Raw genomic sequence first — 144,179 nt, forward strand, 5'->3', positions numbered from 1 at the left:
AAATATGTGTACAGACGTACAGGATGTATCATCATGCCTGGTCTATACAGTTAATTGTGTCCATCATAGTCTCAAAATGTCACCCGTATTTTCCACATTTCTTGGCTGTCTTTCTCGCCTTGTCAAAGTCCGCCCACGCTTCTGCCTCTGTCGCTGAGGTCTGCCAAGGCCAGAGATAAATCAGCTCAAGACAGATATAACGAATTGAAATGTGTTGTATAACATGTGGATGATACTTTCCTCTTTCACACACACAAATGTAACCACGGGCCGAGCACCGGGCCCTGGTCGGTTCGAATTAGGTCTCTTGCTGCACTTAGATCAAGACTGAAGAACCTGCAGTAAAGAAATGATCCATGTGGCAGTGGGTGGCTTAAAGAGACAAAAAGGATCAACTCGAAGAATATAACATTTATTAGAAACACTTAAAACAGATCATAAAAACACAGGACGTCCCAACACATCTAAGGAGGTTAAAACAACCAAAGATATATATCTTAATATCCTTGCATGCAGCTTAACAACTAAGAACTAAAACAAACCGTGCAAAACAAAACCAAGCAGCACAAAACGATGCAAAACAAAAGCAAATAAAACAAAACCATGAATATAAATAAATTAAATAACTCAAACAAAACAGCAGCGGCAGTGAGTGTCAACAGCCATGCACCAAGCTCTGCGAGGAAGCAGGACTCCCTGTAGTTGGACCTAGAATTAAAACACAACAAGGTGAACACTACAGCAAATATACCTCAATTTAGGGATCTTAAGTCCACACCTTACCGAAGCCTGGGAGTCAAAGAGAGAGAAGGAGGCATCTCAAGTGTGGCTTATGTACAGGCCCAGACTGATTGAAAACCAGGAAGTAGGAGGGGCTAAGGCTTACTCGGCCCTACGGCGGCTCAAATCCCAACATGGCCACCAGACTCAGTTTCTGAATACATTGAGACAGGATGGGCTCTGCAGAATCAGGTTTAATTTACATCTACAAAACATTCACATCATGTAACTGAAGCTTTAGAGATCCAAAGGCAGTGAGGTCTGTGACTAACAACAGTTTGCTGAATAATCAAGGAGGTATCTCACTGGGCTAAATCCACATTTTGGTGAATGTTTTGCAAACTCAAGTCTTGTACATAGGAGAAAACTGTCATGTAATGCAAGACTGGACCCAAAAGCAAACACAAGTAGCAGGAGTGATAGACAATGATATTTATTTTCAGGCTAGAGAGAGGTAGGACTCCTGCGGGCGTCCTCTGCAGGCTGGTTGGGGGAAGGGCTGGGCAGTTCCTGCAGAGAGTTTGGGGGAGCTGAGAGGCTGGAAAAGCACAAGACACTACTGAAACCCAAAGAGGCCGCGGCAGTTGTTCCGGGTGTGTGAACTGACGATCTGGCAAGGAGTGGAGAGAGAACGTGGGTCATATACTGTGAGGTTGATGAGGGAAACGGGTTGCAGGTGTGTTGGTAAATTGGCAGCAGAAAGGGGAGGCCACGCCCAGGCAGACACACCCACACAGGGTAAACTGGGGTCAATGGGAAAAACAGGCAGGATAACAGAAAGGGTAAGGAGCACAGCAGAAACCATGACAAAAACTGCATTCATAAGATCTGTTTACGTGATGTCACAACATTCAAACTTTGGGCAACATTGTCCTTTTGCAGCTCAACTGTTAACATATGTGAAGTTACACTCTGTATGTAAAATGTATATCTATCTCAAAGCTTCCTTAATCATCAATTAACCAGGTGACTAGACAACTCAACAGTTTTTAAGAGGTTAATATACCCTTTTTTTATTTGATTTAATGAACAAAAATGTTCAAAGTGAGGTTAATGTTTTTTACAATCAAATCTATTTTAGATTATAGACTTCTAATACGGAGGATCTTCTCATTAAGCATGTAGTTTTATTTTTCAGCTATTATTTGAATCCATGCACTTTTGAGCAAACATTTGCTTACAGTGGCCAGGTACATCATTTTAAATTAATTTTCATTTGAATCCATTTAAAAAAGGCTCCATTTCTATAGTTCTATCATTAAATCGACACACTTCCTCGCTTGATCAGAGAAGGCTTTGATGCAACCTTGATATGTCCCTTCTATAAACACCCATGAATATGCAATTACAACACACCGTAGGCACGTCTTAGCACATGCATGATGTCCTATATATGAAATGGATAAGGCGCTGGCGTTGCCGCGCATACTCCTCTCTGCTTATGACATCTTAATGAGCAGCATCTGCTTTAGATCCCTGCAGTAAGTGTGTATGACAAACTCTCCGAGTCACCGGAGTCTACAGGGACTTGGTTCTAATGGTTGTTGACTATTTCTCATTCTGCGCTGCTCTCGCTGCCGTCCTCAGAGGGTTGATTCCCCACAAGCACAGTCCCTGGTCAGGCCATGACACTGTCAAATCTACCCACCTGGGAGAATTAACAGGGGGGGGGACTGGTGGTTTGGCAACAATGGGAATAATCTGGCTCCTGGGAGAGAGTGTAATCAAGTGTTTGGGGTTTATAAGTATCTGTGTGTATTTATTAGGGCTGGGCAAATTTGTATTTTTATTATGCGCCAAATTCAACAATGAAGTAAAAACTAGTGTATTACATGCTTTTCTTTCAAAGTAATGTTATCATAACAATATAACAGGCACTCCTGAGCAACAGCAAGTTAACATACATACCTATATAGTTTATAAATCTGTTTTCTTTTTTTTCTGAACAGGTCCCAGAAGAAAAAAAAACATTTTATCATGGAACAACATTGTGCAACAAACAGTGTGTTCAGTAATAGGGAGGGACAAGCCACCCCTTCTTTTGTCCATGTGCAGTATGTTGCTTGCCTTAAAGATGTATGTTAAAGACCAGCAATTGATTCACTTTATACAAAAGCAATGAGTGCTTTTCATGTTTTCCAATTCAGTTCAGTTTTTATTCCTCAGTGAGAAAAGTCCAGTCTGTGTTGGCTTGAACAAGTGTACTGAACACCTTATGATGTGTTGAAAGTTCTTCTCTTTAAGAGAAGAGTAAAGATCCAGAAGTGATCCTGACTTAAAGTGCTCTGCCATAGTGGATCAGACCGCGGGGTCAGACGCCCAGGTCTGAACAACGCCGTCTGGAAAGATTTAAAGTGCAGCACCTGTGTGCGGCAGTGATAAGCCTTCTCCCTCCCCTCTCTTCCCAATGCAAAAGATGCAGTTAACGCATCAAATCAAACAACTAACGCTGTTAAAGGATTGAGAAGTTAACATGTTTTTAACGCCCAGCCGTAGTATTTATATATACGTATAAAAATGTTGCTGCTTCTGCATGCATTTCCTAGAGCACATGCAGGCAATGCAATGACACGAACACCTGCACATAGGCTAAATTAATTTGAATTCTCTCGAGATATGAATAGACGTGTTGCTTGCCTCCGCTTCACCTGGAGAGAGCAGGAGATGAACTGTGTCACATCACAATGACAGCACAGCAATAGACCTACATACTCTTTAAACCCCTCCCTTGCTTTACCCCGTCGTCACCTCCAATAAGATAATATTCCGGTCAACACTTGCTTATTTATGGAGGTGTTGAGTCCAATTACTCAGTGATAACAATAATGTGACATTAGAGACATTGATTAACTTCCAGTCAATCCTGTCAGTGACTTTGTCACAAGGCTATCTATCCAAAGTCCCCTTTAATCTGATCGCTTCATGTGGATCACGAGTGGATTCTCGTTCCTCTCTGAGCGCCCACTATTCATGTTTTATTAATGTCATATGCTGTCGAACTGGGCTCTCCTAACCGACTCACCAAGTCATCCCTTTCCTTGTCACAAATCAAATTAGCCCAGGCTGTGATTAATCATCAGGCGAAGCACCCAGTGAAAGAGGGCTGGCACCTTATTAATTTTCTTAATTACATCTTGTATTAGGTTTCAGAATCGTCCCGTCTAATTATGTCGCCTTTGACTCCCAACTCTTTCAACCTGGCTACACAAATTATTTGTGCAACTATGAGTATTTAAATGGATTTCATTTATATGGGGGTGTGATTAACGTAATGAAGGGGGGGTTGCTTCAGGTGTGAGGTTTTTAGTTGTTTCATGTCCAAACACACTATGACTGAAACAGGCATGTTTGAGACAGTGCTGGAAATTCATTATTCAAATCTTGACTTTTAAGTTATAATACTTGTGCTATTTAATAGGATTTTTTTCAGATTAGAGAAATGTGTATATATATTGAATAAAATCACTTTTATACCATATTTTGATCTTCATAATAAGTATGAACATCCAGCATGACATGAGCCAGATTCCCCAAAAATGCCTCCTCGAGCGGTCCCCGAGTTTTTCAAACTGTATGGTTCAGGAACTTAACAGCCCACATACAAATAAGACACCTTTTTGGAAAGATTAGGACATAAGGAGTCGGAATCTGTAACACAAATCACAATGACAATCAAAGCATTTGTCTGTTAGGAAGGAGTTTCAGTTTGTCGTTCGGGTCAAAAATGGAGAAAAAAAGGATTTATTTTATGGAAAACATTGTCTGATTGGGGTATGCTGGGACTTAAAATGGAGCTTCCACACTTGCTGTGTGACTTGGTTTTAGAACTGTGGGCCAACCAGGAAGGCTTCAAGAGGTCAGAAGGGTCTGTTGGCGAAAGCAAAAAAAGCTCTGGCCGTTTTGTGACTTTACAGGCACTAAAAGGGGGATAATTAAGTTCATGTTTTTAAAAACAAGATTTTTTTTTAACGTTTTTAAATATAGCTTGAGCTTAAAAAGGTTTTAATGGATGTAATTGCATTATCACTCATATGGACACTGGCTAACAGCATATTGCTGTTTAGCATGCGGTAATACAAATGTCTAACTGATGCAGCGCAGACCTGTGCTTCTGGGTTGAGAAAAAATTATGAATCAGCCAAATGATCATCACATTTCGCAGAAGCTCATGGATAGGCTCGCAGAGCTTTGCTGCCACTGTCATTATTTGTGTTTAGAAGGCAATTCTGTAGGTGCTGTAATGAAAAAGAGAGATTATGTGGCTGAGTGCACACACCCTGCCTATGAATCATAGTAGAAAGACTCTGCTGTTTAATCGATGACACAGTCCCAGCATTCATTTACTAAGTTGTTCATTTGAGCAGTGAGTTTGAATAGTTTTCGCTCTGAGCAGCTAAGGGAAATGCACTGCCAGTGTTATATGAAATGAGAGCAGTGGCAGGGGACATCCCCGTACCGGCCGGCAGCGTAGCCCACTGTATCTGGAGATCACAGTTTCACTCCAGCTGAACCTTTTCATATTAAAGCTTCGCTTTACTGGAAATTACTCCAGCTCACAGGACTGCCGACATATGTCCTGGATGGCTCCAGTGAAGCATGGCTGTTGCTGCTGTAATGCACCAAGATGCACAGCGTAATAGGCAAGCAGTAGCTTTCATGCCAGGGGTCATTTGAGTTGGTCATTTGATGGAGCAGCTCAAGATAAAGGTGGTCAGTGGAAAGGTGGAAATATGAACCCCAAGCTCCATCACTGGGTCACAATGACACAGGGCATCAGGGCAAATCATGAATGTGTGAGGCTTTAAGACGAAACACAAACAAATTAAACACCTGGAGCATCATGTTGAACACAAGACTAAACACAAAGAACAATCACTTGTTTTGTCATCCTACTTTGGAGCATCTTCAATGAATATTGATATTAACTGTAAAATACATTTTGTGAAATAATTGCTGGTTGATTTCTTACTTCACACTCTTCGTACATACGCAGCATTTTCAAAGCTTATTGCAACACAAGCAGGCATTGCTTAATATGAGTGGAGACAGAGAAAGCTGATTACCTCTTGATGAACAAGTATTAAAGATAACTATTATTATAATATTTCAGTGCCTTGATTGAGTTTGTGAGTTTAGTGAAGGGTAGGATAGTTAACATTGGGACAGCCAACAGAAGTGCAAATACTAAAATGCTTCTTAGGTCACCTGGTTGCAAATGTCGGCCAATTTTCCACCTCTCATGTTAGCTTTGAAGGGTATATTTGAAGAATTTGTTTTTGGCAGGTGTGATGTAAAGGGCTGTAGGGACATTGGGTATTCTCTTGCATGTGGGCGAGTGTAACAAGTTGTGACTGTGAAAGTGCTACAAGTAGACTTTGAATATGAAACTTTATGAGCTAATGATGAGACGTCCTACTGGACTGCATCTATCCAGAGGGCTGTCAACCATTTCTGCCTAATAGATCCATGAGGGAGAAAGAGTGAACTGGGCTCTTTCTGTTTAGCATTCTGTGTGTTTCACGTTGATTCTTATGCATCCGTGTGCTTACAAATAATACTACTACTAAGGATTATCACCATTCCAATTAAAGCCATGTGTAAACATATAACACAAAGGAACATGTTATGTATAGAGCTGCAGCAATAGATTTTAATGACATGGGTCTTTGTGTTCCTTAGGACACATTGTGATGCACAGCAGCTGGTTTTTTTAAAAAGAAAGAAAAAAGCCAGCAGGCCTTTTTTTATATGGTTCGCCTGTCTGGTTGCACTCATCAATGTGGCCTGACGAACAAAATGCATTGTGCTGACGGCTCGTGCAGTAGTATCTCACTTTCAATGTGGATCAATGGCCACTGCCTTGAGACACAGACACCATTCTATTTGGGATGATAGCTTGGGGAAAAACAAGATGGGGAAGGTAATACAAAATAGAAATACCCTGGACAGTCATACCCAGACACTGTCATGGGAATAACATCTAAATTGATTTCTTCACAATGCTCATGTTAACATTCCATTTTAGCAGCAAGGTTTTCTACACTGGCTACTTAAAGGAAGGAGCGCTGCCCGTCCGCGTGCTTGTGTCTCTGTCAGCTTGTTGCTGGGTTATGGTGATTCGCTAAACAGTGATTTGCTGCTGTGAGTTATATGCAGTTAGGGCCTGGATAGGACATTATGGTGAAGTCACACTAAATCCTGGGTTGATAGCCTCAACTATATTGCAAAACAACTACATGTCACACACGCTTGTCTCTTTTGCTTATGCGAGGAAACGCCTGCTTGTGTTCTTGGCACTGTATGGACTGCATGCATGGCACTCGGATTTCACCTGCCTCAGTGAAATGATCGCGTTGAATCTTAATGAGGCGTGCTTTGGCCCTCCAGGGTAGGTCTGTCTCCTTCTGGTCCAAAGAGTGTGTCCTTCACTAAACATGCTAGCTTGCCCTTGTGCCTCTCATTTGCATACCAGAGAACTGAGCAGCTCATGAGCTGAGGGTGGAATTGGGTGAAGCGGTTCCATCCTGCAACTATTAGACAATCACCTTTACCATTAACCCGGACTAAAGACTCTGCAGAGAGTTGCTCCTAACTCTTTTGCATCAGTGTGGCAGTAGGCCATTAATTCATTTGTACATAGATATAATAAATTAAACGCAGGTAGGGCAGTGAACACTACAATGTACTGCAGGTAACAGTCCAAAAGTATAAATAATCAATGTTGATGAAGCTGAACCCTCTCAAGTGGTATCACCTCATTTCATTTTTAGATCAATTTGCGGAGGTGAAAGGTACACGAGACAGAGCCGAGTAATGAATGAACACAGCCATTCATCTTAACAGGGGTTATGTGGGAAAAAAAGTGACAGTTTAAATTCATTAAATTCAATTTTTCCGCTTCTTATTTCAGTACGTCAAAGAGTCTTGACACATTATTGTGTGGTCTGAGCAGGCAGTCCCTTGCCAAATCAAACAGAAGTATTGTTATTGCATAAGTAGTGTTTTTTGGATAATTTCCTTCAAATTCATAATGGCTATTTTTATAATTTTATTTATTTTCTTATTTAACTTAAATGTTGCATTTTTCATAATTTGTTTTAGCAAATCCTGTTCTTGAACACATGAAAGGTCAAGGACACCGTTTATGTAGATTTGGGTGTTTCTCACAATGCCGCTGCCCAAAGAAACGAAGGAGCGGTCACCATCGTGACAACGCGCTCGTTCGTCAGTGTCAGACTTTGTTGCTATCTTTATTGGCGTTATTGGGGTGGACTTGGCAAGCCCCACTATAAAACATCACGTCTGTGTTATTTAACAATTGAATAAAAAAACATTGTGTGATTTTCACTTTGGTGTTTTTATCTAAATATGCATAAATGCTTTCCTTGTTAATAGTCCCTAAACTGTGGTCATAGCGCCATCATGATACACAACCAAACTATGATACCAATTTATTAATGGCTGTGATTATAACTCTGGACTGAATGTTGTGGTCTGTCAGAGACCTGATCGTGTGCTCATGCTTTACAGTTTGCCTTAGTGATTTACATCTGTACCGTTAGGACAGCGATCAAGTGAGAGGAAGTTACATTCACCAACACCACACCTCCCTGTGTTTCTTTTACACCTTCACAAGGATTATTTCTGACCAACATTAACGGTTTTATCTTCAAATTATTGTTCGACATCTCAGCATACATATTGCTTGATAATGTTAGCGAAACAAAGTGCAAATGCTAGCGATAGATAGAGGTAATAAATTCCACTTCCCATGTTTTTTTTCAATCTAAATATTTGTTGTGAATTTAGTTAAAATCTGTATTTTGTTGAACACAAAGTCATGTATACAACCACAATAAAACAACATCCTAATAATCCCATGTTGAGGGTGTTGACAATACAATATGAAATTGAATGTTCATTCCAAAAACCTCAATAGTTTTAAATGGGCTCTTTTTACATTTGGTACAGCCCTAATAAATTAAATATTTACTTCTTTTTTTTAGCCCATTTATTTAGGCCCTCTCTGTTTGTGTTTCTTTTGCCTGGTGGGCCATCAACAGACACTCGTCAACAGACATTTCGTTGGTTATTGATGCGCTTCGGTGCATTTCGTAAGCGTGAATAAGCCGTTCTCTGCTGGAGCGCTGACTCCAAGAGTTCTCTCTCTTTTACTTTATCCTGATGCGCTTTTGGGCATTTTGTGAATAAGCTTTTCTCTCAGTCTTTGGGGGCAATTGTTGTGTTGCTTGTCTAACTAACTACTGTCGACTATGTTTTCGATTATATGTAACAACGCTTGCATAGACGTATCCATATGACACACTGACCACGTCACATCCAACTCTGGACCTAACCTTTCTGCTGGCAATCATGTGGGAGTCACACGCAATTAAATGTGAACTATTGCGATTCTGTGATAAACCAGTTATGACTTGAGAGTGTTATCAAAAAGCAATATTGGTTAAACATGTGCTCACATTTCAGAATAAAGAGTACGGATTAGGAAACACAGGTTACTCAGGCCTGACAGAGAGTGAAAGAGAGATCCATGAACCCGGTGGCATGCCACAACTTTTCAGTCTGTGTGTAGGCAAGACAAATGCTCAAGTTTTTCTTTCCATGGACACAACTTTAGAAAAGTTCACTGCATCATACTGTGTGGGCAGGTATGGACTGACGGCAAGCGTCTTTGTCTCTGGCAGGCAGCCTGAAGGCCAGGCTGCTGTTGTGAACTCTCCATACAAACTTGGAGAGACAACATGAAATGTCATCTGACCTCCACTAAAAAAGATGCCAGTACAATCTGTTCCTGGTTATTATCAGATATGTGCACATAACAAATACTAATATGCCAATAGGAGAAAATAGTTTCTAACCCAATTTAAATGATTCATGCAGCATGATGATTTTATAAACATAATGGGAAAGAACACTATCTAACATATAGTATATACCAGCGGTGCCCACACTTTTTTGGCTCGCGAGCTACTTTTAAAATGACCCAAAAATCTACCTACATTAACAAAACTATAAATTAACAAATCTGAGCCTATTGCTGATTGACAATAGGGTTCGAGATGAGCCAGTTCTGTGCAGAATCGAAAAGATAACTACTAACTATCGAAAAGATAACTATTATTATAATATATCAGTGCATATATATATATATATATATATATATATATATATATATATATATATATATATATATATATATATATATATATATATATTAAAGTCTATTTTTCTTTAATGCCACGCGATGCACCCGCACTACCTTCTCAATCGTCCAGCCGATCACGATCAACCTATTGGGCACCTCTGCTATATACCCATATACATACTCTGAAAACACACCTCATGATTAAATGCTATGATGTAATGTGATGCAATATTAGAACCCAACAGTGTTTGGATTGGATTACATTGCACTGTGGTCAGGATATGTGGGAAAAACACATGCACCTAATGGTTTTCACATTTCATGTAAGTGTTTTTCAAGACCGCAAGGTGCCGAGCCTCCTCATCCTGTTGTGTGATGCTCCCATTCTGGCAGTAGCAGACCTTCACCATACATCCCTGAGTGCCACCATATAACGGTCATGAACACAAAAGACCATTTCTATAGATGTATATAATAATAGGTATAGTTGGAGGGTGGAGAGACTAAATCTATGTGATTTCTAAAAATATACCCAGTATGCTTGTATACCCTCCTCAGCTCTTTTCTCTACCTGATGCTTTTTTCTTCTTTTTTTCTCCGGTCTTTCAGCCAACAACTGGGCGCATGTGTGTTGACGTCGATCCAGCTGTGTGGAAACACCGCGATGAAACAAGCTCTCTGTTTAACGGGAAAGCGTTGCGTCTGAGAGCTCCCAGTCAGGCTGGTCCGTCATTACCTTGGTGTCGCTGGTTGGAGCCTACTTGCTGCACTTTGGGTAGAAACGTGAGGGGAGATGAGTTGAGGAAAACGGTAAAGCAGCAGCAGAGAAAATAATTGTCATTATCGCGGCGGCTGACCATCAGACTGCAGAGTCATTTTAAGCTGACGACTATATTGGTGGTTGACGGTTATGGCGCATTGTCTTGGGACTATAACAGTGATGTAGTGTGCCCATCAGTGTGTCTGTTCATTTGTTGCAAACACTGACGCATAGGAGCAGGGCACTGGTGTGTTTCACTGTGGGTTGTGTGCTGCTTAGTTACAGACCTTTGAGAGGAAGCAGCTGCAGGCTGATCTTTATCACTTTCTAGTTAGTTTGTTAGCTGTAACTGTGTTCATTGACATGTCACTCTCCCATTTTCTAATGTCCAATGATTAAAGCGATCAATCACAGGTTGGTTTTTTTTCATTGGGAAATGGGTCTTTTGGCAGTGAAGCTCGAATTCCCTGAAGAGCTGTCTTTGAGACTAAGTTTGAGTGTCATGATGATTTTAAGATGCTCTCCTACTCCTGTGTCTCTCCAGCTCCTGTGGATTTTAATTGTAAAGCCGACATTTACAGTGACTCATGCCCATTATGACTCTAATTATACACTCCAAAGACCCCACAGGTAAGCAGCGTGCCCTTTCAACGGATTATAGTTTTCTATTGAAAATGATTGAAGACTATGTGACAAAGTGCAATGATGAGGAAGTGCTGTCAAAGAGGAGCGGAAGCTTTTACGAAAATCTCCCAAAATGTAACCAGGCATTTTATATGTCTATGTGCAGAGCAAAAGTTCTTGTTTCACTTGAGATACCCTTGGAAGTTACTGATGCCAGTTTTCTAAACAACAGCCTGACGTCTCCTGCACACGTCTTGGCTGTGTGAAAAAGGTTGTCCTTGCTGTCGGGCGTTGATTAGCCGTCCGGCAGGATGCGGACATGGCTGTCTCTGTGTCTCGGTGGGAGGTCGGCAGGACTTGATGGATGTCTCTCTTTTAGGATTGCACAGCACCGTTGAGAGGGAGGAGGACCTGGTCCCTGTTATCTATTCACGCTGTGCTCCTTTCTGCTCTGCCTAAAATGGAGCAGGACCTCCCTCCACAGCACGACGCCATCGTTTCTGGATAGAGCAAAGGAGTGCATAAAAGAGAATAAGAAAAAGCACCGCTTCCATTTCTGATCCCAAAGCACCTTTTAAGCAAAAATCCATTTAGAGCTCGCATAAGCAGGCAAAGAAAAAAAATCCCTTGATTTTCTACACAGGCACTGAATTTGAGGATAATCTTCACGGTACGGCGTTGCGGGACACCTGTCGCAGACTCTGGTTACCCTAAGAATACATTTACAACATGGTAAAACTGACAAATACAAAAATACTCACATGCATTCATTTACAGCAACAAAAAACACCCTGAGACACTTTTGCGTGCACAGACACACAGACACACACACACACACACACACACACACACACACACACACACACACACACAGACACAGACACACACACACACAAACTTATTTCCTGACTCATTTTCTTTCACACAAGCTCAAAAAGACTGCAGGACAGTGCATCCTATTAGATATGAGAAAACAAAGACGGGAGCGGCTCATTGAGGAGGAAAAACACGCTATTGCTCCATCTCCCTTTGCATATTCCTTCACGTCTCTGGCAAGACCGCCGGGAGATTGATGCGTCTGTCTTTTTCATACCTTCTGTGACTGCTCATCGCGGCGCCGGGCTCCACGAAACTAGCCAAATTCCTAAATGATGAATGTACACTAGTGCGTCCGCTGGGAGGGGAGACGAATCTCATATCAGCCGAGAGGGGAGGCTGATATTGAAAATCATTTGGAAGTTTGCCTGCCACGATATTGGAAATCTTTATTCTAATTGCATGAATGAATAGAATGTGCTGTTCTGATAAATCATCTGTGCCACAGAGGGAATTGTATAAATGAAGCATCACAGATTTGTTTGTGTGCTTACTGCATGTGTGTCTACCGGTAAGTCATCTTCACACTCCCCTCGTGCTGTTGTTGATTGTTTGTTTACTCAAGCAAAGGCTCTGTTCACAGTGTTAACATATCATATAAATGAAACTCTGACAAGCTCTTCCACCCACATATTACAACATATCAAATTGTCATAAGGGAGTATTTTTCAAAATACCAGTTACAATATGAAGAAAAGAGAGACAGCGTAGTCATATAGAAAACCATTTTTATTTCTCATAAGGCTGTCCTGTAATGTACTTAAATCTACTGGGGGATAATTGTATGTTTCTCGATAGCGGCTATACTTTCTCACTGTCGTTTTAAATACATCATCTCTCTCTGGCGCGTGAGAGTGCGATCAACACGACAAACACAGTCAAGCAGTCGCCCATGACCACTTTCCACAGCAGAAATAGACAATAACTGTCCGTTTATGCTCCAAGTTCTTCTGCTGCTGTTTTATGTCCCTACTGTGTCTGAGTGGTAAGCTCAGGGCTTGCTGTTAGTGCTGCTTTCTTTTGTGAGGCAGTTCTATACAGTGTTTTCCTCATCTTCACAGAAACTACAAGCTTTTTCTGGCTTAACCAAGGACATCTGCTCAGTGGCGAAAGTGACCAATACTTATTTTTATGACTCTGCTTTTATCCAAAGCAGTCATATACTGCAAAGCAGTCCTATACACACCATATTGTGACAACAGCGGCCTCTGGATAAGTATATTCAGTGGCTGATCAATATTCCACCATGGGGCTCAAGCTCCGAATAGAGTCTTTAATATATTTATCAGCTTCTTGGATCTGTCATCTTATATATGATGTATTTATATATGTTTTTATACACAAAGTATCTTACACACAAAGAAAAGAAGTGCTCATGAATTTACATCGGGCATGCCCACGAATAAAAGTCCAAACGTCTTTCGCAAAGGTCGAAGATGAAACCACAAGGACGCCAAAGCCACTCAAAAACTTTTCATGGACTCCTTTTAGGCCGCTAGTCGTCTCTGTCACTGACAATCCAGTGTTGTCAGAGCAAGGCTGTCCAGCTGCGGCAATGAGTCCAACGCGAATGCCTTCCGCACAGAAATAAAAGGAAATCAAGGAAAACCCTCAGACCTCCACGTTTGCCCTCGGTTCTGTGCATCCAGTATGTTCAGGTCCATGTAGGCTCCGAAACCAGTTTACCTTGACGCAGTCCGAATGTCTTCAAATAACGTTTTAACAACCGCAAAATAACCCCTGCTAAGCTGTTTCAGTTTGTGAGCGGGGGGATGGAGGGAGGGAAACAGAGAGAGAGAGAGAGAGAGAGAGAGAGAGAGAGCGAGAGAGAGAGCGCGGGTCGGAGGCTGGCCACAGCTGTGTGGAAGAGAGTCACCAACATGGGGCTCATTGATCAAACAGGGGATTAGTCTGGTTTCAAATCCTTGGCACCACGCGAGCAAAGCTGTTTTATCTGGGTGGATATCCTTTCTGTGGTCCCAGGTAATCCAGTCAGTAGACGAGGGTGTAATAGTTTTAGTCCGTTCGGTGGGAAGAGAAAGGGTATGAAGGGAAGAGCCTGGCACGCAGCCCTGCAACGGGAGCTCTCTGTTAGGTCCTGGGATGAATCTGCAACACAGAGGAGGAAGAGGAGAGGAGAAAAAACACACATGCACTTAGATAGAACAAAGGCATACAAGTGTGCGAGGATTACACCCAGAGGAATTGCTACGTTCGTGTGTTTCAAAAACGTGGGGAGTCTTTTGAACTGTGGGGGCTTTGCACAGCCGCGCCTCACCTCCTGTTTCCCGCTGTTGCTAAAAACAGACAGTTTACCCGTGAGGAAACGGCACCGAAAACAGAGATGTGTTTGGCATTTATAGATAGAGCGGATGTATCAGGGAAGCTCTTTGTACGAAACCCCCCTGGTGTGTTTCCATGTTGTGTATGTCACAATTTGATATGACTTCATCTCAGACCATTTTAGTCAACACGTCCCCCCCCACCCTCTTCCTTCCCCACCCTCCCTCATTTGCACCTACAAACCAAGCAAGCCAATCATAGCTGAGTATTTACTCGAAGGCAATAAAATCCCTTTGGTTTTGCTGAATGGGATCAGGGCTCCCACTGTGAAGTCTGAGTTTTTTTTTTGTTTAACCTTGAGACTGCTATTGAATGTCCTACTTTCCAGCAACCTGAATAAAAATGATGTGCACGATGTCTACAACATTGGAGTCCCTCTTGCCCTCTTTTTACCGTCTAGGCGAAAAAAAAGCTACGACAGAATACTTCTTCACCTCACCGTCAACACATTTTCCCGTTTAGTATTTGACAGTGAAGAAGTCTGAAGTTCCCTGCACATCGCAGGTCCTATTAGAAATCCCATAATCCTGTTCAATTAAGAAATACAGTGGTGACATTTCCTGTCGGTTTGGCAGGTGGTAGCCAGGTGTGTGAATTTGATTGCGAAGGATGCTGCTCGGGAATTTCAGAGCTCCAATTTGCTGGACATGCTGGCAAGATAGCCAAATGATTTTATCGACTGTTTTCTCTGGATAGAATGGTGTGCACCTGTATTTTTCTCCTGTGTTCGGTGTGTCCTTTTCAGACTATTCAGAGAACAATCAGGAAAGCAGAAGACTCGCTGGCATCTTAATATGGGTTCAATTTAGCGTCAGCGCTGAGTGTCTGAAAACATAATGCGGTGCGGTTGTTGTGTTGACAGACTGTATTGTGTTTGATTTGACAGAATCATTTGAGACACTACAAAAAGTCTTAATTTCGGCAAGCCATTTTGGTCTTAAATCTGTTTATTTTCCAATGGGTTGCACTTGTTTCAACAGGTTTTAGGAAAATCAATAAGGAATCTTTTTAAATCAAGTGTTATTTGCAGCTCTGCTTTCTCCTTCTTAAAGGTGAGCATGTTTTCAGTCCTCTTTGTTGTCAGGGCCATTAGTCAATATTTGTAAAACCTGTTTAAATATTTTCAAAACATTTCTTTGTTAATTAAGGAGTGTAGTTCGGTCATAGGTCAAGGTCCAAGTATTAGTTCTGGTCTAGATCTAGGAATTTTAACATTTAACTTATTTTAACATCCACTTCTGCACTTAATAAAATAAGAAAAGTGTCTTCTAGTTTCAATCCAAATGTATTTCAATAAGCACGTGTAAAAGAGAGCTCCTCTAATTATCTATTTCATAAGGTATTTTGATGTTTTAGAAATATTTTAGTTTCTAAAATAACACATTTACAGGATTGCACAGGTGTGATTGTGCTGAGTACTTTGTCGGCTTATTTTGTTTGAGGACATGAAAGAAGGGAAACATCACTGGAAATAAAAGGAACACCAATGGCAGATTCTTTTTATTTTGGAGAAAAATCTTTTTTGAAGGCCAAATGACTTGTTAAGACGGATGTCAAAAGGAGCTGTCTCACAGCTACATGTTAAGGAAACACTTAGCAGAACTGACGTTTTCTCCCTTGCCGACTACGTCTCGCCTATTTAAGGTTACGCTGCAGCTGTTCCTTTGTATGCTCTAAATAACTTCACAGTCTCAGATTTAACGTGTTGATTTCACCTCCAGCTCTTGTTACGGTGTCTTTCTCTGAGCAGATTCCCCCCCCCCCCCCCCCTCCCCAATGATCCTTAAACAAATGAATCCTCAGGGCTCATCTGTATCATCTGCTATAGGACGACATATCAAAACGTTGTAGCAGAGAATGACCTCTGTCAGCAGGTTAGACATTACGGCTCATTCTCCATCTCAGACCCAATCCACCAGAGGTTTGTTAGTGGGAGAAGAGGGGTTGTATGCAAATGCTGTCATTTCAACCTACACATGTTCGTGTGTGTGTGTGTGTGTGTGTGTGTGTGTGTGTTGTGTGACTATAAGTGCCCTCTGTTCTTTTTTTGTCCTCTGTCTCTTTAAATGAACAGTGCTTGCAGGTAGCGGCGGTCTGCTCAAGGATTTGCTGCCGAACCTATCTTTGCTGGCAACTAAGCTGGCTGCATTCTAATTTGCCGGCCGCATTAAATTGCAATTTACTCAGACTTCAGTTAGTAAAAAGGGGCCAAGGACAACTGCCTTAGTAAAATAACTAAGTGCAAACACGGCCTCCCCTTTCCTCCTTTCTTGTTTTGTGCTGAACAAATTAATCATGCCAGCTGAAAAACCCTCCTCAAACCACACGAAAGAGCACCCTCTAAAAAACAAAAGACTCAAGACAACAAAATACATCAAGATCCATTTAATGTGACATTGACAATGAGAAAATAAAATGGCTATAGGGTAATGAGTTTCACTCCTCCTCCCCTTAAACCTGTACAAAAAGTCATAAGTGGGACAATCTGACCCTTCTCAGAAGCTCGGTGTCGTACATCTCGAACTATGCAATGCTGTTGACCATTTGTGTGTGTGCTTTTATGTTTTTCATGGGGATGACATTGTACAGGACTGCAGGAGGAGGAGAGGTGCTGTCAAGCACAGTGATGGAACAGATGATTTCTCAGTGAAGTTGAACTGTGTGTGGCATGGCCGCTCGGAGTTCATTTTGATCAACTGCAGAGTGTCATCTACCGATTTGACAAATTAGATGCCAATGTGTCTGCTGGCAGGTCACTTTTGCTCTGAAACTGTCTCACAGATGGGCAACATCCTGTCACAGTGTGCTATTCTGTTTGAAAAACTATGGGACACGCAGGTCTCTGAACAGCAAGCTAATCATGTTGGACTAGTTGATTGGGACCCACTGTGAAGTGTGAACGTATCCACTTAGGTCCAATGCTTTGCACTCACTAATCTGAACAATTACATATTCCATAGTGTTCAGCTGTGGCTGCATACAGTTAAAACACCTCCCGTACATGTTATGTTGCAGTGTTAAGTAACTAAAGAAAAGCCATTAAAATGCATTGGATGTCTGATGTGGGCTGTGTTACGACATCCCCGCCTTGATGACAAATTCATATTCACTCTAGCACACTAACAGTGAGGTTATCGTGGGAACATAATTCTTCTCACTATCATCAAAAGCAGCAGAGAAAAGATGCTTTCATTCCAGCTAACTCGTTCTGCCTGTCTCTCTTAAGGTGTCTAACTGTTTGGAGGGAGCAGGAATGGTTTGATCTATTTAGCGAGTGGAGCGGGTAATGCAGATCTATGGTGGGCAAGTGTTTTTTGGAAGGTGCTCCCCCAGTCTCACTCTCACTGTGACTTCCACAAACAAAAGGGCCTGCCTTGTCTGCTGCTACAGAACAGGCAATGAAGGGCTCCCTCTCTGAAAGACATAGAGAAAGAAAAGAAGAAACAAGGGTGTCAGGCACTGGCTTAGCTTGGTGTCTGACTTTGCATGCCATTTTTTTTTTATTGTTCGTTAATTATGTTGATGGAATATGTCGTCTGAGTGTGTATGTGAGTGTGTGTGGGCCCACTGACACTTTTCAGAGCAAAATGAAACTCGCAGGTAAAATGAAATGGCGGAGATTTCCAAACACAAACAATGTTGTGTTGTGCGCTTTCTGGCTTGTGACATACCAAATGCGTCAATTTGGCCTGAGAAGCAGGTGATTGAGGATTGTTGATTAAAAAAAGAAAAGAAAACGGGCGCAGAGTGCAGGATAAAAGGCCTTTCATGTAGCCTCGGTGGCTTTAGTGTGTGCTGATAGCTGCTTCAACGAGACCCCCGGAGGGGGATCGGGATATCAAGTGGCCTCTGATAAGAAGCCACATGACGTAAAAAGGGAAGAGGGCCTGCCCGGGGGGCCCGCGCACATGTGGGAGTGTACACAAACATACACACACACAAACAAACAGACATATCAAACACATGCGTTCATAGACACGTAAAATCACGCGCGCACGCACACACACACACACACACACACACACACACACACACACACACACACACACACACACACAAGCAAGTAGCATGTCACAGATTAGTGCCTAATGGGATTGGCAGAGCAGAGTAAGTCACTGTAATCAAGCCCACACAGTGGCCGATAGCAAAAACAGGACATGGAACAAAGGAGGCAATGAAAGGAGGAGCGACTGATCCTGCCATTACACTGTTCACTGACAGCAGGGTTCTGCTGAGGGGTGGACCTGGCTCTGTGTGTGTGTGATTTTACTCCCTCAATGTGCTGCTGCAGCACATGCGTGTTTACCCGTATTTTAGTCAACGTGACACCGTTTCTGTATGAAAATGCAGCAACTTCCTTTTTTTATTCATGCGTGCTGGATGATAAATATTTACAGTGGGTGGCGGTGCGCTCAGTATTTGTGTCACGCCTGCCTAATCATGCACAGCATGTAAACACACACTTGATTATTTCGCACTGAGTATTTGGGTTAAGGAGAAGTCATTGAACATGAGCTGGCCCCACTCCTGCCGCCCCAACACTCAAGTGCAGAACAGTGATGTGTGAGAGAGACGGGAAAACAAAAACAAAGAACAGCTTGAGAAAAAGACTAACCTTTACAGAAGCAAGAATGCAGCTCAATTTCTGTTGACCCATCCTCTGCATTTTGCTTCCGGAAGCTAAAAAGGGGAGTATGGCTGGGTATTCTGCAAAGAGAGGGTCAAGAAAAAAGGACACGTGTGTATTGGGTAGAAAAGCAGCTTGCGGCCTGACCTTTTTGCCCTCTTTAGGTTTTGATAATATCAGACGAAAGCCATTTCACTCATAGCTATGTTATAAAGCTCCTCCTTCGTTCATGTGCAGAACTGTACAATATTGGTTTGTATTCTAACCTGTTTCATGAAGACAATCTCATTTCCACTTCATTGAAATTTGTGCAAAGGACTTATTTGAGAATTAGAGATGCATTCTTTAGGAGATAATCAAGTACGACACGCATCACCTTGACAGGATAGCAAGAGCTCTTTTCCATCAACTTATCTCTGAACATTTTAGGCCCGTGGTGGCTGTGAAGTGGCCCAGTGAAAGCTTTATGTCTATCTGCGGACATATAAATCTGCAGAACAGCCTTGGGAGGCCTCGTGTGGTCTAACCTTCACTGGCTGTTTACCTGTTTTCGATCATCACTTAAATCTCTGCGTCTATTCTCAGTCATTTTCACCAAGCTCTAAGAGAAAACTGGCGTATGCTGATTGTGAGCAAGTGTGTACGTGTGTATGTGTGTGTGTGTGCGTATGTGTGTTTTTTGGGGAGGGTCAATTAAATGAAAACAAATCAGGTGATCAACCTGTCGCAGGGTGCTGAACTGCTTCCTTCAAGGACTTAACTCCCTTCATTATTTTTGCATGCCCCATTCGGAGACGGTTTACGGAGCCAGAAGGCAGCGGAGAAGCAGAGTGGCAGTTAACTTTATCTCTGAGAGGAGTGTGGCCCGAGGCAGAGCCCACCTGTTTGTTTACTGTCTGCTTTATGTTTGTTCTCTACTACTATGGGCCTTTAGATAGGTTGCTTACATTAAACAGAGTCCACCGTGTTATACAGATGCTCTGTGCTCTTTCTGAGTACAGTATGACGCCTTTTTCACCACACGTTTGACACTGTGCATCAGTGGTGCAACGGATCACAAAACTCTCGGTTCAGGTTGTATCACGGATCGGAGTCACAGATTGGATCAGGACAAAAGATAAAAAAAGGGAGCAATTATAACTTTTAGAGATCCTGCTTTTTTTGGTAATACTAATTGTGGATTATTGCCGATCTATATTGTTGTTTGATTATACATCTGCTCTACAGGACTCCAGACTATTTAGCTTCGCCATTGTTCCGAAAATGATTTAAATGATGATGCTTGATTTAAAATGATTTTAAAAAATACTAGTAGTTTTAATGATGTAGCATAAGAAGCTTAGTGCTACTTTACAATGTAGTATAAGCAGCTTAGTGCTACTTTACAAAAGTCGTAATTCCCTCTCTAATATCTATTTATGTTGTGAAAACATCTCCTGCTGATATGTTCAGCGATTGTACATCAGAGATTGGTGAACAGAAAGCTTCAATGCGAATGTTCTGATTGTATATTTGATTGAATATTGGCTGATAACAATCGTCATTAAAACTTTATTTCACACTGTGATGATTAACGTTAAACTGAGTAATTCATCCGCGGTACACGTGCGTGCCAAACCGCCAGCGCGGATCCGTACCGAACACGGATCATCAGTGCTCCGTTACACCACTACTGTGCATGTTTAATTGTTAAATGGCGGAAGGTAATTTAAAAATTAAGGAGGCAGTTGGCAGAAAGGCTTTGCTAAAGCATTTATTAAAATGATGTAAATCTAGTTAACTCTAAGGGGGTTGACTCGATTGGCATATGGACGTATGGACATATACTGTGGGAAAATAGGTGCTGCTGTGCACATGTGCATCTTCCTCTGCATCTTCCTCTCCTTTTTCTCTGTAGTAAGCGTTTGAAAAGTGTCACGGGCAGAGACTAAGAAAGCAGAGAAAAGGCAAACGCACGTTTACATGTTCTAATTTAAGAACGAACGCAATGGACAGAAATAACAGACAGAAATAACTTCCGTCTGTTTGTGATGGATCAAGGTATCCAGCTGCCCGGTCATACATCAGCTGACAGGAAGTGAACATGGACCCAAGCTGTTGCTGAGCAAAGCAATTCTGTTTAAGCGTTTTTTAAAGTATCCGGAATAGTTCATACCATCAGTCAGAGACAGCCAAACGTGAATGTGACTGAAACTGAGCAATATTTCATCAAATATAAGAATTCACGGTACGTGTTGATTCTGTTGTATAAAAAGCTGTTAAATATGCTTTTTTTAATCTAATTAATACTCAGATAATCAAAATAACAATTGTCAGATTAGTTGGATTATCCAAATAGTTGTTAGTTGCAGCCCTAGTGTGTGTCTGGGTAAAATGGGTACACAGGACCGTCACATGCGTGCATTTTCACATGTACACGTGCATCTGTGCATTGGCCGTGGGTGTCTGCATTTAAATGCATTTGTAAGTGTGTGTGAGGTCTCACTCTTGTGGTCTTGATTTTGTTCCCAGAGGAGCACATCCATCCAGAGTTGTCGGGCAGAGTCTTACACTCCTCTCCCTCCAGACATGGCTCCATCTCACACCACCATTTCCCAATCACAATGGAGGCTGTCGGAGGGAACAGAGAGGAAACAGAGCAGGTTAGTTTATCACACAGACACACGTGCATGGACACAGTCATGTGTGTATGCACACACGGATACACATCATGATAATACTATAATAACGAACAAAAGGAAAATAAACAGAGTGGGAAAAGAAAAGTATAGAATTTAGTAGAAGAAGACCTAAAGGCAAAGTTAAGAGACATAATTACAGAAGAACCTTAAATGAGGATTAAATGTGAAATAAACAATGATACTATTAAAAAAAACAATGAACCGAAGTTTAAAGAATCGTCACAAATAGTTGAATCCTCTCACGCAAACACCATTTTGTTAGCCGATCGCTTTTACACAGACACACTTGTATACGTATGTGCAGACACACACAAGCACCCACACGCTGTATCACGAGCAACAGGAGGGACGGCTCTAAATGGATCTTTTTCCTCTTCTTTGGCCTCAGAGCAGTTGTATCGTTGCTGCACGGGTACTTTTGCTGTCGACAATAATGTCTTACCAACAGAAATTAATCATTATTTTGTTTTGATATAGCTACATGCAGGGGAGCAATCTCGTTTTTAATCAAAACTAATTGCCTCTCATTAACTTCAACTGAATTCTTCCTCCAGCTATGTGACAAAAACAAATATGTTCTCATCAAGATCTCCCTCCTCTCTTCTTTCTGCAATCACATCTCTCTCTGAGGTTAGTTTGCGTGTGTGTGTTCCTAAAAAAAAAGTGTGATGATCGCAAAAAAAACCAACACATTTCATGATATGCAAGTCCATATGTACAACATGAGGAAATTGTGCTGTATTCAAAATGAAGGGCTGTATTTCTTGTGACAGTATGTATATCAAGTGAGCTTAAAAGCCCTGTAGCTAGGAATGCATTTAATATGGTTTTCTTGTGTTTCATTCTTTTTGTTAAATCCAGTTGCCTTACAGAGGAAATGATTCTTTGAATTAAATCATGGAGCTCAAATCTAAACCATTTTTAAATGTCAAGTTCTAATTCATTTATTGATGTATGAAGAACCTTTTTTTTAGTTTTTCACACTCCTCTGTATGAGGCTTCTGACAGCAAAAGTTAAATGTTTGAAGCATATTTAGATAACTCATCCTCCCCCACCCAAACTGAATTTTAGGGGCATTTTCTAACCATTTCCTGTTAACACAAAGAGGACATGCAAGTGAAATGAATGTGTGAATGCAATTACTTAAAGCGGTGTCATTCCATTTTCCAAACCCATTTTTTTTTAACCAACTCGAAAACTATCATTTCCCCTCCAGCCTGTGTTGCCAAGGTTACAGGCCAACCACCAATCACTTGTGAGTGCAAGCGACATGCCGTCTCCAACTGATGAAAGAAAGAAGACCGTTAAAGTGCAGTCCCTCAAAGCACAGAGCATGCTGCGGCTCCGTGTGAACAGAGACACGCGCGCGCACACACACACACACACACGCACACACACACACACACACACACACACACACACACACACACACACACACACGTATACCACGCTGGACACAGAACGACGCCCCGCTGCTGCTCAGTGAACTCGATGTATTTCTTGACGTCATCCCTCGCGGTTCCCTCCATGAGCCCGAGGTCTCAACGCCACAATGAGAGCATCCCCTAACGGGCTGCGAACCCGCCCTTTGGCTCCCCCCATGGCTGTTTACCTTATCCACTAATTACCACACGTTGGTCCATCATCCACTGAGCGCTCTCTTTCCTTGCTCCCTCCCCCTCTGTCTTCGTCCAGGAGTTGAATGTGCATTTCACAGCGTTAATCATGTTTACACTCCGATGTGGTTTAATTGCAGGACGTCCACGGCAGCAAAGGCTTGAGGAGATGTGGGTAATGGGGTCACCCCTCTTAGTCGATTAGTCAACCAATCAGGGCTCGTGGTCTCAGTCGACTAACATTTATTCAGTCCAAAAGTAAATTATTTAAGCTTATTCACAAGAAACCTATGAGAAACACACAAGATTTAACCTTTAAGCCTCTGTGTGATTCTTTGTGGAGAAAGTTGCGGTTTCACTCGACTGAGAATTGCTTTGGTTGACAGCCCTTGTTTAATTCTTAGCTCCAGCAAGTGAGGATGCTGTGCCGCGACACAGCCACTCTGTTTAGTGCCTTCTTCTCGCTACAGAGCGGGGAACTTTTTTTCTATTATATCACCCACTGAGGAGGCTTAATATTCAACAATGTGAATGCAGAATCCACTTGAAATTGAAATTGGTAAAGTGATACCTGCAAAGCAAAAATCAATCCCTTCAAACGGAGCGAGAGAGAAAGCAAGAAAAGGAAGAAAAAGAGGGTGCAAAAGCAAGAGGTGCCTCACACAAGTTGCTGGAACACGAGAGCCGCTTTGCATGAAAGTTGAATGGTATTTTTTGAAGTCACCTCTCACTCTGCCCTGTGATGTGTGCCCACGAAGCCACGATCATTTAAACAAGGAGAGTCTTGGAAACGTCTGCATGACATGAGCCTGGATAGTTTCTCATTGTGTTATTTCTTATGTTCATTGGTAATTTCTAAGATGACCGATATAACATTTTCCTTTGATATTTTTGAATCAGGGTAGAAATTGTCAGTGATAAAAAAGAAAAAGAAAAAGAAGAGCCTTACTTCATGTCCGTGGCTGTACCCAGGACATCTGGCTCTGACTTTGACCACTACAGATGAGCCATTTCTGGGCCGAGATCCATGCATCACTCTCTGGTGACCACTGACCTCTAACAGTCATTGTGCTTTCACTACTCCCAGTGCAACCATCAGCACACAGGGTATAACCTTTGTTACAGCAGCAGAAAACTTAACTCTTCCTTTGTGTCTGCTGGTTGGTGCATGAAGGAGAGGGGGCACCTGTCCCGACTATCCATTGGATATCGACGATACATTTTCAGATCGATCCGTTTACAAGCTGAAAGCCTTTGGTGTGATTTAAAGCGTCAACACCAATTAACACGGCGCTCGCACGTTGCCAGAGAGTAGCTGCTGTATTCTGTCAAAGATGACAGATGGGCTCGGAATAATCAGAAAAGGACGGGGAGAGTGTTTGATTCAAGATGTTAGCCATGTACCAGGCTGGAGTCTCTGGCTTTGATGGACAAACAACCCGAGAGTGGGACTTGAATTGATTGAAAAACATGAAGCGATGGACTTTTTTTTACAAGTGCATCTGTCAGATCACAGGTGAGCGCGCACTGTGATGGATTGAACTCGCTGACGCGTCCCTGCCAGGTAGCAGAATGTTTGAACACCTTGACTGATGAGGAGGTGAATTGATTTCTGTCTGTGTCAAAATTGTGAATCTGTGGGCTCAATGAATAGTTAATAGTTTTTAACTCGGAGCGGCCGACACGGCGCTCGCTGGACTTAAATTAACCACCGTAAAACGATGGCATTACAACGACGTCAACTTCGCGTTTTATCTTTTGGCGAGTCACTTAAATCAGCTAATATCTGGAGCAGAACGCAATCGGACTTTAAATTGTCTTTGGTTGAATTTAAAGTTTGCACAGTCAGTGTTTCCTGTAAGATCACGTTTAACAACCAGCTTCATCTATTTTCACTACTACTTACTACCAGAAAGTCCGTTGTCGCCGCCCTATACCCGCTCACTTTACACCGGTGCCCCGATCATCCTGTTATTATCCAAACACAGGCCATCAATCAATCACTCATTCCCATAATCATGCAAGTAGGCAAGAGGGTTTAAAGTGAACAGCTTGATTATTGAAGAAAGTACAATGCCTTCCTAATGAGACAGAGGTATGAGTGCAAGCGTTGTGCAACAACGGCGAAGTATTGAAAGGGTCATAAAGAGCATGAAGCAAATGAAGCGAGTGTGTAATTAGAGTGAGACTTAGATGCAAACCCCTGAACCTGAGGTCAGCGTCATAGAGTCATTATTCTGCATTAATCCTTGGCCCACTCAGAGGCGAGAGAGCAGAGGTTTGATTAGCTATTCAGAAATTATCTTTAGGCTTTCTAATCACACTGCTTTTCTGTATATGTAATGAACAACTGCAGACTTTAGGAATAATTTGATGATTGATGTTTCTTATTTTTCTTTTACTTTGCACGACCTCAGATTCCTTGAGGTGAACTGTAATGTACAGACACACACAAGCATGTGGAATCATTCCTGCTCAAAATTGTTCCAACTAAAATGTACATTGAGTGTTTGCTATTAATATTGGGACATTGAACTGTAGAGCAGGGTTTTCAACCTTTTTTCAGTGAGGTACCCCCGAACAGCACAAAGCATTTTTGGTTAAAAATGTAATACACAGCGCTGTGCTATGGGTGTCTGATTTTATTTTAGAATATATACAATCCAGTTTATTGTGTATATATATATATATATATATATATATATATATATATATATATATATATATATATATATATATATATATATATATAATCTCAAGTACTACCTGGGGGGCCTTCAAGTAGCCCCATATGAGAACCACTGCTGTAGAGTGTGTGTCTACACAACCATGAGTCAGCGTAACGTGTCTTGGTGTAAGTTCGTGCCTATTAATGGTTGAACAATGAGTCCTTTACTCATATGGTTATTCTCTTTCCTTCAAGTTGGTACGAAAGCCATTTATAAATGCGTATCTCCTACACAGCTGACATAGATCTGCCTTGTGTTTCTTTACTTCTCTCTCAGCACAAGTGTCGACAAGTTACTCGAGTAGTAAGAGTAGAAAGGAAATGTGATGTTGCTTAAAAAAAAGAAACAGAAAAGAAAGTGAGAAAGAAATAAGGAGAGAGAGAGAAACTAAACTAAGGAGATCTTTGAACTCAGATCCTCTCCTGCCAGGTCAAAGGTTGGAAGTCTAATCACATCGTCGATGTTGTGGGAGCTCAGTGGGACGTGACGAAATGAAGGAAAAAACGTGCTTTACAATCATTATCTTCGACTTTTCCGAAGACACAAGCATCTCTTTTGACCCAAGAGGGCTTCACTCTTTTATGTCTGCCTGTGCTTGTCTGTAAGAGAAACGAGCCATTGTTTTCCATTGTACAGTATAATGTGCTCCTTCCGTCCATCGCCTCAGGCAGTATCTGCTGCCTATTTTGCCAGACACATACAGTAGCATGTGGGTGGGCGGTTGGAGGGGGGCTTGAGATCAATATGGGAGGCGAACTGTGGGGGGCGGGGATTTTATAATATTAGGACGAGAGGTTTGCTCGGCTGTTCTTGGGTGCAATCAGTTTATACTTGGCTGTACATGCGAGCAAGTAAATTAATGAATAAACTTGCGCAGATCAGACATGTATTTATACAGAAGACACCATGGCATCCCTCGTAGTTTTCTTTGATGAACGACATTCCCCCAAATAACGATAGTGGCCTTGTAATGTAGCAAATACTTTTAAAGACTGCGTCAATCTGTGCACATTAACTCTTGCGTGCTGATGATAGTCTGACAGCGCCGCAGCACCTCTTGTCCCCTCCCTCAAGTTGCGTCAATGTGCCCCCCCCCGCCCCCTCCTCCCACCTCTTTTCCCACACACACACACACACACACACACACGCACACACACACACACACACATACCCTCCCGGACGTATCTCAAATGTACCATGACAACCTGTCATGCTCGGCTATACGCGCCCGCAGCCAAACAGAAGGGTTCATTCCCCATCAGTGATCAGCAGCGAGCGGGCATTTGCGTGCATCTCTTGTCAAAAGAGTTTACCGCTACAGCAGCTACATGACAACACAAAGTGGTAGCATGTGCGCGAGTTAGGGCATCTGCAAACGTGTGCTGGGTAAATGAGTGCATATGTGTACGTGTCTTTGTGTGTGTCTCTTTGTGTGTGTTGGTCCACACTGCGGCGCAGGGCTTACAAGTCTCATACACTGGGATAAAGGCAGTGGTGCAGTGACGAGCGCCTAATCCAAGTGCATGTGATCGGCCCGGCGAGGCTGGAGAGATATGAGCGTTTGACTTGTTAAAAGGGATGTTCTTCACTAAGAGCCTCGTTGGCCTTGACATATCTGGGACATAGTTCTCCTTGTCAGAGCTAATAATCAATTCCCACTAGAGGGATAATCTGACAGCAGACCCCCACCTTCCAACGCAAGCTGTCGTCACATCCCCATGTATTAATAACAACCCAAACAGTTACCAATAGCAACTGCAACAACCCCACGAGGCCTGCAATCACAAGGTAGTAAACACTCGACAATGGGACCGATCCTTCTTGCGTGCTTTGATGTTGCAGTTTGAGGCTAATGAATGATAATACCGTACGTCAGGGAGACTGCCTGTTTCTACAAAATTTGGCCAAAGATAAAGGAGTGTTCAGTCCTCCAGGCTCTGTTGGTGTGTCCAAAACCAAATGACCTCTGAAGATACACTTTTGATATCAAAGCACAAGCAATTCTTTTTTTTTTTTTTGCGTGTTTGTTTGTGGGAACATAACCTGTATATGGTACATGGGGCGGCAGGTGTCCCCCAGGGGTGCGGCGAGATGAGCTGGGCTGCAGCATCGTTCCTCATCTGGACGGTACATTAATAACGTCGGGACCTGGGGAGAAAGCTCCATCTGGGCCAGGCCGGTGTGCTGCTGAGGGGACAGACCACTGACTCCACAAGTCTATAATCCCTCACATGGTGCAGCGGCAGCCTGCGGGGCCCGGGTTGATAAACATGTCTAACTTTCTGGTGCACCTTTCCTAGACAATCAAAATGCCGGAACAAAGTGGTGCCCTACTCCTGTGGCCATTCATTTCCACACTTACGAAAAAAAAGATCTTTTAATTAAATGGCATGTTTGCAAAGCGCGACACCTCCAACTACAGATGAGCTCTTATGAATAATAACATAATTATGCCGTCTGCCCTTCAGCCCTTATCCCGTGGTGGTTTCATCGTTAAATAAATAACAGCCTGATTCACTTCCAAGCAGGTGAAAATTATCCAAGAGAGAAGGCAAAGTAAAACTAAAGGAAATAAAAATCATTAAGAGGTCAGGTCCTCTTTGCTCTTTCATTGTGGTGTAACGGTGCTCAATACTGTAGCTTGCTGCTCAGTGACTTGTCATTTCCATTTTTATCACCACTCCCTCAATAAGTGCTTGTTAATCAATACACAAGCAGCGAGAACTCTCGCTGTGGGAGCCTGAAGCATGGAGGCATGAAGTGTGAACACCATACTCCTACTTCTCCACCTCCGTTCCTCTGCCCATGTGAAGGTGTGTTTTATTGGTATATCTTTGTCCTACTTATACTAGTAACTTTTCGGCCCCCAAATTATTATTTCAATATATATTACTCAACCTGTCTTAGATTGAATTTGTGCAGGCCTCTGTGGCGCCAAAGAATCCAAAAACAGAGGAAACCTTTGATGAATAGAAGTAAATGAGGGCCATGTTTAACACCCGCGAAACTATATAAAAACACCTGTTTACAACCTTACACACAAGTCACACAAATTTTACTCACTCTTCCCAAATACATGCATTGTTTTGCTGAAACCATACTATGCAAAAGACATCTACAGAAACAATACTTGCTTGGATGAGTAGTGCACCTTTGCAAGTGTGCGATCGTACAACTGGGGGCATTTCGAGGGTGAGGTATTCCTTTAATGCTGCAATTTCAAGGCAAGAAAATGACTCAATTTGATGAAGTTTGTCTTTAGGCGATGGTTAGTGAAATAGACACAATCTGAGTGAATATGAACAAAGTCGAAAGTCCCTTGTCTGTAAGATGCTGTGGTGAGTGTCTGCTTGTCTCTCTTTAAGGAAAACCCAGTCTGCTAAAATATCTGCATCTCAAGGTCGGAGCCACACAAATGTTTCATTCATGTTTCCAACCACAGGGCAAACACATTCCTTTCGATACAACATGTTTCAAGGACTAAAAATGTTGCCGTTCCCTGTTGATTTTTGTAGGGTTTACAGTTATTTTTCATCACACAGGGAGAACGTTTTTATTGTGTTGCGTGTCATCCTTGGCTCGTATCCAATTTAGATTCTAGGATTTTCTTGAGTGTCAGCTGTGGCTAACCAACCCTGTGAAGCCCACTGAGCAGCCCTGTCTGGCCCTTCATGTACCATCCCTACTAATAAAGATATTTTAGTGTCATTTCATGGCGAGAGGGCAGCCGGAGAGATGACTTTGATCTCTGTTGAAGGTGGTGGTGTAAAGATCCAGACTGAGAAGCAATAAATGAGCTTCCTGGTGTGAAGGGGGCATCGTAGTTCTGTCTCAGTAGACTTGTGACTTCCTGTCAGCTTCTTTTTTTTCCTCTCATGGAGATGCCTCTGCCTGATTGTTTTTCTCAGCTGAGGTAATTCAGGTGCACTAGCCTGGAGCTTCCCTGACTTGTGTTTATTAGTTATTCATTTCCATCAGCCTGCACTGCCTTGGGCAATGTGATCTGCAACGTGCTCCCTGCTCAGTGTTCAACAGCCCAACTGGATCATCCTTAAACTCCCATGATGCCCAGTAGCACAGTACTGGGTTCTTAAAGGTTGGACGTATTTTTATTATTAGAAAAATCACTAAGACGGCAAAGCAAGGTGTTTTAGCATATGCTGTAGGTCGTTGTGTGAGGTGTTAAATCATAATTAATTCAAACCGAATGCTAATCTCACCTTGGAACCTTCTTCTGTATCTGAACTGTAACATCTGACTCCACACATGTCACATAGACAGCTGTAGGAGAAATCTTTTCTGTGATGAATAAATAATTATTGGTTATTCCTAGTAAGAAAGTAATGATCTAAATTCAACTCTTTTCGAGTTTCTATTCATTAGTCAAAGATGTCTGGCAAAAAACTTTAAAAAGATTTATTGTATTTTATTACAAATGAGATGATTTAATATTATGAATGGTTGTTAAATTAAACTTGTTTAAGAACATGAAATAACCTAATTGTATGTCATAACAGTGTCCTATTTATTAATTTCACATTAATACTATTGTTCTTATAAGAAATATGCAAAGTGTTCTTATACTTATACGACTGGATATGGTTTCTGAAATGTATGTATGGTAAGAAGACTTTTCCTCTGCTGATATCTTCAATGTGAAAGTGAATCCTGACTTCTGTATGAGTCTGCATAAGGCCTTCTGCACAAGGGTCAAACGGGCAACACGACTGTTACCCACGTCAATCATATTTGCATGTTGGCCATAATGTGTACATCATTCCTAAGCATGCATTTTTATTAATTCAATTTACTTTGCACAAGTCAAACAATAAAAAAATAAACACAAATAGCAGAGATAAAATATCACAGTGCAGTGAACAGACCAAAAGCCAACTGCTAATGTGAAGCCTCCACCTATATAGTAATATTTAAAATTTCACAAAAATACAAACATAAAATGAAATATGCATAAGACTGACAAGAAAAGAAAAAGAAAGAAATACAATAATGTAATTGTGTGAAGTGTGTGCATGTGAAAGTAGTCATGGCTTGTGTTTGTTTATGGATGTTGGATTATACCGCTGCGGTATTTCCTAAGCAATGGTAATGCTCCAAGTCCCCATTTGTCAAACAACTATAAAATATATAGTAGTTAATGTTAAAACACATGAGACTTCCTCACCATCTACGCAGGAGGGTTTGTTCCTTGTCGTCCCGGCCACTTTCCCCGGTAAACAGGAGCACTTGACTGTCTGAGAGCGCTCCTCAATGCGATTCTTGTTACAGCATCGGTGGGCGGCGATCACTTCACACGTACCTCCCTCTGCAGACAGACAGACAGACACAGTGGCACACGGTCAGTACATGTGAGAGATTAACGCCAGACTAAACATGTCTCTGAAAATTAACTGATGCAAGCACAATTTACATCAAACGTATTAATACATTAAAACATCAAAAGAAGCAACAATATTGTGAATGAAGCATGGGCTGAGAGGAACTCGACTGCCTCACATCATATCACGACGCTGCAGCACAATCATTGGGCTGCACTGTAAGTATGTGTAACAAATTGGCCCTTGAGGCATCTCAATTATGTCATCTAATTGCCTCTCACTCAGTGCTGGCTGTTCCTACTCCATACCAATCTGCCTACGACGAAGACCACCTCATGCACTTGCTACGAATTAATGTGCCTGCCTTTGCACTGTTGATATCTTCCATATGTTGTCAATGAGATTTAAAAAAAAAGGATGAAACTTTTGTCTACTCTTCTCCAGGGAAGACCTGGCAGTCATAGGCATTGAGTCCCATGACAGAGCCAATACAGTCTTAGGCTACACTACACTAAGGCATTAACTCCAAAGCATGGGTGACATCAGTCAGAGCAAATGCTGTACAATAGGTCCCAGAGTGACAAAGGGGGGTGTCAAAAAAATTCAGTGAAAAGAGAAGGGGAAAGGCGCCGATGGAGGTACTGGGTCAAAATAACAATAGGGAGGATTGCCCATGGGAGGGAGAGGGGGTGATGGAGCGGAGGGGCATCCTGAAATGAGAGAGAGAGAGAGAGAGAGGGAGAGAGGGAGAGAGCTAGAGGACAAGGTGTATCTGGCTGCCAGGGACCGGCCATGCCAATGAGTAATGAGGGAGCCACTGGAAGTGCCCCCTTCACACAATTATAAAGCGTGGGGCTAATGCAGCCAGCGGAGCTGCAGGAGAGAGGCCCTCCATCACCGCTCTCCCTTTTTCTTACGCCCCAGGAAAAACTCTTTATCTTCCCTTGACAGCTACCGCAACAGACACCAGCGTCCAACAATTAAACTGGAGCTCATCCCTGGTCAGAGAAGAGGAGATGAGATGAGAGGAAGTGGGTTGAACACATCCTCTCCAATCCACAGAATATACAGAAGATGGAATGCAAGAAGAAAGAGAAGAAGACAGCCAAATGCCATATTCCATCTGGTTTGTGTCTTATTTCACTCTGCCGTACCAAGTTTTACAGAGAACATCCTTCTGCGGTAGGAAGATGCATTTGCTTCCACTGGCATGACAACAACCAGTGTGTGTTTCTCTAGCTGGGGTGGTTGTGCAAATGTTTGAAATGGCTCGGGTCATGAATTACGGAGCTGAGCTTCCAGTTGCCGAGACAAGTTTGGCAACAGTTTTCTTCTGCCATTCCTATCAATGTCCGCCGTGGCCAGAGCAAAGGCCGCCGAGTCCTGGATTAAAAGGCAAACATTTGCAGTCCTGCTGGGCCGTGCCGTCGTGCAGTATTAATGTCACTCTCTCAGCGCTTGTTGTCAGATATTTCTGGGCTGGAGGAGGCAGACCACAGACTATAAATGTGAGAAGAAAAATCCCCAGAGTGTGCTAAAACCCCCAATCCCCACAATGTGTTTGCTTGTTAAATATTTCACCGTCAGCTTTCTGACCTGCAGACTTGCTTTCAAGTCAAAGCAGATCTCTGAATAAGTGAGGACTTTACGTTGCATCAGAGAATACAGGTTGAATCAGCTGTAGCTTCAAAGCCTGATTTTGGATGAACAGAGGAACAGCAAAGGGAAACCCCTTTCATAAATACCATAAATACCATCAGTATCACTAATGATATGTGATGCAATGTGTCCTGATCGGTGACTTTTGGATTTGTTTCTTTAGTGGGACTTAAGATACAGAAGCACGTTTGTGTACCTTCAAAGTTGTGTGTCTTCCCCATTTCAGTCAGAAGTACTTCAGTCCACAAATTGACCATTTATTACACAGATAGATTTGTCGAACAAGGTTCTGCTTTTTAAGAGGACTCTCAAAGAAACTGAGGATATCAGACAAGTTATTTTGAGAAGTGGCAGTTTATAAAGGTAAACTTGTATTCATGGGTTGGAGGTCACAAGTGAGACAAAGTGCTGTTGATCCAATGATACTCAAACAAATCAAATGATTGGAGTGCAACGTCCTCTGCTGTAGTACAGCCATGCTCCACTCCAAAAGTTGTACAGGAAGTAGTGTCACACTTTTGCATTAAAAACGGGGATTCATTGAATCATAACTGAGATTCATAGTTGTAGACTTACTGTAGTTTCGAAGGAAATCCACCACAAAGGGAACGTGGGAGGATTTACCTTAATGGCCTAAAAAAGGTTTTCTTCTGCAAATATAATAAGAACTCAAAGCAAAAAACAGATCAACGATAACCACCAGCAAGTAGTGAGTTGCTTGATGTACTTTACTTTATTGGAATACATCAAAACTGGTGGTTGGCCTTCAGGCACATTCAACAATCTACACTACACAAATGTACTACAATATACTACAAGGTGTATGGGGGTATAAAAATAACAAAGGCCGTTGTGTTTATTGTCTGTGTTTCACTTTTGGACATTGGCTGAATACCAAGTAATTTGCATAGAACATATTATATTGCTTAATGTGATCATTATGATGATTAGTGTAATTATTGCCATCAGCTTAGTATCCCTAATACACGCTTACGCACACACTCGCATACGCCCGTGCTTGCGTGGGTATCAGCCATGAGTGGAGGTCCAGCCGTCAACCAGGTGGACATTAGGTACAATCACTACGAACCATCTGGTACGTGGAAGAGGGAGCCGTGTAAACGGCTCCACAATGACTCCCCACCGGGCCAGTCACCAGAGCTACTTTGACGACAAATGACCACTTGGTTGAGATGTATTTTCATTTAAGTAGCTGGGAGTTCGGGCTGGGGTCCATTATCTCTGTGTGTGTTTGTCTGTGTGCCTGTGTTTGTTCGTGTGTGTATTTACGCATATGATAGTTTTCGGGAATTCCATGATGTATATATTCTGCTGAAACGCTCAAGTGCACAACAGTAACTGCGTGTGCATTACGGTGCAATACGGGATCAAAACAACTTGAGACATGACTGCAGCTTGTGATGGATGCCGTGCTTGGAGCCTGTCAGGCCACTAAAGGGGTTAAAGCAACCTGCTAAGATGGAGTAGGTGGCTGTGCACTCTAGCCTTTGGTGAGGGGAGGTGAAGGGCATCGATGGGACCACTAACTGGTCATTTTTCTCTCGGCTGCCCGCAGTGACAGCAGCCATTAAATGACTGGATGAGGTGATTATGTTTAAGGAAATCAATGCTTCATTGTTTCCAGCTTAGCCCAATGGTCAATTAGGAGCTGTTAATGAGGTATGGCTGTAAAATGTGGAGATAAATAGTGGGATAAGGAATGGGAGCTCGGGATAAATATACATAGTTAATATCAGAGTATTTCCTGCAGAGTGTGGACCGATTGAGATTTTTAGATTGGGGCATTTACAAACAACAAAAAAGTCAGTTTGCATACATTTAAAAAAATAAATGTACCTTAATGGCCCGAATATAAGATTTTTTTTTTTTGAATGGGGGTGTCTTCAAGCACTAGACAATTATGTGATATATATCGTACTATTAGCTATTCTTTTGTAAATCAAGAGAGTACTTCTGTTACACAGACTCCCACAGAGATGTCGCATTATGAGCTGCATGCAGAATTCATTTTGCAAACCTGGTGTCTTTAAGTTAGTTTATTGTGTGACTTTTTGAGTTCGTCAGGCCTTAGTTTGTGAGGCCAGTTTAACCTACAAAGTTTTGGGAGGTTTGTGTTTCGCTGCCACGGAGGAAATCAATTTGTCAATCCACCCATTCATAATCTGTAACCGTTAATCAGACAAGTGAAAACTATGCGCTGACTCAAATGTCTTTGGTTGAAGAGTCCGACCTGCTGAATATGATATTTCTTTCTAATTGACAGCCAGACTCCAAACTAACTAATTTCACGAGCGGCCCAGAACCCCCCCCCCCCCCCCCCCTCGAAAGAAAACCCAAAACAAATCAACCGTCCTGATCATGTCTGTATAATATTTCAACAACTCCAAAAGCTCTCCGTTGTGGTTATTTGCATGAAAACACAGAATTCAAACGATTAGGCAAACATTTTTGAGCTTTTGTTTTAATTATATAGTATAAGCTGCTTAGAGTTCTATAGCTAATGTCATAATTCCCCCTCTAATATCTATTTTATTGTCACTTTTATTAATTTACTTTTTATATTGCATACACTACAATATAACAAGTACCTGATTAAGTGTGTTGTTCCAAATATTTTTGAAAAGTTGTTCCTCTGTGGATTATTTTGGATTTGCAATCCGCCAAATTGTGGGTTCACCGGTCATGGCCCATCTGCCGATCCCTCGTTGCACCTCGAGTAAAAACTGAGTTCAAAGCCTCTTCAGACGTCTTAACTGCAGAGGCGGACCATGGCCCAAACCATTTGCCATGCAGCTCAGAATTAGAGTCACAGCTGGCGAAAAAAATTGTTTTGACCACTTTCAAGAGCCCCGATAGGACAGAGAGTCTAAGTATGAAGACTATTAGACCTGCTACACAAAAGGGATTCATGCTTAAGGGGTATTATTTCATGTTTCATATTTACTAAAGAAAAAGGGTTCAACAATAAGGGACCTATTCTCCTTGGTTTATTTGCACCTCAGGGAAAGTTTTCCCACATAATAATGTGTTGTAACATTAAGAAGAGTTTTTCCAATTACTGATTTTTGGTGAAACAAAAACAACCCAGATGTCTCATAATCGGTCTTGTCTTATTTGGGCCAATATTGTAAACCTCAAATGCTTGACGGCCGTACCGATCACCATCAAGAGCCTCAATGCATCACCCATAAAGCAATGCAACCTCAACTCAAGGTTACAGGAACAAACCCATGACGACCTAATCACACAAAGACTCCACGTTCTCAGAAATGAAAATGACAATTTTCTTTTTATCCTCTGAACAACAAATAACACACTCTACTGCCTTTAGATATCACTGCAACTGGCCATTTTCAAGCAGAGAGATAAATGCAGGTGCTTGTGACAATGTCGCCACAAATCTCCCTCCGCCCCTCCCCCCATCCCTCGCACCAACAAACGGCATTTTCCCACTACATCATGGCTCAGCTTCAGCGTCAACAACTATAATCTATGCAGAGTGGCCAACAGCAGTAATCACTTTCTGTCACCTCTCTCTCTCTCTCTCTCTCTCTCTCTCTCTCTCTCTCTCTCTCTCTCTCTCTCTAAAGTTATTAAGTAATGACATATGGTCGAGGGAAGGAACACAGCAGCCGGGAAAACGTAAGCCTCTCAACAACTCGTCGTAACAACTTAATCAGTGCACACTCAGGTGAAAGCGAGCGGTTTCCGCCGGCACGCTGAAGTGCCTGTTTTTGTTTTGCCAGACACGCAGCTGCTGCATCAACCGCAGTCCGTCTTTCTTCGCGACTCTTCTTTTTTTGTGGGCTTGTTGTTGTTCCCCACTGCTCCTCTGTTACAGTTGCATTTCTAATTGTCAATTTACATCCCAGGTGGCAACATACATTTTGGCTTCCGTTGTCAGTAAATAAATGTGGACAAATGTCAAGCTAACAAATGTAAATTCGACAGAGTTGTTATTCAAGAAGAAGAGCGCATTCAAAAGACAAACTCAGACTCTCACTGTTGCCAAAAAGCCTTTTTAACAAGTGAGAAAAGTTTCTTTGCACGGTGCGCCAGAAAAGTCAATTCAAACCTCCGTAGAGTTTTATTAAGCAGCAGATTACTTATTGAGTCAACTTTTCTCTCTCTGAAATCATACATAATGGAGAATGACCCTTTTTCTTATGAATTGTGATGTGCAGTTTTAAACATAATGAAATGCATCTGATTGAACAGTTGTCATGTATGTCCAAAATGAAGAAACTCTCTATTCTGTTTGTCTCGATTAGTTTTTTCAGACTTCAGGGAAGAAAAAAACAAAAAAGCAGAATATTAATGATCTTTTTTCAAGAAGCAAAGGCATCAAAGTGTCTGTTGGGCAGCTGTCCCACTGCATATATGATTAATGATGCTCATCAGAGTTTAGCATTTCATTACTTAAACATCAAGTTAGAACTTCATAAACACTCCCCCTGATTACTTAGGATAATGTTTAAACACGCTACAAAGCGCCATTGAATGGATTCCAAATGAAGGCCTTAGAGGCAGTGCCAGGGAACAACTTTTCATGTCCTTCCTCTTGGCAACTGATACAGTTTATATATTTTATCGCAAATTACACAACCCCCATTCACGGCTCAGTTTCCTCTACTTCTGTAACAGGAGGAGTTCAAATAAATACGTTGTGAAGAGAAATCCCTGGGAGGTGCAGAATTAGACCACACTGTTATATTTTCATGGTAGAGTACATCAAGTCTGTGGTGCTAATGCTCTCTGAATCACACCTCGTGAAGCATTGAGGAGATGTGTGAAGTGGCAAGAATAAGAGGAAGGCAAAGAGAGACCGCATGCATAGGAATTTCTGTGCATGGGGCACATTAGAGCTATGCTGTTATGCATGTCAGGAGGTGTTGACATAGACAACGACTGAGTGTGTCCCACATAAGAAAGAAAACATGAAGGGTTGACGTTACTCTTATGGTTTGGACATGGGAGTAGTTTGGAAGTTCTTTGAGAGTAAATCGTCCATAAGGCTTGAGCTCCAGCCACTTGTTCTCACTCTGAAGCCTCTTTCCCAGAGGGCTGACTTCCACCGATGAATAATAAAAGATAGCCTCAAGGAGGAAGGCTACCTGAGGAGCTTGCACAATTCACCATCAAAACACATATGAGGAAGAAATGGGAGGAAAGCAGGCTGTGGGAGGTTTCACAACCAAATTAATCTCAAGCCTTTTTAACCTTTGCTTATCCGATCTCGAAACCTTTGTCTCCATTGCGTCATCGTCGCATCAGGAGCCAGAGTGGATTTATCATTTATCAAGTGGCCATCCGCAGCCTGTTGCAGTGATCCGTACGGTTTCTCTGACCTCAGCCAGTGTGACGGCTTCAGGCTGGTTTCGCTCTGACCCCTCGGTGGCCTGGATTTCACGTGACTCCTGAGGGAGCATCACCCACAGTAATGAGAGTAGACAAACAAGTGGACATAGCTGCTATAGTAGCGCCTGGAGCTACCACAAACCTGAGGGAGGGAGGGGAAGAGGGGAGAAAGAGGCTCCAGAGCTCAAGCTGACTGACAGGAACTACTGACCCAACTCTACCGGAGTCACACAAATCAATGTTTTTGTTTTTTTCTCCCTCTCTGCCGGCACGGCTCACCTCTGAATCGAGCTATAGTGTTAGAGAATACTAAATACCGCTACAGTGGCTCCAACTTACAGAAACCTACAGTGAACGGGTTTCAAACTTGAGGAGAAAGCCATAAAAAAACACACACTTAAAAAAAAAGGAAACTCTTAGTATTCAGCTTGCTTTTTATCACGTGTTCTTCATGCATGGAGACATGGAAATAGGCTCCAGTTTACTGAATAGGGAAAGTATAGTTCAGCAATTGCACCATTGGTGGTAATACTCTTTACATCTTTAACAGGTAATTCCATTAGTGCAAATAAGAGAGGCGAGGTGCCGCTAGCCTCGGCCCTGGTCGATTCTTAATCACCTGTATGGGTTTCCTCTCGTGGGCCTGTATGACTCCAATGCTCACATCTTTATGGTTATTAAAGTTAACGATTGCTGCGTGCCTCATTTACCAAGGCTCTATCAATACCAGTTCAGCACCATGAAATTACCCCAGTCCAGAGGGAGCAGCGTGACAAACCGGATTAAGAAGGGCTCTGTAATGCCCTGGCATATATAACTCGCCATGTCATGGACTCAGCCCGCCGCAAGAAGACCCACAGCCAAGCTCAAGCCCAGTGAAGGGAGGGGCACCACGGGGGCTGCTGACAACCATTATAGCTTAAATGTCAATTCAAGCTTTTATTACCCACATGGTTGTTTATAAAAGCAATGAAAACTAATGGCTGTCAGGTTAAAACACAACAAAAAAAAGCACTGCTTTGGAGAAAACACATTAAAAGTTCTAAGAAGTTACCTGAAAGATGAAGGGGAAAAAACTGGGCGATTATGGTAAATATATGCAGGATGTAACCTATTTCTGTGCTCTTTTAGGTGTAAGGATAACTTTGTTGGATACTCTTTTATAAGCATGGCAGATGTTATATGGAGATGGGCTTCGTTGCATTTTAAATGTGGTATCAAAATAAAAACCTGCAGTAAGGAGGGTGGAAGACGGCTCGTGTCCCTGCCCTTACATCCCGCTTATCTTATTTCCATGACAGGAGGGTGAAGCCAGAAATAGTGTCGTGCAGTGGCAGTAACATTATTGTGCAGAATTTACTATGCGCTGTCACAGTCACATAAAGAGGCATATTAGATAAAGTCAGCAAACTCCTGTTTATCACGTCTTGTTTCTTACTTTATTCCTCTCTACTGGCGTGTGTCTGAACACAAACCTTGGAATCCAGGCAGGTACTGTGCAACTCTTTGTGTTTTACTGCACCCTGCAGTACAGTTGGCGGTGCCTGACCTCCATCCAATGTCCGTATGACACAGGTCACCGCTCTTTCTAAATGAGAGCCGGATGGCGAAATGAGAAACTAAATTGTCCATTCAAAGTCTCCAAACTGACTTTTTGAACGACTCCATAGAGCAGCCGTCAAAAAGTGACATTCCCTGGCAGGAAACAATTGGATGCTGTGAGCCCTGTAAAATGGCTTGAATGCAGACCATGAGTTTCAGTTCACCTCTCTCAAAAGAGAAAAAAAGAAAGGAAAAAAAGTTCAGAAAATGGCCAGTTATAAAGTTATAAAACGCTTCGTAGGGTCATTGAGTACGATACGTCAGAGCTTCTGTCTGGTCGAAGGTCTATTTTAAATGCTGTGTGACACTGAATGGCTCAGTGGAGGAGGTGTGATGGAAAGAACATGGTGGCGGTCTCAACCACCAATCGCGGCATACACGCTTCTGTATGTGGGGTCTGGAACGATATTTTGCTTTCGGTTCAGACGAGGTCTGCCTAGATTACACACAATGCATTATTTAATATGCATTATGCATTAGCAGGCTCTTAACATCAAATTATAGATGCATGCAAAAATACCTAGAGTAGTGGATGTAGAGAAAGGGCACTCTCTGGTGCAAATAATCTGCCCACTTTCTGCAAAGCCAGGCAATCAGGGAGATACATGATTTTGAATAACTGGGCGATGTATAAATGTTAACAAGATCATGCTTTTAATACTAGCATTAAGGCAGACGGCTACCGCTCATTGTTTGTCTGTTTATGCTTTTTTTAATTTATTAGTTCATTTATTCATTTTATTGTAAAGCGCTAGCAGGGGCGTGCCGTACAAATGGATAACTCTAGGCCGTGAGAAGTGACTCTGCTTTGCCAAGCAGCTGGTTGAGGCCCGTTTGAGCCAAAGCAGTCTGCTCTCAGGCGTGTACAGTGTGCCACGTCTGGCTAACTTTGTACCCTACACATGGGGTCAAATGTTGAAGAGCTATTGACGAAAGCCGACAGCTCGTGCACATGTTCTGTGATTCGCTGCCGATGGTTTACCTATCCGGTGTCATGTTCCTGACGTGTGCATGACAAAGAGATTCCCACTAAGCACCGTATTGAAACGGTTATTTGCTTTTAAATGATGCATGCGCAAGATGATAATTGTACGGCAGAGCATTGATCACTTTCCCCAAAGATCGACTTCCACGTGATGATTCATCTAAGCGAGAGCAAAAGGGAGGAAAATCAATGTGCTAAGCACTCAGCTCCGGTCTGACAATGCAGAATAACGATGTCAGATGTGACACTAAGCGGCTAACCTTGCTCTCGGTAGCGACAAGGACGATAGTGTGTTATGGACAAGAAAGGAGCATGAAGCTGTCAAAAGAGTTATAATAATTCATCATGACTGAAGACATTTTTTATTTCATTTCATCATGTAACAGCCATTTATTTATATCTGCCTATTAGATGATAGGTCACGCACTAAAAACATCTTTTGAATCACTTTCTTTTCATCATTAGATGAATCTATGGATCAAATAAAGGGTTATTTTACGACGGTAACTAGCATTTATAATTAGCTTCCCTTACTTTTAATGGTGGACATTATTCTGAATACCATATCTCGAGCTCTTTTGCTGATTCATATACAGAATAAACTTTGAACTATGGGTGGCAACATTAAGATTCATATTATGACATTGTCTAAATGTGTCAACCATCAGATTATTTGCCATAGTGTTTGTAACAATATAGTCATCTCTTTATATGTAGAAATGATCAATTATCATCAATGTGAATATATTGATGTCAGGTCTCTAAATTGCAAGATGAACCAAAAATTGACATCTCTGTGCTTTAGGGCCTTTGTAGATGTAGAAAAGACTGAGCTATGGAGGGGGATTATATTCAGAGAAAAGCTCAGACTTATTAGTCTTTTTGGCCATAAGACCTCTGCTACTAACCGTACTATTCCTGCCGAGGATGACCTAAACAAATTATACTTTGTATTTAGCATTTAGCAATAAGGACATATGTATTTATGTATTTTACGCACATTGAGGACACCTGTTGTTAATTGGGCCTATTCAAAAGAAAACAACCAACTTATTTTTCTTCTTTTCAAAATGACTGGCCAGGTGTGTAAAAATAAATTAGTTTAAGGTTCACTTCAAGTGTAGTCATTTCGAAAGTTTGGAAAGTACAACATATAAAGAACGTTTTAAATACTTCAGTGGTTGGACCGCAGGTCAACGAGTTGTTTTCCAGCCTAACCCGGCCTTGAGTAAAGGCATGACAAAGAGGGCATATTTTTCATACATTCCCAACACATGATTAATGAGCAATTGTGTGGAACACGATTTGACGAGAGAAGTCTTTACTGTTTCTCACCATTCACAGTGGTGTTTCTTTACTGCTGAAGCTAATTATCTTCCTCATAAAGCATTGCAGATATCTTTTAGATACGGGTTCTCAATCCTATCAAAGAGCAGAATGGAGACCATTGACAATCCAGCACAGTACACAATGTGCTACAGATTAACTAGGGGCCAAATAGACAGCGGACAATGATAATCCATTTTCGTCACAGAGCACTAAAATGGGTTTTCAACCTATTTATCTACCTGTGGGAAAGAAATTCATAGCTATGACAAATGACTATAAGCGAGACAAGAGATAACAGAGGGGGAGGGGAACAAATGAGAGGAGTCGGGGAGTGCAGTTATTTGCGGACTCTAAAATCGTAACAATATGAGAACTGGAACACAATTTGGCATCAGATTACTCACAGCGATATCCATCAAAACACACAATTCAGTCACTCAATATCATTACTGTCGGCTTGATAAGCTTTTAAGCCGCAGATAACATCTTGATGTGGTAACACAAGTGGGAAAGAAAGTCTCAGTCTCATCTGTTTCTATTGTTGAGAGCCACAACAGAGAAAAAATTACCGTGTGCCAGAGCAATGGGTGAGATGATTCATAATGAAAGTGATTGACGAGTTTATCATTAACGGGCCTCACGACCCTGCACAGATGAAGACAACTACAAACGTTCCTCACTCTTGGCATCTCTTTGAACCAATACTTTTATATTCTGGAAGTCTTTATCAGGAGTGTTTTTTTTAATACAAATTGCAATATTTTCTCTGTCTACAGAGAAAACATTGCAATCAAACTTTTTAAAGCTCCCCGTGGCTTCTTTTCAGACTTTGTAACATTGGCAACACGCTGAATAGACTCGCTGAATGCTGGAGCTCTGTGAAAAGAAAAAAAGCCTCAACTTTCACTCTTTTCATTTTTTTGACTGAGAGTGATTACTTCATCTTCCATAGCAATCCTCTGCAGAAAGGAATCAATCATGGATTGAAATATGCCATGATTCAGTCACAGAAACTCTCCCTCTATCTACGAGATTAAATATCAGCTGTAATGAATGACACTGGCTCTTGTACCCATTAATTATAAAGATTGGAATCATGACTTTGTTTTGAACTTGCGCCCACGCTGATTCTCAAGGTCTTTCTCTCTTCGAAGACGACTTGCTTGTAAAACGAACCAGGGAATTTCTTTAGTGTTTCATGCATTTTCCCATTTCTCCTATAAGCTACCAAATTATGGAATTCTTAGAGTCTTGTATAAACAAAGTTGAGATGAAATGAAAACCTACATACCTGCAAATTTGATCTGTGCCACCAGAGTGGACTGTGAAATCATGTGGCTGCACATCAAAGTGTGACTGAACTCAGTGTGCATACTAATGACAGAGCAATGTGTGCACTGAGCTCTGTGATGGAGAGACATAGATGAGGGAGAGAGGGATAGAGCAAGAACGAGAGAAAATCTCCCTTCAAAGAAAAATAAATATATTGGAAAAACTGAATTGTGTTGACATTCAGTGAATATTTTATCCAGGGTAAAAATAAGGTTAAACACAATTTTCAGGTGCATAAAGAGCTACTGTAACCACTTTTCCATGATGGTATCTACCTTTCATCCATAAATTGTACTTAAAAAAAGCCCCTGCCCCTCCTTAACACATCAGCTCGGGGAGAGATATGACTGGTACGCTGCCAAAAGCAGCAGTCACCGTGTGTATCCTCTTTATCCATCATATCCGCTGCATCATTTCCCTGGTCATTGCCTGTGTACTGGTGGTGCTCCAAGTCGTGACTGTGGGATCAGAGCTAGGAGATAAGTGATTGTCTCCTGGCAGACAGAAGAGCTGCCTTGACAGGCAATGAAGAAAGGAGCCCCGGCACGGCACTTCAGTAGATGGTCTCGCTATTTCTCTCCGTTACGTCTCCCTCCATCCATTCACCCACCCCTCTGTCCATCCATCCATCCATTGCTCTCCAAGGTAGGTCAAAAGAAAGATCCTGCTTGGCAGCTCATTCCTCACTCTGATGAAGCCGCTTGTTAGAGACTCATCAACTCCTCTCTGTGTCTAAGACACACACAAACATACACACACATGCACATGCACACACACACACACACAAACTGCAATGCTATCTTTCACTCTATTACTTGTCTTCGAATGTCTCCATTTTCTTACTGCCTGCCTGCCTTCATGTCTCAGGCCTCGCTCTCATTAGAGACATCTCCAACAGTGGAGGGAGGTATGTCATCTGACCGGAGTGAACTGTGACATGTTCAATAGGGCAGCTCGCACCATGCAAGGGCTCTCATTACCCCTGCTCACTGACCAGAGGTCAGTGGCCCTCAGTGGCTGGCAGCTGGTGCACCTTTGCACTAAAACTACATAGGTGAGGCAAGCATACTAAAATGGAGAACAGGCAGCGAGGCGGCCAACAACAATTATTGTTATTGTTATGGATTGTATACAATTATTGCAATTAAGTCTGTCACACAAAGGAGGCATTCATCACGGTGCACGTAAATGTTCCACAATGGCAACTAATGGCATATTGCACTGGAAATCATTTGCTTGACTCTGCTGCAAAGAAGGATATTTTTTGATTAATTTCATCATGCGGTAATTTGCACATTCTTTTTCACATTATTGCTCTGATCTGTCAACACCTATATGCACTCTAAACGGAGGAAAAGGCAAAAGCCATATTTACCAGCTGCTTCTCGCACACAAATCAAATCAGAGTGCAGCTCTCAAGACTCGGCAACAGATGGTTGATCACTACAAGGGGAGAGTAAATCACCAATAGTTACTGTACTGTGTCACTCCGATGTTTATCTCCACACACCTCTCTGGAAGAGCTCCATTATTTATCCATTTTCACTCCCGATGGCATTTGGTAACGGCAAACTGCTGCGTTTAAAACCATGCAGACTCATAATGACAGCATGTTTAAATGCCTCCTATCTCTCATTATTCGAGTTGCTGTGGCCGAGACAGATGCCAACTCCGTTCAAACAAGAAATGTCTTCAGACACGCCTCCTCTATGGACTTTAATTAATCACCTTCAAATGTGGCATGTGGCCCTCCGAGAGAGGTGCAGATGTGTGTTGACATCAGGAGTAGAGCTGGACACGTCCTCGCTGGCCTACACGCCTCTGATGGAGTGACCGGGTGACACACAGATTGTGGTACATCCTTTGTTCTAGTTTGTCCGAATGTCCGCTTTCTACTCTCCATTGCATAGCAGCACAATTACATATTTTATCTAGGGACCAATAGGAGAACAGAACAAGCTGGCAAATGTTGATATTCATTAATTAGGACCTGGGTCATATTTGCTGTAGTTATTCATTTCTATTGGTAACTTTCTGTTTGTGTGCCTGTCTTACTTTGTTGTAATTATGCCATAGTGTTCTCATATCTTGACATTAATTTAATCAATGCACCGTTGTCACAGCCAGTAGAAATGTTCCATTACACACACAGAGTATCTGAGTTTCACATGGCATTCTCCAAAAAGTGAAATGTGGACCGCTTGACCAGAACCTTCAACTAAGAATGGACATACCCTTATATGTTCAATCATTCAACAGGAAGTTCAGAGTCAGTGTGTCTCACGTTCAGAGAGAGTGGCGATTATTAAAAGCGGCAATGTGAAGCGCTACAACGAGAGAAAGCACAAATCTTTTCAGCGAGCGTACCCACTCAAATAAATAATGTAGGCACAGAAAAATAAAGAACCCAGTACGATCAGAGTCCTATAACGCATTAATTAAGAGCCCAACAATGACGTTAACAGAGAGGGGAACAAGTGGTTTAATAATAACCACAGAGACTCCCTGTCCACAATTCCCTCCTTTTAGAAGAGGGGATGGAAACGGATATTGTAGCTTTCATGACTGACATCCCTTCACACCTGAATGAACTGAATATAAAGCTGCTGGGCAAAACGAAGTACTTTATATAAACAGTCACATTTTTCAAAAGCTTCCTGTTATGTATTTTACAGTTTAATCCAGCACATTTAAGTATTAATAGAGTATGCATTATTGATAATTCATCGCGTTCAATTTGAAATCTGACATTCATTCAATTGAACTTACTTTATTTAATTTTATTAGAACATTGTTGACATACTTAGGTTGATATAACAGCGCGGGTATATAATATGTATGGCACTAAATCATAGCGGAAGTTAAACATTATTGTAATGGTCCAGACCTTTGCATGAGAAAATTCTCTCTAGCTGGACCTCGCTGAAGTGAATACTCCTGATCCAAAGGAACAGTGTTTAGGATGTCGTGGGACTTATTGACACAACCTAATTACAGTATTTATATATACGTTGTCATTTGTGCATAACTACCTACAGTAGCCCAGAACAGACAAACCAAACACTCACTGCAGAGAGAGCCTTTTGCGTTTTTACGTTAAGGGTGCAAATATTATTGCATCCCATTCTACAATGTGATCGGACATATAATTTAAATTAAAACTGAAATAGTGTAGGATTACTGCAATCGCATCCACAGCGTCATCAATATCATTATTACTTGTTTGTATTATCATTGAACAAAAAAATAGAACACCATCTGCCTCTGGCTGCATGTTGTGTTGGTCCCAAGTGCCTCTCTGGACCATCCACACACAGTATGACTCTCTGAAGACGCATGTCTTCATTTCTTGAGGTCTCGTTGTCCTGCTGGTCTGTGATTGGCTCAGCGGTTTCAGAGCGATGATGTGTCAGTGATGTTTCTGGCTGAGAGTGTATTTATTAATCATCACACCCTCCGATTCACCCAGCCCTCGTGCACTTTGCACTGCTGCATATACATAAACCAAAATGCGCTTGGAGACGCCCACGCAGTCCATGCTAATTAGCACTACAAACAGAGTACAGCTGAGGTTGAAGGAAAAGTCATCAGTTTTGCTTTTCTTTGTTCTTGAATCAAAGAGTTGGACACATTTTAAATTTGACCTGATGATGGCACTACAGCAAAAGTTAAATAGTCAACAAAGTGACAACAATTCATCCCACGGAGACCATGAACGTCTGAAAAGAAATGCATGTGTATCCGTATTGGACCAGCTGGATGACGGACATGGCTTTCAGGACAACTTTTGCATCTGGGATCTTTTTTTTATTTAGCATTTAATGAATTAAGTGGCCTATTGGTTAATTCTAAACATTATCAATACATGAGTCTATAATTAAAGAAATCTTCTATTGCAGCCCTCCGAGACCTGCAGATGAAAAGGATGAAAAGAGACGAAGGAACAGGAAGTCGGGTAAGAAGACAGATGGAACAGGTTGCCAGCCAGCAAGCTCGCCATAATGTTATGTCTCCTGGTATAACTCATCACAAGGCACATCCCTTTTTTCTCCTTTCATCAAGACTAGGTCTTTCACTGACCTTGTCACAACATGTAGCTAAAACTTTTCTTCGCGTACACAGCAAAACTTTCCCACTGCATTTTGTGTGCTCCTCTTTTAGGTGAATTTGGGTCAGCCTTGCTGGAATACCTGAAAACTTTCAATCACAAAACTATTGATGCACAATCTGGCTGCAAAGAAGCCTCACTGAAAAACTCTCAAATTAAAAAGCACTACCACAGATCAAAACCATTAGATTCTTCTCACTATTGCAATTACACAGACGGAGGGACACAAGTGTGGCATTATTGACACATCATACATTAATAGAGGAATAAAGAGACAACAGGGAGGGCTAACTTTAGCCATCATAAAATCAGCTGTCAAATCTCTCCTTTAGCCCTGTTAAACACATCATTCCTGTCACGCATTTAAGAAAACTGCAGTCTCGGAAACGACACAAAGTTTTCCCATGAAAGTGAATGCATATGAAAAGGATTTCTCACTCAAGCAAAGCTTCAAACTATTGATCCCCACATTTACTGCGCTGTAAAGAGCTTCCTTGCTGACATATCTGACTCACTGTAGGCCTTGCATCAGCCGTTCTACCAGACGTAATTCAGCCCTGTGCACTTTACTTTGCGGCGTCTCTGTGCAAAAGCTCAGATCAATCAGAACGCCTTGTCATATTTTAAGGCATTCTCTATCATGTTGCAAGGCTTATGGATGAACTAATTGGGAACTCTCTGTTCTTGGCCACAGCGGGCCAGCTCTCAGCTCAGGGCCACTGACTAGACCGGCCAGGTAATGAGCTGAGCTGGCCACATGGGAGCCCCCTGCATGCTGCGGGGGACGCCCCAGCTTGGACCTCCTCACTGGAGACGTGTTCCTTCAACACGTTCAGTGGCGTGCGGCAAAGGTACGCCGCGCTGGCCCCACAGCAAAGCACTGTTCACTCAGTGTTAATGAATCAATCAATTTCTCTCAGATAAATCGCAGTGAACGCCTCGAAACGGCCGACTGTCACCATGATGAATTCCTTCATTTCATGTAATAAGCTGGCTGGGAAGTGATTTATCCGCGGCGCGCAGGCGGCTACATTCAGCAGTGGACGGAGGCGAGAGATACAAAATGAAGTGTAATATGTCATTGAAATATTTCCCATGCAGTCAGTGAATAAAGTTCAGCTGCAGGAAAAACACAATTCCAAAATCCAGTTGATCGCAAAAGATTTCACTCAATCTCCAGAGCAGCCAGTTGGGATACTCGCTTGGGCGCTGGTCTTGTGCTGTGCTAAGTGCCCTCCGAGCTCCATATATCCTGACATCACCGTATAGCTTGCTCGGCTTGAATTATGCACTAAGCCCTTTTCAGGACTCCTGTTCTCCGTGCTCCTTATAGTACGCAGTGAGACCAAGATAAGTGGGAGTAGAACTGCATTCTAATGCTATTGATTGCCTTTGCTCTGCCCTCGTTCGGGGCCAAGATTAAGAGCTGTTGTGATTTGTTTAAATGCGGGCCTCCTCTCTGGCTAAGTAGGAGACACTGCATGCTAATCAATTTAAACTGCTGCCGAGCTCAAAGCATCACGCATACCAATCCCCTCCCAGTTTGTGTAAAGGGATTGATGCGAGTGTTGTGGTATTGTGCTGATCCCGCTTAAGGGATGCTATTACTCGACTCAAGTTCTTCTGCCGTTTGACCCACAACACTTGAAATACGACATAAATAGCAGAGCAAATGGTACAGCAGTGAGTATCATTTTCTGATGGTTTGGTATCCACACCCTGCCATCTGATATTTACTTCGCTTGTGTATTGATTTTGTATACATTGAAGGGATCTTTGCGAAGTGTGACTGCGGCAACCATCAGAACTATCAGACTAATGGTTATTGCAAACGCCGACATCCATTATCATTACTCATATTTATATGAACATCACTAAAAAATGAATACTAACCAAACTCCATTGATGATTCCATTTGTTGAAATGGGAGAACGCTCCCGGCATTTTTCTCCCTAATCCACATATCAAAATATCTTCCACTTTAATTTATGAGTCATTAGGATTCTTTAATAGTAAAAGTAATAATTGTATTTCACAATTTTCCGCAGAGCGAGGTAATTGGGACTGAGACATGAGGGAAGCAAGCGGTCAGTAAATGAAAATAATATTACTTGGTGAGCACTTTCAAAAGAAGGTGCAGGAGCCGTACTCTGACTACGCTGTTTCAATTAGGCTGCAAAGCAGCGACCCTGATTACCTTTCATACTCATGTCCGCAAGATACACACTTGCGAACCCATCCATGCTGTGGTTTTAACTGGTTGGTCACGTGTGACCAAAAAGGAGTTTTCAAGAACAACTTTCCTTGAATCCACCTCACCGCTAAACTCAAAGTTCCTGTGGCTAATTCCCCGCAAATTAATCCGCGAAGAGCTGCTCAGCCCTGTACTTCGTTATTATAACCATCACCTTTTATGGTGCTGTCTGAGAATGAATTAAAAATAAACGAGAAGTTCCTTTAACTTATGGGCTGCAGAAATCGAAAGGTGAGGTAGGAGGCTGTGCTTTAACGACTTTGGCATGGTGATAATTAAGAAGCTGCCACAGTTTGTTACCTCGTCCTGGTGTGTGCGCGTGTTTGACCATGTGCGCGTATGTGTGAGTGTGAGAGCATGTGGGTGTGTGTGTGAAGAGCCGAGCCCCCTAATCTCTTAATATGCGTCTGAGGTCTCATTTGAGTTCAAAAGTCATCGTTTAATTATACCGCGGCAAATACTTAATTTTCAATTATGATGGCGCTGGGGAGCTCACCTTGGAAAAGGACGACTTGCAGACTTGGGCCCCTTCTAACCTTTTCAGAAATGGCTTTTATTTTTTTGAAACACCGGAGTTTGTCAGTGTGGTTGATTTGCATGTGGCGGTGGTATAATGAAGGTCTCTTGTTGGGTGACCCTTTTTAGTTCTGACTCGGGGGTCATGTTGCAGGGATGAGCTCCTGGCTGCAAAGAAATCTGTCTCTCACAGCAGCAATTAGCGCGCGCGCACACACACACACACACACACACACACACACACACACACACACACACACACACACACACAAATGCTTCCTTGAACACAAACGCGCTTCTTTGAGAAACACTAATGCCTGTTTTTCATCTGTGTCTCCTTCCAGCAGAAAACCTGAGCGGCAAGCGAAAGAAAACCAAAAGTGGAGCCAGGAATAACAACACAGTTAAAAAGAAAAAGGGTCACGACACTGTCGGGGCGGCCATTGTTTGAGTCATTATTCAAAACATAATTTTCCCGACGGGAGGTCACCTGCACTGGGGAAACTGCTATTCAATCATAATGCCCCATGATTGAATTGAAGTGAAATAAAGTGGCTGGAATTGAACCACTCAGTGGCAGGTTTGACAGTGTGCCTGTAACTGTAGCTCAGTTGAGGCGCTGAACCACATTAGCAGAAACATTAATGTCCAGAGGCTGAAGAAAAAAATTCTCCTGTGGAAGAGAATTAGCATTATGCAAAATTGCCCATTTTATGTTGCCTCAGAGTGACATCCAATAGACGGCACTTCGCGGGAGGCTTTCCTGCAAGCAGTTGGCATCACTGAGCCAAACAGTGGGACAGTCTCACAACACAATGAGTGATGAAATGGCTCCCGAAACCAACCTCACTGCCTCGTTCACTTTCCCTCTTCCTCCCTGTCTGTTTCTCTCTGGCTCGCTCTTTTGCCAGAATACTCCACTTCAACTGAAAGCTTTTCTTGTTCTCAGCATAGAGCAGCGGATGCAGGTTGAAAGACATTTCTTTTTTGCTTCATCTCAAAGAGAAAATGAGCCTGTTTCTGCATGGTTTCTGGCATCGTAGGAACCGGGCCCTCTACAACTTTCTGCTACTGAGAAGAGGTACAGTATGTGAGTGCCAGTCAACATTTCCATTTTGCCAGACATAAAGATGCCCCCTTACATTCTTTTCCCACCTTGAGTAGCATCACAGTGCACTGTCAACTATCCTGCTCCGCTGTTACCAACAAAGGAGGAGAAGCAACAACAAAAAAGGAAATAAGTGAGGTTGGAAAGAAAAAAAGGATGAGGAAACTTTTTTTTTTTTACTCTTGAATGCAATTTCCTCTGCCGTTTGTTCTATTCAAATGTTGCTCATTTATCAGGCAAGACTGCCTGCCAAACAGGAGAGAAAATACACAATAACTAAATCCCCACAGAGTAGGGAGGAGGAGGTAGGAATGCAGCAACCAACCCCGTTTCCATTGCCTGACTCACTTTTGTCACAGCTGGACCCAGTCTGCATCTCTCTCTCTCTCTCTCTCTCTCTCTCTCTCTCTCTCTCTCTTTCTCTCTCTCTCTCTCTCTCTCTCTCTCTCTCGCTCTCTCTCTCTCTCTCTCTCTCTCTCTCTCTCTCTCTCGCTCTCTCTCTCTCTCTCTCTCTCTCTCTCGCTCTCGCTCTCTCCTCTTTTCAAAAGCACCTACGCTCATACACCTACACTCTTTCTAAGGTGACATCCGCCTGCATCATGAAGGCAACCTGCGCGGAAACAGGAAAATAGCACCGGTCAATGATGCTGACTAAGATTGTATATATTCAGGCTCTGAAAATAGCAGAGCAACCCAGGGTGGGTGTATTTATTCATGACATATGCAGTATATATTCAAACATGCCTAATAATGATACTTTTGGGAGAAAATAACACATGGCAGTCCCTCTGCTATTTATCAGCCTTAAAGGATAGGTTAGGAGAGAATTGTATAAAGATAGATTTTAAAATATCCTATGGGTTTTGAAACGTTATGGTCGCTGTAATTGTTCCTCCTCCACACTGGTCATGAAGCGATCCCTTCCTTATTCAGCAACTATGCTGTAAATATGCCAGTATAAAGGATTTTTAAAATGTGTCTGCCTTGAAGTGGCCAAAAAAAAACTGTGAATGTAAAATCCCATATATCCAGAAACATGACCTCAGTGTCTGCTGCAACTCTGGCGGTAAGAAAAAGGGATATCTGCTACCCACTGGTTCTATTGGGAGGGATCACTGTATGCTCAGAATATACGGGATGGATGATAACCAATAACAACTTCAACATACTGTTTATACATTTGACACGATGACAGACTTGAAGAAAATCCAAACCACATTTCAGTGAATTTTTCTGAGTGCCAACACTATTAATACATCGCCCTCGCCCTCCGTTCTGATTGAAGCTGTGCACCGGCTCTCATTTGGAACACATTTTTATTGCAAGAAGAGCTCTGCTGGATACACCAGCTGGCACTTCACCAAACACTTTCAAGTATGTACAATATAACACCCGTTCAAAATTGTGTTTTGTGTTTTTAAGCCAAAACAATTTGCAGAATGTGTGTGTTCTTCTGGGACACGGCAATTGCCAATGCGTGTGTGTGACTGAGCAGACTGTTACTAATTTCTCTTTTCCTGTGTTCACCTGTTCCCATCTTCATTGGGCGAGGAGACCTTGAGGCTGCGTCTTCTCCCTGGCACCAGGGCAGCCTGATCGCACAGAAATATAAAATGCAAAGTCAATTGGGAGGCTTTGTCGAGGTGCGCACACACACGTTTCCGCGTTCAACACAAATATGTTTCAATCAAAGTTGTTTACAGAGCAGATTGGAGCGGACAGATGGGTCAAAACACAGGACTTTCACGCAGGAGACCGCTGTGCACATCATGGGCGCAACCGAAAACAAAATCAGCCTGATCTTTTCTTTTTTGTTGCGCTTACCTAAATTGTGTCCTGCCACCTTGTAATGCGCTGTATACCTCTTACTGGACGCGTCAGTAAGTGCCAGTCTCTTCCTGAAGTCTCTACTTACCCTGGACATCCAAACTATGTTTGTGTTGATCTACTCATGCAAGGAAACCTGCAGGGGTGTGAAACTTGAAGAGGTAGGGAGTCTGACGCGGTCAATTGGACTGCAATTTAAAATGCACTATTTAATATTATCAAAGTTGGAGCCGTGCTGCAAGTGATAGAAGCAGGGAAGATGATGGGGTTGGAGAGGAGGGGGGGGGGGGGGGGGGGTTCTTGTTAGTTTCCCATTGAGGTTTGTCACTGGGTGGTCACAGCATCCCAGGGTGCTCCCTTTTTACTCATGTTAGTGGTTTAATTAGAGCTGGCAGAGCTCCGATGTGGTTTGAGAAAAGCAGAGTGGCTGCGCAGAGGAACTCTTTGTGCTCGTTCTTGAGGCAGGCTTTCTAAGGCCTTGTTTGTACTTGATTAATCAGCAATTGACCTGCAATTGCGAGCCGGACTATTTATTCTGCAGACAAGCTGAGAGCACCGATGATGATAATAATAACAACAATAATAACAGTTGAGTCTCTTGGGACAGCCTTCTCTCTGGGCATTTCTCAAATAATTACATGATGCATACGCATAATTCAGCACAAATGTGTTCTGAAAAATAGTGGGGGCTGAGAACGAGGTTACACAACTGAGGGAAGCTGAAGTCTGAAAATAGACCAGGCAGAGCTAACGTGAGGCTTCACTACTGTATTGGCTCTGTGTATTTAAGAGATAAACCAGCTGAAAGGCCAAAATAATAATCCCACTGAGACATAGGTGGTGCCGGAAAATTCAAATGATGTTGATAGTTCCTGAGGATCCCACTGCGGAACCTGTGTTCCTGTGACCCCCGCGGGGACCCCCGAGGTGAGCCCCAACCGCCTTGACAAGGCCGCTTGTTTTTCCTCATGCTTGGCTTCTCCAGGCTTGTGATTGATGCAGGCCTCTCTGAAGCAGCGGCACTTGTTGTTTTTAAGACCACATACCTGAGTTATGAATGTTTCATTCATGAGACTAAATATGAACTGGCCCGGTGAGAGCCTCCCCAAGAGCACTGAGGAACGAAAGACTCGCGCATGCTAATAATGGCCTGAGAGAGTGTGGAGCGAGGAGAAGAGGATAATAGCGACACATGAAAAACCGACAGTGACCATACATCTTCACTTCTTTGGCTTCTGAATTTCTCTTCCTTCTGTATATTTCTCCCTTTTCGTCAGTCACTCTCACTTCTTGTTACCAGCAATAGAAATGCTGCGACAAGCTAGCCAAAACCAGAAAAATAACATGTACACCTTTGACTAACGCGGCACAGCAATAGATCCATCTTGCTGACTTTGGAGATGAGGGGAATAGGCTTTTGCCGCAGTGACACGCTGGCCTGTCATATCTGAATTCGGGTGAGATTTATCAATATAACATGTGCTGCAGTGGTGGCTGACAAGTCCTCCTGTGTCCCGCTGTGAGGTCTGCACAGGGGGAGGTCTTCATATGACCCCTCCCTCGGGTGAGTCAGGAGCCGAGGAGATTGAAAAAGCAGTCATCCATAGAAATTTCACATCGGTGGCGAGATAGTGATACATGTTTGGTACACACGGTGGAGGTATGAAGTGTGTTAGGTGTGACATGCAAATAATTCAGAGCTCTCTCTCTCTCTCTCTCTCTCTCTCTCTCTCTCTCTCTCTCTCTCTCTCTCTCTCTCTCTCTCTCTCTTACTGACTCTCTGGCGCCAAGTCCAATGCATGCTGAATCCCCTCACGATGAGCAGATTATGATTTGTGGTGAACTGAGGCACACTAGCTGCTTAATGGAGTTGAACAGGATGGAGGAGTCTCATTCTCATCTGCCTGAAAGAGACATGCGCATACACAGTGACTGATTGAAAGAAAGGGGGCAGGAGAGGGAGAGAGAGAGAGAGAAGGAGAGAAAGTGGATGGCAAAGGGAGACCCAATGGGATGTGTCAAATGTTGCATGAATCACTAAATGCCTCGAGCTCTAATTAGCTCCATTGAGCAGGGAAAAAACTACTCGGATCTTTTAGAGTAGAAATACCAAGTTACAAGTAAGTCCTGTATTCAACATTATCAGCATCAAAAAGATTCAATTTGAACCACTCTTTTCAATATAGTTTTTGTTTTTAAATTGAATTCTGTGATCCAATATTAACAAAACAAATGTACACTTGAGCATGTACACAATTACCATTTCTGCCTTCTTTAAGACACAACGAGCAACATTATCAAGTTCCTTGAAGCAACTCAAGGGACAAACTCAACACAGTTCAGTTGTGTGATGCTGCTGACATTCTCTCTAGATGCCCGTTCAGCAAGGAACCCGTTATGGGGCTGAACAGGAAGATTGAACCCACGGTCTCTTTTTTTTCCTCATGGGAAAAAAGGGTTTTTACTCATTGTGCGGTCGTCCTTTTTATCTTCCATAATTTGGCTGTACTGCTCCATTAATTCATTGAACACGTTTTTCTCACAGGAGGAGGAACCGGAGCTTCTCTGCTGAGCCAGCATGAACTGACTCTTAGATAGATGTGTAGCAAACAGTGTGGGTTTAATTAAATAATGCACAGCATCTGAAAGGTTTCCCCCTTTTTTATTGCCTACTTATTAGGTCCTGGCAGCGTGCAACTTTATTTATTTAAATTGGGCTAAGGAAGCATCATATTGATAAAACATGGATTTTCCAAACACAAAATAGTTTTGAACTGTGCACCAGAGCTCTGCTTAATTCTAAATCTGGATGTTCTCATTTTGAAAGCATAGATTAGAACTAATCATAGATTACATTTAACCTTGTTGATGCAACCCTATAGTACCAAAAGTGAAATAATGTAAAAGAATAGCATATTATTGGAACTCATGTATTGATTTATCCAAATTGCGTATGATAAAGATGAGCTAAATCAAACTTTTGTACATACATGTGGCTTGTACAACTCTCCCCTGAGGATCAATAACTCTTTTCTTAACCATTGACAATACACCAACATTTATTTGTTGGCTCTACTGAGAATCTGCACAATAACAGCTCAATTGATTAAATACAGTACACAGTAGTGCAGTAAAAAGTACAATATGAATTTAAATTGTAGTGCAGTAGAAGAAAAAAAGTATTAGTCCATCAACCACCCTCATGGTCGGGGCCAACCGCCTCCCATTGTCTGTGTGTGTGTGTGTGTGTGTGTGTGTGTGTGTGCTTGTGTGTATGTGTGTGTGTGTGTGTGTGTGTGTGGAGGGGGGGTGCGTGTGTGTGCGTGTGCGTGGGTGCGTGCGTGCGTGCATGCGTGCGTGCATGCGTGCATGCGTCTCACATCCAAACTCAAAGGGAAGGGGATCAAAGGATTGCCACTGTGCGTACAGTTAGTCATGAAGTGATATTGTCAGCCCCACTAAGGCTCAGATCCTCGTATGTAAACGTATGGCAGAGCTCAGGGAGACTGTGCGAGGGATCCACAACGTTTTATTCACACAGTTGAAAGGCTGCCATTGGTGTCGAACAGACATTTGATGTGAAACAGTCCCTCGTCCTGGACGATCGTATAGTATGAGCTCGCAGCCTGCTTTCATTTCTTCCTGACGCAAACACAGAGGAGCACACATTAAAGCACACGCTTGCTATATACCACAAAGAAGACTGAAAAGCGTGCGACCAAAAGGTGAATTAAAGCAAAAAACAAGGTTCAGGTTTAAATGTTTTGATTAATGGCTTTCATTGACTTACATCACTATTACATCATTTTTTTAAATTTATTTTTTACCCGCCACTTATTAAGTATTCATGGATTCTCCAATCCCTACATCGTTAGAATAGCTATAATCTTCCTGCTGTGTGTGCAACAATTGAAAGCGACAGAGCAAAATGCAAAAACACTCCACATGTAGCTCGAACATGTGTATTTATGGAACATGGGATGAAGGCTAAATGACAGCATCTGTGATACAAAGTAATCAAATGACATCATTAGGCATAAATGCATTTGTGGTTTGCGTAATACATTCTGGATTATTTAACAAATGCCACATTCAATGATTTTGGCAACACAGGCCTGCGTATCAAGTCAGACAGTGTTTACTAATGCGCATTAAACAAAAAAATCCATGCGATAAACAATGATCCCTCTGCACTTTGATGGTTTGAATTCAATCCTCTTGTTGAGCTCAAGTCTTATTTCAAAGGCTGCTGGCCGTCCCCACAGCCGACCATGCAGTTGCTCGTTCGCTGTTATTGCTCACGCAATGCGACATGTTGCCTATATTATAAAGCCTAACAATAATCAAGTTTGAGGCATGAATGTGCAATTCCTCACTCCATTATACCAAAGCAATATGTGTGTATTCCTGCAGGCAGGAGCTCATTGTACTGTGTGGGCAGTCGGCGAGTGGCTGTTTTCAAATCAACATGCAGTGCGATCATGCTTCTCCCTTCCAAGCTGTTGGGCAGCTCCACATCTGGGAGGTTGCAGAGGTGGTGGTCATGTACAGGGTGTGTGTGCTTGTGGGTGCAGGGATGGAGAAGGGATTGGAGGTCACCACCACCACACGGACACAATGAGGCTGGCTTACATGCGACCAATGGGCCAGACGCACTCTCATTAGTATGTGGGAAATGTTGGCTGGGTGAGACATTGACATGCATATAGTCTTCAACAGCTAGATACATGAGGGCTGTTATGGAGTTTGTGTAGTGCACAAATATTTATGACAGAGCGAGAGAGAATTATTGTATTTCAGACAACAAAAATCACTGGCAACATTTCTTAGTTTTTCCAGTTTGCTTTGTCACGCTGAATGGATTAAATGCAAAGATGAGAAAATCAATTAAAACAAATTCAGACTATATTAAACATGAGAGAAAAAACACATCATGGATGATAATTGAAGCTGTGAGTCATCCAAGCATACATTTTTAAAGATGGATTAACTTTTGAAAGTGTTATACTGAAACTGCAGTACTGAGGGCCTTCACAGGAGGAAAACAAACACCAGCCGCATCACTTTCGCCCTTTTATGTAAAGTGCTTGCACCCGACGCCTGTGATGATGAAGTTGTGGTCGTTCAGCATTAAGCCTCACTGACTAAACTAAACCAAAGTCTAAAGAAATAGACATGGATTTCCAGCACCGTAAATTCCTCACAGTTTACTACTCGATTTATCGGAGTCGGTTTCACTGACTTTCAACTGGATGTTTTGATGTCGTTGGATGGAAAGAGTGAAACATTTAAACCAGTTAATGGGACGGATCGTAAAGCTCCAGGTAGCCTTGCACTGAAATGATGAACTTGATGATTAACCATGTATTGACTTCTATTTATGAAACAAAGAAAACGAACATGGAACAGGAACAGCTGCAGAGTCTTTCGTGACTTGGGATACGACAGAGAGTGAGAGAGAGAGAAATGTCGGACTCAAAACAGCAAGTAACCGGAGTAAATTGTTTATTTAGTGAGGAATTAAAATACCCAAATGACATCTAGTGTGGTTTTCCCAGGTAAACCTTTAATACCATGTTGTTGCTCCTTCCTTGGCTGTGCAGACTGTATCAGGTGACCAGGAAAATGTGTGATACACTTGCTTCCCATCTTCTGTTCAGCAGGGTTGTTATGGTTGCGCTGTATGTTTCTTCCCTTTCCCCAGCTCTCTACCAAAATGGCCAGAGGGAGTCAATTTAACAGGTAAGGGTCTGACTCTTGGGACTGCTTGAGTGCACTGATTGACAGACTACACTTAAACCTATGTAGGGCATAGGCTATTGCAAGAGTAGCTACGCACACAGACATGCACACACACACACACACACACACACACACACACACACACACACACACACACACACACACACACACACACACACACACACACACATTCTATACTGGAAGATATACAGTATATTGGAAAAAGAGGTAAGGAGAAAAGGCAGTTGCTGGCAAAAAAATTGTGAAACTCCGGGTAATTCCCAACCCTCTGACCTTTCCCCTTTTCTGTACCTCTTGAGGCTGCTGAAAATAAAGCTAGAGGACTTCATGGAGAACCATGCCCAGGCTCCCTTAGCTAAAACTGCCAGGCCTCGCCCCAAGAGAGGCCCGGCATCCTCAGATGTACAAAAACTGAGCCCTCCAGTCATTTGGCTCTCCTTTACCTATCTGAAAGCCCTTACAGTCGTCGCAAACATTCACTGAAAACAGCAGTCCAGAGGGTAAACACACTGCCAGACCACATGTGTGCACGTAAACCCTGCTCTGTGACAACCTCTAAAACTCTATTTAGTCTAACTTTGCTAACTCAACTTGGCTTCCCTCAAGGCATAAAGTTGGCAATGATCAGAGTGCAGTCATTAAAGGAATAACACTCGGGGAACATCAATAAATGCCCAGAAGGCTCCTGGTTCAGGTCAATCTTTCTAGTCAGTTAACGGTCTCCAAACAACAGGGCAAATTCATCATCGGGCCTCATCACACTGGGCAAGTTCACCCTCCGCCGCAGAACAATATCCGCTAATAACATTAGCGAAGGGCTAGTAATATGATGTGATTTCCTGCCGTCACACAGAAGTACTGATCGATGGTGGCGAAGTGGAGTATAATTTAAAGAAACACAATGTTTTCATAGAAAAGTTTCCACCTGCAGCACACGTTTTACATTTTTTTTTAGAAAAAAGAAAGTAGGATAGCTTGAGGTATGGTATAAAATAAATACCTTAAGCTAACTTGTGATGACAAAGCAACAAAATAAACGCCACTTTAGTAGTAAACGTTGTGATACAGCGTTGAATTTGACTGTTTTGTGTCTTTGCTGAAAGTGAAAGTAATGTTTTTTTTTTCCTGAACGAAAAAAAAGCAGAGTATCTTTGGGGTCAGCAGATTCAATTAACCTTAAGGAAGAAAAGTGTCAAATAGGAGCCTATGAATCTATGGTATGGATGCATTCACACACACACACACACACACACACACACACACACACACACACACACACACACACACACACACACACACACACACACACACAGTATACAGTATCAATTCCCTGTGAATTGAGTCCAGTCCGAGTTTCCCCTCAAAGGGTGTACATCACTGTGGCAATAGTTGCAGGGTTTCCAGTTGGATTCTTGGGAGCTCAGATCAGCTGCAGATATATATCATCAATTTGCCCAACACAGACAACGCGCTAATAACAGTCACAAGGAGTTTCCAACAATATCCACAAAGATTGCAAACGAAGCCGGGGCGCTGAGACATGTAATCTCGCCGTCATTGTTAAAGCCTACGTCATCAGCCACAAATCTTTTTCATCAATATGACTGGATCCAAGTTTCATCCAAGGTTCGTCAATATCAAAAGGAATATGAAAAAGAAAAATGGGCGACAGCAATACCTCTAACCCACAGATCAGTGTTTTTTGTATCACAGAATTCAATCACAGAAGCAAAAGGCAACCATTTCAACATTGTCCTGGGTTTTAAAAACAAGTGGTGGCCACATTTATTCATGATCTCTTGTATTAGTTACACCTCAGTCTGCTGCCCCACAGGGCCCAGTGGCGTATCAGACGTGTCGTCCTGAGCTCAGCAGTCACTGAGCAGCAACGCTTTTAGATGTTTTGTGGTATTTAAGCGTTACTGGGCTCTTAAGCGAGAAGAGTTCAGCACAGAGGAAGCCTGTCCGCTCTGCCACCTCGCTGACAGGTGACCCACGGTCCCTGGAGCCACAGCTTCTTTGGCTCTTCCTCCTCCTTCTCCTCCTCCTCTACCACAGTGCCTACACCGCCCTCAGCAGCACCTCCATCCATAGTCACAACCGCCTCCTTTGCTGCCCAGAACCATTGTCACTCAGCTGGGGATGGTTGACCAGGCAAGCTGGTAGGAGGCCAGGGCCTGAACAATGGCAACTCTATGTCCTACCAAGAGAGACCAGCAGTCCGTTTTGAGGTAATCTTACTGTGCCTATAAACACAGGCTCCTGAGAGACACACACACACACGACGCACACACAATAAATGTGTGAAAACAACAGGGGGAAAAAAAAGACAAAATGGCACAAAAAGAGCTGACAAAGAAAACCACAAAAAATGTGTTTGTCCTCTAACATTCTCCACAGCTGTTATTATCTGTGGCTCCATGCAATTACCACATCATATGGTTATTCAGGAAAATGGAAAACATTACACCACAGCACACTGCTGTCTGCCGCAACACAGACACCAACACTTAAGTTTCTGAACACAGCACAGCCGGCCCTTCAACAAGAAAGACAAACAGTGTGTGTGATTTCTTCAGGCCTCTTGCTCTAGAGGTCTGAAGCAGTGAGCAGTGTGGTGCAGTACATCCCTGCAGTTCGTGTCTGAGCGCAGCTGCCCTTTGATGGTGGTCCCACGCTGACTTGAGAGCATTACTGGCCGGACTCCGGTTGATGTCCCTTGACAGCCTCAGATCAATCACACGAGCTCATTACCCTGCAGACAACAGTAGGGTGCCACCTTGGAGTCACCTTCTTACTGTAACACTGTAGCTACATGTTGTAGGTGGGTTTAATTTTACACAGAATCATACCTGCAAATGAATTGCTGTGAGGCTTGTGGCCCTAGTCCCAAAAAAGTGCTGGCAGCTCTCTATCCTGCTAATTCAACTTTGCGCCCGGGCCAGGCAGCCGTCAGCTCCGGCCTGGTCAGCTGGTGGTCTGGCAGCTAGCAGGCCCGTGGCAGAGAGGGCCCGGTGTAGTTCACCGGGGCCAACACCTATCCATCTTCAGCACCGAGCGTTGAGGCAGAGGTGCGACGGAGGACCCGTCACTCCTCTGGAGGAGGTGCAGCCTTGATAGAGCGTGCCCTGCAGCAGATGCTGCAGGAGGATGGGCAAGGTTAATGCACTGGGCTTTACCCTGGAGCGCATTGCCTTGTCAAAAATTAACGCAGGACAGCTTGATTGAGACTCAGAGCTAACAGGTTGTAGAGAGAGTTTCAAATTTAGAATGACCTCAATAGCGGCCTGTGCTCTGCTTTATAAATGGTTGTTTTATGGATGGTTGATTACTTGTAAATGGCTCAAATGCGCTTTCGTTGTGAGAGCAGGGTCCCTCTTCTCTGCTGACATGCATGCACTGAAAACATGCCAATAAATCTGTTTCATAATCTGACAGGGATTGGTAAGGTTTTAACACAAAAACAATTGAAACATCAAAATTAAAAAAAGGTAAAGGGAGCTTTGTTGTCATAGTTATAATAATAATAACCACTTGGCCATGGTTTGGGAATGATTGTGGACCTAGATGACGGTGGAGGCAAACCGTAAGCGAATAGTGGTCCATGTTGTTAAGTCTGAAGTTGTGTCATCCAGCCTGCAGCTGTATACTATAATAATGCCCCCGTACCTCCTACTTTGACTTGGTTTCTGGAACATACTGAAGAAATATGTCGTTTTGGGGCACTTGCCAAAACAACTGATGATGTAGTTTTTGGGAGTCTCCACTCTGAGGATGACCTATAATCTTAAACCTGCATGTCAAAGGTTTTCTGAAAATGTTTTATTCATCAATTAAAGAGTTCCTGTATGATTCAAATACAACAGACCCGCAGGCTAACTATCAATAATAAAATTGCTGAATGGATACAGCCGTTATTACCTTGACCTTTCAGCGCCACCGTAACAAAACCTTTGCTGGGAATGTCAGTCAAACTATTTGAAGCTCCAAAATGACATCTTTTTCCTGTCAAATTGATCTCTCTTCTGCATGTCCAGTAGAATTATATGAGAGCATTGCATGGCACACAGAGAACAACGATTAGGTCAATCTTTAGTATAAGTCTCATATGCTGCTGCTGATAGGGGGTCAATAGCGCTGCAGCTGCAGGACCTTCAGTTTTATTTCCTGTCACTGCGGTCCAGACAGCAGAGAATATTGGCTGGTTGTGGTTTCTGCAGATTTCATTACAGTCACTGTTCGCCGTCATTCACAGAGAAACCGGACAACCGCGTGTTTGCAGGAAACACGGGAGGGACCAGTTATCACTTAGCTCTAATTGAGAGGATGAGAAAACTAATTGTGCCATTGACAAATGGAAACTGTTCACTAGAGATTATCTCAAGAGAGCAGGCTCTCACATGTGGAGTCCAGGACTGCAAACTTAATTAAAAAAAATAATTAAGTAAAGGAGAATTGGTGAGATGGAGAGGAGATAGAAAGACGATCAAATCATTTTTAAAACATTAAAGAGCAGCAATGCTCATTCATTGCAATGATTATGAGAAAGTATTTGGTACCAGCACTGGTGTATCAAGATATTTTCATCAGAGACTTTGTGCTTGCCTTATCTCCACTTCCATGCTCATCGTTTTGTCATTCTATACCGTCAATCTGCTAATGTGTGTATCAGCTTGTTTATTTATACGATTGCCAAAGCTGGAGCTGTGGGTTTGTGGTTTTACAAGAGATGCAACTGTCACAGTCCCCACATGCTTTCCTGGGACATGCCGAGATAAACACAAGGAGAGTGTTCCACTTCGAGACCAGAGATGGCTGGTGCTTACAGCGTCACCATTATGCAGAGACGTGCGGCTCTAAATTAACACAGCTCCTCGAATAAAAATATGTAGAGGTAAACAGGGAAAGTTAATTCCCAACATTGCACTTTCTGCCTCTTTAGAAAAAGCTTTGTCTGTGGCATGCTTAACGACGGAGACAATAACTGGAAAAGGTGTGTTGTACACAGAGAGCTGGAAGAGAATGGTAAATACTGCAGCACCAAGTCAAGGAAATGAATGTCACAGTGGGACTTGTGTGTCCAAGACTGTAGCCTAAAGGTACAACAGTGAAGTTCAACACCAAATGGAATGCACTGTCTCGCTCTCTCCGCTCTGAAGTCTGCTCTATATAAAGCACCATGTCAGTGAAATTCACTCGGACAGTTACACGTTTTTCAGTTTTTTTCCTAAGGCTGTATCATACTCTCAGATCATTTATAAATGAGTTGGCGGGATGTCTGCATCACGGGACGTGCCCGAGCATGGCGAGAGCACGATCAGAGACAAACTAGCTCTGGCTGGGCGTCACTTTTCTCTTGTGAAGTGGGTTACGTTGAGGGTTATTATGTAGAATCACACTCGCAGACATGTAAATTTTTCTCCCCGCACTGGACCTCTGTGCCAATTTTCAGCGTCAAATGCAGCGGCAGCCGAAGAAATAATAGGCAGCAAAAGAATGTTTCTGTGCCCAGACGCATATTAGCTCACCCTTCTTGCGTGTGCATGCGCTCGCACAGCATCCATTCAGCTTAGAGGTGAAACATATCTAAATAATCCTAGCAATGACAAAAGAAACAAGAAGCAAGGCTGTGAGAGCAGGTCAGTGTGATGACATAGCATGGCTTACAGCAGTCCGGGATTAACGCAACACATTTACTGTATGTGTCTATTGTCCAGCAGGCACCTGATGCTCCAATACATTAAAGCTCACCCAGATGACTTGTGTGTGTGTGTAGTTTCACAGCAGGAGAGGGGTCAAGATGACAGATCCAGCTTCCTGGAGGTTGAAGGTGTGCAGGGGTCAGTCATATCAAGCCTTACATGCTTCGGGGGTTTGGTGTGTGTGTCCCATCATAGGTGACCTCCGGCCGCAGTGTCGCTGTGACAAACTCTGACATCTGTCTGTACCAGAGAGCTTCCAGTTGCTGCAGTCAAGGTCACATTTGCTGCAGGGGTCGGGTCGAACCCTCTAAGGGTCTCAAGCAACACCGCGTAATAAATATGTTGAGTTTGCCTGAAAAAGCGGCTTGTCAGCGATTTGCTGCACAGAGCAGGGGTCAATGCATCTGGACGTGGTGCCGCTCCTACTGCTGCTGAACGGGCAAACGGGGGCATGCGAGGGAGCGCCACGAAGAGCACATGTCTCTCAGCACAGGAGCACCGAGGGCCCGACCTTTCAAAAACCGCATGTCAGAGAATTGGGGGTTTGAGTGCAACCATCCGTTTCAGAACTTGAGAGAGAAATGTCCATCGCAAGGCTGCCTGAGTAATTTCAACAACATTGTTTTAAGTGCTAGTATCAAGATTTAATTACGTCATGCATAATTGTTAACATTTTAGGACAAATGTGGTTCCTGGATGCCAACAAAAAATTAATCAAACTTTTCAAATGCCAGTGAGGTATTCTGGTCTCTTTCCACAACTGTGTATTAGCTAAAACAATGTGAAAACAGTTGAACAATAATTGATCCCCCCCCCCCCCACTGCAAATGGCAGAGCATTGCTGTCTTGCTAAATTTAACTAGAGGCCTGGGACTGGAGTTGTAGTGGACACAGGGCCTGCTTCCACCCATGGGCTGCCCAGGGCCACTCCACATGATTTCAAGGCCTAGTTCCCTTTCATCTCCATTATTTATAGACTTAGAGCAGAGGAACGCTCTCCCTTGCGGCAGCTCATTGGGCTTATGTCCCCCCATCCCTCTCCTCCCCATTACACAGAACCTTTATTTACACAGACATCAGTGGTTAAGCACTGGCCTCACAGGGACAATGCTGTAAGCCCTCCGTCTTTGCCTTCTGTGTAATATACTACAATATGAGGGAAGGCAAGCGGGGACTTAGTGCTTAAGCTATTCACCACGAGCAGCAAGACAATTTATCAAGTTTTGAGAAAACACTCTTTGTGCTTTGTATCCTTGCAATAGCTCTCAACTAGATGGCATCATCTTGCAACGTCCTCATGTTTTCAAAGTCCATTACCCTAAAGGGAGAGAGGAATCAGCTTGGAAAAAAAAGAAGCAAGTTTGACTTTGTCGTGTCTACATAACATAAACAAAAACCTGATCAATGAACTATGACAAACTTTAAAACAGACATTCAGGAAAGTGAAGCAAAGCTGGACAGGGAGTCAGGGGATGTGTTGAAGATGGCGTCGTGAGAAGAAGAATGCCGGCATGTGTTTCCTGCATCGTTCTTTATCTTCCTCAGAAATATCAAAGAGTTATGTTTGGAGCTTTTGTCATTCTGATTTTAATACAAAGCAGCTGGCTCTGTAGGACAGCGGCAGGAAGACACAGTTGTCCTCCTCAGGGTGACACATCCACAGCCAGCCCATCAATCTCCAGACCCAGTGCATCTGGGCCTACTGTTCAATAGCTCTTCTGTGTGAATGCCAACGCTGATGAAACCTGATGCGGACCAATTCTACTTTTCTACTTAGAATAATCAGGTAAAATTGCGTGATGTATTGCACGTCAGCCTAATTCTATACGACTGCGTATGTCTGCATGAGTGCCTCAGAGTGTGTACATATCGTATGTGTCAGTGGCGCCATGTGTTAAACCACGTATGAAAGTAATCACATCCCTGGAATGAACCAGTGTAAAAACTTGAGGATGCAATTATGCTCCCATTGAATAACTCATCCTTCCTGGCAAGAGCTAATTGCATTAAAATGGATTGTGTATAGTCGTCTAGCATGAGGCATTAAGATTAACGCCAGGAGAGTTAATAGTGTGTCATCTCCCGAGCCCCACATCTACCCCCCCGCCCCCCTCGCCCCTTCTCCATCTCTAATATAAGATTAGAAGCAGGCAGAAAGAGAGTGCAGGAGGATAGAAAAACATGTTCTGATTCTCCTCTCAGCATCTGCTCTCCCAGCTGGGAAAAGACCCGAGCTATTCATCAGGCTCCACGCTGCTGTCTGCATGTGTTCGACTCACTCAAAGGTCACAGCGTTAAAACACCAATCTGAAGTCCTCTGGACTGATTTTAGAGCTCCGTGCCTTCGAATAGCCCAAACCTGTAGGCTAAACCTATTTACATACAACAGAGACGGGTATGGGTCTTTGCTTTTCCGCATCATTTATCAACCTCTATTTTTCATCTTTGTTTGCTGGCTTGGGGTCAAGTTTGACAACGCGTCCTCTCCCATTTATTCAGATTTCGTACTCTGTAATGATGTAATGATTATTAATTTGTTACACGATTATCCAGATTGAAAATAAAACAGTTCAAGGTGCGTCCTCCTTGATAATACCACTGGAAAAACGATCCCGTCTCCGGCAAAGTACTTCGGTGCTACCTGTTCTCTCAAGTGATAGGTGTGCACTCTGTGTGGCAGCCTACACTGACACACACTTGGTGTTTGAAATACAACGCGTGTGTGTGTGTGTGTGTGTGTGTGTTTGCTCAGTTGTAACACCCCCAAATGGCTCAACACGCTGTGTCATAGTTCCCTGTCAGGCCCTCAGCGCTCCACCAGGCAGCTAATGCCTTGAAGAAATGGGCTTCCGAGCTCAACATTAATCCCTACAGCATTTCTGTCCTCACTTCCCTCCTTCCTTCCTGTCAGAGCAAATTTAATGTGACACATATTCACAAGAACACAGGCTCTTGTAATTGTTCGAGCCCGGGTGTATCCCGAGTCGTGATAAAGGTTGTTAGCCATGTGGCTGTACTGCCAGACGACCAACACTTCCTGCAAGCGGGGGCTAATGGCTGCGGAGATGTGTTGAAAAGGAAACACAATTTCTCAGTTAAATGGTGTGTATAACACTTCTCACACAGGGGAGGTTCCCCCTCCGTCCTAAGAAAAGCTATCTTAGAAGCTCTTGCCTTATATCCACAAAAGCATTTTCTCACCCATAAATATTGTACATGGAATATGAAATATATATAATCTGCATAGCTTTAAATTCAGAAACAAAAGCTCTGTGTGATGTTATGTGCATAGCGAGCAGTTTTTAACAAGCAGTTCTAATGTTTGAGGGCGGAGTTGACACTGAGAATTTAATCAGGAGGGCGTTACAGTCGATCAGGTTCTGACGCAGAGACTACAATGATGAATAATGTTCTCTGTTGTGTAAGAGGACAATTGTGGTGATGATTTATTAAATATAATAAGGTTGGTACAAGTATACTGTTGCATTGATATTCTGAAGCATTAAAGAGAAATCCAATGTTACAAATTGCCCATTGCTTAAAATTAAGCAGAAAACTATGTAAATAGTATTGCTATATTTCCATTTTTAAAATACCATAAGCAAGTAAATGACCAAAAGCATGTGACAATGCATATACAATATTTTACACAAGTAACAAGTAAGCCTCTTTGCTGCCAATCATAGTGATGGAGATCTTTGAGAATCTCACAATTTCTCTTTCTTGGTGCCACAATTTGATTTAGCGTTCTTGATTCATTCAATGGATAAAAAAGAGCTCCTTATTGGGGCACCAGGTGAACTGCAAATTATTAAACATAAGTGGCAGTCGAGCCAACTAGTCTTGATAAAGGTCCCTGTCTCATTGAAAAAAAGAAGAAAAAAAAAAGAGTGTGTCAGTTTTTTTTAAATTTTGCATATACTTTTTTTTAAGTTTGCTCCAAAATCGGAAGAGTGTGCCAGCCCTTCCTGTATGAGGAGAAGAGAATTAAAGTTTACTACAGTAGCCAGTGGTGGCCCAGAAACCGACCTGATCGTTGACCCCAGCCATGAATATATTCAAAACTATTGTTGGATTGTAACGAAAAGCAGAAGTCATTTCATTTCTTAATAAAGTTGACAACAGAGTTACAGCAGTTTATGTTAACACTCGTTTGGCAAAACAAATGATGCAAATGTATGTAATGTGTTGCAGTGCAGGACTACAGCTGGAACTGATATATTCTCCAAATCTAGTCTGCCGCTGTTATAGTTGAATGAAATGCATATGTTTTACATAAATCTAATCTATTCTGGCTAAAGATGTAGAATGAAAACAGTTCTGATTTAAGGGGTACATTAATGTAAATTAAGTAGATTATGTTATATATTTGCGAAATTCTTCTGGTAGATTTACTACAGATTTGTCCAATGGGATGTTATACGCCACTACTTGAATGTGTTCTGGAGTATGATTGTTGTGAGTGCTATAGATGTACATGATTGTGTTAAATGGGGAAATGATAACATCTCATATCATCCATAAATCAAATCAAAATCGTACTGAGGCAGACTTGATATCAGCAAATATGGTATCGCTGTCCAAAGAATTTATATAATATGGTGTTGGATGAAACTTGTGAGGTGCATTGTAATCTACAACCCTGTAGATACACATGAACATCCTTAATCTTCCTCTTGCAAGGCTTATCATTAGTTATTACACGTGGTTGAGTTAATCCCTTTTTCGTTCTATTCTCAAGACGTCGTCGACGTGGGAGAGTCAGCTAAAATGATTATGGCACAAGGCTGCACATGCTGTTGCTTCAGTTGTAAAAAAAAAAGTATATTCTAAGTAACAACATGTCTGTACATACATTAACAGTGACTGTGCTGAGTGTCTAGCAGCTTCTCTGCTGAGACTGACTGTGAGAGGTTGAGGCAACACCAATCAGCCACAACAAGGCTCAGTATGCTTTTCACTGGACTCTATAGGGGAGCCATGTATACTTGGTTTCCATCTTCCCGTCTGGTGATTGCTGCAGACAGCGTGCTTCTTTCAAGTCGAAGGGTGTTTGTGTACATTCCCGCCGTACCAGCATATGTGCCTCTTGAGTGGGAATAAAGAGGCCAAGGGAAGAGCATTTCCAGCCACCGTAAAAACGTACTAATGTGGGAGATTTAAAAGCTGTGGGGAGCGAGATAAGCCTAATGAGAGCTGTAAAATGGTTTTTTTTCCAAGGTGCAACAACGACCTGAGGTAGAGGCTAATTGTATTGCGCCGTTATATCCTGGCTATTAAGTTAAGAATGAGTTTAATGAATTCATGCAATGTTTATTTTATGAAACAAATCAGGTCTTTGAGGTTGAGTAAAAATAGACCACTGAAAATGTTGTAGAAATCAGTCAATAGCCCTGTTAGCTGATGCACATTTTATACCTTGAGTCTCATTGTGCATTTCTAACCACAGTGTTCAGTAAAACATTAGTTGGCCTCTAATTGCATGATGACTATAATTGAGTTGCATAACAATTTCAATGTCTTATTTAAAGCTATTATTACCTTATGATTTATTTGGTATCCGGCCCTCATAGGTGCTCGGTTTATTCTCCCACGAGTCCAACTGACCTTTACATTCCACAAGGGTTTAAAGTTAACATGCAGAGTTATTTTCAACAACATCAGCATAGTAACCTCATGCCTGAGAGCATCTGAGTTCACTGCGAGTCGCTCAAAACTCAGTCAAACTTCATCCAGCCAACTGACTCCCCAAGACATTTGCATGCATCTCTTCCACTGACTTTGCAGATGTTGCAAATCAGCATTTAACCCACATGACGCGCACACTCCCTTTCCATTTGAGAACGTTGCACGCAACCAGATACAATATTACCGGTTTAGCATTAGATGCACAGCTAATACTGTGTGTGGGGGGCGGTGGCTGCTTTTTTCCATGTGTTGATTTGAATGACCTGACAGCAATCACGCCCAAACAGACACTGGGGGGACAACAGCTGCAGTTTTAGGCGCGCGTGTACCGACTGACGGCGCGGCTTCCAGAGACGACACTCGCGGCCCACGGCGTGTCACTTCCACAACGCTGAAGCGGAGGTGCATGCGCCGCCGAGAGCGAGGAGGAGCAGGCAAATTTTTAGATTAAGGAAGATCTTGCTGCTGGTGCCGGGAGAATACACAGCCTCGCTATTGATTTGGCCCTGGGTTCTCCTGCTGTGGCTGTTTATTGGCCCTTGACTTTGCTTTTGTGCTGAGGAGACACCTGCCGAGTCCCAACTGCCAGCTGACAGACCAGATTCCTAAACTCATGGCTGGATGGCGGCCCACCCAATAAAACCCACAGCAGCACACATGCTCCAGAAAGGTGTGAAGGCCATGTGTGTGTGTGTGAGAGAGAGACAGTGTGTGTACATTTGTGTGCGCTGTGTTCATATTGACTGAAGGCACCATGATGAGAGTTAAAGCTAAGCAGCCAGGGGAAGTGTGGATTAATCGAAGAAGCTGGCAGACAGATTCTTCTGCGGCTGCAGACAGCTGGTCAATCAATGCCTCTTTTTCCAATACCTATCTGCGTGTAGGTGAGTGCGTATTAAAAAAAACTCCCTCTCCATCCTAGTCCTCGTCCCAGTGCACCATAGTGGTGTAATCTCAATGTTTCAGACAAGTCCGGGCTCTGACTCTGTAAATAACTAATGCAGCCAGTTTGAAGCAAAGAGAAAGTGAAAGAGTTTTTTTTGAATGCAGCGTTTCTGAACAAGCTGAGGCAGGAGGCTCCTGTCTTGAGGAGGAAAGCCCAGTTTGTTTGTGTTTCCTTTTGCCTCAGAAAGAAGCGAGTGAAGTGAACTCCTTCCCTTCTCTCACGCTGCCTTTTAGAGAAGAAACCCATTAAGCTCGGGACAAATGGCTGATGGGACAGGAAGGACTCAATAATTCAGCAGCCATTGTTTCCTTCTGATGTGCTCGGCGCTCTCAATTGACCTCTGCTCCTCTGTTGTTTTTCGTGCTTGATGGATCTTCTCACTACGAAACAACTTTAAGAAGACTGCAAGACCTAAATAAAAAAACGTAGCTTGAGGCAACAGCTGTAGCGGCTGCATTATGTATAAACACAATGAAACAAGCAGACATAGAAACACACAAAGATAAGCGCACATACCCTGGACTTCGACATAAATTAAGTCCTATCTGTTTATCAACAACAGGCAGACTTTTGCCCCACAGCTTAACTGTCACTCAATGATAATTAATTACTCCACTTGTTTCTTCTCTAGCTACAGGCCTATCGGCCCCCTATGATTAACTTGCATATGAAAACACAGGCTCATACAGAGGTCCCTAGCACCACAACCCCCAGTTGGGAAGTCAACATCAAACCACCTTCTCTCCCATTGATGGGCTTACGGCTAAATCTGCCATTGTTGTTGGCTGAGCGTGTCTTTGTGCACTGTATAAAAACACATGCGAGGTTGATGTGAACCACAGTCCAACAGCTCATTGGAAAGGTTTTAATGATTCAGAAAGAACTCAATTTTTGATCATGCTATATTACAAAAAGGCATACTTTTTGGTATGTAAATAAATACAAATTATATATTAATTAACCACATGATGCTCATTTATTTACTCCTGTGTTAATTACATGAGTAATGATGAGATTAAATGTACCTTCAGCTTCACACTGACTGTTTACATGCACGCACACAAAAACAGAGTTATTTGATTAACACAAGTGTGATCAGATTTTTGGATAAATTTGAGATAGTATTGCTAATATCAATTTAGATTGTGTATAACAATATATGATTTAATCCCAATCTGATTCCATTTAAAGACGATGAATTATCACATTGAAATAAAACCCAGCTCTAGCATCAGTAAATGAATTGTGGGTGAAACTGGATCTAATAAGCTGCATGAAGCTGTCTCGTGATCCTAAATAAAAGAGGCACATAAAAACATCTGCACAGATAACCTTTGAAGTTTGTTGATCTCTGCTTGTCCTTCAAGTGTTACGTTATTCACTGCAGCACTTTGACAAAGAAATCTACTGACTGGGCGTCGTGCAATTCAGCACGGGGCTGCTGTAATTATTGCTTTGAGTAATTATTTATTTTTCTCCAGTAGGCAAAGACTAATCCATCATATTGATAGTCGACATAGATCCCTATGGGGAGTGCACGTTGACTGAATATTTATGCAGCTTGTGGTGAGTCACGTTTCACTGAGTCATTCATTGAAACTGTGCGAGGTGAGATGCTTTTCCTCTGTGCCTCGGCAAAGACTTCTTTGACAGCAGTTTGAAATAAACAGAGTGTTTTTTCCCCCCACTATGAATTGCTCATTTATAGTTTTCCGAGTGTGAACTGAGGATATCGCAAAATCCACCATCTGAAAAATAGAAAGAAAAAAAAACTTTTTTACTTTCTTTTTTTTTAAGTCATTTTTTTGGGGACAGGGCATGAGGGAATGATTTTTTTTAAGGATTATTCAAGGGTCTAATAAACTAATACTATCAGTGTGGTAGATGAAAGCGCACTTCCTCACACAACCCAAAAAGGAAAAAAATCATTGAAGCTCAGAGCTCAAAGTGCTGCAAGATAGCACAGAGACACGTTTCTGCTCCTGTCTAGTCATGGCCAATTGGATTAGTTGAACCAATGATAAAGTAGAAAAGTGAAGGTTCTTCTGTGTCGCGCAAACATGTGCTACATTAAAAGCCTCTTCCTCTTCATAAAATGCAAAAAGGGCAAAGTGAGACAGAGGGGGGGTAGAGGGGATGAAGATCCTTTTAGTAAGAGAGGCGCTTGCTGTTCCTTTAGTGGCGACAAGCCTGCATAAGACCACTTGGCTCACAATACATAATGTAAAACTAGCTGCGCTGCGGAAGTTATATGCTGTCATGGAGAGGTGATGCATGATGGATGGAAACACGGCTCCGCCCACAAATGCTGAAGCCGCCAAGCCCTGCAGACAGCGTCTTAAGTTCCATCCCACCACCACATCGCTATCGGCTAACGATGTTTCGCTCAGTTCCAGCGGGAGCTGCAAGGTCAAAGTCTGTGTCGCTGTTACGTCTGCTCTTTAATCTGCACACGAGAAAAATAAATGAAGAATTTATCGTGCCCTCACCACATAATGGCAACTCGCTTCATCGCACACACTAAACATCTGTTGACTATTCAGACCTATATTTTCACGGTCTCGCACACAGTGAGCCCTCATGCGCTCACAGAAACCTGATTAACTTGACACCACAAACCTACTTCACAGAGACAAAAATGGGGGTTTCTTTACAACCATCTTTCTCATTTGTCCATGTGATATGTTGTCAGGTCTCGTCTTAAAGGAAGAGCGTGAACTTCCATCACTGGGAGGATTTACGTAAGGCTTTACGTTACAGTTTTATATAATAATGCATCCACATGCTGTACTTTCCAGCAAAATAGGCTAGATATAGAACCACACACGCAGCCCAGACACACACCTACACTAACTCATTCACCCACACACACACACACACACACACACACACACACTTCGGTTTCCATCTCCGGTTTTTGTTCTCTACTGTAATTGGAAAGCCAGTGAAGGCATGGCAAACACAACCATGTAGCTAGGGGGCAAAGCACCCAGGCAAAAAACATATTAAAATGTAAAAGTTCCACTATTGTTTTTGTTTTTTGTCTGTTTTCTTTTGTTGTTTTGACGGCAGCTCAGAGTGGGTTGGGGAAATGCCACGACCGGAGCGCAGGGGACAGTCATAGTCTCACATGGCCCTCCGGTGTCTTCCCATGTCTACGGTCATCTTGTGGGTACGCTAAAGTTTAACGCTGATAGAGGCTGACTGACATCATGAGAAATTAATGTTGCACATCAGCCAGAGTGCTCTGGCAGCTCAGGGTGGAGGCATTTAGATATTTTACTTTTCCTATGGGGAGGCGGACTGAGGGTTGACTGCTATGTGTTCACGTGTGTGGGCGAATAGTGGATAGGAGCGTGGCGTGTGCTATTCCACTCACACAATAGGAGCTTTTTTCATATGTTAATGTGGGTTTTCTAAAAATGAATGGATTCATTAGCAACGTTCATGGCCACAGCCATGTCAATGGTCTCTGGGGATTAATTAGTGCATCGACACCCCCACCTTCAGACTAACACCTAACTTTGTTCTTGTTGTGTACCAGGTCTTTAATTAGCCAAGAAGACTGTGCGCTGCTATTTTTACTGTGAAACATTGTTGTTTCGTTACGCAGTGTCAGCCTGCACAGAGGACACACAAACAGTTCAAATGGTAATGCGTCTGCCAAAGAAGCGTCTGAAACCTTAATATGTGTTGTGTCTAGCTCTGTCTTCCTTTCTTTCTTTTTTTGAAGGAAAAGAAACGGAGGATACTTCATTGAGCAACGTAGACGCTGGTGTTTGCCTAATTACTGCTGCAGGAAAACTGCCCATCGTCAGCATCCAGCGGGAGGGATCAGAGAGATGACTTCTTTGTTCTGCGGGCTAATTAGCATACGCACTAGTGGAAAATAAGTGTTGTAAAAAATCATTATCATCAGGAGCGTGCATCTCCAAATGCATGATTTTACCCACAGCGCTTCATTCCATAAACTCTGAATGTCTCAATTTCATCACGAACCATGCACATTACTAGCTATATAAACACAACTGTGCTAACATTTCTTTGCCTCTAATTGTCGGTGCCCATCCAGCCCCCTGAAGTCGCTCATTTCACACAACGAAAACTGTTGTTACCCTTGTTTTGCTTGATTAGCTGATGCCCTGCTTTTCTGTGTGGCAGCTGGTGAGACAAGAGGGTGGGGACTCCTATCGCTCCTGCTCATTGTGTAGCTGTCTGTATATAACTTTGTAATCTCTTGGTTTTTTTGTGCCATCTACGGCAGGGTGGGGCGGGGCGGTGCCAGGGAAAGCGTGGGGGTGGGTTGGATGAAAGCTGGTGGGACAATTTATCATTCTGTTTCTCCCTTGTCAAGTCAAAACCCAAGACTGCTCCTCACGTAGCTGAAGAGCAGCGATAACAACAGCAAAACATTGGAGCACTTTCTAACATCTGTATTTCACACACAATCCCCCCCGCTGACATGGGGTTTGAAAGCTCCCACTACAGCCCTTGACACAGCAAGCCTGCCTCCTCACTTTGGCAGTTTGCTGCACACAAACACACACGGAGACACACGCCAGGAGCCTACACACACCCCAGCAGAGATTCAGATAAACAGTTGAATAGATAACATGATGGAATGTAAAAACAATTTGATTTGACATACCACACACACACACACACACACACACACACACATACACACACACTCCTCCCTCTCTGCTCCATCCTTGCAGTAAGAGCACCATCTCTGTTGATGTCTGTGTCAAGCTGTGCTGCTGTGAATAGATGCTTTTAGAAAAGAGATGAGCGATTACGAGTAATTAGGAGTGAAGACATGGCAGAAGGAAAGGTTGCTCTTCTTTATGGTCGCGAAGCAAAGAAATAGCCACAAATCTTTGAGCAGCAGATCAGAGCCATACAGGAGTGGAAATATGTTCAAAGACATACACATCACTGTAGATTAAGTGTCTGACGAGCGCTAAGTACTCACCAGCAGGTAGAAAAATACAACTTTGGTTAAATCCAAACCTAATTTCTCCTCACTGTTCAACTATATCTTTTCCTGTGGGCATCGTTTTATCATTCACCTCGCAATATTATACTAGGAGACATTTTTTCTCCCCTTGAGCACACACTAGTTCTTTTCGACGCTGGAATTTCTAGCACTGAAAGTCTGGATGTTTGTGCCAACTTTACCGGTGTCAAAAAAAAAAAAAAGAAGTACTTGCTGGGGAAAAAGAAATCCAAGTTAAGATTTTGATCCAACATTTTTTGAGACTGTGGCATTTATTTATTTATTTATATATATATATATATAGAGTGTGTTTCTGCAATGATGAATATCAATATAGTCCAAGACGTGAGTCAGAATAAAATTTAGCTCATGGTCAAAGGGCTTTTACTGCATATGATGTTGACATCTTTGGATATTAAAAAGCTGCTGCGTTGTGTAAGCTACTGAATAAGTACTAAAATATCTGAAATCAATACAATAGTCGGTCCAAAGAAGCGCTGTCTTATGATTTAAGATTTCATGTTGAAAATGAATCAAGAAGACATTGAATTGAATTAACAGTTAATTGAATTAACAGCAATTTGCCAGACATTTAGCGTGTGAAATCATCATAAACACCAGTTAGTGATGTTTAATTGGACAGACAGCTTAAACTCAGAAGCCACACAAACAACATACGTACATTTACTCTCTGAATGGTGCCATATTACACTTTGCCCTTTTGCTATTGCTTGGTCAATATCGACACACCGAGTCGAAACATATCTAATGGATAAAAAAGAAACAACTACTTGGTTAGTTTATAGGAAAAGATGGCTGTCTGGGTTAAAACGTGCACGTTTGGAATACTTGGGTCAGTTACCACAGGTGCAGATAGTGGCAGCAGATCTGATCCATTAGGAAGCGAAGGCTCCTCGACCCCCTTCTTCTCTTCTGCCAACGCACACACTATCGGCCTCTTGTTGTATTTTCATCCCTATTGCACTATTTTCATCAGCTGCTTCCTTATTTATATTTTTTTATTTATTTATATATTTCCCATCAGCATCCAGACAAAGCAAACACTTTTCACTGCCTCTGGCGATTTGGCTCCAGTTTGTCTTTATTTTCCCCGTAAAATGAATATATAAGTATTTTAGATTTATTGTTGAAGCTAAAGCATGAATTATTTACACACACTAGAGTTCCCCCCATCCAACGAGGGGCAGCAGACTTGTGTGGTTTATAATAATTGAATAAACTTTTGGAGTTTTGTTCATATTCTCATCAAAAAGACAGTTTATACCCAGCAGTACGAATAATTTCCATTTAAATTTCCGCTCAAAAAGCTGTATTCTCTTACACATCTAATTGCACCATGACGTTCATGAATATGCATCAGCAGATCAAACTTCCTTCAGTCTTGTGTCTCACTTTTATACATTTCAGTTTCCACCACAATGCAATAGACTGAAGCTAATAAACAAGCAGAAATCACCAGTTAGTTGTGTGACATTGCTCAATATAGTGAACAGTCTGTCTCTGCCAAATAGATGAACGCAAATGATTCAGTTTTCTGCCAATTTACATGATGAGGAAATGATATGCTGGGCATTGGCCCCAGTGTTGATGAAAAGAAATATGGAAAATGGTTTCTATATTTAGCATACCCGTGAGCATTCTGTTGGGGGTGGCTTTGGCTCAAACTCGTGTTGCTTTCTTTGAGCACTGGGATGAAACATTGGTGGTGGCTGTTTTTAAACACCATCTTTCAACACGAATGGTAATCTGCAATTTCAGGAATCGCTTTGTCCTTAAGTGGCACGGAATCAAACAGCAGGACTATCGCAGGGTATAAAATGGAAAAAGGAGGTGTATTAGGCACAACATGCATTCATTTGCATTTTTATGATGGGCATGGTTGGGGGGTATAATGTGTGCCGGACAGTGGGGTTGTTGGGGCCGGGGTCCGAGGCCTGAGTGGGAGCCTTTAACACCATGTGCTACTGATAGACTCCCATCGCTACCCGATGCAGAGCTCTCTTCTGCTTACAGAGAAAAGCAGCCTGATTGCAACCTGCACAAGTACAGTTGCAGTCAGTGTAATGTGTGTGTTTAGGCAGATTATAGTGTATACTCTGCAGGCGTACAGCTGGAGCCTCCACCTTTGATTAACTCAGTGGGGGTAAAACGACTGTGAGGGCTGCATGCGGACCGGGATGAAGAGGGCTTGAATAGGAAAATAATAGTGCAGAGAAGTAGTGGGGCTGGCTGGGGGAGTGGCTGGACAATTTTATGAGATCATCCACTTGGGGTGTGTGTGTGTGTGTGTGTGTGTGTGTGTGTGTGTGTGTGTGTGTGTGTGTGTGTGTGTGTGTGTGTGTGTGTGTCTGAGTTGAACTCTACTCTTTTTCATTTTGTGTGTAAAGATGGCATCAACATGATTGTCTGGCAGAACGAGCCGACACGAGAGGAAGCAAAGAATAGCTTAAATACGAAAAAAAAAAAAATCTTAATTGCCAGCAGTATTTAGATTAAAAAGTAGATTATACAATGCTGATGTTAATTTTAGCGGAAGCATTTGATAAAAATTTTTTTTAAAAAGTACTTGTGTTCTATTACAGTCGTTTCGCTCAGGCAGAGCATGATGGAGTGAATCAAACTTTCTCAATATTTGCCGTTGCTCTGGTTGTGTAAGACCATCATTGCAGAACTTGGCATTTTCCATTACGGCTTGACAGCTTCTCTCTGAAGTTTGAAAACACCGCCTCCTATTTTCCTCTAGCCCTTTAGTCCTCGGCCTCATAACCAGGCTATAGGAAAAACCAAGGCAACAAGTTGAGCCTAATAGCCAATTAGCTTTTCAATAAGCCCTACTTACTGTGATTACTGGACTAAATTAGAGTGTGATTCTTTGTAAGAAATAGTTGCAAGCGTGATAATCACAGCCACGTTTTAAAGTAATTAAAGTTTTGGTACGGTCAAAAGTTTTGTCAAGGTAGAGCTTATATTTTGAACGTGCATCTGTACACAAATGCTCCAAGAATACACCAATCTTTTTTTTTTTTTTTAGTTTACCACTAGACCAAGAACTGGGCATTTCTCTGGGGGTGTTCAGTTCAGGTTCACTTCACACATTTCGTGTCGTCTGCACACTACACTCGCTGACACGGCCCTTCCTACTCCCATTTGGAAAGACTTCATAGTGCGTGCCTCTGCTTCTCGTGTCCCTGGCCTCTCCTTGGCCCCCTTCTCTTCCCATTTCCTTGCATCAGCTCCATTTTTTTGTCTGAGTGTCTGTGAGAGGTCCACTCGTTCACCCGCTCTAGCCTGAGCCGAGGGATCGATGAGCGACCGAGCCTTTTACTGTAATCACTGACCCATTCCCTAGCCACCATTTGGCCCCTGACCCCCTTTTCCTCAGCTCTGAGCACGGAGCTTTATTTCTGAGGGGGCCGGGTCCAGCAGGTTGTAATGATTTCAGTTCACTTGGGTTACAGCCCCCCGAGTCCATTCCGACTCCAAAAGTCGGTACAGATTTTGCTCCCGTTACTATCCACGGCTTTTACTTCCCACTTCTAACTTTCTACCACGTTAGCAGAATGTACACCACCCACACGGCAAGTTGCGTAAATCAACAACCGCTGGGTGGGACGCTGCCTTCGTTTCCATCTCTCGCCTCAGAGTTCGACCCTCAGAACGTCGTCGTGCTTGCGACGGATTCACAGTCCGTTCTCGACCGACCAGACGCTGTGTGAGTTTCCACCCTCTGAGAGCATCAAGTATCCCGGCTACTCACCTAAAGGTGTTTTTTTTTTTTAAATCACAACTTAGGTGGTCCAGATATCTGTCTCCATAGCAACCCTCAATCCTTGTGCACAGAAGCTGCCGCACTGCATACCATCGCATGGTTCTCAGTATCTAAGGGCGACTATTATAACACACTTCCTCAACAACTGATAATGAACCAATGAGGATTCCGAGGACAGGGTCAACTTAATAAATTGTTAAAGTCATATGTTGGTGTTCAACGTGTCGTTGGGCCTCGCTCTGCTTCGAGCTCGGGAGTTCATCGGGTGCGGACCCATTTTGGGGGGAGCGGTGTCGTGTTGGCGCTAGCCCTGTGATGTTCTCCTGAAAATATCCATTGCTCAATTGCTGGAATCAGATGGTAGACACAAGATGCCAGCAAATCAAGTGTTTGGCAACTGCTGCTGGATGACGCTTTATTTGTGTGACGGCACAACCGATGTTGTTATTCAGCATTGGTCGCGCCGTAATGTTAGAAGAGCAGGTTTTGTGCCTAACGCGGGAGGTTGATTGGGTCATTATTTACAATAACAGCACTCTCCCTGAGATGTTGAATACTTAATCTATCATCTGTGCAGAGTGATTTACTCATCAGTGTCTGCTGCTGCGGCTCCTTCACAGTGAGAGCTGATAGCAATCATGTCAAATCCAGCTGGCTTTAGAACATACGTTTGTTAAGGCATGTTGATACTCTGTGTCTCACAAACTTTTTTTTTTAAATGCGTATACTTTATTTAGAATAGGCTTTTTTGGTGAAAAGAAAAATGACTTAGAATTTTCCAGACCACATTTACTGACCTTTTATTATCGTGGATAGGTAAACCAACCATGTCGGATAACAGTGTTATGTCATTCTTGGATGAAAGAGCCAAATAAAATCCGGTCATTCCTTTGGGAATGGAGATATCTGACATGCAATCATATGTGCTAATCTCCTGTGTATCCTTATCTTCAGATGGTCAGAGAAAGCTGAGCGATGTGCATGTGCCTTTAATCTTACATGTACTTGCTCACTGATTGATGACATACATCAGCTCAATCTTCAAACAGACTTAGAAATGTGCACTGAGAGAGGCCTAATTGAGTTAAGACCTCACTTGACTTGACTCGTTGCAAAGTCAGGAGGCAAAGTTTGCTTCTCCTCGACAGACACTGACTGGCTCAGTGCTCCGCTGCGGCTTTGCTTTGAGGTTCACATTAGTCTTGTTATTTCCCATTTTGTTATATTCTATTACGATACGTTCCAAAAGCACAAACATTTAAGATGGCCAGTGGAACATCTACTATTTCTAGACTCTAAACAAAAGCACATTTATCACTCTGACACCTCAATGATCACATTAAACAACCTCATTATTTGCACATTGAAAGTAGTGACAGTAGCATCTATGCTCGGGTAAGTTTAGAAATATTAAGCCAGTAAAACATAATTTATTGCAAAGCTGGACATTATGACACACTGCATGTCTCACTGAAATGAGAATGCTTTCTTGATGAAAGAAGGCGCCATTAGCCAATGGTGCCGCTGCATTGCGCAACATTAGCATCACCTGGTGTCGACCAGGCCCTCCTCCAAAGGTGGAGTCAGAGCTGCCATGTGTTAGCGCCCAGTCTCAGTCTCTTTTATGCTTTCCATCCACAGTCTTATGAATAAGTCATATCACTTAGAGCAGCGTGTTCAGTGTTTTGCGGCACATGTGTTTGTAACGTTACTATCTTAAAGAGTGCAGCAAGCGGCGAACACAATGGAGAAGAAGATTGGATGCACAAATGGCGGGCTAAAACCAGCCATTGTTTACTCTCTGAGGAGCCGAGCTTAGAGGTTGCAATAGGTGCTTGAAAAAAATTGTGTTTATCCCGGTGTATAGTCAGTAAATAATAAATAATGAATTTATTGATTCCTTTATTCAGGGGTCCTTTGCTTTGAAGCAAGGTGGGCTTTGAAAACTTTGGCATCAGAGAGAATTTTGCCAGGTAGCTGCCTAATTACACTTCCAAGGCCTGGCTGTGTAATAGATTTCATTTTTTAACTATCACAAAAGCTGCAGTCTGCCCTTTGAGGCACGCGTGTCCTTTTTAAAAAAACCATGGTGGGGATTAATAACACTTTTGTTTGCCAAAGTATTATTTTTAACTGAGCCCATGACAGAAAGCAGAGCAAAGTCAGGGTATTTTTACACCTTTTTTTTGAGGAAGTATAAAGGTAACATGTTTTTACTTTTGCACACAATGCACAAGGACAGTTTAGATGCTGGTGGCGTAGTGTTGATGTTGAATATGCAGAGGGTGAGCAGGAGGATGATTCATGTTTAAACTCAGATCCTGTGCGACTTTTATCAGAAAACATTTGATCAATATCAGTTTCAAATGTTTTGAAAAATTGACAGAATACACACTCCGCACTCTTTATTTACTCTATTTACCCCTGAAATCTAATCACATCCCACTCTTTTAATCCGCCCATGTCGAATCATTCAAAAAGGAAATTACACTAGTGCTTCCCTTATCTCTGACAGGACTCCACTCAACAAAATAGAATCAGCGATTTTTACAGTATCCTCTCTGGGTAATGAAGAGTTTCTGAGTTTAAGGATTGCCAGAGTGACTACTGGACTAATAATGAGTGGCATTAAGGCACAATGTATGGGTGTTGTGAGTGATGCGTATCTCAATACGTAATCATCAGGCTCCTCTTGAAAAGGATAAGGTCTTTATGGAACATTGCCAATTATATTTAATTGTTTGCTTGCCTTCCTGGGGCAAAAACAGGGGGAAGTTATGGCGGCTCTGACTAGATTACATATGATAAGGAGGCTGTTTTATGAGACAATAATCCGATATAATTGCATGTGGATGAGTCATTATGCGCGTGTGTTTGCACATGCTTTTGATAACATGTGTGAGGGAAAAGACCCTGGAGCGTTTAATGAGCTGGGAGGAGCAGACAAACAGAGTATTGCCGACCGAATGGGGGCAAGCTTTAGGAGGTTGGGGAAAGTGTTTGCAACCGGACTCCTGCACCGAAACGTTGGGTTTCCAAAAGGGCGCAATCATAAGTATGCAGAAATGCACAACATTTAACCTAAATACGCATGCGCACGATGCCGTGCACACAGACACACAAGCAGCGTCGCGCTGGAGAGAGTGCACAGCATGTCCTCCCGCAAATGAATGAATGAGCATGTACGCATCAATGTCCTCAACAGGACAAGTTAATTTACAGATCCTGGCTGTTGTAAAAGAGACCAGTGACTGCAGCATCTCTGCAGGAAACGTGAAAAAAGCGTAGTTTTAGAATGGCGCTAAACATTCCATTAACGCGTGAGCGTTCTTGACTTTCTCTTGACATTGTTCAATTCAAGTCTGAGTCATGCTAATGTGAACGATTGAAAGCGTAGCAGTGTGGGTATGTTTAATCTCTCAGCAGTTAAGACTAGCGGTGTAAACAGGCCGCCTGGCAACATCTGTTTCTTTATGATCCCTGGTTCGATTGTGCCTTACTTACTACCTCCTCTCTCGCTTCCTCCTTAATGGCAGCTCTCTCGGGACAACTCTGAAACTGAGAACTTACTCTTAAAAGAACTAAATCCGTCGACACAATAAACCATGGGAGACTATAAAAAGGCTTAAATGGCCTCCCATTATGCCCAACCTGCCTTGTCGGTTCATCCCATTGGCGGTAATTGATTAGAAAAGCGGTCGCACGTGAAAAAGCGCCTTAGTTAACATTACGAGGGGGCTGTGCCTCTAAACCTGCATTATTTATAATCTGTGCGTTGAATGACTTGACTGTTTTGAGACTCAACTCTAGCAGTCTGCATTTACAACTCATTCTTACCTCTTCCTCATCATGCGTCTCAAATTTCAGATTTCACTCACGGATCTCTTGGATCTCCCCACATCCCTTCTGTACCACCAACAGTCTTCCTGCTTAAACTATCATTTAAGATTCTTAGTTAGACTGTGGCCTGTTAAGAAAAAAGCACCCCGTCCAATCCTTCTTTCTTGAGAAAGAAGGATTGGACGGCGTGCCCTGGCAAGTGTGGTTTTTACTAGAAGGATACAAGTCTTTTATAAATTCTCACCCTTTCCGGAGGTGCGGGGTTGAGTAGGTTAGAAGTGATTTGGCATTTTAGAGTACGGAAACAGGAGACATTAAAAGCTCACTAGTATGCTACATATTAAGATTGGATTCCTTCAGAGCGAGGCTTATGCAGACTGAGGAGCGGGGAGAGGGTGTGTGGAAGTACTGCAGCAGTGAAAGAGGATCCGCGTATCAGGGTGTTGCTGATTATCCTGTTCTGTTCAGATTTCTCATATCAAATGGATGTGTAGCTTCCAAGCACTGATAGCTTTATTGCTCTTAATATGCATGCACACGTGTGTGTGTAGGTAACATCTGCGTCTTCATCTCCAAGGGGCCTTACCAGCTCACGTGTCACGGCCATGACGGACAGGGCCCAAGTGGTTGTCCCAGCTTGCTGCCGAGCCCGTCACATCAACATGAAATGTTGATAGTGTGGCAATCTGGAAGTCGAGGGCTGTTTGGTTTGCACGCTCCTCACAGGCAGCTCTGCTCATTGATTTGTGCTTAGCTTTTTGAGGGTTTGGATTTCCTAACGATTCAACTGCGGTTCTTTTCCGCTTTGACCAGAACGAGTGTACCCTTGGGATGTTACTGTATGCTCCATCTGTTTGGCCTATCTCTGCTGCAGTGAGGCCGAGACTCTCTTGTGCACCATGAAATACAGAGATGTTCACACAAAGCATCAGCCTGGTTCTCAACAGGGCGACCAACAGGCACAATGGACATCAGTGTTTTACATCCACCTGTGGTTTTGGTTCAAATACAGATGCAAACTGTCTGCTGCACATGTCTAGAAAGCAAACTCATTCTGAATTCATTCCTGTCAGTTGTACACAACACTTCTGGATATTAATGCTGCAACACAATATCCAAATGCCGGCAATATCTTAGACTTTTTGCAAACTTATGAGGTCTTATGAAGTACCATTAATTTGACTACCTTTCAGAAAAGCCTGCTGACGTGTTTTGATGATGCCAGATATGTCCTCCAAGTCCACGAACAAGTTTGGTGTCTGGTAGACGGGGGACTGATTGACACAGCCAGGTGAGTCGTCTGATAATTGCACCTGACTCTATCAACTAACACAAAGACACAGTGCTGCGTGGGAGGATAATGGCAGTAGATATCAAAGCATTAGTGGCAGCTCTAACTTTGTACACAGAGTGCTTTGGTATCGCTGTAATCGGCGCGTCGTGTCCCTCACACAATCCACGTCCATTAACAGCCAATCCCACTGTAAGTAATGCTGTGATTTGAGGTGACTGTGGATTATTGACTCGAAGGTAATCATAGTGGAATACTTTTTTTTATCATCCATGTAGTAATCATCCTGCGGCACACAATAGCCAAATAGCCCCTTTTAGTTGACACAACCTCTGTCTGAGACCAAAGAGCTTTCTTTTATTTTTTTCCTTCTCTTTGTGCTATTAGCTGAGCGAAAAAGGAGTCTGATATAAGTCTGTCTGCTTTTATAATGGGTTGTCGCCACAGGGACACGGGTTTGTTCATTGGAAATCTTAAACAAAGCACAAGGTCTTTTGGCCCCGTCTGATTTGGGACTGGCGAGAGTGGGATTGGCTATTATCTCGCGGGTGCCGCCGCTGAGGAGTGTTGGGAAGCTACAGCCAGACCCCAGGTGCACTGTCGTACACAGAGGAAATTGAGCAAACAGGAGATAAGTGAGATGGAGAGCTATCTCTCTCTCTGTAGGACCGCGTCATGGAATCATCCCTCACTATTAGGTTTCCCCTCCTCTCTCCTCTCCGCTCCTGGCCTCTCCCTCCCACTTGTGTCTCATCCCCTTCCCTCTCCTCTGCTATCTTAAACATGGGGCCAAACATCAGTCCTGATGAAGGACAGCTTGGGACACTGGTCTTTTTCGATTCGTGCTTCATACTGTCACGTCGGGGTGTGGTGGGGCAAAAACTCAAGCGCAGACGAGAAGAGAGGAGTCTCGATAAGGCGCAATCCAAAGTGTTCCAACACAAAAAAACAACACTAGAAAAACTTACAGACGGTGGTAAAACATGCAGGTGCACGACACGGCTCAGAGGAAACAATTCTGCAACAGGTAAGGGGACGACAGACCAAATACACAGGGGGAGACAGGCAACAAGGCACAGGTGGAAACAATGAGGGCGGGGCTTCACAAGGCAGGGAGGTTTCTGGAACAAGGACAGATGAAGGGAATAAACAATCAGGAACACTGGGAAGACAGACACAGAAACCCCAGGACGTAACACATACATGGCATCCTATTGCATTACCGTGAGACATCAACCTAATCAAAAGCTAGCGCTTGCTATAATGCTGTGCAACACAGACTATAAATATGACATTTTGACGTGGGTGCAGGTGGGAAGCGGCGGCAGCGGTGACATGAACAGTGCGGAAGGCATTTACAGTCTGTTCCGCAGCTTGTGCTGGAACACCCCGAGGCGAGTGAATAAACAGACAATGCTCAGTCGATGTCCTTTGTGGGCAGTACGGAAACGTAGCAGACAGGCAAGTCAGAGTGCGGGACAGGTCGCATTATGGCGGTCCACCCGTCTAGCCTGGCACATAAATGAACTGAACATTATTAGAGCCAACACAGACAAAAGCGTGGACAACATCCATGTCAGCTGGCCGAGGAGCACCATTCCCCAAATCCCACAAACCAACACACCCACCCAGAGGAGATGGCAGTGGTAGGGACACAGGATGAGAGCTGGCCTGTGGTGTCCACTGCAGAGCAGTAGTGGCAGGCTCCAGATGTGGAAGGGCTCGCGGGCCTTGAGCATCATATCCCCACCCATCACATCATATCTCCCCCCCCTCTCCTCCAAGCCCTGAGTGGGTGGAACCGCGAACGGGGGTGTTCGCTGCCGGCTTGAATACGATCACTTAGATGGAATAGAAAGGGAGACGGTTGCATGCCTCAGAACGTATCGTGTCTTCTCTCGAGAGGAAACGTGGGGGCAGTTAATGGCTTGTGCGCTTGAGAGCGCTGACGCGGGTGGGCTTTTCTTTGTGGCAGTACAAAAGAATAAAGGAGAAAAGGAGTTGTGAAGTTAAGTGAGAGTTTGGTGAGTCTCAATGAAATAAGAACACTGTATCTACTGTACTGAGGAAGCGCTTACGTAAGGATGGATGATAAAGATGTCAGCGTGTTGCATCACGCTGGTGGCCAGCCAACCTTTACTTTTGTGCCAATGATAAAGAAATCTCTCGCTGCCAGCTATCTATTTTCTCTCGTCGGCAGACTGTTCTGTTAGCCTCATTAAAAATAATTCCAATAAAATAACGACAAAACTGTGACAGTGAAGAAGACGGCTTTGTGAACACGTGCTTGTGTCCACCGACATGAAGAGAATCTTAACTTCAGCTGTGCGGTAAATGCACCACGGGAATAATTGTGTCGTCTTGTCGAAAGTGCACATTTCTGCTTTTCCTTTCACGTCAACTTATCTTGCTCCTGCTTTTCCTTGGCAGTCACGTCAACTCATCTCGCTTGTGCATGGTTGACATTACCATGAAAACACTGAGCAAGTGGGAGGCCACTCGGTCTGCGCTAACACGTGTTCAGAGCGATGACAGACTTGTGTGTGAATGCCACATCCACATGTCAACATTCCCTTGTTGCTTATCTGTTTTTTTTTGTCTTGTGGAATTAATCACATTTTCAACTCGACAGCAAATACTATCATGTTCTTACATCACACATTCCCATAGTGGCCTCTTACGCACGTAGCTCCTTTGCTGTCCCAGAGAAAACATCTGCAGCAGCACACGGCAGGGAGGAAAAAGGGGGCGAATCAGCAACCGTACAGCTCTCTTCTTTTTCTGCACTTTCCTCGCTTTTTCCCACCTGCCTTGTCATTTTGTTTCTCCGCGTGCACAACAGCACTGGGCAGGATTTAATTCCTGGAAGTTGTTATGCCCAAAATATAATGGATCAATCTCATTGGTCAGTGTAGGTTCAGGCAAAGGGGGGGGGGAAAAGTCACTAGCAAAGATATCTGAAGCCGGTCGTTTCTCAGGGGGTCACCAGGTGTTTGACGAGTCACTTGGTCTTTGTTTATTGAATGCTTTTTGCTACATCTTTGTATTGATTGTCTGGTACGTTCGAGCACCACCTTCTGAAGTGTACTCTCTGTATAAGAGGTAGGGATGATAAGATCATTCGAGTATGAAAATGATTGACGATCAGCAATACTCTGCGCATGTTCTATTCATGAGAGCGACACAGAAGGGATAATTCCTGATGAATCCTTGAACGAAGGTGAGCCTGACCAAACTTTACACGTGGGAGAATTTGTATACGTCCTTGTGTGTGATCCACAAGGAGGCCTGCAGGCGTCTGTTCTTAAAGGCTGAATTTATGTTTGTTTGATTTTTCCACTTCTGCGAGAATGACAACCCACCTGCTACAAAAGCCTTAGCAGCTTATCCCTCATTACATGTGTGTGTGTGTGTGTAATAAGGGAGATTAGGTTAAAGCTTGTCAAAGGCACAGATAGATGCTCTCACTGAGTGTAGACATGTCACCATCTCAGGCCAATCAGCTCAATGACTTACACCAAGACCGGCACATATTTAGAGCTTTATGGCTTATTGCTTCACCATTATTGTAAGCAGACACCCAGCTTGTCTTGCAGATGAGCGTGCGTGTGTGTGTGTGTGTGTGTGTGTGTGTGTGTGTGTGTGTGTGTGTGTTTAGGTGTGTGTATGAGAGAGTTAAAGACCAAGCAAGGTGAGAATGAGCATCGGAAGCAGCCAATCTCATCCCACTGTAGATTTTCTCCTGTCCAAATATTAATGTTGCCATCTTATGAAGTGTTATTGAATCGCAAAGAGAGCAAGGTGAGGGCTGGGGGAGAGAAAACAGCAGATAAAGAAGCTGGAGAGTGAGAAGCTTATTCTCTTTTCATTTGGTCCTGAGCGGTGATTCCGTGGCTCCGATCGATGTCGGGTAATAAATAAATAAAGCCGGCGTAATGTGAATGTGTTTCTTTTAGATTAGCACACATTAGAGTGAGGCCTCGCCATATCTAAATGTGAGGAGAGAGAAAAAAACAATATATGAACTTTCTCCTGATAATGGAGGGTTTATTCAAGTAAACAGAGCATTCCCTCTTGTTTTTCCTCCTCTGTGCTGAAGCTGATATTTTGTAAGGTGTCACTGGCAGTCTGCACCACCTTTGCCGGCCAAATACACAGCGCGGTTCAGTGCTGGTGTGAATGCTAAAAACACATTCCTGGGTGAGCATTTGTTCATGAATACTATTTACTGACATTATGATCCCTCAGCACTTGCATGTGGCTTGCTGAAGCGCACGAGGATGGAGGAAAACTTGATTTTTATCTTAAGCTCCACACATTTAAAAACTTCTTTTTTTTTTAACCAAGCCAACAGTCCAATTATTGGGAGTGGAAAGTAGAGAGGAGAAGCGGAATGGGGAGTATCGGCATACAATTTATGAATCATTAAGAGAGAGGGCGCATTAATATTTCATAGCCCTTAGACCACCAACAACTGTTGGAGTGGATTCAGTAAACAGCCGTGATGTGCACTCTCACACACATCTGTGCGTGCGCGGCAGCCTCTACTGCATTTATGCAGCACTGGATGGATTCATGCACAACCGCACCCTGCACCATAATGTAAAAACACATATGCTTAGCCTCTCTCTCTCTTTCTCTTTCTCTCTCTCTTTCTCTCTCGCACACGCGCACACACACACACACACACACACACACACACACACACACACACACACACACAAATCCCTCTGGAGGGATTTTAATTGCTGTCTGTGGGGGTGACACAGTGGGAAATCTGAAATCAACCCCCCAGTACAGTCTTCCTCACCCTAATCCTCCTCCCCTTATTGGCTTCTACTCCAAAATGCTCTCCCCTCAACCCTTGGGCATAATTACTCCTCTATCTACAGACAGAGTATTGGTTTCCTCTAACTAAAGAGCAGCAGGCTCCTGCTTCCTTCTATCACTCTAGACCTTAGCTTGGTCGCCTCGCCTAATCACCCACTAAAAGCCTGGAACTATATCAAAGGAGATGTGTGTGTGTGTACGTGTGTGTGTGCCGAGATGTGTGTTTATTCGCTCATTTGCGTATGGACGTGCGCACACGTTTCCACCTCACACACTGTGTATTGTGCGTTAGATCAAAGCCAGAAAGCCCTCTGGGCTTGACACACTCTTGCAAGGCTGCCGCAGCTTTGGAGCCCAGTAATTCTGCTGATACTGTATGTTGCTATTAAAAAAAAGTTGAGTGGGGGAGTTTTTTTTTTTTGCACAACAGGGGATCACAGAATCCTCCCATTGTTCTGTGGCGCTGGCGTGCATGGGTGTGTATTGACGGATTGGGGGCGGGTAGAAAAGTGATGTCCCCCCCCCCGCCCCACTCGGGTAAGGAGGACGTTGGGGTTTCTTAAGGGACTGCACAGGGAGAGTTTTGCTGACGGCCAATGGTAAGCCCATGCCCCGACATAAAGGAATACAATAAAACAACACAGAACAGCTACAGCATATATGCTCCGCGGGGAATACAATCGCCGAACAGAATGTACAACAAGGGCCCCAGACTTATTTAGATTTCACAGGGAAAGTGTGAATGTGTTTTTCTTTCACCTCATCCCGGGGTTTGTGTTTTCAGCTTTTTTTTCCTATCCTTAAGAGAACATGTGTCAGGTTGAGAAAGAAGTGAGATGACGTGGTCATTTTGCGGGTGCTGCTGCTGCTGCTGCCGCTGGTGACGATAATCTCAGGGGAGCCGACCGAATGAATATTCTCTCTGTTCCTGGCAACTCCACTCATCTTGACCAGTGGTCTCGGGTGTTGGAGCGAAGTGGAGCGTCATTTTTGAGGAGATGAAGAGCGTCTTCTGTCAGAAGGGTGGTGGTGGTGGGAGAAAAGGGAGAGATGGCGAAATCAAGAGCAGGGGTCTTTGAGGTAGCGGGTCAGGCCACATAATAGAGAGGCGTTCTCTCTTACATGGCCTGACCTCTCTCTCTCTCTCTCTCTCTCTCTCTCTCTCTCTCTCTCTCTCTCTCTCTCTCTCTCTCTCTCTCTTTCATTCATTCATTTTGCTCCCATCCTTTGTCTTTTATTCACAGGAGAGTTGGGGCTTTTGGCAGGGGGTCTCTGTTGGAGGACAGGTATAAGGAGGGGGGCACCTCTCTAAATCAATCCCTCCATCTCTCTCTTTCTCTCTTCTCTTTTCTTTCTCAACACTCCCCGGCTTTAGCATGGGAGCCTGATGAATAATGGAGCGAACCGTGACCTTTGCAGTGCGGGTTCAGGCCTGCTCTGGCATCCCTCTGATCTGATGAGCGCTTTTGATCCAACCCACCCCAGAGCGCGACGAGACTCGGAGAGGTAAAAAGCATCTGATGGACTGGACTGTGCTGAAATTGCCACTTTGATCCCCAAAATGACCATATTTACCTCAAAGTGAATCCACAAAAGTAGCAGCTATATTTCAGTAAAAGGAAAGGAAAAAACTAAATCTACAAAGAAGCTTTAACCACGACACCATCCCTTATGATATGACTTGGAACAAAGTTTATTGGCTGGTTTAGTGGCTCCGAGCTAATGTAACAACAGCCTTGCACCTCTGTGTGAGGTGTTATAGAAGCATAATGCGAGCATAAACTATAGTCTCACACATCTTTTATTTCAGCATCCAACTGGATTATTTTGTTCACAGGTGTCAAAGTCTATTTCAGTGTGGGTAATAGAGCGATGAATAAATTCACAGGGTTCAAATTCAACAGAAGTTGTGACGCGGCGACGATTTTCACTTCGGTAAAGGTTGATCGTTGTGCATCACCCCGGCCTAACCCTCCACTCAGCATGTGGAACTGACCCCTGAGTCAAACATCTCCCTCGTCTCACACCGCACACCCTTCAACCAGTACCCTTTAAGGTTGGACTTAAATAACATGCTCACACGTCAGGGAAAAGTGCAAGACAAAAGGTGAGTACACGTGAAAAGGACAGGAGCTCTCAGTGGGGAGAAGATGTCCTGATTAAACAAGATGTTAAGTCTGAAAAACACCGATCACACGAAACACTGCTCACCTCGGCTACGGAGTCCTAAGATGTGGGAAATATAAAAAAAAATCATGAAGAGTCGATACCCTCAGTTATGGAGGGGGCCAGGGAGAGCGGAGGTGTGGGAGAGAGAGAGTACAGCGATGGATGGAGAGAAGCCTTTAAGTGTTCCTGCCAAGCAGAGCGTGTCGTAAGGTCAGGAGAGCCCCCATGCAAGAGTGCAGAGAAGAGGAGAGGTGAGTCCCTCATTTAAAGAAGGGAAAGCTCCACCACTTTAACAGCAGAATAAAAATCTCTGCTCGTGTACTGATTCTCAAAGCACAGCAGCCGACAAGTTCAGAGCAATACAAAGATTGTGATTAGACTTAATGATAGGATCAGAATAATAGATCATCCAAAGAATTCAACGTCATACTTTCCAATATTAGCTGCGAGGTTTTCGCGAGAAAGCAAAAGCTTCCTTGCTGAGCTCCTGTGTTGACAGGTGCCGTCTGGATTTTGGGGCATGTTTTCCAACAACTAGTGACGTTGTAGCAGCACTAGCTGGGAGACTGTTTGAGCTCCAAGATTGTTAGGGGTGTTACCAACCTTGGAAAAAAGGACTGATGAGTCATTTTGCTGCAGATGGGTTCATTCTCTCCCACTCTCCGTTGCATTTAAAACACAGAGAGGGGAGTGAAAGAGATGAAGTGAGACAGTCGACCACCTGTGTTTCTCTTCTTCCCAAATTGTACTAAGTAATCAATTGTAGTCAGGAGGGTGGTTATTTGACAGATGGAGAGAGAGCAGACAAACCAAGCTGAGAAACTCTGTGGGGGCTCAAGAATTAAAGGTATGTTTGCGATGGAACTATTACAGAAAAAGCTCCCGTTTAAAAGCTCTGACATTATACACATTTACAAGAAAACCTGGACTCTTTCATAGAAATACTATTTATTATTTGGTTTGCAGTACACAGGGCTGTCATGGTATAGGAAATTCCCTCACAAGCATAATAATTTTCTCAATGGCGTGATAAACATTATTATTGTCATCTAAAAAAAAAACATCATTATACAAGTGACTTCACTGCTCTTTTTTTAGTGCTAAACAGATACACTTTATCTTTAAGTTGTTACTTGCCTAAATTGTTGCTTTTTAAAGGTAAAGAAGACAAACTGAAAGCCTTTTTTTCCTCACCCGGTAGAGGACTTGCAGGGCTGAAGCATGTCGGTCCCACCTCGACTCTGTTGTGTGGCAAGTAAAAGACGACCGCACTTTTTAAAGCTGTTTGTAGTATCGTTATAAATATGTGGCTCTCCCATTGCAAAGAAATGAAAAAAAGAAGGATCGTACACAAAGTCTTTGTGGAGGTTGCGTGCCGTGACCTGCGGTTGGCTTGTGTATTGCGGTTATTGTGACAGCTCTAGTATGACTCTCATGCCCACGCACATAAACACGCTCCATTCACAAATGGGATCAAAGGCCTGTTGGAGTTGAACAGAGTGCCCAGTAAGTGTTGCTGCCCCTGAGTAAATGAGTGACAATTTACTTGTGTTGTTGTTGCTGCTGCTGAGCCCCGCGGGCCCTGTGATCATGTTCAAATGCAGGGAAATGGAGGGAGCAAATGGGTTTGAGGAGAAAAGGATAGCTCTCAGATCTCCACAGCTGAATCCACCGGCCACTGAGCATTGCTCCGCGTCACATGGCCGTTGCTGCTGAAACGTGCTATCTGCAATTTTAGTTGCAGGTGCATGTTCACTGGAAATGGGAGCAGTGACATTCGCTCCGCTCTTCCAAACTGCGATTGAAATGGAGCGTGAGGCGGTTGCACGGGTTAAAATGTGCAGCACGATGCAGACGGAAATTTCAGGTCGACGCTAATTGTCAAGTTGAGTCAAGTCAATTTTAATTTTACAGCTTGACACCACAGATTTGCTTCAAGAGGTTTTGCTGTTGTTAGATTAAGCTTTGCTGCTCGGTGTGAATGAAATAGTTTTTTCAGACTGAATGTTTTATTACTAACCCGATAATTATTCTCTGAGATGCCTGGAAGTCCGTTCTTTCATAACAAAAAAAAAAAAGAAAAACAATAATGAATTTATAGGGAGAAAAACGTTGAGGTTTCTACACGTTAATGATTTATTCTGCAGCCCTCGCCTGTATACTGTGCTCAACACTATATGCACCATATGCGCCCACTCCATCCCTGCCTTGTCTGTCCACTCCTCGAGTTAAGATGCTAGTGAGACAATTTCTGCAGTCCATTACGGGCTGATGAATTGGATTCAGACCAACCAACTAGTGTAAATGGAGAGTCTAAGCACACAAGCTGACAGCCCTGCACTCCCTACACGCTTTTACAACTCGGTGAATAGCGTTGGCTCGGTGTTGGCTCGTGTTACAGTCGACTAACTCATCAACGTGGTCCAGAGCGCACGGCTGTATTTACAACAGAGCCACAATAGGAAATTGGCTGTCTATCAACTGGCACCTACATGCTGTACTCAGGGCTGCTTTGAAGAGACATGAGACACTTTAATCTCATCAATGTGGTACTGAATGACGGGGGCTCAAAGAGACATGTCCGCAGACGACAAAACTGTATGATCTCATACATCCAGCGAGCAGCTTTTAATCGAAGCTCAGGAATGAGGACCCGCTTGGCACTTTGCTGTCTTATCACAGTGTGCAATAAGGGGAATAGATAGTGATGGGACAAAATAAGTGCTTCCCTCAATCTCACATTGTATTCTGGTTTCTGTTTGGAGTTATTTCAACAAGCGATCATTTATTTCTCAAACGGAAAAATGGCTGAAAACGTAGAACACCAGTCCCCGCTGGGTGGTTTCCCACAAAAACCACACATTCACGTGCAACTGCTTATGTCCTGCGCTGGCGTAAAGACGTGCTATGTTTTAGCACCCGGCATTGATTTATTCAAACCACAGTCATTCTTGTTCAAAGTTATCTAAATTACTTTGTGGTAATTTGTTGATATGGCTTAGAAGTTGATGTTCAGATCTGAAATGTGGGATGCCGTTTTAAAGCACTCGATGCTAATAAATTGGATATGCATGATGAATACTGAGTAAACTCCCCTTGGCTCTTAAAACTGCAGTCCTGTCTGTCTCTCACTTAAACAGAACAGAAACAGAACAGAAGTTACTCAGACTGTTTGCCACTGCTGTCATTATTTGTATTGTAAAGCAGTGCAGCAGCGCAGAACAGCAGCCAGTGGAAAAACTATCTTTCTACACAGTCTGATGAATATGTTCCAATTGCAGACTAGAGAACTAGAGTGACTTGCTTTTTTCATAGTTCTGCTCTGGGTCATTGTTAACATTTCTTTACAACATGACCCTTTCCTTTACACATGCCATCTCAAACCGTGTGTGATTGTAGCGCCATTTAAGGCCAGCGTTTAAGTGACCAGCCAGTCCACGTGATGAAAGTATGACGCCATGCTGCTCACGTCAATGAAGAATAGAAAAGAGTGAGTACTATATGCCCTGCAAATAAAGTGTGATAAATGTCAAATGAGGGCAGCACTAAAGAAAGTTGGTCATGAACATTTTTTTCAGAAGCCAACTGCTGTACAAGGCAAGTCAAAAGATTGGTTTGATACTGTCAAACCTACTGCGAGTTTGATGCAATCACCCAGAAAGTGTCTGGAGCACTTTCCCCGAGACATTAAATATTCATTCCCCCACTCATCATCTACTGATTCAGAGAGAAAGTGGAAGCCATTGGGCACTTAATGGGATACTTATCACACTTCCTCTGATAGGGCCAGTGCTTATCTTGCTATTTAACGTTTGCTATACTCTAGAATCACGCAACATACTGTTTCTTCAACACTGGGATGAAACATCTGCTTCGGGTCTGTGTGTGTGCAACTGCCAACATGGGTTCGTATTTTTCTGTCTTCATTCAAGCATGTGGTCGGTGGTAAAACAAATCTGTGGGAGTGTGTGTGTGTGTGTGTGTGTGTGTGTGTGTGTGTGTGTTCATCTGTTTGTGGTTCAGCGTCAAACTGGAGCTGGATTTTATTTTACATTGGTTTGCTAAATGCCCAATATCAAAACTCGGCCCTGCAGAGCTGTCAGCCACACGGCGGGCATAGGCCTAATAGCTCACATAGACTGGGGATTAGTTTCTGTCTGTTGCTCAGGGAGAAATGTGTAATCTCATATCTCAGAAGTGGGAGGGCGAGAAGGAGTAAGAAGGGGATTTCTGCCGTTAATGTCTAACCTTTAAAAAATGGATTTGCAAGTGTGACGAGATACAGGCCGAATGTGATCGCAAAAATGTCTCAGGAAACCGGGAGCAAAAGAAAGAGACAATCGCAGCATTCATGTTCAAGTTAATAATAGATGAAAGGCATTTCAGTAAGCACAGTGTGTTTAAATGTGTGTACAAGGAAAATTAATACTTTGTTTACGTAGCATAAGTTCTGTGTTGAAGTAAAATTAAATGTTTTGACAGCACAGCACAAAGCCATTCCCATGAAACACTTTATAAAGAAGTCATCTGTATAAGTGGGGATGCTGGAAAATAGTGTAAACAAGCTTGTTTGGATGCCAACACCAACAACACTAATATCTCACTTTTACAGGAAAATTAATTGTTCTCCTTAATCCTGTTCATGAATCATATAAAAAGCTTAGAAATCAAGCATGAGCTCCGTGTTGTTTCACATATATTACAGTAGTAAATTCCCCCACATTTAAAGGATAGGCGGGCTTTATTCTACTGTTGTCATAAAAAGACCAAACTGTGAGAAACACCCACTAATATGTATTGTCTGCACATCCACAGGCCACTATGCCATACAACTCCCTTATCATCCGACCACGATTAAGAACAGACATCAGCATGTTAGCAACCTATTGCTAGCATGTTAGCATTCTGATGCTGGCCTCTAGTTCACAGCACGTCTCTGCTTAAGTGCAGCTTCCCAGAGCATCTATGACTGTATGTGTTATGGCATGGAGCCATGGATTGCATCAGGTTGCCAGATAGACTAGTGCATTTTTTTTAATGTATTGTGGATTTTGGTTTCATAGAGGTCTGGATATCATAAAGGGGAAATAGCATTCATTACCTTTTTGATGTGTGTACAGATGTGCAGGCATGTCCACGCTGCTAACACCGATGAATATTCACACTGTGCGCTCTGAGACTTTCCTGATAACAGTCTGGCTCATCAGCCAACAAATCAGTGGAGCAGTAGGGGAAAGGTTTAAGTTGTCATTGTCTGGAAGACGTGCCTGCTCATAAAGACCCAATAGCGGCCTCTCTTCGCCGCTCCCTGCCCACTATCACAGCGTCTCCTTGATCATATGGATCAACCCGATCTGGCTTCAGCAACATGTTAACTGGCACCTTGCTGGGAAAGAGAGTTAACGTGTGAACGATGATCGATGGTAGTCTAGTTGTTGGACAGGGGACTTGAGATTGATTGGCCAAACTCACTGTTCAAACACTGTCTTCTCTAAATGGCAGCAAGGCTTGAACAGGATCCCATTCACAGAAGACATAGATTTAATACAGTCTTTATTCACACAAAGCATGGGCACAAGCATTTCGCCTGGCTGACAATACGACATTGGAAAGATTAGCAAATAAGTATATGTTTTTTAAACAGTTGACATCAATTTTAAACCCACAGTTTTTGCTTTCATGTGTACAGTATTAGAGCCACACTTTTCTTGAGACTAAAAAGGAATAAGAGGCTTCTTTATCACTTCTGTCCCAGGTGTAAGACACCTATTACAAGTGCCCTTGCAGAGAGAGCTGTGACTCCTAGAAGGGGACTTACGAGATCTGTATTCGCTCCTCATCCAATTCACCTCAGGATGAGATGGTGTGTTCACAAGAGCCTGTGAGCCCTATGAGGGGCTTGTATTCACCTTCCAATATCACCAATATTACTAACATTAGCACACCGCTCCTCTGGCTAAAAGAGGTCCCTTCATCTCCAGCATAGTGATGGATAACATCTGTTGTAGGCACAACTTTTATCTCCTCACGGCCCCACAGAATCTCCCTTCATTGATTCAACTCTGAAGTGGTACTCAAGTTAATTCCAGTCGTCTTCATCTCATTCTGGCGGTGATACTGAGAGACTGATTCCCACAATTTAGGAACAAAAGACATAATTGAATGTCTTGCTCAGTGGGTTAGTGTGTCATATGCTTGGATAATGTGTTTTGATTGAAACTCTTTGCACTTACAAAGGCTAAAGCAATGGTACAAAGGGTAATAAAAAGCTCCAACCAATAATAATTATTTTAATTATGAATTAAGCTGCTAATTATTTTCCTGATTGTTTTGAAATGTCAGTGAACACAAGTCTTAGCCCAAGGTGATATTTTCAAATTTGCTGATTTATCAGACCAGCAGTCCAAAACCCAAAGATAATCAGTTTACGATTATATGTGACAGAGAAAAAGCAACAAAATCCTCACACTTGAGAAGCTGTCGGAAGCAGTTTTGCTTGAAAAACGATTGAAACTATTTAACAATTCTGATGGAAAAAACAAACCCTTCATTTTATTTTGTTGTTTGTTTGTTTTTAATGTGATTTATAACCAGTTTATGCATCAGCTGACCTAATTGTTTCAGAAAATATTTCAGGTAGACTTTTGATCAAATTTAAAAAACCAACACAGATTTGGTTTTAACCAGACATGAAGCCACTGTAGCATTAAATGATGTGAAGCTTGATTAGAACCAAATTACACATTTATAACAAGGTACAATGTATGAATACAGTGAGTAAATAAGTAAAATAAGAAAAATATTAAACATTAGGACAAAAATGGACCAGACGTAATGTCCAACTTTATACCAAACAATGACTGCTGCTGGTGATTGTGTTAAATTGTGTTTTCACTCTCTCATCGGACGACACAGGCTCCACAAGCAATAACCCTTCCCTAACATGCTGCCATAAACTTTATTCCCACCTCCCTTTATCTTCGTTTGAGCCATCTTTGTAAGCCAGAACAGCAGTTCATTTTTAGATTTATTTGACATTGTAAAGTTTGTCCCGTAAAAGCAGCTTAAGATAAGTAAATAAAAAACAATAATTGGCAGTGCGTTCGATAAAATTGTGGCTTCCACTATAACATTATTTGGGTAATGGACACAAACAGAAGAGATGTTGCTATTCGACTGGAGGAAAAGCCAACGAAAGTTAGGATGTCTGACAGTATTTTGTGGACTGGAATCTGTGTGACACATCTCACAACAAGTTATCAAAAGGCTATGGTACAATCTAACAGAAAGTTTGAGGTTGAAAATGAAAACACTATTGCACCTCAGTGGGTGCTTGAGTAGAACTGATCCTTTTTCTATTTGCACATCTCAACCCAAGACACAAGCAGCGACATGCACGTACGCATCACACATTTTGGTCGGGTCGATGTTACAATGTCAGAGCAAAGAGCAGGCCGTCAGAAACACATGATCTCCAAGTCAGACTTATTCTTCCATCCCTTCACTGGACTTGTTCGGGAGTTTCCATATTCACCACCTTACGTGGTTCCTAAACCTCCACCATGTGTGTGTATACCTCCAACTGCATTACAGCAGTAGAACAAGTAGTCGTTGTCACCCCAACTGCAGCTGTGGGTGATATTTCTCATTTACTGAAGAGTCGAGCAAAAAAGAAAAAGAAAAGTGATGCTGTCTGCCTGAATGCCCTCTCATGTGAATCATCCAAAACTGCAATAAGATCACTACCGCAACATGCTGCTGCATAGAGACCCGGTGTAGTGTGACTGCCCTGACAGGAAGTGCACAGCTCCTCCCTAATCCAACAAACTGTGAGAAGCAGCAACTCCTGTAAAGGCCATGTTTCATGTTGAAGTGATGCTCCGTCATGTATAAAGAATTAGTATCACACTAACAACATGTGAGATTATCCGACCTGCGTCTGGACCAACGATAAAGGTGTGGAAATGTGACAAAGGTGGCTACGCCAGTGAATAACTAACACCAGTGTCTGTGACTGAGACAGTCAGCTGCTCTTTGTACCATCTCACTGCATGAAATTAATGCTGTAAAAGAAAAAGAGAAGAAAAAATGTGTAAATCAAAACTGGATAGAGGTGCTACTTGTTCCACTGAATGTATCACAAAACATGTCTGTATATTATTCATGGTGAAATCAAAGGCTTGCACTTTGATTGCACCTAAGAGAAGAGGGGGAGCCGTGTCGAGATGTGAGCACTGTTCTACTTGCACTCAGCAAAACAGGGGAAGAGGTGGAATGTAATATGAAAAGGTAATATACAGTAAGTGAGCCAGAGGTACTTCTTCTCTCTTCAGCGAAACATCACACCCTTACTATGCTTCTTTGCATCTGCTCAGAGCAAAACTAAAGCCCTTGATCCCGACAAGAGCAGAGCACATTGGCTCAGCTCTTAGTAGACATTTCTATTACACGCTTACACCAAATCACACACACACACACACACACACACACACACACACACACACACACACACACAGGAACGTAGGTCGTCAATGAGAACAAGAAAAGTAACACAAAGCAGCATTTAGCTTATCTGGGGAACTCATTTTACAGCATGAAATAGACTCGGAGAATAAACATTCATGTCCTCATCATTGATTTGTCCGCGTCGCTGTGGCGTGGCATGTATGCATTAAACTGCATAGTTTTGAGCCAAACGTTGGGAACAGACATGCTATTGCATTTCCCCATGCTTCCTCTTTGTGGATGCCAAGGATAACATATTTTTTGCACACTAACTTAGCTGCCATATATCCTACAAATGTAAAAGCTCAGCGATAAGATTATAAAAACTGATGTTCTTTTGTTGGTATTCCATAAAGGAGCTTAGGCTCAAAGACCTTGATGCGGATTCAACTCTATAAGGACAGAGAAGAAAAAAAGATATTATGACAGAAGATGAGGTGAGGGATCCAGTTTGACATCAATACGGTTCCCGCACTCTTTATTTAGCATGCATGTGTGCCTTGCAGTTTATGCCTTAGAGAGGGCTTGAATCCACGACGTAGAGGAACAGATTTTAAGATCAAAGACGGCATGTGGAAAGGTATTCGGTCCTATCAGCTCAGCACCAATCACACTTGTATTTTGTACACACGTATGCCGTCCTCATACTTTGTCTGATTCCTTCAGGGGAAAGGTTTAACAAGTTTCTTAGAGCAAGCACTAATCCACATTTAAACTATCTTTTTAAACTTACAGAGAGCAGGTCAAAATATCTTTTTGTTGGAAAAGCTTGGTAGTACACACCACTTGAACCTCTGGGACGTGAGACAAGGAAGATAAAACCCTACAGAGCTTGCCTGGCTGCCTGAGGTACTGAATCATATTTCTTTGCAAACATAAACTGCCAACTTTGCTCAGTTTCCCAAGATAATAATTTAAGTTAAACGTGTGTTTTTTTTGGCAAGTTCACAGAGGCGAGAGGAGTTTTGGGAGTAAAAGAATGAGATGGAGAAAAGACTTGAGGCAGATGAGCCGCGGCGCTAATAGGCAGACGTGTCGGACAGACAACAATGAGGACAAAGAGCATGCAAGTGAAGAGGTGTGTCAGTGTGTGTGTGTGTGCGTGTGTGTGTGTGTGTGTGTGTGTGTGTGTGTGTGTGTGTGTGTGTGTGAAAGAGGGAGCTCCTCTGGGTCATTAGGCTAAGCTACAGACAGACACATGCAAGTGCCACCTCATCCTTCATTTTCTCACTGTCCCGGCCACCGGGCATTGAGCTATGTTCAGTGAACCTGACATACGCTGAAGATACTGTGGCAAATGAAGATGCATTGCAGGGACAGTAGCTTCTAATTGTCTCCCTACATTTCCACCAGTCTGTCACCTTTCTCGAGGTGTACAGTGCAAGTGACTGGCACATTCAATACAAGCTGCATAGTAGTGTGAACAACATGGTGGCTAATGCAGATGATCCTGTCCATTTATTTAGCATTTTGGCCACATCCGTCTCACGTATAGCAGTGATGAGCAGTTAACTGTGACATCTCAACCTGAGTTCCATTATTAGAGTGTCTGCTGTCAGAAAAAGCTGTGATAAGACAATGCGGCACAGCAGCTGCGTAGATTCATCCAGACACATCAGACAAGACAAATAGACCTCAGCTAATGCTGACAGAGCACCCCCGGTTGGAAAATTTAGACAGACTTTCAATCATTTGTTTGACAAGTGGGGACATATTCAAGCAAGAGGATTTCTGTTTCCATAATTCCAAACCCCATAATCCATTTTTGTACCCTGTCAAGGCTGGAATGAATGATTCACTAGGGCCAAACTGAGAAAACAAGTCACCTTGGCAACAAATTGAAAATATGCAGCTCAAATATCATGTTATTATGCATGTGAAAACTATTCTGAAACACAGAAGGTGCAAAGATGGAGTGGTTTTCCCACATTTTCGGAGTGTGTCGAAGCAAGATGTGTGGACGCATAGAGGGTTAGCATGATGGTGGAACATAAAAGACATGAACCAACAACACTGACATATAATAACATAACAATATTATAAGTTGATGTAGGGGAAATCGTTGGGACGATTCACATCCAGCTGACGAGAAGCAACATTATCCTGTATTTGGAGTCATCTGGTCACCTGTTAAACTTCCAAAGCTGGCTAATATTTAAGGGTAATGTTAGTTTGTCACTAAGTAACCCCATTCACATACAAGCAGTCATGAGATTCATTATTCAAATTGAACTATGTATATATTAACTCAGGAATATGTCAGAGGTAAAATGTCAATGAACACGAATTTTATCAAATAGATGGAGCTCAAATTAAGAATCAATAATGTATTTGTGTCTGTTTCAACACGTTATAAGTGAAGTCGTACAAGAGAAAAACATGGTCCAGTAATATAGGAACGACAAGCGGGTCAACAAGCCAGTTTGTTCATATTTCCTGAACTGTAACTAAAATATGCACACTAAAAACACTGAAAGTAATCTATTTTATGTATACATTATTTATCAAAGTGTTCTTGATTAAAGAAAAGAGAGCCACACAGTAAAGTGATTTAGAAAGTAAATTAGTAGTATGGTTAAGACAACCTAATTTGTCTGCAACTGGGTAAATGAGTTGCTGGAGCGAAGTGAGTCCTCTGCAAACAAAACACTCAATGAGTAACATTTGTCCCCTGCAGTGGTTCTAAATGATGCCACAAAGTAGCTCTGCTGCATCTCAATTACCTGGCAGTGTGTCTCTGTGCTCTATTAACATGAGCAAGCCATTCCACTTAAGTGAGACGCTGCTGGAGAGGCCGTGAGGTGATCGAGGAGCTGCATAAGATAATGTATGAATAAAGATACGTAATAAAGTACGATGCAGTAACTTTCAGCTGCTTAGTGAAGCAAGGCGCGGGAATCAAATCGGACAAAACAAAAGTACAATTACAGGACTAATTTAAACAAATAGACGACGTGTGACACACAGACGTGGATCTCAAGGTATTGCTCAACAGATGGCTTGATGGAACACTGTGACTGGTTTGTCGATTTTTATATTCTTCCTTTTATTATATTTGTGTGAATGAGCCACCTGTGATGAATAGCACCTGTGTACTCCGTCCAATACAATTATCTCACATCAGAAAAAAATAGGAGTTCAAAGTTGGGGCTGGAGCCGATAACAAGTGGCCATTTGGAAACCATGTGCCTTTATTCATGGTTAGCTAAACCCCAGCCCCGATCACTGTTTAGCAGTCCGGAAAGGCCTATCAAGCTTTTTATTTTCTCTAATAAGAGCCATACTCTGTATCCAAACAGTTTAGACAGTAAGAACAGCAAACTTATAAGAAATCGATTAAATTTGGAGTTTGCGAGCTCTGGCTGAAGACACAATTGTTAGCCTGTCTGTCTTACTAGCTAAGCAGTAACCGAGCATTGCTTTCCAAAGACAAGGGGTGTTTCTTATAGGTTATAGGTGATGTCAGAAGACAAATCTGATTTGTAACCCATTAACAGGGTTCTTCTGTTAAAACAAATCATCTGGACATATAGTTTAGGACTCTGGCTCTCTAGCATTAGCACTACGAGTGAGATCGAAATAGCGAGCGACAGTTCAGCAACGAAATCCAACATATTTAGCCAGTTAGTTCTCCTGTTTTTTTGTTGTTTTTTTTACTTCTGTTTGAAATAAGGCAGCCACAGTTTCAAAAGTGACCAAGAATTTTGAGTGATTCATCTACCACTGTTATCATCGTAAACTGCTTATGTGCTGTGCGAAAACGGAAAGCTTGACAGGCTTAGCGGGGCTTAGCGAACAGTCAATTAAATGGTAAGATATTGAGCAAGTGGTGAATCAGCAAAGAATATATAAGTTCTGTTCTCCTTTCCCAGTTTAAGACACATCAAGGGAGCTCACCTCTAAGTGAATATCTGATTATGTGTGGAGGAAAAAGTCAAGAAACGGCACGCAGGCCATAGAAAGTGCCAATTCAACCTCCACTCCTACCTCCCCTCTCGCCGGCCATAAAACGCAATGTAATAGGATTCCTAAGCTTTTCCAGTGACTGCTTCCACTATCACACAGACATTTAAGTTCACTAATCCATGACAAATTGTCTCATCTGATCCATGACAAATCGTCTGAGGGGCCGATAGAAAGGAGGAGATGGAGGGAGGCAGCGGTTGGGGGTAGGGGCAAGACGATCCAGGGCTGTGGGGTTTGGTGGGGTGGAGAGGCCAGGCACGGAGAAAGAGCTGTTCGGCACCTGAATGATCAGGCTGTTATTGCTTAGTTTTTGGAAAGGTTGCTTTCATTACTTCGAAGGGCATGCTGTGTGATAGAACGTGAGATCGCATAGCTCTCTACCTAAGCCCACAGTTTTCAAAGCAATTATAATCCCATGTGGAGATAGATTATAGGATTTTACATCCTTTGTTTGCAGGATTTGCAGATGCCCATGTTAAAGAAATGAATGTTTCAAATTAAATCTGTATAGAATTTTGGATTTCAATCACACAGTACTTTAATATAGCTCTTAAAGAGGTGTTTTACACAATATGCACACAAGTGAATATTTAGTCAAACAAAATAGCTAAGATGAAAACACGGCTACTGCAACCACATGAAAGGCTATTCCACAATCCGAGACAGTAATGACTTGGATATTTAAAAAAAACAAAAAACTGATTAAGTCGTCATCCATTTAAGTGACTGTAAATTAATTGAATTTTCTTTCACCATCAATTCTCAGAGTAATTAGTCTCCACAGTTTAATGGGGATGTAAATAAAGCTGATGTAATGGCCAAACGCAGAAAGCCTGTAGCTGTTCCTCAGCGCAGTTCGGTTGGATGTTTCGTTCATTAAAGCTCTTACACCTCCGAGATTAGCACCTTGAAGATGAATGCGTGAAAAAAAAAGTGCATGTTCACTTTTGTGTGTCAGCTGCTAACACTGAGCTATTTGTAACGAGGAGTCTGGGAACTGTATGGAAATGAGTTCCCAGTTGAAAACGGTGTGTGCATTCAGTTTGTGAGCCCCGAAAGCTAATTTCTTCATATTCCCAAACACTGCCAGCAAAATTCACCAATCTTCTGAAGCAGCCATCCGTTCGGTAATGGAACGAAAAGGAAAGAAATCAATTCATTCTGTGTGTGTGTATGGCGTCCAGACTTCTACCCCATCCTCATATACCGAAAGACAGCCATCCTAAATCAAGCTCAAGGTTTATTTCAACACCCTTTATCCTGTTTCTAGAGAACCTTAGATCTGAAGTTAAAAGACCTGATGGACACATAAAGTTAAAGTTGACGACAATATTTCGACAGGTTGTTTTCTTCTCACCAATGAGCTTTTGTTTCACTATTTGATGCACCTTAACTAATTAAAGTAATTACAGTACTAGTTTTCTTCCACCTCAGTGTTTTTTTTTACACCACAGGAGTCATTAAAATCAATGGCTGCTTTCATTCCTCTCCTTTTCCATGACTTTTTTGCAAAAACATGTGGTCACATGTAAATCATTTCATTTTAGCCTTTGATTATTTAATGATGGTTTTTATTTTTAAATTAACAGCGATTTAAAGGATTTAATAGTATGTGAAGTACAGTTCTGTGATTATAGTACACATATACACTGTACTGCCTTGTCATCATGGCTGATTAAAATTTAAAAAAAAGGTTGAACACAACATCATTAAGAAACTGCAACTAAAGTGTACCAGGCAAGGAGAGTTAGTTAGTTAGTTGTACAGCTGCACCTGAAACAGGAAGCATATTTTTCCATTAGATCCGAGACTTTCTTAAACTGTCAGAGTCATAATGAAACAAAGCAGCAGCTGAATTGTTGTTCTACTCAGACTGTCCCTCTTGATGCATTATGAACATGGCTATTGTGTGAAGCTGAACACAAGTAGAAAAACACAGTCCTTGCTGAGTGTGACAACACTGTTCTACACTGAGTAGACAACAGATTAGGCCACACTTTCAATTTCAACAGCAAATGTACAGTAACTTCAGCAATGTACTGACAATGTAAATCGGTTACACTTGCACATACTTGTGATGGAGTCCAATACAATGTGCTGTCAACAGTGGCCTGGATTGTGCAGCAGCAGTCCTGGCAGTGAGCACTTCTGCTCGCTGTGCTGGCAGGTGGAGAGAGTGCAGAACCGGGATTGTGTGTGTGTGTGTGTGTGTTGTGTCACATTCAGCTCATCTGTCAATGTAGTGGATTATTTCTTGAGAGACCAGAATTGGCTGCCCAGAATCAGGCCGCCATCAATCTTTCGCCGCACCAGCAGGACGCAGGGGAGGCTGTGTGAAGCAGAGGCTCACGGGAAGGAGAGCGGCGCCGCTTCCTGAGCAGGTGACAAAGCAGTCAGGCAACTCGTTACTCAATCTCCGCCTCGGCGGTGACTATGCCGATTTGTCACGGAAACGTTTGCGAAAAAAATAAAATAAATGCGATCTTGAAACTTTATCTCAGCAGTCACTATTTATTTTATTTGCACCGCCAGCTCACTGTTGCAAAAAGCAGATTTAAACAGATTTCTCAAAACATTTTTAAACGCTTCAACAGGCTGGAGAATTACATCTGTAACTAGCTCAACATGACCTTCACATCCTCCTCAGATATCAGAACAGCCCTTGTCTGTGCTTCTCTGTCTGTGTGTGATGGTTCGTGAGTTGCCAATATCCACAAAAAAGTAATATTTTTTTACAAAAATACCGACCCCCCCCCTGTCTCACTTTCAAACTTGGCTTATGACTGAAGAAGACGATGCAGTTGCAAAGCAGAAAAGCATCTTCGGCTATCTTGTCATCAAGCAATAAAAAGATAATGAATCAATAATCTCAGCAAATGGAAGACATGTATGAGTCTAAAATGAAACGCTACTTCTATTAATCTGTTTATCTGCACAGACATTTTGAATCTTGTATTTCTCATGCTTCATTAACAAAACCATTTTACAACTTAATTTTCTGTATGGCAGAGTGTATACCACACATCTTTTCATCATCCTGTAGAAACACAGAAACATTATTGGATTACGAAAAAAAAACAGCAAAGCATAAAAGCCAAGCGTTTCTTTTTTTTTTCCTTTTCGCTACGTCCTACAAAGCCATATCTATTTATATCAGAGGGTTCTGGCCTCAATGAAACCAGAGAGCTCCTCAAATTATAAAATCAATTCTAATTCAAATATTAATCATAGCATCATAGCATTTCAATTCTGGGAGAGCAATTCTGGTTAGATCGGTTAACGCCACTCCACGGCTGAGTAAGATTGATGTCAGCTTAATCCTCTTAAAAAAACATGATATACTTTAAATTGTACAGTTACTGAGCAGCAGAGAGAGAGAGCGAGAGAGAGAGAGAGAGAGAGAGAGAGAGAGAGCGAGAGAGAGAGCGAGAGAGAGAGAGAGAGAGAGAGAGAGAGTTCTCTTCGAGCGCCCAGTTGTGATAGACCATTATCCCTGTGAAGCCTGCTGATTAGGACAGTAAAATATGTTAACATATCCTCAGATGTTGATTGCCAGCACCAATTATGACTGTCATCCATCACAGTTTGTTTAATTTCAAAAGTTTTCTGGCGAGTACTCGTGTTAAAATAACACTTTAACAGACCATCTGTCTTACGGGGCCTTTCACAACGAAAGCGCCACCGGTGCCACTGCCCTCTGGAAACCATTATTTCCAGTGGCTTGCGCGGCGCCACGACGGCATTTCATTGCGCCGAGCAAAAGCGTTGGCCCAAAGTTAATCCTGATTGGTGCAGCGCTCCAAAATGTGGCGCTGTGCTCCGCGCCGGGTTCAGAAGGCCTGTGTGAACGGCCGTTCAACTCGAATGCTGCTTGATTACATCTCTCGTTTGATTAAATCTTGGTGACGTTATTGTTGTCTAACACCATAAAGGAAATCTGAGACTTTAAATGATCAAATCAGCAAAGCGTGTGTTTATCAACCAGCATGTGTCCTCCCAGGCGCGTTGTGTCCTGAGCACAGCTCCAGTATCCCCAGAGGGCCCATGAAAACAACACACCACAACGGCCTCTGTGATAAAATGGTGTGTAAATGTGTGAGCATGTGCATGACTGTTGTGAGTCGTAAGCCTGTGAGTTGATTTGTTTGACAGGACACCTTCCAGAGAACCCTCAGCCATAACTATCTTTTGCCTGGATGACTTCTAGATCCGCGTCGAGGGTGGTGGGTCTTGTTTTTTTTCTTCTCTCTTTCCCTTTGGGAACTCTGCATTATTCAAAAGACACTTACTGAGCCTTGCACTTCCTTGTTCATCTTTGGCACCAAGCTCGACTTGCCAACCAGTCAAAAAGGGGAAAAAAAAAACAACAGAAAAACTGGAAGCCAGCCTTTAAAAATTCATCGGGAGCTTTCTGTCGCTCATCCCTCACCCTCTTGTTCCAATTAATGGGACCGAGATACTTTGAGAACTTTCTATCTATCATAGCTGGGATTTTACTGTGTCAGCTGTTCCAAAGCAAAAGTAAGCCAATTCTCCGACATGCTGCTTAAAGTCACCAATGTTCAACACTGGCATAGTGAATTCAATGCTGGACTTTTTTTTTACTTTCTTTTTGCTTGGCAATGCGACATACACACACACACACACACACACACACACACACACACACACACACACACACACACACACACAGAGGAGGATGCAAGCAGGAGATAGCATCAATGTTTAACAGCCGCTTGGCTTCTTGAGAGCCCCTCTCCGAACAACGGTTCAGCTTGGGAGTCACACTCATTGTTATAAGCTTAAAGAAAGCCCATGCTCTGCTCGAGAAAACCTTTGCCTTCCCCATAACACTCCAACATACATCATAAGCAATACTGGTAAGCTTTTCCATAATCAGAGAATTAGATCCGCCTTGGCGTCTACCCTCCCCTTTTGCCCCTACGGTGCAGGAGGCGTCGGGCTTAATTGCCAAACGTTCCTAGTGCAAAAGAGGGAAACATAATTGTCATTTCCATCTAAGCCACAGCGATCAAAGCTCCCTTGGCCACAGCACAGTAATAGGGATTTTTTTGCTATAGCGTGTCCTACTCGTAACAGTCTGCCAGCAAGATTCAGGGTGTAGTAGTGGAGAATCCTTTTGCCGCAAACACAAATTGTCCCCCTACCGGCAAGCTGTCTGAGCATGTCTGAAGACGCGCTTTATCTTAGAGGGTTTCCATGTTCAAATTAAAACCTTAAGGTGCAACCCAGCCACACAACCAAAGTCTGACATCGGTCTACATATTTCTTCCTCACTTGATCAGTAAGAGTATGACTGAATACATCTGTACCACATACAATTAGAAGCACAATGAGCAGTGAATCATGGGGGTGAATCCTTGTGATGCAGTACAGTCCGGTGGCAAATCATTCTGACATTGTTGTTGCTTTTAAATAGCCAAAGCAGAGGGAGAACCCGCTGTCCCAATCGAGAGGGCAACGTCTCGCTCGTAGCGCTGTGCTGTAAAGCCCAAATCCGACGTAGAGGTGCACATACCCAAGGTGAGAATGTCGGTGCGACCGGGCCGGGCCACGTGGTGCTGCTGGATGGTCTGGTAGAGTGTGGCCTGGCACAACAGCAGGAAGCCGAGGCTAATCCACATGGCCAACAACCAGGACATGGTAAGGCCGAGTCTGCAGGACGACACACAGCGGGAGAGGAACAGCAGGGAAACACGGTATTACAGCGTGTAGCTATGCATTCAGATTTACAACGCACACATTGTGTTTACTTTCATGTGCCAGACAAGAGAAACCATATATAGCGGCATGCTGATGAATCTTCTGATATAACCTGTACATTTTTAAACATATCTATACTGATAAGTTTTGTTTATAGGCATGTGCAGAGGTGTTTTCTTACAATAACACATGAATGAAAAAAAAAGAGAAGACAGACGCATCAATCAAGATTTATTTTTTTTTAAAGGCAGACAAAACGTAAAGTTAATCTTATCAATATCTGTCAGTGTAACCACACAAAAATAAAGAATGAAATGCAGAACAAGGAAAAGAGCGTTTGTCAGCCTGTAATGAACAACAACAACAGCAGTATCCTTAAGCGTTATAAAAGATTGCATTTCCAAGCAAAAACAGTCCTTATGTAGATTTGTTTAGCGGCTGCCTAATGGCTGGTGAGGGCCAGCATATGGAGAAACGCCTTAGCCCTCATTGAATAACGAGGCTCTCCTCCTTTCCAGGTGTTACTATCGCGCTCGTCTCCATTCAGGACCCCGCAGTGGGAAATGTAAAATCATCAGCCCACTTCCTCTCAACCAAATTGTGGCCTGGTGTGCTGAGTAATCCCCGGACTGATCAAACTGTCACCCGCTGCATCACTGCGATATCACAGGCACTGGCTGTATTTGTCCTTTTTCACTGAGGTGGTGACTTTTTGAGTGAATCAGATGCTCTAATGTGACAGTGGGAATCTTACACTCCTTTAATGCTTGATTCTGCCATATCTTAATACACGGGAGAATATAAAGCAGACTCTGAGCCCCAGGGAGTTTCTTCAATATGAACTTCAAAACCATGGAAATTTTACATTTAAATAAGGAGTCTGTATAGACAGACGTCTTTCAAATGTCTGAAGAATGAAAGCAGGCCTGAAAGCTACGTTTGTTTAAGCACAAAAGCCACACTCTGTCTTGCTTTGCTCCAACTAAACCACTTTTTGTTTTGATGTGCATCTGAGATTAAAGCCATTAGGCTACTAAAATGCTCTGTGCCCTCAGTGACATTGAGAATGCTTAATATTCAGTGAAATTTAAGCATTTAATTATGAACAGCACATTGTAAATCCCCACCCTTGCACTCAATCCACCATAATCCATGGTTTTGTGGAAATGTGAACTCCTCCCGTGGGTATGTTTCCCTCTTCTTTGTGTTTTTTAACCACACAGTATTTCTGTTCACCGAGCTGGCTTCATATTAATAAGCATCAATGCGCCTGCATGGTTAGCTGCATATTGCATAGAGACTCTGAGCTCCCCCCGGTTATCGGAAGGCATTCTTGCTGAAAATAAAATGTGGTTGTTACCAGCAGCGTTTTCCACCAGAGGTGAAGACGCGGGGCAGACTTTAAAAAAAAAAACCGAACAGCATGTGCATCGTTTTAGCAACTTCAGGAAGAGAAAGCAGCTGTGGATGAAAAGAAAAAAAGAACAAAACTCTTCTCGTCGCTGCTGCAGCCTCCTTTCCGTAGGGCACAAGAGTGTTCTATGTAAATAGCTGCTTGTTTTCCTTTACTCTCAGCTTAATAGGACATCTTCTTTATATGTATGTGGTAAATCCAGCGTAACATACTTAATGCGTTCAAAGAGTATAAACAGCAGACACACACCTGCAGGCACAAACCCACCGTGTTGGACGCACCTACGTTCAACACTGATTTAACGAAACTAGATCTGTTTTTGTCTCTCCCGGATCACACTTCCCTCACAACTTCAGCGCTGTCTCTCAGAAACGCATCCTGCCTGTTCGTCAGACAGCAGGAGACGAGACCTCTCAGGATGATTCAGGCGTCACAATATTATTCAAGGTTGTCATCTTATAGCTGAACTTTTTGCCTCTTATCAAATGCAGTGCACCTACAGCATGTCTTTTAGCATCTTTCAGTATTGCCACAGTGTTCATTCCAAAATATATTCAAACCTTATAAAACTGTCAAAAGCATCAGGGTTAAATGATACACAGGGTGTTTGTAGCAAAAGCTTCTCTGCATGCACACAGCCCCCCAGTCAAGTCGTATCATCCTCACTCAACTCTCAGACACATTTCTCTGTATCCCTAAGATAGTAAATCAGCATCACAACCCCACCCGTCCCGTCCCCAAACACCAGAGGAATTCCTTGAAAGTCCCACACCCTTACCTGAGCAGTGTGTTCAGAAGGAAAGGAGCTCAGTCAGAATCACCGCCTGCCCGCCCAGCGGACTCACTCCTCTGTCTTAAATCCATCCATACTTTGAAGCCAGGGATTCCCGCCTGAAATTCCAGCACCAGAGAAGCGGAGCAGCGTGCGAAAGGGGCAAATATTCAGTTTCACCCCACACCCCCCTCTCAGTATTCTCTTCTGTGGACCCAGGCTGCTCAGTGCCTTTTGAAATCACCAACAGCAACACACCCAGGGGTCTATGTCACAAATTGCCCAGGATTTGAGGTGACGGGAGGCTGATCCTGTCACGGCTGTATCGACCACATGCGTGCAAGACCCTCCTTTCCTCTCCTCCCTTCAGTCCGTGTCTCTTCTGCGTCTGTTGAACTCCTTATTTACCCCCTTTCACTTGTCAGCTCCTTCTCACGCGTGCAGCGGAAGGCTCCAGTGGAATGACTGCTCTGTCCGCTCTTGGCCGCGTCCCCCCATTGAGAAGCTGTGCTGATAGTGTGAGCCTCAGTCCTCTCTCCAACGCACTAAGTAGAGAGTCTGTGTCAGGGAGGCAGAGCGAGCGTGTGAGTGAGCGTGTGTGTGTGTATTACAATGTAGCCCAGCTGGGGAGAGGGAGGGAGAGAGAGAGAGAGAGAGAGAGAGAGAGAGAGAGAGAGAGAGAGAGAGAGAGAGAGAGAGAGAGAGAGAGAGATCACATGTCTTAAAGCAAGACTGCCCACTTTTGCATCAAGACTTCATCAGCAATTGAAGACGGCTTTATTAATCCATCCCTCTTTACATCCTATTCTGTTCCACAACGTCCGGGAGACATGCGAGCACACCCTCCAGCTCACTTGTGAGTGTGCGAGTTGGAGAGAGTGTGCAGGGAGGGTGACTGAATGTGCATCTTTTAGTCATTGCCCGCCAGCATTTGACGGCTGAGAGTGAAATATGCTCCAAGCACAGCACTTTTAATAGAAAGCAGAATAGCCTCATTAGAGCGCCACGATCACCATAGTATCTATTATGAGCTGCTGGCTCGTCCTACCTGTTGTGGTTATGAGCGGGGGTTTGCTTTTTGCAGCCTGCCCTTTTTGGATGCTTTCCCATCACGGAAACCAAGTTGCATTGGCAGCGACAGCCTGATGGAGCATGTGAGCATCCATCCGTCACATGTTCGCAAACTGAACCCGAGTGACATCCATTGTCTTTTGTGTGGGTGGGTGTTTTTCCCTGTGCTTGAGCCATGCAGGCAGGTGAAGGCGACCAGTCTTTGTCTGTGTGAACTATGTTTTCCTACAACACATTACCTTCTGGAGGAGCTCCTCTTTAAGTCATTATATTGTTAACCAGAGATTTACAGTATATGCCAATCCCACGCACCTGCCATGGCTGACTCACTCACAGTCTGACATTTCACAGAAAATGAACCTCATGCTACTCATAACAATACACAGCTGAGGGGCTCAATAAGCTGGCAGACAGTAACGATAGTGTTGGTGCTGTGGGGGAGTACAGACAGACAAACCTGATGATGAATATCTGTTTAAAAAAAAACTTTGTCTCAGAGCTGTAGCTGCATCCTGAATGTAGTCCATGTGCGTCTCAGAGACCCACAGTACAACATTTTCCACTTCCTGGTTGTTGATGTCATGCAGTTATCCAGTACAGTGGGTAGACTTTTTGTCATAGTTAATAAGCCCTTCATTTGCTGTGTCACTGTGCCATGCCACAGGGCATCCTGGACCGTCTCTGCTGCTGCCGATGCTGCTGATGTTATCTCCTGTGCTCATTCTTTATAGGCCATGGGATTTGACAGCCAGGTGTGCACGGCCCCCAGAGTTACAATCTGCAGGGGAGAAAGTGCCTGAATGTAGGGAAACACAATGTAAAATTGAGGCGGAGATTTAGAACGTTTACAAATAGGAGTGGCTGGTCTACCCGTTTAAAGCCATGTGTTGATTTGTATTTGCCTCAGGATGTGTCCTTATTATTCACATAGTTCTGCAATAATCTATTGCGAATGCAGTTTTGAATAGCGAAGCTGCCATCTGGATCTCTTTTGGGTTGAAGCATGCCACATGTTAAGTGACCAGATTCACATTAAGCGGAAACTGCAGAGTAATTACCACATTGATTAGTGCTTCTACACTGTCAAGCTATATTGGCACAGAATGCCTTGATTACCAATAAATAGGCTTATTTGTGTTACTGCATAGTTGTTGTTTCCTTTTGTAAAGAGCATTAATAGCATGCACGCTTAAATTTCATTTTGTCTTCAGAGCTTAATGTCTCTATGATCTGTCCCATTGGACTGAGATAAAGGCGTGAAATGAAACAGGCCCGCAAACATGCCTCAGAGGAGAACTTAGAATTGAAGGCATCCAATTACTAAATGTTCCTTTCAGCAATGTGCAGCACCACCACCAGTCTCTCCTTTATATCTTAATTTTTCCCTTTTGTTGATTTGTTGAGGTCTCCTGTTTTTCATTCTGACACAGTGTGCGCTGTGTTGGGTGAAGGGATTGGGGCAACACAATTTCACAGTAATTCTGGATTGTTGTTGTGGTCCCGCTCTTTCCTGTCTCTCTTCTCAGGGGCTTCCATCATTTCCAAACAGCTGTCGCTGCAGCCCGTGCCAAGGCATAACTACAACCGACCAATCACTGGCCAACTCTGTGTTTGGATCTGGGCAGCCCTGTTTAACAGCAGGGTTTGCCAATATCGATTTTTCGCTCTCCATCTTCCCTTCCCATTCTGTTATTCTCTTTCTTTCTGTTACTCCCTCTGGCTAATACAATTCTTCCTTCCAGTGCAGCCAACAAGCTTCTATATGCACCTGCTAGCAGTACCAAAATACCATTTTAAATCCCCCCACCCACCCACCCTCTCAGCCGCTTTCCACTATTATTCCAACATACGTCTCAACGTTTCTCACTGGAGCAAACCAAGCATTTCTTCATCTGATGAGGGGAATTGTTGTGTTAGTAAACCTACTCTCAATAGACACTCGCTCTGTGAAACATTCGATCAGAGAAAAAAAGAGAGCGGAAAAAAAGAGAGTGACAGGGAGGCAGAGACCAGGGGAGAGAAATAAAATAGCAAGAAAGATTATGGCAGGGAGAGAAAATTCATTTGGAAAAAGTATGCAGCGGCAACTCTTGCTCAGTGGCGGATGGTAAAGAAAAGAAGATGATTAATAAAACGAAGGAGCCTGATAGAAATAATTTATTTCACATTTATCAGAGCGTCGTTTTTCCTGCTTTGGCTCACAGGTGTTCATTACTGAGGGGACCTGGCTTTGAGGATTTGTCAATTTGTAATTTTAAGTCTGAAAGGTGAGGTTGGAGGATATGCAGTTCTCCAACATAAACCTCTTACGATTTACCTTCAGCCTCTCTCTACTGTCAGTAGATCCTGGGAGAATACAGGATTACACGCCAGTGGGAACTCTAAAAAGGAAAAACACAAAGGCAAATTGTTATTTCATAGCCATAAATCTAAATGATTTTTGCTGTCGCATTCCTAATTACGTTCTCATTTTCATCAAGAGGCAAATTAAAGTCAGTTAGTCACTGACACACTTCACTCTTCTTTAATTGGGCCATTTTGATTTCACTGGAGTTTATGATTATATGCAGAAGCAAAAACACAATTAGTGTGACATTATACCACTCTATGAAGTCGTAGGAAAAGGTTGGGTTTCAATATTTCAGTAAACTATGTGTGTGCCAAATTGCTTTTAGCATAAGCGTCTCCTAACCCTAACCGTCACTTCTGCACAGCTGTCTCTTATTATCCCATTAGTCAGGGGCTTATATATAGTTACCAGTGATCCCTCTCTGCCAGAGTTTGTATGTTTTCTTGGCATTAAATCCTTAGTCGTGGTTTGCCTCTGCCTGTTGTTAGGACCTGCTTGCTTGTTATAGCCCTTTCAATTTGTTTGCTTGTCCCGACTGCCATCACACTGCCAGCCATAAGCCTGCCTCTCAACGAGGTAGGAACTATTTTTACTATGGGTGCTCTGTCTCTTGAGTCTGTGTTTGGTTTCTCGCTCTGTGATCAGATGTTTAACTGTCAGCTTTAAAATGAACCCCGGTTTTTGGACTTCCAACAGTGCGAATGCTTCCGACCTGTTTTCCCATTAATTACCGAGACTGTGGCAGCCCGCCAAAGTCTATTTTGTCCAGCCATAGTTTCATAATGAAACGAATATCTCTAAACACTCAACGGGTCAGTCTCTGCCGTGGTGCGCAGCGATTGGCTCTAATTTGCATCGGAAAGCGAAGTTAAAAGCCTCGGCCCATTTTCGCTCACAGCACCCCTAGCACAGACTTAATTTAACCATTTTAGTGAACTTGGTGATCAGCTGCGTCCTCTCTCCCTGCATGGACTGACGAGCCCGCTTTTAACCCAACCACGGACCATGCTTTGCGAGTATGACTTTTTTGCTGTGTCCTATTTATGAAACTAACATTAATGATGATTTTAGAGTAAACTATTCATTCAGAATGTTACTTAGTAATAGTGCAAAGTAAAAGTATATTGTAAAAGAGTGTGTTGGTGGCTCTCTTCCAAAAATCCAAAGAAATATTACTCGCCACACATTCATAGACTGTAGGTGGCAGTGAAAATAAGTTGTGTTTTTTTTGTGTGGCGAGTAATATTACCAGACACTGTCCTGGTAATGCGCTGGGACTCACCAGGTCTCAGCAGGGGACGTTTCCTCTCCCTTGCCAGTTCAGGATGGAGGAGTAATTGAGCGCCATATGACTCTACTGCTGGAGATGATGGCGGCTATGGAAACGTCTCCTTACAGACCAATAAAAATGTTCGCCTTCTTACTGTAATTGGACCAGGGACAGTGGGGTTGGGTTCTGGCCCAGGGAGACCACCTGTGGAAATGCTTTGCTCAATACACTATTAAACTGATGAGACAGGGGACTCAGAGAAAAAAAATGGTGATGAAGAGAGTAATGCTTATAAGAACAAGACAAAAACTACACCCGATGCTTTTCATTTTTCAAATTGGAAAAATATCACATATGTAATCACTCAAAGCTTCTTCACAATGACAGCTGTCAATTTCCCTCAACACGACTTAAACTGATTCAACAAAGGGTTTGTGAGAAGGGTGCATGACTGCTTGATAGAGGTTGTTTGGTGAGCAGAGTATGGTTTAGAGCTACCATATGAATCAAATTTCAGACATTAATAAAACAGTTGGATACTGAGTCTGTTTGGGAGAATTATCTGTACATGTTATCAAATAATGTGGACTTAGTTACGTGAACTGCCGTTCTGAAGCCTCAGTTTTGCCCTTCGTCTTGTTTTTGCAACCAGAGGGGCGGCGCTATATACAACCACATGCTGAATAAGACCTTCTGATACGGCCAAGATGTCAGCCTTAACTTTTATGAACTGAAGACAAACTGAACGAGTAAAAGTTGTAAGATGAAAACACTGTGTGTGTGTGTGTACACTGTGGGTGTGGCTTCCGGCAACTGGCAATCATCTCCACACCTGCGCCTCATCTCCAGCACCTGCCTTCAATCAAAACGTCAACTCCTCCCTGGTAAAAACACTGGCTTCCCTCTCTCCAGTTGCCAGATTATTGCACCATTTACAGTGGTACTTCAACCCTCAGCCTCTCTACAAACCGATTGTATCACTTGATAACGTGTGTTTCATACTAACCCCTGTTCCCAGGACACCCGTACCTGCACGCCACCTCAGCTGCTGCCGCTCACGCTACCTCACCACTCTGCCTGCACTTACCAGCTCTTCAGTTAATGTTTGTTAAATAACTCCTTTAACTTTACCCAACCTTGCCTCCCCGTGTCTGCGCTTGGGTCCAGCAAACAGCGAACCCTCATACTGTCAATCACAAGGTGCCCCGCCCTAAAGCATACCCTGCTTTATTGTCTATTATACTCTGAATGGGACTGTGGAGGCGGGATGGGGTTGGGCTCAGCTGCAGAGGGAACGGAGCGAGGGTGTGGTTCAGGAAACAGGTGCCCTGATGATGCGTAATCAGCTTCAGCTGGGGGCAATTTGTGTTTGTCTCTCCACATTAAAACAGGAGTAGCGACTAAAGAGAGCGCGAAGCAGAGGCAACATATTTTTTTTTTATTCACGGCAGATATGCAGGTATTGTCTATCGGCTGTCTGGTGTGCGCTCTCGGCATCGCCCCTGAGCACACCTGCCTTGTCTTGTCGTTTCCCCGACTGCGTCAGCTGTTCAGGCTGCATCGCCTCTGCTTCCCGCTCTCCTCCCTTTCCTCAGTCGCTACTCCTGTTTTTAACTGGGAGAGAAACACAAATTGCCCCCAGCTGAGGCTGATTACACCTCATCCTAAACACCTGTTCCCTGAACCACGTCCTCGCTCAGTTCCCTCTGCAGATGAGCCAAACTCCGCCCCGCCTCCACAGGGTCCACGGTATTTACACATCTAGCTGACATGGATTGGCAATACCATTCATTTGAGGATATTTTTTTTTTTGTCTGCAACAATTCCTGATGGAAAAACTGTGTCTGTCGGAGGTTTTGTGCTGGTCAGGTAATAGGTTATTAGAGTTTTTCAGTGTATTCAGAGGCCTGCTGTGTCTGGAAAGGATGCTAATGAGAGGTGTGAAAGTGAACCTTTAAGCTTTCTTATTTAGCATTTACCTAAATCCTTGTAGAGCTTGAACCATCGACTGAGTTGTGTGATAATTGTCTGTGGCTATATCACTAAAAGTTGAAGTAAATTGGATGAATGCTTCACAAGATATGGAAAGGGCAGACAGACATACTTTCCTTGCTTTATTGTTAGATAAGACTAATGATCAGTGCCGCTTTCAAGCAACACAATGTGTCGCTTTGCCTGTGTTCGAAATCACTCGCTGCTCATTACATTGTTAACTATTCAGTGAGTTCCTATTTTGTAGTGCTGTCCCAATGTGTAATGAGAATTATTATATACTATATCATGAACTCCATTTATCTCACAATGCATCATCAGAAATGGATAATTGCCAAGTAAGTTAGTACAAACAAGGAATTTGTTCTGGTGGAAGGTGCATCATAACAACATAACACAACAACCACAACGAAGAACATTTAACTATACAAGTGAAAGGATAAAAACAAGTAAATTGTAAAGATGCAGTAAATAGGTAAGGATGCAAGTAAAAATAAAGGGATGAAATGAATAATAATAATAATAATAAGAGTAAGGTAAAGTGCACGGAATGAGGTTATGATTTTTGAAAGTGACAGGTGAAGGTAAAGGGGTCGGCCACAATCTTCCCTGCCTGCTTCAAAGTCCTGGAAGCGCACAAGTCTTGGAGGGACGGCAGATTGCAGCCAATCACCCTCTCGGCAGAGCGGATGATGCGCTGCAGCCTAGCCTTGTCCTTGGCAGTGGCTGCAGCGTGCCAGACGGTGATGGAGGAGCAGAGGATGGACTCAATGATGGCAGTGTAGAAGTGCACCATCATTGTCTTTGGCAGGTTGTATTTCTTCAGCTGCCTCAGGATAATATCCTCTGCTGGGCCTTCTTAGAGGTGGAGCTGATGTTTAGCTCCCACTTGAGGTCCAGGGTAATGATGGAGCCCAGGAAGCGGAAGGACTCCCCAGTGTCAACGGGGGCGTTGAGCTCTAGGTTGTTGTGGCTTCACCAGGTGGTCAGTCTCCCACCTGTAGGCGGACTCATCCCTGCCGGAGATCAGCCCAATGAGGGTGGTGTCGTCCGCGAACTTCAGTAGCTTGACTGACTGGTGACTGCAGGTGCAGCTGTCGGTGTACAGCAAGCAGAGGGAAAAGAACGCAGCCTTGGGGGGAACCGGTGCTGGTGGTCCTGGAGCCAGAGAAGTGTTTCCCCAGCTTCACGTGCTGCTTCCTGTCAGACAGGAAATCTGTGATCCACCTGCAGGTGGAGTCTGGCACGTGCATCTGGGAGAGCTTGTCCTGCAGGAGAGACGGGATGATGGTGTTAAAGGTGGAGCTGAAGTCCGGAAAAAGGATCCTGGGGAGTCCAGATGCTGGAGGATGTAGTGGTGGGCCATGTTGACTGCATCGTCTGCAGACCTGTTGGCTCTGTAGGCAAACTGCAGGGGGTCCAGCAGAGGGTCAGTGATGGCCTTGAGGTGGGACAGGACCAGGTGCTCAAAAGACTTCATGACCACAGAGGTCAGGGCGACGGGCCTCTAGTCATTGAGTCCTGTGATCCTGGGTTTTTTGTGGACGGGAATGATGGTGGAGGCCTTAAAGCAGGCTGGGACATGGCATGTCTCCAGGGAGGTGTTGAAAATGACAGTGCACACCGGAGACAGCTGATCGGCACAGTGCTTCCGGGTGGAGGGGGAGACGGAGTCCGGGCCCGCTGCTTTGTGGGGGCCACTTTTTGAAAAGCCTGTTGACGTCTCTCTCAAAAATAGAGTCGTCACTGTTGAGGGTGGTGGGGGGTGTGAGGATAGGTACAGAGGTGTGAGCCCCTGATGGGCTGGGGAGAAGGGGCTAGGGGTTTGTGGCTGGATGACGGGCCTGTGGGGATGGCGTCAGGACTAGGGTTGGGTACCGAGAACCGGTGCTAATGTGGCACCGGTTCCAAGACGTCCGGTACCTACCCGACCGAAACACAACGCGGATTTCGGTGCTTCCTTTCAGTGCTTGAGCCGATTTTAAATACTTTTTTTTACACTACTCTGTAAAGTTGCATGGTATACAGAAATTAAAAAGATAGTGCGGTACCTGTGCATTAAAAACAATAGGCTTTGGCATATTTTTAGTATCGATACTTTATTAAAATAGCGCGGATCAGAGCGCAGTGACTGCTCCGCTTCCTCTCATGTTGCTGCATGCAGTGGTGCGTAAAGGGGTGGGGCTGTCCGCGGGCGCAGCGCGCTCACAGAGTAATCGCTGGGGAGACTTGAGTGCAGGAGCTTTTGCAGTCCTATGCTTGTTGGAACAAAGCTGTAGGCCAGTAAAGCTCTCCAGTTGATATTAATGATGACCTGTTGTCCAATAAAGCAGCAGAGTTTGTAGAATCCAACCGTTTTTGAGTGGAGTTCTGTTGCAAACGCTCTCTATCAGGCCACCTCGAGCTGGTCTGTGCTTTTTTTAAATAATCTCCTCCCCATTTCTCCTCGACCCATGACGTTTCCGCAGAGGTCAAGGAAAAGTGCTTAGGGTTAGAAGTTAGGAGGTGATTATTTGACTATTCGACCGCAGCCAATCAGACCGTTGACAAATGGGGAAGGGCAAGTGACCTGAAACGAGAGGAGAGTTAGGCTTCAAAATAAAACGGGAAGTTACAAGACAAAACCCCAAACAAGACAAACCTCACAGCGACATGTGACATCATGCAGCGTAGAGTGCAATGGTCGGTAACCAGGAATTATGGCAGATGGGCAAGAGGAGAGCGAAAGTCGTGCAATTCAGACAAATTATAATATTTCTGTGAGTAGAGCAGTGCATTACAACACAACATTTGTGTGTGTGTGTGTTTCAGAAATAGCACTTATTGTCCTCACATTCACCAACCGCAAGCATACTGCTTTACTTTTCACAATAAAGAACCCAGACATATACACTGCATCAATGCTTACCAGGGGGAACTTAACTTCATTCAGAGCATTTTGTGATAAGCCAACTAAACCAAATAACGTTCGATATTATCACAAAAATGCATGTCTTTATTTATTATGGTTGTTCTACTTACTGACATTAATCATGTATGTTTTTATTGTGCAATAACAACAGTGTCCTCTACATAGAACTCCCTGGATAGTGAGTAGGAGTAGTGAGTAAGTGAGTAAATGATTCCCTCTGTCTTTATTCCTGTCTGCCATTTTTATTGAGATCTGCATTCAGAATTGGAGAAGCAAAACAAAAAAGACATGAGCGCCTGTGCACACCTGGACGCAGTGCAGTAAAACAGGTTTGATCCCAGGATGACCTGGACAAAAGAGCATGATCCCTTTAAGCCCAACTCACTCTTTAAGCAGGTCATCTTAAAAACGCACAGATCACAGATTCAATTCCCTACACATACAGATATAGAATGTCACTCCAATAGATGGAGGTAAAAGTAAGAAAGAGAGATAGAGGCTAGAGAGAAGCTGGCGGCAGATAAGGTGAAACAGGTAAGGCATTCACACTTGATCGCCATTCAAACATTCACATGGCTTCTCTCTTCTACTGCATTCATGCTGCACAGCCAATTCCAGAGTGATAAGCCAGCCGTGTGCTTCTCAAGGTAAGAGAGTGAATAGCGCAGTACAATCTTTGGCTGATGGTGAGGAGGGACAGATTCTACACGCTGACCTTCCTCACGCCAGCTTTACTTCAGTGGGGGAGGAGGGTTTCATAAAGGGATTATTCCACTTGCTCACCTTTGACCTGTCTGGCAGCCTTCCATAACAACTCAAGCTGCCTGCCCATCACTCAAAGAGGAACAGAAAGTGAGGGTAGATAAGAGAGGAGATGGGTTCAACCTGTGGGAAGGGATTAAACCCTCTGTTACTTTGCTGTGGAGAGACGGGGAGTTGTCAGCCACCGCTGCCATATGCACCGGTGGCTCAGCAGGTCAGGGTAATGTGGAGGAACTGAAGTGACCTTTTACGTCAGCCATGAGACAAGGGTGTTCAGCATTTTCCCTCTGCTGACAGTCATGATTTGTCAGATGTGGTGGTGAAGCCCTGAGGAAAAAGTTGGCCTCCGCCAAATGCCAAACACTCCCCACAAAGGATTGCATTTTCCAATACGATTTGCTGGAGTTGGAGAGGGACTTCTAGGGCTTCATTTGAGAGGTACGAGGGATGACTCAGCCATACTTGAAAGCAGCATTATAGAGCACACATCTGTTTGAGTGACTCACCAAATCCAGATAATAACGACTGCAATTGAATCCAGGACAGGAGCAGAGGAGCAACATGTTCTGTCAGCCTTTCAATCCCAACAGGAAATGAAAATCATGAGCACTGTATATGATAAATGATTCATCATGTGTTCAGTCGCAGGTGCATGAATGCTGTGATGGAAGCATATTTGTTGTCCTGAATGTTTTGAACTCTTGAGGGCGCACAGCTGGCCGTGACAGACAGTGGATGTTTTGGATGACGATGAGCCAGTGAGCTGTAACAACTCACTCCAGCAAAACAAAATCTCCTACAAGTCTCAAAAGAAAGCTCTGTGAAAGAGGCATCCAATTCCACCTTCCTTTCAGCAATCGTCCGCCAGGCAAGCAGGAATGAAAGGAGCATTGAGGGCACGAAAGAAAAGTAGATTGAGACATACAGAAAGGAGATGCGGCGGGTGGGGAGGGGGGGGTGCAGGCGAAAATGAATGCATGGTGTAAGGGAGAAAGAAAGGTGGTGAGAGTACGGGCAATCCCCCCCACCCCCTCTCCCTTCCTCCACACTTGCTCCCTTCCTCCCTCTGGCGATGTACTGGTTATTTACTGCGGCCTTTCTCCTCTCCCAGGTGGAATGGGAGGGAAATGGGCTCTTAACTGGGTTTCCATACATCACCTCCTGACACTGATGCTAGTAGTTTTGGAATGCCTACATCTGATGTTTCTTTTTTAAATCAATTATTTACACAGCATCTTAAAGAGTCTTGCAATTCATCACAGCTAATTGCAGTGCATCGCCCCCGCCATCGATCACGGCGGCGGCATTTTGTTCTTTTTTTAACATTTGAATGGCAGGAAGAAAGGTAGGGCATGTTTTTGACAGTGTGAGCTGTAACATGGCAGAAAGAATGCTAAAATGTTTTTGCCAAAGGATAAAAAAAAAATGCTACCCTGCATAAGTTAACGTCCTTGTGTCTTGTGACCTCTCTATTTTATAGCGGTGCAAGCTTGTGAAGAACTATTTCGAAATCATCAGGAATCTGGGTGCACCAGTAACTCACAGGATGACTTCAGTCGCCATGCAGCGTGGAAATAGATGTGATATTTGGACTCTCCTTTGCAGGGAGAAAGGCACCGGCATTGGTCACGTTGATCACTTAAGATAACTTTTCCTGAAAAGCAACCCACTGTGATCGATCCGAGATGTAACGTTTTATTAGTGCCACAAATTAGATTTTATTGTGCCGGCTGTGTTTACACATTCCTAACAGCAAGTTGCACGTTAGCTGCTGTAAGCTTTTAAATGGCTTCAGCCAGCAAGCACCATGCACAACAAATGTGTGTTCTTGTGTGTGTGTGTGTTTGTGTGACGACTCTTGTACTTTAGTTGTCTTGTTCTTCTTTTCTTCAGTCTTCATCCTTGTCATCTATTCTGTTTGTTAATGTATGGTGGTAGTGCTACATGTCATGCAGATAGTATCACTATATGTTATAGAATTATTATGTTATATTCACACCCACACTCCCATATTCCTGGGATGAACAACAAGATGCCATGGGTTTTAGGGCCTCTTTTCTCTGAAATTATGATACCGTCACCACATGAGTTAACATTCAATTAAGCTAATAACCGCACACAGGCACGTATCTCCTAATATGAGGTAGATTTTAGCTAGAGCTAAAGGTTACACAAGCGTACGCACACACACATACGCTCACAAAGAGAGTTTTAAAAGAAAGGAACAGCTGTGCAACAGCTTTTTCTTTGTGAAATAAATTGCTCCTCGAGTGTACAAGTCTCCTCTTCATCTCATCTCTTATCGGCTTCTGAATTTGCTCGACATTTGCCCCTACAAACATCGTAGAAGAAGAACACCTCAAGATCAGCTCAACTTTTTCACACACCAAAGTTGAAGCATGTTTAATCAGCATTGACGTGTTTCGCCCCAGTTTTCGTTGCTTAAAACAAATTTGCTGTATGTTCGCACCCACCCGCCTTGCTTTGTTGACTATTATATGTAATTGTGTCACATCAAAAACATGTCTGGCTTTTTGACAGAACACCCCTTCAGGGAGGAGGCCTTGATGTTTTGGCAACCATATCCAACCTGAACCAAGTTGCCTAAAGGTATCATAACCTTAACCATAAAACAGTTCAGGTAAAGTGTGACGACTTGTTGGAAACAAAGGTCCTGAAATCCTACTTGTCTTGAGGTATTTGTCTTAGATATCCCAGCATGCATATTGTGTCTTGTGTCTTGAGTATTGTGTGGCACAAGTCCTTTTATTTAAGGGAACCTATGAACCTCTAGCCCACAGGGCAGATTAACTTTTGACCCGGTGTCGAAATATGTTTAATTTCCTCCTCATTGTTTTTCTGCCCCTTAGCAAGAGCTTTTACAGTCTGATTGCTTTTAAATGAAGCTAATTAAATAGTATTGCATTATGATGCAATAAATACATTAACCTTTACCAATCAAAACATCTCATCTCCTCCTAGCTGTTGCAGTTTCCCTAAAATGGTTGGATTAAACAAAAACATAATTATCCTCATCCTTTAATTTCTACTATGTTGTCTGCCATATATTGAGTCAGTGTAGCTGCTGCTCCTGCTACTTGAATGGAAATAATAGACAAGCTCATGTAAAACATTCAGTTACTCACCATTATTAAAATGGAAGGAAGCTTTATTATCTGAAATGGTACATACTTTTACACGTAGCACAAACACTCCAAATGCATCCAAGTACAACATATGTTATGGACAAGTCATTCAGTTGCTCAGTACTCGGCTCATCTACGAAGCTCAATGTATGTGAAGGAATGTAAGTTTGAACCCAGCATTAGAAATTAATCGATAGACAACGTAAGTGCAATGCATACACATAAATGATATACCATTTGAGTATGTCTCAGACAAATATAATGCATTTGATCAGGTATCATTCAAGGGAAAAGATCATTCATTTAATTTGAGTTTGATTCCTACCACACCCCGTGTGGAAAGGAGGGGGAAATTGGGTCTTGAACTTCAGTGAGTCGCTCGCCATCCAAGAGTTCAAAGGTAGTCAGCATGATCCCAAATTTATCTCGCCAGGTACACACAGAAACCTGGTCGCTGCCTTCAGAGGATATTAATAGAAAAATTGAGGACACCGCTTTTTTCTTTTTGGTCTGATTCGACATGTTGAGCGCTCAGCAAATAAACCAAAAGATTTGCTAGATAATTCACTGCTTAACCTGAGTTACAGTGGACTATATAAAAACAGGACAATAATATATCAGAGGGTTAAGCCCCCCCCACACACCCTCACCCCCCGATCCCATGTGTATGTCCATGTAACATGGAACTGTAATATATCGCTTGCTTTACTGTGACTTGATGATTTTTGCACGCACACAACCTTCTCTGTGCTCGTCATTCTAGTCAACCTGGATGAAGTTCATGTCAATATCTTTATCTGACAGGCCTGACAGGAAAGCAGGAGGTGGGGCTAATATATAAAAGGATGTAAGGAGAAGAAATGGGAAGTAAGAGCAAGGTGAATGATGGCGAGATGATCACAGGGAACGAGGTGAAGACAGCGTCAAAAGACGGGGCAGCATGCGGGGAGGGGAGAGAGGTCTGATTGACAATTTGCATCCTCTTCAGAGGGTATCAGGGGACATGATTGAATCCAGTCAGGCTGAACCCATTAGGGGAGCGCTGCTGTCGGAGGCCGAGCAGAAAGCCATTCACCGGCACCCGGTCCCTGCTCTTCGCTGGTCTCCATTTATATTCATGCCAGGGCTGAGTTATTGAGGAAGAAGAGGGAGCGAGGGAGAGAAAAAGGGACTTGTCCAGCCATCCGTTTGCTATTTGTGAGCCGTTGAGTCCTTACCCGCTGCCAGGACCGCTCTCTTATCCTGGGTGCGAATGATCCCATTTGCATTTGATTTTTATGGGTCAATATGTCGATAAATTGGATCCAAACAGTCAACATGTAACGTCTCAAATCACATAAAAGCACTGGGGGGAATAAAGCATTGAAAAGGTGGGGGGGGGGGGGGCGCAAAGGTTCTTTGCATGCTAATAAGTTGTGTCTCTTCTCATTAGCCTGCACTGACAATGTCGTCATAACTGAAACCTGTCTGGAGCATTTTCTTGGGACACAGCCATGTGAAAGATCTCGGTTAAGCTGAAGCAATCATTTTGCGGAAGGTTTCTCTTTGTACTTCTCAGTAGATCCCTGGGCGTGATATAACACACTTGGGGATGCGATAAGCCACAGTGGCCGAGGGCTGCTGGGAACACTTCCTGACAGCCGCCCCACCCTGCTTGTCTCAGTTCACCTCAGCCAGACAGCTGATCCAGAGGAGCCTGGGAGTTTGACTAGGTGACAAAAGGAGGTGGAGTGCTGTGGAGAGTCTTCCTCATGTCGCCATTTATCTCCAAAACACAGCACACACGCCCAAAGCTACAATACTGCAGCACAGTTTTGGTTTGTACCAGACTGTCAAAGCGGGGACGGTGGAACCACGCCAACACACTTCTCGTTTCGTCTCAAGAGTGAAAATCAGGAGTTAGTCGAAAAGATTTCATCCTTTGTTTGTGAACGCTTGGATTGGACCTTTTGTTATATTCAGCGGTTGTGCGTGACTTAGTAACTAAATAGCAAAAAAAGGAGCACAGTGGCATTTGACAACAGTTAAATTCATATTTTAGTCTGTACCATAGGAGTGCACTCAGTTGGACGCCAAATTGCCCATTAGGCTGTTTTCATAGAAGCTGCCATGGCACCGCTAATCCGTTTTTTATACATTTGCTCCTTGCTTTGATGTAATTATCAAAGCACAAATTTGATAAGCCCATTCAGAGCATTTTAAGAATGCAGCTGAAGCTCAAATATTATTCAAACTCATGAACATTGAAGGTCATTTGAAAGAGAGGTAATTAGATGGTACCCCTGAGACTACTGGAGACATAGGGGCGAAGTAGGGGCCCTTTTCCTTTTTACAGTACACGTAGCAATACATCTGTTCCTAATGTGTCTGTCTGTTTTTACCTCTCTTCTTCCTCTCTCTCTATCCGACTGTGTCTCGTCTCCCCTCCGCTGTGTCCCTGAGGTTTAAAACAGTCACAGAGGGATCATTTTCAAGTTATGAATGTCCCAATTAGGAGGAGTTGGAGGGAGAGGGTCTTGAAAGTGGTACTCAAGTGACTGGTGCAAAAACAGTGCCAGGCCATAGTTTTTATTTAGGCAGGCTTAATGCAGGCTATTGACTTCTCAATGAGGACCAGGATTAGGTCAAATATACTTCACTCACTAATGCATGCCTAATGGTTCTGCTATAGATTGGTCATAAAAGTGGATGATCATAAATATTGCTGGATTCTAAAACATTTATGAGTGAAATCCAATGCCCTGCTTAAAAATTGTGAGTCACTAAGCGGCGGCACTCGATCCAGACATATGCTTCATGTTAAAAAGAAGAGGGGGATGTTTGGAGTTCATGAAAATACATCAATTACAGTTTCACTCGACAAGATGTGTTATTGTTTTGCTTGTTTTGAAGTCTATTCTGTGGCTCTTCTTCCAGCTGGCATATCCATAGCAGAATAATGATAGAGGAGGAACGGTGTGTTTTCAAGCTGGCATGTTCATGCTGGATTGCCATGGTTACTTCTGCTCCTGTGGCACAGCTGCTGACAAGCGCCTGCTTCACCTGTCACAAGCTCATCTGTCACCTTTGACCCCTGGCGGAAATTTAAGCAAGGGGCAGCTGGGCTGAATCTGTGAATTCCCAGACACTCACACACTGGCAAATGCTGCATGATGTGCTTTCAAATTGTCAAAGCAAGAGTGAAGGCTGGGATGAGAAATTCCTTCCAGTTGTGGTTTGACAAAGGTCGCTGGCTGCTGGCGGGATTTAAGGACGAAATTTTGTAACCACCCCGATGAAGGCTGAGGGTGCTCTCACGTCTAACCTCACAGACCTTTCCGAGAGAGAAGCCTTTGTCTTTGCTCCCTTCAAAGCCATTTTCCTCGCAGAAGACATGAGTTTTCTGGTCTGCCTCGATAGGTTAGTTAGTTAGTGCTGTCGTGTGACTTTGGAGAATCCCAAACTAAAGCTTTAAAACACAAAAGTCACACATTCACACAAATCGATGGAGGGATTGATAGAGCAGCAACACCCGTGTTCTGAGAGGAGAAATTCCCGCGTTTGTCATGTGGCTTTGAAGTGAGCATGAATATAACAGCTTCAGTACCCCTTTGGAAAGAGCTGTCTGGCAGAAAGGTAAAGCGGTGAACATGTTCTAAATATAGCAAACGCCTAAAGTTGATATTGGAATTTTTTAAGTGGGCTTCCTCCATCCATAGCAGTACTTTACGACACAAGTCGACGCAAGTGTTATTGTGTTGACAGGAAGAAGATAAGAACGTTCGAGATAAGAAAATTGGTTACTGCAATTACTGGGATCAGGAGGTCAGTGAAGGTCTCATGAGCTGTGTAGTTGTGAATCCTGTCCGTCATTGGAGCTACCTACGAGGGTGGGTGGTACACATGAACTTACCTGTGATTGGCGGAGTGAGGTGGGATGTTGTTTGTGTTGAAAGTTAGTCTATAACCGGGAGCGGATTGTGAAGCATGTTAAGAGAACGTTTAACGGTGGTGACTGTTGATTTGGCATAGGCTACAGCCCCCAATAGCTCTTGTATTGTCCCCGAATAAACCACACAATAAGCAAGACAATGTCTTGAAGCTTTCCTGACTAAGGGTCGCTACAAGATGAAAGGTCTAGTTGTGTTCTTGACTAAAAGGGCACATAATCAGTCACTTTTCATTAGCTCTTTGTCACCTTTTGAGAAGATAAAAATACTTTAGGTGCAGAAATGTGCTTCATGACTTGTCTTTCATCTGTATGTCCATTGCATCTGGTGTAACAATTGATCAAATTTAGAGGCTGCAGCTGTCTATTCATCATTCAAGATGTTCATTAAATACCTTATCCTCATATAGGGCAATAAATAATCTGCTGACTTACATTAAGCACATTCTGCTATTCACATCCATCTTATCGCTTACTTTTCTGCTCCTGATCTCATCTTCCTGTTACCCATCCTGTTTATTATCTCTACCACAGATAACGACAACGTCTCTGCCTTTCTCCCTATCTCTGTTTTACACACACACACACACACACACACACACACACACAAACAAATACCTGTGCACATGCCACAGAGAAAAACAAAGAGTTTGTTTAAACAAGCGCTGCCCCTTGGTTCCCTGGTCGCGAGTGGGGTCAGGCAGAGGCTGGCAGCTGATAGTGTGTGTCCAATGGATCGCTGCTCAGGAGTCAATTAACCGAGGTCTGTGCAAATGAACAGAACAAGGGTGCAATCGGCTCCAATCACCCGCTAAGTCTGACTCATCTATTAAAAGCCTGCTTGTAAATTGACTGCTCTGGACTTTGATGGTATGAATCTTAAGCGGCGGAGGTTGGAGACTGAAACATGGTTTTGCATTTTCAGAGCAGGCAGATAGTAACAGTACGAGATTTTGGGGAGAAGACGCAGAGGCATCGGGCACTGTCTGCTCAGATAACCTCTCCCTTCATTACATCGCGTCAGCATTGGCGTTATCAGACGGAGCAGAGTGCGTTACAAACGCTTTTAATTAATTACCTTCCCGTAGCCACGAACGCGTCCTCAGTCACTCCGCACCACTGCCTCTAAACACTAATCCAGGAAATCCATGTCGACAATCCTCTCAAGGCTGTCCTCTTCCCTTAACATTCATTTACCCTCCCCAGTTTACACGCAAAAAGTCCGCTGGTGAACATCTTAGGTCAACGATGATTTCCCAAGTGTGAGTGTGTGTTGGCTCTCCTCTGCAAGTGAGCAGATCGATGAGTTCACTGCAACTGTGCCATGAGAGGCGATGTGTTTACTGCTCACTACCTGCAGTTTACCAACACACACCTCTGTCTCCTTATACATGTATGCATTATTAACCTACTGTACTGTATATGTAATGCAGTGCCCCTGGGCAAGGCTGCATATCGTCTGCTGCTCTGAGAATAATTTGGCCATATTTACGCAGTGAGCAGTCTGCATAATTATCTACATGATGAAGCATGCAGAGGTAGCTTTCAAATCACTTGCCTCCACTTTCATCACCTCCAATACAGTAGCTGCATAGCTGTGGGTTATTGGCATCTTGTCTCAAATAATTTTACATCTGGCCTCACTCTGTTTCCTGCCGTGGTGTTGTTGCGTTTTGTCATCCAATTAATCTGGAGAAAGGAGACGGGTGAGAGCAAGAGAGAATGCAGCGGGAATCAAAAATTAGCCCCATTTTTGGACAAATGGTCCTCCAGAATGAGCTGTAAAATGTTTCGGGTGAGAGGGAAGCCTGGGCCGGCCTGCTGGGCCTGCTGCCACTTCGACTAGACCACAGATAAGCGGCTGAAAATTCATGGATGGATGGATAGATGGGCATTAAGAAAATGTCATGACCATCTACTCTACATAAGTGTCCTTTTAAAAGTGTCTCCTATTTCCCCTTTGAAAATCCTAAAATAAAACTATCACAACAGCTTTAGCAAACGGGTGCTTACAAACGAAAACAAAAAAAGGCCAACAAAATACTGTGTGCCATCTGTGACATTAGACGTGCGTAAAACTTTCAAATAAAATATGTCTGCCTTGTTCCTCCTATATCTCATTCCAGCGGCGTTCTCTTCAGTGAGCATTGCAATAAAAGTTTGAATCATTTTTAAAGCCCTGTAAATCGAATCTGTGGATTGGACACAATGGGGAAAAGGGGGAGAGAGGGCAGACTCATCAGCAAGCTGCGAGATCTTAGAAGCTGCTCATACAGGAAGGCTCTGGGCTCCCGTCAATGTCAGCTGGCACAATGGAGCTGGATCTGGATGGAAAACTCGCCGGTTATGTCATTGTGGTTTGGTTCAGCTCATGTTCTCTTTCTTCTCCGGCAGATAGGCCCATAGCACTGTGTTGTTGCGTCCATGTCTGTCATGTGGGAAGCTCCTTAAAAACACATTATGTGCATCTGCAGTGCAAGTATGTTTACACTTCTGCTTGACTCTTCTCAGGTCCTATGAATTCTAAGGTTATATCTGATATTTGATCGTATTGACATGAACCAGTTTATTGACAAGTTGAATCCTGTATTGTCCTGTAAAAAGTTAATTCCCCAAGAGAATATTAGTACTGTCATCTCAATCCACCCAAATGCACAGCTGCATTTGATTGGAAGTCTATGAATTAATCCACAGTGCTCTCAAGGAGCAAACATGTCTGGCTGTGAGGAAAGGCCCGGTTTAATCTATTAATCATTTGTGTTCAAACTGATAGCAAGTAAACATGATATGTTATATTACTCATGCATATCAACATATATGAAATATTTATGGCTTTTACTCTGGAGAGGGGTTTGATTTATTCTGACTATTCTGATTTTGTTTTCTAATGATACAAACAGCTTATAATGCATCCTATTGATCGTGTAGACAAAATATTCATCTCTGAAGATTCTTCACTAATTGAGGATATTCTAAATAGTTATGACAAGGATGGTAATAAATAAATATGTAATTTATTTTAAAGGGTCACTTTACAGTCCAAATACATGCAGCTTAGATTGGACTCTAAATTGCCCATAGGGGTGAAAGTGAGCGTGAATGGTTGTCTGTCTCTATATGAGCTCTATATGTGGTATAGACTGGCGACCCTAAACAAGATAAGCGGTTCGGATAATGGATGGATGGAGCATCAATTTGTTCATTAATATAAGTTTAACATTTATAAAGTATAAATAAATTAACATTTTTGAGAGTGAAATAATATAATACATAAAAATAATTACTATTTTTACCTTAAAAATGTGTTTGCTTGCTAATGAGTTATGAGTGCATGTACATTATAAATCCACCATGACAATATATATTTTTTTTAATAATAATTTGTATATTTTAGATCCACGCCAACTGATCTAGGAGGGCTTGTGAGTCGAGGTATCAATTCAGTGTCAGACCCATGTGACCTCCACCACATCATCAATGAGCGAATCAAAAGTCCCGCTCCTCAACTTATGTCTCCAGATCTTCAGCTATTGATCTTCACCCCTGTCAATCAATTGAATTTTTCAAAAAATAAAGCATCTATTTCAATTGGGTCTCTCCTGGTTCAGTTAAAGCCAATGTAAACAACACAGTTTTGGACGCCAGCTCAATAGAGTCATTTGATATCTTGTTTGAACTTGAAAAGATCATTTTTACCATTAGCTGCCATGCTTGAAAGATAGCTTGCTTGAGTTAATTTGCACTGCTAATGCTAATGTTTGTTGGAAAGATAAATGCTATCATTAATAACTGATGTGATAACAATCGGGACTCTGGTTTTAATATGTAGAACTCTGAGATCAGTTTTCTTTTGCTGCTACTTGCTGAGTCCCTGTCTGTTTTGATTGTAACTTGTGTATTTCAGCAGAAATACACTGATGGCAGGGATTACATTCATGCTCTGACTCTGGTTTATTCAAGCAGAAAAGTGGAGACAAATATGGGAATGGAAACGAGACCAGAAGCAACAAGACAAAACAGCAGACAGAGGGACAGCCGCAAACAGAAAACCAATGTAACAACATGAGGGAAAGCATCAGCAAAATGATTAGAAAAACATTGTGTTTTTGTTATTATGTTTGTTTTTTATAACAATGGATGTCAGAAAATCCCAATAAACCAAACTGGGAGTTTATATCTGTCGTGGAAACGTCTTGGATTTGATCAAATCTTTTAGTGTCTAAAAGCTTACTGCTGACTTCTCTGTCAGTTCATTCAATAGTTCATATTGATTGCTGTGTATTAAAACAAAGTAAGACTAAACTGTCTTCTTTTTAAAAAAAAAAATAATTAAAAACTTGATTATAGTCCTCTCTCAGCAGACACAATCTTCTTATTCAAAGAGGAAAAACAAAGATTTGAGAATCGACTTCTAGAGTTCCTTCAGGCTGCCTGCTATTTTGACAAATGAAAGAGAACTTTGCTGTCTGTAAGTTTTAGCTTTATTGGATGTGAAAACTTGAAAAAAAATCAATAACTGCTGATAGAGGCTGATAATTTGAAGGTTACAATTTCTTCGTATGTAATATCCTGTGTCAGCCCACCGTGGTTGACATGTTTGCATTGACCTCCTGACAACAACTTATGTTTTTTTAATGTTTTTTTATTTATTTTAAACAAGGATATTTATCTTAAATATAGATATGTTTTTATTAAATATAGATCCAGATATTTATCTATCCTAAATATAGAATGGTTGCACACAGAAAAGTGCGATATGACAGTTAGATGCACTTCTGGAGATTGGAAAAGCTCACCTTGAGCTCACTTAGAGCTCAACAGACTTTGATTTTTGGATACGCCGAGACCTTGATGAACACAGCTGGGAAGGACCAGCAGCACCAGCCGTGGGCGCCGAGCACAGCCAGCGGAGAGAGCGGAGAGAGCGGAAAGGACGGCGTTGTGGCAAGACAAGGGGGCTACATGCCAGGCTAATTGATTAACCTAAGTTTCTTGTAATTCTGTGTTAGGAGGACCAAGCAAAATACGCTTTTCATCGTATAGAATAACTGTCTGTTATCTGTGCATATGACAGTAAAAACATCTTGAATCTTACGCACTTCACAAAATTAAGGTCAATGTGTATGTGTTTGTCGCCATTTTCAAGCGGTATAAAGGCTCGGTAAACAATAAGTAAAGCAACCCTGTAGAAACATCCACAGCCTATTAAGCCTGTCTGTGTTGCACTAGTGTACATGATCCCATGGGATCCATCCATCTGTTACGCTAGCTCCCTGGTGAGCTGTGCATCTCAAAGCCAATAAAAAAAACCTGTAGCTCCGCTGACAGCTCTGTGGTGCGGAGGGCTCTGATCAAAAAAGAGCTACAGCCATTCTAATAGCCACATCTCACTGCATTATATTTCACACAGTAAATATGGCATCAACCTGTCAAGGCCCAGGGAAATTTAGGACACGGAGCTGGCAGCCCATTTTTAAACCCAGCTGGAGTTTTCTCATGTAAAAACAGGACAGATTTATGTACCTTGTGAAGACTGTTTCAGGCACTGAGGCATTATTGACCCTCACATGTAATCATGCCATAGACCCACACAATCCTCCTGTTTGACTAAATCAAGGAATTTGTTATAAGGACATGTGGCCTTGAAGAGAGCATCACAATCTTGTTCTGCTGCAGCCTCTGAGCAGTAAGCGCTAGCTCTTTTGTTTTATTTCCAGAAGAGGGATTCGAAGGAATTCATCGTTATGCGCCCGAAGCACCCTCTCTTTAGCCTTTGCTTAAGTGGCAGCCCAGACATCTTGCTTCTGTATTTTTCTGTGCTATCATCAATTCTGTTTTGTTTTTGTTGGGGGGGTTTTAGTCAGATACCAAGGGCATAAGCAGATAGCCAGATAATCCCACTTCAAGCTTCATTCCGGTGAGGGAGCACACAACGGGTTCAATTGTCTTCAAGAGATTCGGCTCAAAAAGAATCCAGCTGCTCCTCTGACAGCTTGGCTGACAGATCCCTCACGTCTAAGGGTTGGTGTTGCAGGGGTTCATGTATTGGTCGGGACTTTGCAGACAAAGACACGGCTCCTTTTTAGAGGTCTGCGGAGGATCCGATTTTACAACAAAGCATCAGGTGCATCCTATTTAGAAACGCTAACGATGTATGTTTTGGGCCTTTTAAACCAGTGAAATATTCTCCTCTGTAAATATTAAAACCCTGGCAGTGAGGATTAAATGATTTCTAAGTTGAGCCTTTAATGGAAGCGGTGAGGAACGCATTCCTCTAATGAGGTCGTCAGGCTGGAAAAGGGAACTATCGAACGTTCAGTCAGGTGTGCTGCACTTTGTGGGAGTCTGGTGCAGAATAGTGCTTTGAATATAATCTTGTGGCAAAATAAACAAGACAGTAAAATATGAGACTTTGGTGGAAACACCTCATTAATTACGTAATTGCTATATCTTGCATCTATTCATAGCCTATATTATTGCCACTGAAGCTGTTTGAATCAGAAACAGCAACGTAAATCTGAATTTTAGCTTCTTTGTCCTCGCCGTCGTCCCCGCTGTGAATTATTTTCTTTCCTGTTTTTTCTCACTAAAAGTCCATAATATATCAGTCAATTCGGAGCTCGGAGTGACGGAGCCAACTGGTTCCATTACTCACAGAGAGGATATGACAGACGGAGGAAATGTCACTTTAGGAATCCCGCGGGTTCCCCGTGTTCTCCCGCCACCCACCATGCACACTTAATGGAATCTATGCACTTCTGGTTTCCATATCAGTGAAGCAGAAATGTCAGAAGAGTAATATGAACAGCCACTCCTGACACTGCAGACTTTTGAAAACTATGTCCCTCTTATTTCCTGTGTTCAAGTGGTCGTATGAACCCGAAATGAGTTCTAATACTTGTGTTATTTCATATCATTTTTTTTCCAAAATGTTCTTTTTTTTATGTATATTTTAAATAGTTTTTATTTTGTTATAACATCCAGCATGATTATGTTCAAGATTTGCCAAAAATCTGTTCTCGAACGCTCGTTGCGTTTTTCCAGCTCCATGGTTCAGGGCCTTAACAACATCCCACATGCTAATAACACACCTTTTTGGAAAGGTTAGGAGCCAAGGAATCCAAACAAAAAGCACTGCAAAACAAAGCTTTGACATATCGGGAAGGTGTTTTAGTAAAAGAAACGTGTCGTTCGATTCAAAAATAGAAAAAGTTCTGTGAGGAAACATTGTTGGATTTTTTTTTTGCGTGCTACGGCTTTAAATCTTCAGGAGCTTCTGCTGGTGCTCTACGACCCGGAAGCAGAAACATCCTCTCTTCAGGGAAGCCTCTGCCTTCAAAATAGGCCGCCGGCAAAAAAAAAAAAGAACAAGCTGTGGCCAGCTTGTGACTTTACAGGTAGAAATAGAAGGTTTACAAGGACATGCATCACTTTGTTAGATTCCTACAAGCCTTACGTCTACGTGGATTTGTTTGTTATTCAAATTGGACTTCGTTAAGGGGTATTTACTCGATGACGACAACGGCGACAGTGACAAATACGCGCCGCCAGACAGCTCCAGTCCCGCCTGTCATTACATCTTACCCAAATGTGGTGGGAGGGCGTGACCGAAATGCGTGACAGTCAGGCTCAATGCGTGACACTTGAGAGCCCAGCGTTACGGTCACTGCAGTAAGTTTATGGAGTTACATAAGTACTTAAATGTAACAGTTACTTTAACTGTTTTACCCTTATGAACATTCTCACAAGGATTAGAGTATTGCAGCACTTTAGATGAAGTTAATAAGTGTTGTAGTTGTGGAGATAATTAAGTTTATGTTTTAACAATGTGCCGGTGATGTGTCATCAATGATGTCACAGGGACACAAAGTCTCAACTTATATCGTTCTTCATGTTAAATTGAGAGGAAAAGTTTGCAATTTTAAAGAAAAAACACTTTCTTGCTGAGAGATGAGAAGATATAGCACCCTCATATCTGCACGATAAGAGTGAAGCTCTTGTGAGCAGCGAGCTAACCGAGTTTAGCAAAGCCTTGTCCAGGCTGTTGGCCCGTTTCCAGTCTTTAATTAAAAAACAATCCTCCCTACGGAGGGAAGACTGAGGGATTGTTATATAAAACTGTCAATCACAGCTTGTCTTGTGAAAAAAAAGCCCCAAACTACTGTATTTGGATGTATTGAACACCATAAGTAATATGCAAGTGAAATATATGGATTAGTATGAAAATATTTATATGTTACAAATGCGTGCAAATGTGCCTCAATGCAAATTTTGAAGACCTCGCCTGAATGTTCTCAGTACTAGGTTTAGTCAACCTTTGCAGAGAGAATGTTCACTTATTGTGCTATGATTTTGGAGAGCGTTACACCTCACAGCCGCAACATTTCAAAGAAATACTCATCCGGAAAGTGTTTTTATTCTCAGCGGATCTGAAACCTTTTCATTTTTTTCTGTGTGTCATCTTAACCAGTAACATAGCGACTGATATTTACACATCTGAACAAAATTACATTGAAAGTCATTTAGCTGACGCTTTTATCCAAAGCGACTTACATTTTTGCTCTACACACCTTAAACACAGCAACAGGGAGCAATTCAGGGTTAAGTGCTTTGCTCAAAGACACAACGACGTGGATTAGCAGAGCCGGGGCTCAAACCGCTGATCCTCTGAATGAAAGACGGGCATGCTAACCACTGAGCCACAGTCCCTTTTTCAAAAATCTCACATGTGTACATTTAGTTAGTGTAACATGGGTGCAGAGACACATTTTGTGGTTTTCAAAATGCTTATCTAAGTTAGTTGACTGCTGGTGGTAGCTGAATATTTAGTGTAAAGACTTGAGATTTTTATGTTCTCACACCTCTCGTTAAGAAAGTGAATGGGCGTTTTTTTTCATTCCATCATATACTCTTTTCAGCGCTCAGAAACAACTAATAGTAGAAAAACCACCACGTATTCATGAGGCGCACACAGTTGCAAGGTGTACGTAAACATAAAAACGCATGAGTGGCCTCTTCATGCCTTCTGTACTCAACCTGGTTGTCGTTCACATTGTGGCCTTCGGCTCCAGAATATAATTTACAGACTCAACCAGTCTCCTTCGATCCAATCCTTTTTGTGTGTGTGTGTGCGTTTTTAAAGCAGAGGGCTGGGAGAGACGAAGCAGCAGCATTTTTTTTGGGCTAATGTCAAACTTTAACATGACTGGAGTCGAGATAAAGTTGAAATCGTTTTTAGATTTCAGGGATTTTAGTTTGTTTGATGCTGACTCTTTTCCCATGATGTATTGATTTGGAATAAGCTGAGACTCAGCACCTTTATGTTAAATAGCATCTTCAAAGAATAGATAAATCAGCAAACTTCTGGTATAAAAATGCTGTCTATCTCTCTGGGTTTTGGTCAGGTCTGGTATTACAGAGCTGACTGGCTGACCAGCTCCTGCACTCTGCATTGCAATAAGCCCCCCGAGGCTTGAACACCGATAGGGCCAGCTGATGAATTTGCAGCTAACAGATATGTTTTCTACTCACCACCGCCAGAATACAGGAGCACCTTTTAGTATATGGTGGGCGAACAGGAATAGTTCTGACCTAGTTGGAGCTTCTGTACTTCTCCATCAAACTTCTATCTCCCTCTAGATTCTGGGTTTCCATGTACCGGGAGCCAAAGATCTTCACTAACTTTACCCCGCTAGTTTTGATGTAGGTCTCTTTAATAAGTACTCTTGCTACTGGCTGTAGCTAAGCTTATGATAAAATTGTCCAATCAAAGCAAAACATTTTGAGTGATTGTACTGGAGGCTACGACTCCAATTCAAAACGCTGAGAGATATAGGTTTCTTGTAATCAACATATTTATATCATTCTTGTCATGCATTGTTTAGCAAGTTAGTAAACGGTAAATCATTTAAGAGCCTTTTGCCTGCTTTTACAAAAATCTCTTACAGAAAATGGAATGAAGTGAAATACTGTGTTTTATAAAAAGGCATGGCAAAACAGAGCCGCTTCCATCATGCACAAAATAATTGAAGCCAATGCACTTAAAACTGTTTTTCATTACTTTCTGATGTGGATCGAAAGATCCCCATGCAGTTCTGACTATTGATTGGCAGGCCGGGGGTTCTAAGAGCTTTGACAAACATATATAAGTGGAAATAATCCATGCTGGCCACACTGAGGGTAGTGTCCATTTATATACATGAAGGTCAGTCAATCGATAGCTGGTATTAAAACAAGAAACACAAGGTGATGCTTTGTCAGATCAATGTGTGGACAATCTATCGCTGTAACTCCACTCCAAGTTCTGACCTTTTCACTTAAATTCTGGATCACTGAGCTTTTTATTGCCTGTTTTCAACAGACAATTCAAAAATAAAACTCAATGCATAAAACATTTTCTGGAAGAATATTTAGCGTGCTTTAACGTTCACAGTGAAACTCTCGGATAACGATCCAGATAAACTTAGGTTACAACAAAGGAAATACATCATTTATGAATCTCCCATGAAGCTGGAGGAAGCTTTTTTTTTTTTATAAATATGATATAAACTAAAGTTCATGTTAGATGCTGGTGTCAGTTATCTTTTTTGTTGTCTAAATTTTTGTTGCCAATGAGACGGTCTCTGTGCATGATAGTTCAGCACCAGCTGCAACTGTATGATGCAGTTTGAGTTCAGCACCGCGGACAGCTCCCACTGCTCACGCCGTCTTATGCAAGACAGACTGTTGCTCTCATGGCCAGACACCGTCATAAGACCTGGTGGCTAACCTTTCATGCTCGTATCTTAGCTAAACTGGAACACTTTGGTTATTGCGTTTCTATTTGTATGACCTTCCCTCTCTGCACATAGCAGAGAGGGAAGGTCTCTGATGAGATCCACCTGAACAGTCTGAGGCAGTCTTGAAAGATTTTAAATTGATAGTTCACCAAAAAAGGAACAAGGGAAAAGGAGACCTGTAACCCGAAGTGTACTCAAGGTTGTCTTTTGATGCTCGGGGGATTTAATTGGTGCAGCCCTGCTTTGTCCAACTGAGACATTTAACCAAGAGCAGGTCATTACTTTCATCTGCGGATGTAGAAAAAAAAAGGTCATCAATGCTTTTATCTTCTCCATACTCGACCACTGCAACTCACTTCATTCTGGTGCCGGCAAACACCGCAATGTATAAAAATGCTGCTGCCGGGCTTTTAAGCCACCACACCGTGCCAGTCCTTGCTGTACCAGTTCCTGATATAGCTGCTAACTCCCTGTGATCCCGATCGCTGCTTGAGATCCTTTGGCGGTTCCAAAATCTTAGCCTCGGCTTTGTCAGCTGTCAAACTCACTTTTACTTTGACATTTTCTTAAGCGATGGAATTTGTTGTAATAGTTGTTATTATCTTATCTACTTTGAGATATATATTAATTTGATTTACTTAGTTTTTACTGTAAAGCTTGTTTGTATCATAAAAAAAAGGCATTTTTATCATTGTTGTTGTTGGTATTATTATTTTTGTCTAGTGAAATATTTGGGAGCATTCCAAGATAAAGCCTGATTATATAATAAAATGTATACAAGGTACTTCAGGCTTTTAGGGAAATGTGCGGGTCTTTGTCTAGCTGCTGCATAGCGCTGCATTAAATACACATTCTTTTGTAAGGGATATAGAAGCCTTGGCTCTGAAGGGCTGCTACACACAATTACAGAAAAATATATACATTTCCTGGTGGAGTTCTCAATCAAATGCTAATTGAGTTGTTCTATGGACCCTGCGGCTGCAGGTGGGAGAAGTGTTATGGTGTGGATACCTCCTGTAAATGGTCAGTAAGTAACCTGGAAAGGTGTAAAGGGTTTTAAAGTTGATGTAAACCCCAGGTGTAATGCCTGCTGGAGCGATAAGGCCCTGTTTGTTTTTCCTCTCCACTGCAGTAAGCTAAAACTTGACAGGCACTATCTAAGCCTCTGGCGATTATCTGACGTGCCAGAGGGTTCATGCTGCAAAGACTAATTAGTTTCATTAACTTGCACTCAAGATAAAAAACAATTGCTTTCATGTAATTGAAATGCTGATTTTCCTATCCCTCAGCTCTCCCCTCACCGCTGCCGCGTCTCACTCTTCTCTGGCCGCTATATCTGTTCCCCGGCCCGCTCCTCCGCATCTGTGCTATAGAGTGATCTCACCAGCACCCCTCTTTTTGCCTTTTCGCTCATTAACTTTGTTGTGCATCAGTTTTCATGAGCTCCTGCGAAAAAACGCTCTGGTGTTTACGTTCTAAACTTAAGGGTGTCATCTTCGATTTGAGGATCATGTTCTAAAAACAGGACTGAAACTGTTGTGTTTGCTAATGAACTAATTCACAGATAAGATCCCGTGACCATGACCAGGCTTGTATGATTCGTAAAACAATGTGCATCCGACCCTAATGCTGGCAGGAAATAATAGCTAAAGTGGTGATCTAGAAAATCAGTTTTTTTTATATTTTATTATGGTGAGATAAACATGTAATAGGAGGTTTTTGCTTAGCTCTCTACAGGGAGAGCTTGTCACTCAAATCGAATTTATGTGGATAGTCGTCTTTTTTTTTCTGTCGGCGTTCAGTGTCCAATTATCACTTTGTTTCTTCATCAGCAATAGAGCTGCAAACAAAAGGCTTGCAAATGTCCCATTTTGTCACGAAATTAGCTTCAAATGTCATTATTGTTCTCCATCACCTTGTACGCTACCAACTCCACCCGTGTCCGCGCCATCATTCTCATCTCCATCATTAACAATAACAGCTATGAAAGTTAATGTTATTCTTTTGCTGCAGGAGACGATAACTGCAGCAAAAACATCCTGATCGCTGATGTCAACTGCTGACCCCTTTAAAATGAAAGATCACTTTTCCTTCAAGAGGAAATCCAGATAACCTCCTTTAAACAGCGTTCGAATAAGACAACGCAAGTGAGGCTTGGACTATAAACACACAAGACACACACGTGAGTCGATGCTTATCGACTGCTGTAAATCAAGAGCGCTGTTCAAGGCCACTGACAGCGACATGCACTCCTCTCTTTTTTCTGGAAAAGTTTCCTTGACTTCACATGGCTACACATTCATTGCCACAAAGAACTCTTTTTTTTAATTTTTATTTTCCGCTCACCTCTGTTCTTTTACAGTTTTAGGGCTCCTTTGTGTTGTTTTTTTTTAACTTCTTTAGAAAACATTTTCTTATCCATGACTTCTGCTTTCCACTTTTACCCAGCATGCATGGGCTTTGGGATTGGCAGATGAAGAGACGTGAGATGGGTCGGAAAGTCTATTTTAGACTGTTAGGTTATATATCACCATAATTACTGTAAAACAACATTTATATTATTGTGTTTCAGTCTGTCGCAGGTCGTGTTGAAACAAGGTGTTAAATGAATTTACAACTTTAGAACTGAATTCAGACCCATTTTAGTCGAGATGCACATATCTTTTTATGGGGGGGGGCCAATGTTGATCAGTCAACCACTCTGCTCTCGACAGAATTAGTTGGATGGATTGTGATTTTGGCAGACACATGCATGGTCTCCTGAGAATGAATCTGAATCATCTTTTTAAATAACATCTACTGGCTGGATTGGGGCAACGTCTGGTACAGACTTTGTTCCCAGAGGTTATATCCTGAAGACTTAGTGATCCGCTTACTATTTTTAAAATTCTCCAAAAAGATCTTCGGCAATGGGCTCCCAAATAGTTTGACAAC

The 144,179-nt window shown here is 42.9% G+C and overlaps 1 protein-coding gene across 2 annotated transcripts; it reads right to left on the reverse strand.

The window, feature by feature from the left end:
- Window positions 1-12,947: 12,947 nt before the first annotated feature.
- LOC137796986 (chemokine-like protein TAFA-1) lies at window positions 12,948-113,621 on the reverse strand. 2 transcript variants are annotated; one of them, XM_068595293.1, is made up of 6 exons: window positions 113,044-113,621; window positions 110,667-110,803; window positions 31,386-31,526; window positions 21,662-21,786; window positions 19,165-19,256; window positions 12,948-14,315 (listed from the first exon to the last, which is right to left on the reverse strand). In XM_068595293.1, the coding sequence occupies exons 2-5, from the start codon at window positions 110,788-110,790 to the stop codon at window positions 19,230-19,232; spliced, it is 417 nt and encodes a 138-aa protein (XP_068451394.1). In that variant the 5' UTR covers window positions 110,791-110,803; window positions 113,044-113,621; the 3' UTR covers window positions 12,948-14,315; window positions 19,165-19,229. The 2 variants fall into 2 exon arrangements, with proteins under 2 accessions (XP_068451394.1, XP_068451396.1); XM_068595295.1 differs by lacking the exon at window positions 12,948-14,315 and adding an exon at window positions 16,730-17,963.
- Between the last annotated feature and the right edge of the window lie 30,558 nt (window positions 113,622-144,179).

The sequence above is a fragment of the Clinocottus analis genome, unplaced genomic scaffold (genome assembly GCF_023055335.1).
Source record: "Clinocottus analis isolate CAN_PGR_092001 unplaced genomic scaffold, fCliAna1.0.p SCAF_3, whole genome shotgun sequence".
NCBI lineage: Eukaryota > Metazoa > Chordata > Actinopteri > Perciformes > Cottidae > Clinocottus > Clinocottus analis.

Coding starts and splice junctions, on each gene's coding strand:
- LOC137796986 (XM_068595293.1), bottom strand. CDS start 110,790: ATGTCCTGGTTGTTGGCCATGTGGATTAGCCTCGGCTTCCTGCTGTTG. Junction 31,527..110,666: donor CACCGACATTCTCACCTTGG/GTATGTGCACCT, acceptor GTCTGTCTGCAG/AGGGAGGTACGTGTGAAGTG. Junction 21,787..31,385: donor CAAACCCTCCTGCGTAGATG/GTGAGGAAGTCT, acceptor TCCCTCCGACAG/CCTCCATTGTGATTGGGAAA.